The following is a 105,625-nucleotide window of genomic DNA, read 5'->3' as shown; positions in this document are numbered from 1 at the left end:
TTGTATTTTTTTTTAAAAAAAAAACTCGATATTCAGCCTAATGAACGACTAATTCGATGGGATCAATCTCACCGTCTGATTGAAGTACTTGTATATAACAGTAACACATAGAATAATAAATAATGTATATCAATTAAGCTTTTAAGTTGTCTAAATAATTTGTCCAAAAACAATTTTTTTTTTTTTTAAAAAAAAAATCCTCCTTACAAGTAAACTTAAGGGGAATGGATTCTCTCAAGTGTAATTTACACTTGAGAGAATAAAGTGTGGTTTGTTACCATTGATCAAGAGAGAAAAACATATAAAAATTTAGAGAAAATAAATTTAGATGGTGTTAGATTACACTTTATTCTCTCAAGTGTAAATTACACTTGAGAGAATCCATTCCCAAACTTAAGATATTTCGAGAAACATGAAAACAAAATTGTTTGTGTGAAAGTATGATAGATGTCGTTTGTTTGACGTCTGGTGAACACAACTAATACTTACTAAAATTTTGAAGTAAGGTTTTACGATCCGCAGATCAAACCATATTTTGAGTAATTTAATTTGTTGGAGGGTACATCATCAATCACCACTTTCATTTTTTTATTTTTATTTTTTGTCAAGACCATCGCTTTTAAAATGTCCTTAATTATGACATTTTTAAAGAAACAAATATAGAAATATTGTATTAAAAATTATGTAAAATTGTGCATATCCAATTTTTTAAAAGCTTACGAATAGTTCTTTTCAGCATAAACTTTTATTTATATTTTTTAATTAATATCATTAAAATATTTATTAGTACGATAAAAGATATATATTCCAAAACTCATCGTGAAGGAACTAAGACTTGAAATCACTTTTAACAAGCTTACAAAATTTGTATTCGAAGAATATTCATTGTTGGAGACTCTACTCAAAATAACAATTTTGTATATTCGGATGATGGTATTGCTGATGATTATTTGCTCATTTTTATAATTAAATGTAGCCACCAAGTTTGGCTAGATAAATTACTTTAATACATTTAACCTAAATTTCTATTGACCAAAGAGATTACTTGTGAAAAGTCTTCGTTGTAATGTAGATGAGGTTCGGATCCGGTACAATTTAAACTCTATTTACTAATAAAAATAAGTTATAAATTATAAGTTCATAGAAATTTAACATCTCAAAATATTCTATAAACTAATTAAATAAGATTATAGATTAGTCTAATAAATTACTCCTTCTTTCCCATTTTAAATGACATATTTGACCATTTCACACACTTTAAAAAAAATACATAAATAAAAGAGAAAGTTGTACAATTACTAAATTGTCCTTATCTTTTTCATTACTAATAGTATTGATATGATTAAATTGGTTGAGTATGTCACACATAAAGAGAGGCCACATAAAGGGTAAAATTGAAAAAAAAAAAAGAATTTGAAAGTTGTATATGTCATTTATTTTAGGACAAATTAAAGTAAAAAAAAAAAAGTCATTTAAAATGAGACGGTGGGAGTATAAACTAGTAATTTATTAAACTTGACAACATACCTTAATTTAAACACCGAAGTGCGGTCGGGTACATAATCTTGGTGAGTAAACAGTCACTTTCGTCCCTGAAAGTGTCACTCGCTGTCATAGTAGTCCCTGAATGAACGGAAATTAAAAAAACGTCCCCGATTGTTAATTCTGTTAGTCAGTTTAGTCCAAAACGTTAAACATCAGTTAACTATGATGATGTGTCCTATGATTTCACATTTGACTAGAATATTTATTGATTTGTTGGACTTTTTTATGCCCACATGGTTTTATTTTAATTAATATTAATTTTTAAAAGATTAAAAATAACAATACAAATTAAACCACTCCTCACCGATAACAATACACACCACCACCACCAACAAACATCCAAGACCCTCCACACCACCTAGTCCAAAACCCTCCTCCGCAGCAACAAGTACAAGATCCTCATCCGCAGCGGCTACTCCAAGATCCTCATCCACAACAGCTATTCCAAGACAATCCCGATCCTCTGCCGCCACCACCGCAGCAACAACTCCAAGACCCTCTGCAACAGCTATTCCAATACACATCAAACCACTCCTCTGCCAGCAGCAGCGCAACAACAAGTCCAAGAGTAAGATAAATATTGAATTTGATGCATTAAGATTGGAAAGTGAAATTCTAGTATGACATTTTTTTTTACCTTTAGATGCATAGCAATGTTCTTCACATTTTCTTATGTGTGGTTGGTGGGTGAGGATGAATTTTGGTGATGAATTCTGGGTAGGTTTTCTTGATTTCGGGATGGTTTGGGTATGTATGTATTTATTTTATTTTTTTCTGGTATTTTATTATGTTTTCATTTTAAATTAATGTTAATTAAAATAAAAACCATGTGGACATAAAAAAGTCCAACAAATCAATAAATATCCTAGTCAGATGCCAAATCATAGGACACATCATCATAGTTAACTGATGTTTAACGTTTTGGACTAAACTGACTAACGGAATTAACAATCGGGGACGTTTTTTTAATTTCCGTTCATTCAGGGACTATTATGACAGCGAGCGACACTTTCAGGGACGAAAGTGACTGTTTACTCTAATCTTGGTTCATAGTGGATGAAACGTCAGCATCGCCTATTGACATGGCGGGGTCCATATCCATTCCATCTATATTATATATGGGACCACACATCACCTACGTGTCATTAATGTCTCATTTTAATTTTCTCGATGTAACTGAGATTCATTTAAAATATTGACATCTCCCGACAAATATTTTTTCATACGCACCGGTCAAGAATCGAACACAGTATCAAATGGTTAAGGAATCTATCACTTATGTGTTGGTTCATTAATGTGTCATTTTCTTTACAACATTAATATCACCAGTAAAAGGGCACAAAAAAAAAATTACTCTATCACATTCTAAAGAGAAAAAATAGCCATAATAACCATTAAGATTCTGATAAGTACCGTAAAAAGTAGTGAATGAAATATAAACTGGTAGATTGGTAGATGACAAATAAGTTTATAGCGCGTAGAATATGAGAACGAATGATCAAACTTTAATAACGTATGTTGAGATAGAGATGATGAAAGTGGTGATACACTGTTACTCATATATACTCGTATATTATTTTATATCTCTTTTACATTTTATTTTATCTTGACACATAATTAAACCAAAGGGGCAAAACTGTCTTTTCATACTAAATTTTTATAAAATAATATTATTATAATCATTATACTCTAGTATACGATGTTTGTATATTTGATTTCTGCTATTTCTATGAAACCTATATTTTTAGTCATATATTAATAAATTTGTCTATTTTTTTATAATTTCTACATGACATATATTTATACTCATATATTAATAAGGTTGTCTATTTTTTTGATGATTTGTACGAGACTTATATCCATACTCAAATGTTAATATTAAGACCTAATTTCCTTGGTGATTTTTCCGAGACCTACGCTATATATTTGTAAAGTTGACTTTTTTTTAATAATTTATATGTTGACCTATATTTCTTTTCATATATTAATAATTTAATACATGAGTCTATTATTTTATAATTGTTACGAGGAACTATATTTTTACTCCTATGTTAATACGCGTGTAGAGTTTTTTATAATTCTTACGTGGATCTATATATTTTTACTCATATATAAATATGTGTGTGAGTGTCTACTACTTTATAGTTTCTACCGTCACCTATAATTCTACTCATATATAAATATGTGTGCCTATTTCTTATAATTTATACGGGGACGTGTATTTCTACTCATAAACTCCCTCCAGCCCCTAAATACAAAAAAAGTGGAACGGATATTTGCCATAAAAATACGGGACATATATTTATCAACGATGCGTACAATAACCGCAAATCTATACCATGTAATAGGAATCCATATTATATACTCCCTTCTTTTCAAAATGATAGGAAAAATGGTTTTGAAGCACATTATCAAGGGTAATCTTACCTCACTCTAGATAGATATAAGCGTCAATCCTATAAATCATAGTATACAAATTTTAACTCAGGTCAAATTTTCTTTATTGTATTGCACTTGTGAGTAATTTGTGTGCGGGACTAATTTTGCACTATACAATATTCGACTAATTATAATGTACTCTATTAATAATTTTTTTTGCACTATTTTAATAGAAAAAGTGTAGATTAAAATTAAATTATGTAATGTAACATTAATCATTATTTCTACTTATAAAAATAATGACTATCATTAAAAAAAAAAATTGCGGCGTTGCGTATGCACAGGTATTATACTAGTTATAAACTATGTGAAGCTCAAATTAATAAGAGGGCAAAAACTAAAAATTTTAAGATTGAAATTGTGTCCCTTAATTTTACGGTGAAGTGTTGCTTATATATACGGAGAAAATGGATCATTATGCCGTGAGTATTTCTTCTAGTTCCTCCTGAGGTTCTCAAGCGTCCTTAAACTTTTAGGTTAGCTGGATAAAATAATAGTTTACATTATCTAAGTAGCGAACTGAGTTCGCTACCTAGGTAGAGAACCTTATAAAAATCAATTTTTTTGTCGCCTTCAATTTTTTTTAACGAAACACAGTTCGCAAGTTAAAGTATGGCCCTCTCCAAAAATTATTTTGAATAAAACTGTATGAGCGAGAATTTTTTTTAGTAAACCATATATATCATCCGCGCGCAGCTGCAGAGACTAATCCTCTCGAGATAGTTGAGATTCATTTAAGGGGTTGACATCTTCCAACAAAAGATTTCAATTTATAGAATTATATTGTGTGTGTGAAATTGGTCGATACTATGTCACACCTGCTCCAATACCAATCAAAATATGATATTGAACGGTGGTCAAATTTTTATAAGATTCATTAGTTAAAATGCGAACTCAGTTTGTACTTTAAGTAATGAACCGTAATATTTTCATTCATGGGAGTATGAAGGGTGCAAACGTTAAAGTTGGATAAAAAAATTGGCACTCGCTATATAATGATTAGCAAAAGTATATTTTGATATTTTAGAGAGTGCATGAAAAACCTTTGGGGTGCAAAAATAACAACTCTTATGTTGTAATGAGATCATATTGTTGTTGGAAATTGTTATGGACCGTTTGGCTCGTGAATGAGCCCAAGATGCAAACTTCTTGGACAGCAATTTCATATGTCTGACAGACTCCGTCACAATCTATGTTTTCTAGGTGCGGGTGATGGGCATTTTTAGAAAAATTAATATATGTATATGTGCATAAATTAAGGTACGGGTATGTATCCAATACTGATATGGGTACGTACCCAATACTAGGACTCTCCCTCAAATGGAATACTCGTGCATCATAGTTGATAATACAATTGTGAGAGGAAAATAAATCACCTGTGTCAAAGAATTGGTTACAAGAATCACAACATTAGTTGGAGATTAGTTGGAGACATCTGGGGCTCTAAAAACGAAACTGGTGGTCTCCCAAAGTTTGAAGTGTGTGTTTGTTAAAGGGAATCCCAATCCACCTCAAATTTGATGATTGTTCCTTAAAGACCACACACTCCTTCCTTCATTGAGAGTTTGAGACTATGAGGGATGCATCACACTCTCCCCTCCCTCTCTTAATCCCAGTCCCATCACCAGCATGCAATTTTAAGATTTTCTATTATTTTTTATTTTTTATTTTATGATACTATAAGATTTTCTATAATTTCTTATTAAAATTAAATTAAAATTTTCTAATTAATCCACACCATAAATGTTGATAGGGTCATGCTAAACAGTGTCCCCAGGACACTTGTTAAGCATACTAAAAAAGGAAATAAAAAATATAATTAATGTTGAAAAGATAATTTTTGATACTTTGGAGGTATTAAATGCACACATTTCAAGACAGAATTTCTATTTTTAAATGCTTAACCAGTACCCCGGATGCACTGTTTAGTATTTTTTCATGTTGATATATATCCTTAACCCATTTAGTCTTGAGTGGGGACTACTATTTTGGCACATACAATAAATCTTATATTTTCGGAAAAGTGGTGCAAAGAGACTTTTTTTTTTCTTTTTTTCTGACATAAGGTGCAAGAGACTTACGTAGCTTGAGGTTGGAATTAAAACCATTAAAAGAAAAGGAAAAAAAAAAACTCCATTATTATATTTGATAACTTCATAATAATAAGTAAAAGAGGGAAGGGATTTGTGTACTGCCTTCTTTAAGATTATAAGGTCAAAATATTACTAATGAATTGACATGTCATTAACAACTTTGATTACTTCATTTAGATTTCCATTTGGTTCAATTGGTTGTATATTGTTTACCTATATGACAACAAATAATTTTTGAAAATTTTCAAATATTATGATATACTATCAATTTTACTTACAAGAACATCCTTACCTTTTTGTATGAAAATGAATTAAAACAAATACTTCAATGCTTTGCATTTGTACTATGAATACATCAAATTTTTAGCAATTATTCCTAACAAGAAGCATTCATCCAATAGAAGCATAAGTTAAGCAGAAAAGAGAAGATAATCATCTTGGCCACCTACTATGAGTTGGATTATAATTAATGGACCCACACGAAAAGAGTTCAAGATTCTTCAAAACAAAGTTCATTATCCAATCCATGTCATTGGAATGGAAATTTCCACAAGGCCATACCAAGTTGGAGAGTGTGGGGCCATACCTAGTGTTTGTCTTAGGAAAAAATAATATGGAGGATATTCAATTTTAGTAGTAGGCTTTAGTGGCTTAACACATCTAATTCAAAATCCAATTCATTTCAAAGCTCAAACACAAGATCTTTGCTATGATTTAAATCTTGACTACTTGCACTTCAATGATGCATTTTAACATGCCTATAGAAAAAACCAAAGTCACATATTTTTTCTTTCTACGTTTTCACTTGTATATTGTACTTTTTTTTTTGGTCAAGAACAATTTGTGGCAACACAATTTTCCATCTAGTTTTCACTTTCAAAAATAGATATATGTGACTTTTACTTTAATTATTTACTGGTATATTTATAAACCAGAAAATAACTGGTTACGACTTAGCATTGATGTGTCATATATTTTCCCATTTCTAACGGCGGTTTGGTGGTTATGGAGAACAAATAATCAGGTGTGCATGGAAAACGATGTTATGTCTTACTTTACTCTCAGGATGTACATCGACAATTATGCACATATGCTTAAAAAGTGCTTTTTCAAACATGTATAATGTGAGTTCGGACACTCGAATGGTTTTTTGGAAAGCTCAACGGGGTACAAGCATGATCTTGAACGTTGATGGAAGTAGTATTGGTAATCCTGGAGTTTCTGATTTCTGAAGATTGATTCGAAACTCATATGGTGCGTGGGTACAAGGTTTTGTTAATATAGGATTCTCGAACATCTTTCACACGAAATTATTGACAGTTTATCACGGTTTAGCTTTGGCTTGAGAGTTGGACAACAAAGAGCTTTCGTGCTATTCTGATTCTAAGACCGTTATCAATTTGTTAGCCGATCATGTTAATGATTGACACCACTATGTAGCTATTATTTATAATATCAAGGATCTCCTTACTAAGAACTATCGGGTTAAAGTTGTTCACACCCTTCAAGAGGGTGACACTTGTACAGACTATTTAGCAAAACTTAAAGAATGAAACCCTGAAACTTATTCTCCTATAGCTATTCTACTTAATGGAATGAGTCTCCTTCTGCTAACTGATGCTAGTGGGACTTTATTTACTAGATAATTTTTTTTCTTTCATTTTCTTTCCCTCCTTGTACCACAATATTTATAAACCAGAATTTCAGTTGTACATAAAAACGATTTGATCAACATAAATAAAAGTAAATTATTATTTTTGTTATTATGTACATCATCTATTATTCTTTTCTTCTTTTTCTTATACATATCTATTGATTTTTTTTATCGGCACAAGATTAGTAATTAGTTATTAGTATTTTTCACCTTCAAAGAAAAACACAAAAAATCATTAAAAAAAACACAAAAAAACAATATAAAAAATTAGTTAAATGTGATTAACATTTTTTTTTATACAGAATGTCATTCCTAAAAATTATTTTCGTAAATATAAAAAGAGAAAGAGAGTCATTACAAAATAAATCATATATAATGTTAGCGGTTCTAATTATTTGGAAGTCCTGCTGAATATTAAAAACGAATCTCTATAAAAGATTAAAAAATTCAAGTCAAAGTTTTTTTTTGACTAAAAATAAATGATACTCGTCCATTCAAATTGATATAATATATCGATGCAATACAAATTTAAAGTCGTTAAAACAAAAAAGGATAAATCTGCAAACAAACTCACAACATCCATGTTAGTGGCATAAAACGACAAATTGTATAAGCCTATGAATATAACTATGTTGAAGTATTTGGAGTATCTACGTCTCCGGATCTGTAGCGTTGATGACACCAAAGTCGATATTGATTCGATCTGCATTAGATCAAAACTATTCGTTCAACCTGAAACAAATGAACACTGCATAAAGACGGGTAAAACAGATTACACAGCACAAAGACGGGACAACCAAATACACCGTACAAACACGAAAAATTAAAACAAACAATTATGTGAAAATCACACTTATTTATTATAATGAGAAAAACAGAATTTGGAAGGGTGATTTAATCTTTTTTTTTTGTCAAGTAACTTAGTGGCTATAATGTCACTTTTTAAGGTGAAATAGTGAAAGTATTGGGGTTCGAACTGTGATCCCTACATTTTACGTGCAATATGTCAACCACTGAACTATGTTTAAGGGACGAGTTATATATATATATATATATTTTTCCGGCTTTTCACCACCAGTTGAATCTGGTTCGGGGGTCAGTTCTGGCATCAAGTGGTTCCAGCCCCCTCCCGATCGCAGTTGTGGGGGATCGATCCGCGGTCCTCCCTACCAAGTTCAACACCAATCACCACTGAACCAACTAACGATTGATGACGAGTTGTATATTTCTCTATTATAAAGAATTGATATTGCATTTAGCTTTGAAAATTTTAGTAAGAAAAATACTTTGTCATGTTGTTAGATAGACATTTTACCGTTTTTTTTTTGTTCGTCAAGGACACTTTACCATTTTATATTATATTAATTTGAATATTGTAAATAAACTTTTATCATTTTATTTTTAAGGATGTTAAACTTATATTTATATCTAATACTCCACTGTATCAAAGAATGTTGTTTATTACATTCGATCCTTTATGTAAGAAATAAATAAGGAGAATGTTAACATGTGTCCATTAAGGAAGTAAATTTATAAAATATTTATTAAAATTAGTTGTGCATTTTATCTTTCAAGCATTAAATTTCTTGTATCATTAAATGTAAAATTTTTATATTAAGGTATCCTAACATGTGTCCTTAACATGATCCTACAAATAATTTTTTAAGTTCATTGAATAACTAATGTATTTGGTTTATAATATAAATCAAATACATTAATAATTAAATGAACCTGAAACGTCAAAAAAAATTATAAAGAGAACCGGAGAAAATATTTAGTAAAAAACATCCTTTTTTGTGTAGAAAAAGAAAAGGAACAAAGAGAATAAAGATTATGGTAATACTAATAGTAAAAAAAGAGATTAAAGATTTACTATATATTTTTTTTAAAGGATTAAAGATTCACTATAAATCTATGTACCAAAAAAAGGAAAAGAAAAGATTCACTATAAAAACGTCATCAATATTAAATGAATTCCCCCGACAAAAAAATGTTAATTATTTTTTAATTAATTTTGATAAAGTGCTACTGTACTTTGTTTAGCGTAGTGCAGTGATTCTATAAAGGGACACTACAGTCAGAAAGAACCAACCAAGCCCAGCCAGGTCCAACCAGTAAACTAGCTGTCAAACTCAAACTCCAACCCTTCCCTCGCATCACTTGCTCTTTCTCACACCGTTCAATTCCAATTTTCCTTTTTTCAAAACGCGCAAATGAATAAAAAAAAGGAAATATAATTAATGAAATCAAAATATGGAAATCTAGAACAAAAACAAAGCAATAATATAAATTATTTTTCCATAAAAAATTAAATCTTATCTAGATAAAATGTTTTTTTTTTCAAAAAAAACTTACACATACAATTATAAAATCTTGAATTCAAATTTGAATAAAAGCGTTCAACATAACAATATTAATATTGTCGGTTCAATTATAATTTATGAAAGAAAAAAGACGTTCTTTTAAGCAATAGAAAAAATACATTCAACTTAAATAATGAAAAATAGTACACAAAACTTTATTAAAATAAAAAGTACAAAACATTTATATATAAAAAGAAGTCTCCTTTTGTCAAATGTAAAATAAAAAAGTTTAGTCCCCGCGAGTTTGGCTAAGTTGGTACAGACATCGCATATATTATGTGATCTCTCTATCAACTTATTCATATTTAAGGTGAAATTTTTAATTACTAAACTATTAAATAAAAAAATGTTTATAAAATATATGTTTATAATCTATCTTTTAAAAAAAATAAATACTCTTTTGACCCATCATAATTGTAAAATTTGACATAAAGAAACAGATAAATAACAAAATAATAATTATACTATATTATTTTTATCAACTATTGTTATATATATTTTTTTTGGAAACAAACTATCATTTGGAAGAATTCGAGTTCGATTACGGTGGGAACAATTTCTGGCATGACTTTACTTACCCCGCGGTTGAACTCTGGATTACGGGGTTCCCCTTCTCCTAAGAACTAGAGGGTTAATACTTCAAAAAATTGGATTACGAAGTTTCGAATTCGAGCTTTGTTAATCCTTTTGGAGAGATTTACACGTAAGACTAGGTATCATCCTCTTACGCTAAATTTTAATTTATAAAAATAAAGAATAGGAAAAATATCAATTTACTACTAGTACTTAAACTTTTAACGCATCACCATACCAATAATCAGATTTAGCTGAAGTAGGGAGGAATTGAGTAAGCCGATTAAGGTTTAGTGGAGGAGACAGGAAAAGAAGATTTCACGAGGGGTTGAGAGATTAATTTGATGAATTTGTTCGATCGTATTCATCGATCATGATTTCTAGGTCTTCATCGATGGTCACTGAAATTAACGAATCTAAGTCTTCGGTTGGGAGTTGATACTCGAGAGTGAAAGATCTTCGGCCAAGGAATCAAGTATGGATAAATAGAGAGTTGCACGAGTCACGCCTTGATTGGGAAGATTCATAAATCGGTGAAGATAGATTGAGAAGTGAATACTGCTCATTCTTATTGTGCGACAATCAATGTGCAACCGCGCTTGCAAACTTAGCGTATTCTTTTAATCATACGCATTACGAGTCACGTCAAACTAACTTAGATTAAGAATTTGTTTCTAGCTGATATATCGAAGATTTAATTTTGACAAAATTTCTTTATTTTTTTGTATTAAATGAAATGATAATTCACTAAAATATATATTTCGAACAAACACGACACAACACGCAGAAGGCGCAACCGATGCGGACACACAAGTATACTGCTCATTTACAGATAAAATTAAAAAAGGAAAATGAGGATCATCCATGAACCATGAAGCAACCACTCAGCACTATATAACAGCATTAAATTGGCGACAATAATCTCTCTTTTTTTCCTCTTTTTATTTTTTGCTCTGCAAAAAGGGGGCTGCACTGCAGCAGCACCAAAAACCTTATTCAGTTATTCATTTCTGATCATCATGGAGGCGCAACAACAACCTCCAACGCCGTCAACCGCACCGCCGTTATCCTCCGTCGCACCTCCGCCACCACACCTCAATTATCCCGAATCTGTCGATTCCTCACCTCGCTCCCGCAACACCGACTCATGGGACGAACCTTTCCCTCCAGCGTCATCAAAACTCCGTCTGATGTGCAGTTACGGTGGCCACATCGTTCCTCGTCCACATGACAAATCACTCTGTTACGTCGGTGGTGACACACGAATCGTCGTCGTTGAACGCGCAACCTCACTCGCGGACCTATCCACGCGCCTCTCCAAAACCTTCCTTAACGGAAGATCTTTCACCCTCAAGTATCAACTCCCAAACGAAGACCTAGATTCGTTGATTTCAGTTACAACCGATGAAGACCTAGAAAATATGATCGATGAATACGATCGAACGAATTCGTCAAATTCATCTCTCAAACCCTCACGAATTCGTCTTTTTCTGTTTCCAACTAAACCTGAATCTGCTCAATCAATTCCTCCACAAATTCTTGATACTTCTGCGAAATCCGATTATTGGTACCGTGATGCGTTAAACGGTGCTGGATTGCTTAACAGAGGGTATTCAGATTCTGCTTCTGTTAACTGTCTTTTAGGTCTTGATGATGATGTTGCTGCTTCGAATAATATTGAAACTGGTTCAAGAGAAGCTCCTGAAGGTGTTTCTCAACCTGGATCTTTTGGAAATGGTAAGAATTTGAAGCAAGATGTTCACTCTGTTCCTGATTCACCTATGTTGGAGACTTCATCGTCTTTTGGTTCAACTTCTTCGTCTCCGTCGTTGGCTAATTTGCCGCCGATTAGGGTGCATGTGGAAGATGGTGGTTCTGGTGGTGTTAGGGGACAACAGCAACAACTGCAACAGCAGCAGCAGGATCAGAAGGTTTTGGGAATTGAGGAACAGTTTGCTCAAATGGGAGTTGTGGTTGGTGGAGTTGGACAGAAGCAACAGGATGAGGGATTTGCTGTGATGTCTTCGCCGCCTCATCCTCCGGTGCCAACTACGCTTTCTGTGGCTGCTGTTGGTGTTCCAGTGGTTATTGGTGATTATCAGAATAGGGTTTTCTCTGATGACGAGAGATCGGATCATGGAGTGGCTGTAGGATATAGAAAACCACCAACTCCTCAGCCACAGATTGTTCAAGCACAATCTCAGGCACAATCTCAAGCACAATCTCAGGCACAATCTCAAGCGCAAACACAGACACAGTCACAACAACCTCCTCAATTTCAACAGAAGTCAAGTGGTGGTACTGATTTGCCTTCTCCTGATTCAGTTTCAAGGTTTGTTTTCTTTTCTTTCCAATTTGCTATTTTCGTTCTTTCCCGATTTGATACTTGTGGATTGTGATGTAGCTTATTTGTAACGTTTATTTACATATAGGATAGAATTGTTCAATTTGTAAATTTGTATCTTGTGTTATTTGCTTTGATTATTATAAATCTGGGATGGTGTGGTTTAGCAATATTTGAATTAGGTTGTTGGTGGTTGTTTTTGATTATGCAGTGATAATAGTCTTTCGAATGCAATGCCGCGTCAAACACCTGTTATCTATCAAGAGCAAATTCAGATTCAACCTGGAACTACAAGGGTTCTAAGCAACCCTGTGGATCCAAAACTCAATTTGGCTGATTCACATGGTAGGATCCAGGTGCAGCAACATGTACAGGACCCTGGATATTTACTGCAACAGCAATTTGAACTCCAGCAGCAGCAACAACAGCCTCAACATCAGCCTCAACATCAGCAGCAACAACAATTTCAACATCAGCAGCAGCAGCAGTTTATACACGGTGGACACTACATTCATCATAACCCTGCAATTCCTACATACTATCCTGTATATCCTTCACAACAACAACCCCATCAGCAGGTTTACTATGTGCCTGCAAGACAGCCACAAGCTTACAATCTTCCTGTGCAGCAGAGTAATATAGGTGAATCTGCCCCAACAATCTCTTCTAGTAGACCCCAAAACCCTCCAAACCCCACTACATTGGTTCAACAAAATGCAACTTACACCCCCGTCAGAAATTCTCCTCTACCCAAAACTGAAATGACGGCAGCTGCTTACAGAACTGCAACTGCAGGCAACCCTCAATTTGTACAAGTTCCTACAGGTCAGCATCAGCAGCAATATGTGACTTACTCCCAGATCCACCATCCATCCCAATCCATGGCCCCTAATTCTGCTGCCCCTGCCAATTATGCTTATGAATATGCTGATGCTGGTCAAATATACTACTCTCAGCCTATGGCACCCACAATGCCGTCACAGTACCAGACCATGGCAGCTGCTAATATGATGCAGCCGGAAATTTCTGCACAGCATCCATCAGACGGCTTGAAGCAGCAGATAAGAACCTCACAGCCACTATAAGCAAATTCTACATAAAAGAAACAATTTTGAAAAATTGGTTTGGTTTCCTTTTTAAGTTTTATATATGCAGTTCTCGTTGTCGTGTTTGGTACCTGTTTGTGGTATGTATTTGCCATAGAAAATAAGAAACTGTGATCATCTTGTACTTTTTCTTGTATTTCATAATTCATAGGAAAGGAAATCGGTCCAAGGTTATACTGTATAAGTTTGAAGTCTGAAACATTATATTTGTGAAGTTCAAATATTAATTCCTTAAATGATTGTCATATAATTTTGTGGGGCATTGTTTCTTGACATGGTTTTGATTCATGGCTAATGATAAAACTATTCATGTTGATGAGTGTTATGGATGTGACCTTTGGGAGCCTTGTACTAGCAACTTTTCTTGACTCTTTTGTATGACAACAGCTGCGAAAGGTCCACAGGTTTCCATTTGTGAGTAGTCACAAAGGAATAATTAACACATTTATCTAGTATTTTTATTCTCCTTGTTCGTTTTCTATGGAGAAAATCACACATTTCAGCTAGACTGGATTTTTCTGCAAATGACCAAACAGAAATGTCCTTCCCATGTTTGTTTTTGCTTCTTCTAGATGAAAGCTAGACATTTATTACAACGTCGCATTTTCTTTGTTTTTGGAATAAGTAAATGTTTAGGTGAGTTGAGACCCAAGGGTTCACAGAGCCTCTACATGCCTTAAGGTGCGCTAACAAATGTACCTGCAGATTATCTCACACTAACAGCGGGAGTTGAATCTCTCACGATTCAACTCCTTACAATTTTGCTTCTTCAATAAGATCATTTCTATTGGCAGAGTGTGATTTCAGTCAGAGATCATTTGAAAGTCTAATAAAAACTTATTACACAAGCCAAACACCATGTTTGTAAATTATCTTAGTTTTGGCTTAATGGCATAATTGCAACAATACTACCATAGATTTAAGGAGAAATCTTTGTTAAGACACCTTGTGGTTCTGAAATCAAACGCTACATGATGCTGACAGGAGCAACATTACAATACCATGGGCTGGCTGGTACTTGCGGTCTGAGGAAGCTAGATAAATTTCTTGACCAAGACACAAATGGATGATATAACCATGTTAAATAAATGAGTTTGATTGATGGTAGATTTTGACGTATAGTGAACTTTAAGATTAATAAAACCTTTACATAACAGAGTGCACGTTGCATTTGTCGGTTTTACTGAATTTCATGTGACCTTGGTGTTGGTAGTAAAGTACGTTAAATGAGATGTTTTATTGTATTGAATTGTGCACTAGAGTTAGATAGTTAGTGGTTAATTAATTGTACGAGGTTCAGAAGTAAGGATGAGGTGCTTGTTGTGTGCTTTTGGGAAACGTACAAAATATGGTTACGCTTAAACCAAATAGAAATAATACATACTATATAGTATATGATATATGATTAAAAACAAACTTAAAGTATGCTTAAATCCAAATATTATTCAGCTACACGTTTGCACGACGAAGCCGCTGCCTACACTCAAATGTTGTCATCTCTTATTTGAAAAATTAACTTGTGGGGCTGGTAGTTGATGCTGACTATGCTTCAATTAAGTTATTGCATCAGTATGACTCATCCCATTTATTATTAACATTATCATTTCCACAAAATAGTTGAGGGTAAGCAATTTTCTTAGTCAACTGTATTCAGGGTCCCTCACCATTCTACAGGTTGATTTTTTTTGCTTATTTGAGTGTGTTTATGATGCAAATTCAATGTACATAATTGGTGCATTATTGGTGACCAAATGAGAACTTGGGATGGTCATGGAAACCCATATGAGAAGCATGGAAGGAAGGTGTGTATAAGTTCCACCGAATTGAATGAGATATTTATTTTATGCGTGTCTTAACCTTTGCTTCCAAGAACTAAATTCCATAATGATGGAAAAGGAATCTATGACTCATTAGATTAAAATTTTGATTCCTTATTACCTTTGATTCGATGGATTCGTGAACTGTTACTAGCACTCAAAATTGAGAAGAGCAACAAGCAAGGGACTCCCCCACCAAGGGGCCCACTAGAAAGAGTTAACTATATATTTGTGTTGCGGCGCAACAAGCATACCACATCAAAGATCCTTAATATAAAAGCAGGTAAAAAAAAAAAAAGTGTCCTGCTAATTAGTGTCCTGGAACACCAATTAAAGTAATAAAAAAAGTAATTTTATATTAAAAACAACATTTTATATATTCTTAAGACTTTGACTACAAAAATTCCATGTGGGGGAGTATACCAACATGTGGTTTTGTAATGGTAAATTTGGCTCAATTGGCACATTGCTATACGTAGAGGACGAGATTTGAACCCCCGGGCACTTTACCTATTTTTTGGCGCAACATAGGCGTAGCACAAATGCGGGCAATAGGTGTTAGATGAATATAGTGCTCTTTCATCGCGATAGGCTCAACCTAGGCGCAGCACCTGTGATTCTTGCACACAAAGTAAAAGTCAATTAACTATGATATGATATCAAATATATGATAGATGGGGTATTGTTGCATTCAACGATTCTAACCAAACTAGTTGACAAGCTGCATAAGTCCCAACCTCACATGATAAGTTGTCACTAGTTGCTTCTTTGATGACCAACAATTAGATGCACCATTAAGCATAAACACATATCTAGATGTGTTTCACCCTATTCATTCTATCTCTTCAGAGTCTGAGCATCCTATAAGCTCCAGATGATCCTCAGTTATGTATGCAAGGACCATTAAATTCTTTTAGCATCTATCAAGTGTGATTTTCTAACTTCATTCATGAACTTACTAATGACAGCTACTACATAGGATATGTCAGGCCTTTTATTGCATAAATAGCTGAGTGAAAATACTAGTTGCTTGTACATGGTTGCATCAACATTCTCTTCACCACTGCACTCTTCAAGCTTTGAATTGGTTTCACAATGATTTGAGACTGAATTGCAACCATTCATCTAAAACTTGTCAAGTATATCAAGTGTATACTTTTGTTGATGCATAACCATTCCTTACTTAGTCTTCACAAAATCCATTCACAAAAAATATGATAGTTCACCTAAGTCAGTCATTTCAAACTCTTTGTTCATGGTGAGCTTAATTTTATCTATTTATTTTGGATTGCTACTAGTTATAAGCAAATCATCCACATATAAGCATATAATCAATGATCTTAAAGCCTTTGAATTCATCGCATACACACCATATTCAACCGTGCATTTCTTAAATCCCAGTAGAATCAGAAATTGATCAATCCTCTTATTCCAAGCTCTAGGTGTTTGCTTTAAGCCATATAGAGCTTTTTGCAACTTATACACTATTCCCTCCTTTCCATCCATTTCAAACCCTGTGATTAAGTCACACATGTCTTCTAAAGGGACAATTTCTGAAATTTGCTAGTGTCACTACTAGTCTTATTGTCTCATGTATGGTTAGAGGTGCAAACACTTCATTTTTGTCAATTCCGTGTTTCTGAAGAAACCCTCTCGCTACAAGTCTGACTTTATGCTTTGACACACTACCATCTAATTAAAATCAACTTTGTTTTAAACATCCATTTGAGATCATTTGTCTTCTTATTCTCTGGTAGTTTTACTAATTCCCATGTTCAATTCCTTTCAATAGATTCCAGTTCACCCATCGTGACACTTCTCCACGCACTCATTTGCATTGCATCTTTAAAATTGACTGGCTCCGCATAAACTAGTGATGCAAAGTAATCACCAGATCATAATAGATGAATTAACAGTCTTGATAATGTATTTTCAAATTAAATACACGAGCATGACTGACTGATGTAAAGTAATCGCCATAATTCCATTAATGCATGCAACCCCTTTCTTGTGTGATTGTGGTACTTGTGACACAAGAAACCTAAAAATTACAAATATGCAAAAACACATTAAAAAAAGCTATCAAGTGACAAGTAGCAAGTGTCTCTCATATAGTTTATTTGTATTTTGTACATAATTGATTAAGAAAGTAAAAAAGAACAACGAAACACAATGTACCTTCCCATCAACAAGGGACAGTTCCCACAGAAGAATAGCATATTATATATCTGCATTTCCATATAACAAATAATGCAACTCCAATTCTTTTGTTGTGTTTAGAAGGGAATGGATGATAATAATAGTTAACCACATTGTTATGACTTGTTTGGATTGACTTATTTAAGTTTATTTGAACTATATTTTATTATATTTTTGAAATGAATAATGCTAGCAACACACTCTTTAACAAACACACTCCAACACACTCTCTTTTATTGGTTGAAATTTACATGGGTCCCATAAAAAAATGTGGACCCATATAACTTTTATGGGACCCATATAAATTTTAACCAATAGAAGAAAGTGTGTTAGAATGTGTTTGTTAAAGAGTGTGTTGCTAGCACTCCTCTTTTGAAATATACAACTTGTAAAATAATAAGATTTTCATTCTTAAATGACTAAAAACAAAGTTGGGGTATTTAAAGGATTACTAAAGATAAAAGTAATAAATAATGAATCTAATTATATCCAATAATATAGCAACACATTATGGTGTTTAAAAATACATTATGTGTCACATTTATTAAATAATGTGGCAACACATCATTGGATGCATGTGTATAAAAAGTTTACACTAACGACCAATAAGAATGAAACATTTTTCCACATCATATTAAGAAAGTGAGATTTAGTGGGGTGATGTGGTGGAAAACATGGTTGATATTGGTTGATAGTGTAAAATCATTTTATACTGTCAGTGCATATTCTTTTTTCTTTTTATATATTTGTATTTTTTTTACGCTATCAACAAACCAAAATGACTTAAGAAATATGTCGAAAACAGTGAAGTCTTTAACTATAATAATGAATCAATTCATTCGAAAAGGTCTATGATAATGGATAAGTTTTCCATGTGATTCTAAACGATCGCAGAAGCATCTACGACCACGAAAATGGAGGTCTATTGCTCCTATACATGTTAGTAAACACTAAATGACACCCTAGAAGATATTTCTGATTGATTCTATATATATGCACATGGAAGCATACGATTAACCATAAATTCTATCACATTTAACATTTTCCATTGCCTCATTCATAACTTTAATGTTTGAGTACTTGATTTTTTTTTGCATTGATGAGTGCGAAATTTTTTTAATGTGCCTTTTCTCCCTTTGGTACTAGAGAATCGAAACGATCATCCGCTAACATAATCTAACAAATTCACCTCACCATCAAAATATTCTAAGAGTTTAATTGTTGTGCACCGTCGGTGTAATTTTTTTTTACACATGCATCCAATAACATGTTGCCACATCATTTAATGAATGTGACACATCATGTGTTTTTAATTACCATACATGATGTGTCGGAATATTATTGGATGCATGTGCAAAATAACTTTACACCGACGGTGCATAAAAATTAAATTCATATTCTAATATGAGCACTCGTTACTCTACATCATTTATACGTTATAATTGAACTGAAAAATATTAATATTAATAAGTTGCATATGACTCAATTCAAGTGAGTTAAAAGTTTAAAACTCAAGATTTGTATGAGTTTCAGTTTGGAAGCAGATTTTCTCCAGTACAAATTTGATACAGTTTCCCACATTTTTAATTTACAACCATCAGATCTAATATGTATGGTTGTGATTAATTTATATGATCTAATATCATTATTAATTTGAACCGTTGGATTAATAATTAACGGTCCAGATTAAAAACTGCGTGATTATTTACTGCAGTAAGACCATCTCCAATGGTGTAGTACCTATTAGGTACTCATGGTACTTATTAGGTACTACCATTGGAGCACAACACATTTTAGTACTTAATAGGTACCAATTCTAATATAAGAACTCTCTCTCTCTCTTCTTTTTATGGGACCCACTTTATTTAATAAATTCAAAAAATAAAAAAAATCACAACTTTTAGATTGACATAAATATTTAATGTCAACCATATATAGACGTTGGTAGTCATTGTTTGTTTCTTTTTACCGTTGGAAAAAAAATAAATACTCCTATCATATAAATCAAAACCAAATTGAAGTATTCTACTCCTCTCAAAATTACCATTTTATTAATTATTTTAAATTATTTTTTAATTATGTAATTCTTAAAATTTGGCAACATTATTTTAAATTAAATTTTGAATTTTAATTATTTTTTCGAATTATAAAAAAAAATAGTCCATACTAATTTTGTAATTTTATCATTAATTCAATCAATTTATATTATAAAAGAGAAGGGTTATATTGACTCCAAGAGTAACTCTTTTGAGTTACTCCACATCCTAACCCTTGATATTGTCTTAATCCAATGATCAATATTAATTCTAGTTAATGATAGTGTCACCTCAATTTCCTTGATTTTTCCTCACAATATTTTGGTTTCCTTTTTTGTTATTTTCCAAATTGATGGTTTCCTTTTATTACGCATTCTTGTTATTTTTTCATCTGTCCCTATGTAGATTAAAATCATTAGGAAGATGATGATAATGGTTACATGTTCGATTGGAAGATGATTTTTTTTATCAAAAAATGACATCGATTATTATATATAGAATCATCAAAAAATTTGTAAAAAAAAAATATCAACAAATTCAATTATTCAACTGGTTATACATATAGATGTAATATGACTTTGACATTCATTTTTTTTTTTTTGACAAACTTTGACATTCATTTTACTTTCATGGTTTATCATCAAATTAAAACGGTTACAAAATCATTCTTGCAGAGGATCAGTGTTGAAAGAATTATGTGGATTGCTTTTTTCTTCTTTTTTTCCTTCCCTTTTTTTTACCAATTAGTATTAATTATGATTTAGGGAAGAGTAAATATTGAGTAATAAAAGGAAACAGTAAATATTGGGAGAATGATTAAGGAAGTTGAGGTCACACCATTATTAATTAGAATTAATATTGATCATTGGATTAATACAAAATCAAGAGTGAGGATGTGGAGTAACTCAAAAGACTTACTCTTGGAGTCAATATAACCCTCCTCATTATAAAATAGATAATTAAATATATTGTAATGATGTGAAGTTATTGTGGGACCCATTTTAGAACTTTTAAGAAATGCTCCATTGGAGGGGTTGAGTACCTATTAGGTACTATTATTAAAAAAATAATAAATTGATGATGTGTCCATATGAGACCATTTAAATACTAAAAAATGGAGTGCTCTATTGTGAATGCTCTAAATCTTAATCCTTTCAGTTTTGCTAAAAAACCATTTACTCCGCATTAATAAATTGTGGATAAGTATTATGCCACGATGTCAACCGCCATAACATTTGGAAAACACCAAATTGAAACATTTCAGAGTGAACGAATAACATAAAATAAAACTATCACGAAAAGGAAAGTGGAAATAAAAAAAAAGAAACGAAATCAACGACGTTGAAATGGGAATCATCCAATACGATCCAATCTATTCTCTCTGCAAAGTTTCTTCTTCAACCTTCCGTCGTTTCCCACGCGCCACCGTTCCCTTTCGTCTTAAAGCCTTCTCCACCGGCGTCCACGATAAGCCTTCCATTTGCACCGCCGATGAACTTCACTATGTTTCCGTCTCCAATTCCGATTGGAAACTCGCTCTCTGGCGCTACCACCCTTCTCCTAAGGTTTAAATCCTTCATTCAATTTCCACTCATCTTTATTCACACTTTGCTTAGTATATTCAAATATTCATTCTACTGTATAAATTCATGCTCTTAAATCACATGATATTAGTATCTTCTTAGTTATATATCTATAAACTTTTTGAGATATTCTAATTAAATTAATACGTAGTAGTAGTAGTTTATAATCTAACAGTATATGGTAGATTTTTCATGTCACTGGAACTGTATATTTAGATAGTACATGAGTATTATAATACTCTGTCAATGTGCAATAAACTATCAATTATAGTTTATAATAATTATATACAGTACAATTTTTTAAAAATTTGAAAGTTTTCAAGGCAACAATTGAATTAATACCATTTATAAAAATCTGTTCATAGATACAGGTTTAATAATTAGACACCTACACCACTAATAATTTTGTATGGAATGCAACCGTTGAATTATGTGTCAATATCTTTTTTATATCAATTATGTGATATGATCTTGGTGACAAAGTGATGATCATGTATGTTAAAATGTAGATAATTTACTTGTTTTGCAGGCACCTCCAAGGAATCATCCTCTGTTGCTTTTGTCAGGAGTGGGGACAAATGCCGTAGGATATGACCTTTCCCCTAAGGTAATCAACCTTTTTTTTCACTCACTTTTCTAGTAATCTTATTTGTATCTAGAATTTTATTAGCTCCCTCCTTCATAATTGTTCATTGTGTTTGTTTCTGTTCTGTATGTAGTTTGCCTTTGAGTCTACTTATCTTTCCTGTGTGTCATCTTTCATTTTCAATTTTTGCATCTCAAAATTTGTTGGTGTTTGTGTTTTACAATTAAAAGAAAATCCGTAAAAACACTGGTAAGGAAGGTTGATCTGGTAGAGGATGGTTTAATAGTTGGAGATAAGCAGATATCAAGAAAATTATGATAGAATAGAAAATCATGATGTCATCTGATCCATATAACAGATACATGTAATGAAATGGAGTTTTTTGTTCTTGTTTTTTATCATTGTTTGGGAGATAAGTTTCCCGTGCTGGTAAACTTGTTATTGATTCAATCGGCAACCATGAACTTGAAATTTTTTTGGCATGTGAAATTGGTCAATTAGCTGATTCAATGCAAGTAGTCATGCATCACAGTTATGGCAATCAGATGACCTACATCTCTGGAAATGTTATGATATTTTATATGCATGTCCTTGTTTCCTGTATATTTTTCACACTCAAATAGTTTTCTTTAGCATTAGAAATTATGGATGTAAAATATTATAGTATAATATATTTATGAACAAAGGAACTAGATACTTTGGAGTGTTGGATATTGATACTAATTACTAATATACTGTTTTAAATTGCACTTTGATAGAAAAATTATGAACTCCTCTTCCTTTAAAGAATGCACTGAACTCTGAAGATGCATCTTTTGATTATCTGTTTTTCTCTCCACCATGTTGTTGTTGTTAAATTTTCAGTTTTCTGTTGTATTATTTTATGCAATTAAATTATGTCTGAGTAATGAATGATACCCTCTGCCTAATCATAACTGGTTAGTTGTATTTTTTCGAGCATTACATATTTTTCTGGCCCTTTATATCAGGCTTCATATCATACTAACACATGATATATATGCTGCAGTCATCCTTTGCACGTCACATGTCTGGTCAGGGATTTGAGACTTGGATTCTTGAATTACGAGGAGCTGGGTTGAGTGTTCAGGGTTCAAATTCCAAAGATATTGAACAGTCTGCCAATGCAATGTCTGAGAAGATGGAAGATGTGTTAGAAAATGCAACCAATGAACCCATGTCTTCAAAAAAGGAATTGGATAACATAGCTGGTGCTGTGTCTGGACCTTACAATTCTGCCTCAGAAGGAGTAGAAACAGAGAATGTGGCTGTCATAGGAGACCTAACTAGGTTAGCTACTGCTTGGGATGAATCAAAGTTGGTCGCTAGGTTGTCTGAGACTTTTACGAGTTTGTCAGAAAGAGTCTCTGGCTTTCTTGGTGAAAGTCAAGCGAAGGTCATGTCTGCCAAATTACTTGATCAGTTTTCAAAACTTTTGGTGGATTCTCCATTATATGAACAATTCAACGAGGTAAGGGGAAAGCTTGCAACTTTGTTGGAAACGAGACAAAATTCTGGAATTACTGGTCAAATAACTGATCTGAGTGAAAAGCTAGTAAATATTTTTGAGGCAGGCCAGCTATCTGTTTCTCCTCCACTATTTGATTTGCAAGCTCGCTTTACTTCGACAATAGAAGATTTTCAGAAGCAACTGGATTTGATGGTGAAGTACAATTGGGACTTTGATCATTACTTGGAAGAAGATGTTCCTGCAGCGGTGAGGTGACATCTGATCATGTTGGAATGTTACACATTCATAATTCCTTTTTCACTGGTTAACAATTATATGAATTGTAATCCTTCTCTTTTTTGTGATATTCAGAGGAAATTTTATCTGGCTGCATATATCTTATTCTTATATGATTTCTTTGGTTTTACCTATACAGATAGAATACATTCTAAAACAAAGCATGCCAAAAGACGGAAAATTGCTTGCAATTGGACATTCCATGGGAGGCATCTTGTTGTATTCAATGCTGGCACAGTCTGGTAAGCGTAATTTGATACTGTGGATTTACCATTTTTCTTTTATTTGTTATCATCTTATTTTTCATTCTCTCAACCAACATCCATTATTGTCTAAACTATAATCCCCAACCATTTTTTAATTTGAGCAAAGGTGTAGGATTTAGATTTGGAAATTTCCATAGTAGGCCTATATTATAATGATGGCCATTTATGGCAGATACATTATCTCTGTTCTATTGTTGGGTAGACCAAATATGCCATCATTCATTCAGTTATTAGATGTTAAGACAGCTTTGGTAGTACAATATATACATTGTGGGGAAAATGACAACTACCAACTTTATCTTTGAAAACCATTAACTCTGTTTTTTGTTTTGATGGGAGTCTCTAGCGATATAACAAAAGCCTTTTTACACAATGTGGAGTTGGCTACACCTCACAATATCCTCTATAATCGTGCCAATGATAAACAATTTAAATCTTTGTCAATGATCTGACTTACAATTTTTAATTGCTCACTATTCAATATTTATTCATCTAACTTAAACCATTTGGGAGTGGACTATCATTTTATCTATTATACTCTCTTTCTGGGGATTCTGCAAGTTTCCTTTACATTTTGCATAGTTGTGGTTAGGTCGCTAACAATACTCCATATCAATTTCTAAACCTAGCATGAACTTTTTCTGATTTACATTAAAAATGTCTACAACATAAATAACTATATCTCTTGATGAATTGCAAAAAGATCAAACTTTAGAACTATCTGAGATTCGGTCCATATATAGATATAGCATGTAGTCGAGTCAAGTATACTGGTAGATTTCAAACATGAGAATTCATGAGTTTGTTTTTTAATTTTTGTTAGTGAAACTAGGATTTAATCTGAAATATATCTATTGTCATCTCAATAACTTTGGCCTGATTCTCTTTCTTACATAGAATAATGCTACTCTTTAACCACTTCTACCCCTTCTATATTTTCATGATACACTAGTTATTCTGAGATTGTTGCTTTTAAACTATGACATCAGCTTCTTAAAAATTATCAATACATAATGACATTTTACTAGTGAGCATATATACATAGAGGTATAAATCTATGTATCTGTTTAGACATTTACATATGTAACTTGTTTATTTATTTATCATTCGTTATCATTTCATGTAAGGTTTTGAAGGAAAAGAACCCAAATTTGCTGCAGTAGTTACACTGGCATCATCTCTGGACTACACATCATCCAAATCAACTTTGAAGTTACTCTTGCCTCTTGTAAGTTAAAAGTTTTAAGTTTTGGAGGAGTGCTAGGAACACACTCTCTAATACTCACTATCTAATTAGTTGAAATCAATGTGAGTTTGCACTTTTAAAATAGGCCCCACATAAAGTGGTGAGACCCACATGATTTTCACTCAATTAGATAGTGAGTGTTAGAGAAAGTGTTCAAAAGAGAGTGTTTTAGTGCTCTTATAAGTTTTATCTGTTCCTAGTTACTCCCTCGATATGTTTAGCGGTTAACTTGCCAAAGTATCTGCCAAGGCACTAATTAAGTCATTTTTAAAACAGGCAGATCCTGCACAGGCTCTGAGTGTCCCTGTTGTTCCTTTAGGGGCAATGTTGGTAGCAGCTTACGAGGTTTCATCCCGTTCACCATACGCATCGTCATGGTTAAATACTTTGATTTCAGCCGAGGGCATGATGGATCCTGATTTATTTAAAAGGCTGGTTTTGAATAACTTTTGTAAGTTTCTATCCTTGAAAAATCCAAAAATATTCGTGTACCATCAACTAATTGTTTAAGTGCTTGGGGAAGTTGCTTCTTGACATGTTAGTTTCAGAGCTGTTATGACTTGTTGATATTAACAAGTGGTTAGGATGTAGGAGTTTGCTCCCTCCCATTCTTTTGAATCTTAGCACAAGGTTAAATTGGCCTGTGCATAGGTTTTTTGTTACGCTGTAGCAAGGGTATAATTTATTTTGGGATCAGTAATAGTATCTCTGTTAACATTTGACACAATGAGAAATTGCAAACTGTTGATGTTTAGAAGGATCTAGAGGCAATAGCATGGCTGTTGGATTGATACTATCATGCAAATATTGAATTATGCTTTGGCTTTAATTATTATTTTTAATAAAAGATAAATTAGAGAGATCCCATCTTCTCATGTGTATTATAGCGTCATGTCTTGTAGTAGAATACATATTTTTTGGACTAATCAGTTGGACTTCACATGCTATTTGTTTTGGACTCTTACCAGAACATCTGCCTGACATAAGAACGCACTCTTCTTTTTTAGTGCATACTTGTAACCACCATCCCAGTGGCTCTATTTAACGGATGTTGAGAATTGTAAGTTATATGTTATCATCATCATACAGAATCTTGAGAGAGGATATTCAGATGGATTTAAATCAGTGATATAATATAACTTCATTTAAGCATATGCTAAGATGACCAGTATGTTGAAAAAGTTAAATTATTTCTCTGCTTTTAATATAATAAAAGGCTAAGCCTCTGGGACTAGAAGGCATGGATAGGTCGTAGCGGGTATGATATTTATTTTGATGAGTCAGAGGGTTAGATATTAAACTATTTAGGAATTATATGACGAGCAAGAAATGATGATTTGACTGGTTTTCATTGAATTTAAGTAGTTATCTAATCCTGCTAGATGTATTTTCTAGATATTGTTGCTTTTGCTCCAATCAGCAAGTAGGTATGCCTGAGATTATAACTTCTTTATTCTGGAATAAGATTGGTATATAAAGTGAACCCAACATTTTATTCTTCAGTTAAGCCAATTATATTTGACTAACCATTTTAAAAATCACCTTTGTATAATATAATTGCATCTGGCAGGCACCATACCCGCAAAACTTCTCTTACAACTCACAACAGCATTTCGAGAGCGTGGTTTATGTAATAGGGACGGGACATTTTTTTACAAGGACCATCTACACAAAAGCAATGTACCTATTTTAGCTATTGCTGGAGACATGGATCTGATTTGCCCACCTGAAGCTGTGGAAGGTATTTTTCATATCATAGATGTTAATGTTTTATTTGCCTGTTGGGGTTTCAAGAAATGAATATTCTTAAAGGGTTTTTTATGAGCAGATACCGTTAAACTAATTCCTGAGCACCTGGTTACGTATAAACTTTTTGGGGATCCCGAAGGCCCACATTATGCTCATTATGACTTGGTTGGAGGAAGAATGGTATTACCTTACTACCTTTGTTATCATTGTTAAGTTTATTTCTGATTGGAAAATGGCCATATGCGCCCAACTTTGTATTCATTTTTTTTTTTTTTTTGAAAAAGCAAAAAAGGGCATCTTTCTTTCTTGTATTATTCATCTTTCTTCCATTTTTAATTGTCTCATTTACGTACTGCGCTGTATCAAGAATTTTTTGACACAAATAATTGGTATATGTTTTCTTGGTGATGTCTTAAAAAACCTATTGCTTTCTTTGTGATGTTTTTCTATGCATATGTTGAGCGCAGGCAGTGGAACAGGAATATCCTTGTATAGTTGAATTTCTTAGCTGTCACGACAAGTGATGTACACCAATCAACATCAATTCGTCAAATACTTTCTTCTTTGGTCATACTTGATAACTATATTCCTAACAGGTATGAGTTTCTTGTTGCATTTTGTACATTGCCTTAGATCTCTTTCGCAGCACTCACCTGAGGCTGTTGATGCTTGATGGTAGCACAAGATTATTTGTCTGGTCTTTTTTTTAACGGGTACCTACTACACAATATGATGCAGAAAGTTAAAAGAACTTATACACCTTTTGTGCGTTGGAGTTTGAAGTTTCCACATTTTGTTTCCACCCATGGCAGTGAAGGGACTCTGAAGGCTGAATTATACCAAGGATATAGTGATAGGAATTACAATTCAATAGTCCTTACGAAAAAATTTCAGCATTTGCTGCTGATTTGTTATAAAATTTAATTTATGTACAGAACGTCTTACATAGTACTCGTATATAACCTGCCCAAATTTGTTGAATGTATATTGACCAATTTCCTCCGGTTCGTGTGGCTAGATATGGATATGTTGTACACTTACTTCTGCTAGCTGCTTGGTGGCACTGCTATAGAAGGTAAACTAGGTATCTATTGGGATTTGGTGTAGTGATAGTCAGAAAATCATAATCATGACTGAGAGTGACACTTTAAAAGAAAAGGGTCATGTGAACAATTGTTTTTAGGACACTACTTAAAAATGAAAAAAAAAAATACTAGAAATTTTACTTTGAAAAAATTGAATCAACAAATTTTCACCACTTTTAACTTCAATTTTTGTATTTGTTCCTTTAACATGTATCACATGGGCATTTGTTTTATAGAATTTTTCTATAGTAAAATAACAAAACCAGGGATGTAGGCTTTGTCATCCAAACTATTTTTGGGGAAAAAAACCTTCAACTATTCAAATGCTGCAATCTTTCATTAACCTCTTCTCAATAACTTATTTGATAAAGAGGGATTATCTCTAATTTTTCACTCGAATAGTAGCTTGATATAGGAATAATAAAATTATATCTTCCTATTATTTATTTTAAAGATTTACTTTCTGTTTCATGTGACTATTGAAAATGTGAAAACTAAAAATTAAGCATGGTTTAACCGAAGAAAAACGATTTTCTCTAAACTTATTTGAGGTCTGTATGATAAAGACAATTACTTAATTGAGAATGATGATTATTGTTATTGTGATGCTTGTGAAGTAGAGAAATAGCCTGTGGACACCTCCACGGCTCCACCCAATCTAGTTCATTTGGGTGGAAATGCGAGGATCAGCCAAAGTGTAGAATACATGGATGAGATGTCTACTCTAAATATCACTATTCAATGACAATAAAATCGGTAAAATAAAAAAACTATCCATTTATTTTATTTTTTTGATAAAGAAAAAACTATCAATTTATTTTTCCAGTTTTATTTCATACGGGTTAAATAGTGGGCTGTATAAGAAGGGGGACATTAATGGGCTTTTGGAGCCCAGCCCATTCCAACTTCTTCTCTAACCTAGAGAAAGAAAGAAGCTGCGCAAAAACGTAACTAACAGTGTTAAGAAACAAAAAAAATTACAATCAGCAAAATCATCACAGTCACAACTCACAACACAAACAAGTCTCAAATCGCCGCCGTGCCTGATTCTCTCATCATTTCAGTACCAAATTTCCCTTCCAACCCTAATTTTCATATTCAGAGACATTCGCTAGTCACATTGAAGCTTCTTCTTCTTCTTTTTCACTTCCAACTCTTCCGCTATGGCTTCAACACACATCAGAGACATTCTTACCGCTTTCAATCCTTCTCTCGACTTCTTCGCCATTACCACCGGTGACGGTCGCATTAAGGTATTTTCCTTTTCCATTCTAACGCTTTCCACAACCAACAGCTTATATTATATTATATATTTCTACTTTCTATTCACTTCTCTTCAATTTCTTTGTATAATAGATATGGGATACACTCAAGGGACAGATTCAAACCGAGTTTGCAGATTTTACTTCAACTCATCAAACTAATATATTTGATAAACAAGGACACCTTTCTGTTGATTATACTTGTATCAAGTGGTTATCTTTTCAAACTAAGGTACCTAGCTTTTCTTTATTTGTTTTTTTAGTTATATAGTCGAAACAATGTTCGAATTGCAATGTCCCGACAACTGAGCTATGCTTACGGGGACTTTTGAAGTAATATTATTATTGATTAAAGTAGCACTAATGATTTATGCCTGAGAGAGAGGAGTTCAACTTTTGAGTTTACTAAGGTAAACTCTTAGGGCGGAGCTGAGACCTTGTGAACTGTTTTTGAGTATAGTTAACGGATGATATTTTGAATTGTTATTTGTAGAGGAAAAGGAAACATTCATCTTCTTTGTTGGTGCTTGGAACTGGTAGTGGTGATGTTTTAGCACTTGATGTTTCTGCTGGTCAATTGTCTTGGAAAATTAATGATTGTCATCCCGGGTAAGACTTGAGATTGTTTTGTGATTTTCAAGTTAACTCAATTTATAATAAGTAAAATGATAACAAGTACTCAATGATAACAAGTGCTCTTAGGTTGGGACATATGCTAAGGAACCAAATATAAAATTAATGTAGGGAAAGTGGATATTTGAAGTTTAATAATTGTTCTTTTTAACATAAAACTTCTATTTTTGATTCCTAACAAGTGCCAAGGGATCATGTTAGCAAGACTCTTAGAATAAATAATGATTGAATACAATGAAATGATGATTTGAAATGACACCTTTAACCATTGCTAATTACTCCCTCTTTCTCATATCAAGTGTCACATTATTTGTTATTTTAGAATACGAACGAAACTTTAATTACATTTTTCCGTTAATATGCCTTTATGTATTGTGTCTCAACCCACCTAACTACTTCACTACAAGAGTACTTTAGTAAAGAAAACACATTTTACCCTAGAAATTAGTACACCCAACGATTTTCTTAAAAGACGTGCATAACCTTAAACGACCCTTAATATGAGACAGGAGTAGTAAGTGATTGTGATTATTGGGCTTAAACTTTGAATTCTCCCCTTCTTATATGAAAAGTTAACATTTATTTACATTGTCATGCTTCTTTCTGCTTTCTTACTATTCAACTCAACTGCAGAGGTGTTCGAGCCATTTCGTCTTTGGCAAATGGATCAAACTTTTACACTGCAGGTTCAGATGGAATGATATGCATGATAGATTTCACAACAGGAAATTTGCAGAAGAAATTTAAAGCCTCTTCGAAGGCAATATCTTGCATATCAGTTTCTCCGGGTATGCATGCTTCATGGCTTTTGCAGAAATCTTTTTTTATTTATTTTTGTGTGTGGTAGGAAATGAAATCAATGCATTTATGTTGGGATACTAACTGAATCAATCTGTATCTGACAATTGCATGTGAAGGGCTGTATATTTTGATTGAGATTCCCTGAATTTTGTTTACCCTGTTTTGCATTTAATTGACAATAGCACTGCAAATTTTATTATGGATTCAGTCTACTCTTAGTGAATTCCTGTTTTGATATTATTATAATGAAACCACTTTTGCCTTTTTGCTTTATGTTAGTTGATTGGATGTTAAACTACAAATAATATTTCCTTGTCAAAAGGGATTCAGCGAGGCATGATTAAGATGAATTTGCAATGTGTAGATAGTCTTATGATGATGTATCCTGATTTTAGTAATTGCCCTTTTGCTTACATTAGATGGGAAGAAGGTAGCTACTGCATCAGCACAATTGAAGATTTTTAACTGTTCTAATGAAAAAAAGATTCAAAAATTCTCTGGTCATCCTGTAAGTTTCATATATTTTCCGCTTTTTATGTACCGTGTCCATACCCTATTTATATTTTTTTGCGATGCTTCTGTTGTTTTAATAATAATTGTTTTTAATTTAACTATCAGGGATCTGTCCGGTGTATGGTCTTCACTGAAGATGGCAAGCATATCCTCTCATCTTCTGCTGGGGAAAGAAACATTGCTGTTTGGAAATTAGATGGTGCTAAAAAGCAGTCAGCTAGTTGTGTTCTTGCAATGGAGCACCCTGCTGTCTTTCTTGATAGCAGGTGCATCGATAATGGAGAAGATGATGAGGCTGGCATATGCGTTTTGGCCATATCAGAAATTGGTCTTTGTTACATTTGGTTTGGAAATAGTATTGATGAACTACGAACTGCAAAACCCACGAAAATATCATTATCTTTGGATGCCATCTCCACCAAAAATTACAAGGGTGCACTTCCGGCAATATATGCTGCAAAATTACAAAGCACCCAGAAGCCATCCTCTGGGAAGGTTTTTCTTGTTTATGGGATGCTTGTAAAACCATCATTTCAAAATGTTTTAGTGCATTCCGGTACAGATGTAAAGTTGAGTGTCTCCCGTGACGGTGTTCTTCTTCCAACGAGTCAATCTCTTGTCAAATCTAAGAAGAGGACGGATGTTCATAGAGGTAACACTTTCTTTGCGTTTGATAACTCTTTTTTGCAAGCATTCTCTTTGACTTTTTGTCAAGGATCAACCATATCAAAAGTTTAATCTATTAGGTGGAAACCCAGAAATGTTTTTTTTATCTCTTACATTTTCATTTTATTATGCTTGATTTGTCATAATCATGTATTTGATCATATGAACTAATTTTGATGTATCGTTTGAAATTAATCGATCTTCTAGTTCTTTGTAATTGATTCCTGGTCCTATTTTAGTTTACTAACTGCTGTTCTATATTTTGACAGTAAATGCACTAGACCGTGCTAATGCTGAGGATGCCTTGCTTCCCATTCCTAAAGTTTTTGATTCTCATGAGAAAGAGGAAGCATTTCAAAACTCTTTGGGCAAGGATGTAATGGATGATTTGCTTATAAGTGGTTCAGCTGATTCTATGGAGATAGATGGTACTTATAAGTTATATCATTTTTTCTTGTCATTGAGTATAGTTGTATAAAGCATCAATTATTTTGATGACATTGTGTATTCCTTTTGGTTTAATATATTTCTGTGCTAAATAAAAAATCAAACACATCCATTCTTTTTTAGAAAATGGAAGTCGTGGCTGAATAGTATTTACGTGGCTAAATTAATACTAATGCAGAAATTTCACTTGTCTTCTAATAAGTCCACTATGCACGAGTTGATGAATCCTACATAGATAGCACATAGGTGAGGGGGTCTATAGATTGAAATATTGCAAAGAATATGTACAGTAAGTTGTCAATGTACCCTGTTAACTTCTTGGAATTTGTACGTGTATCTCACATAACTTTTTTCCTTATATTTTTGTTTATTAATGATATTCTTAAAAAATCTTAAAAACAATCTAATAAATGACAATTTGATGCTTCCATATGCTTGCTTAAAAGCAATCTAATTTGTAAATATGACTCACGTTCAACCTTGTCAGTTATTATTTGATGTAAATGAATTAAGAATTATAATAAACAAAACACCTATAATCCTTATTGAATGATCTCATAAATTTAAGGTTAATAGCATTGTTTTGACATATCTATTACAAAATCAAGGAATTGAATTGCTTGTGAATTCACTGAATTGCAAGATGGATGGGCACTTTTCCTGCTTTCCATAATCTGTTGAATTTTCCAATCTGTGCAGATGGGATTGCCCAAAGTGAGACTGATGTAATTAGCATGGAGGACCGGATGAGATCACGAGGATTGCTTTACAATGAAAGTGATTATGCATCAAACTTTGAACTTTGTTCGAAATTGTTAAAGGGTATTGATCTGGAAGCTACTCTTCCAAAGAAAAAGGTTAGTTATATGAGTCAGGGATCAATTTTGGTTGCATCTGTGCTGTTATCCATTTGTTTTTTGTTATCATTATAATATGTTTGTTATCCATTGTCTTTAAGAATCACGGGTAATTGTTTATATACCTAAGTTTAAGATGCATTTATCAGGTAAGAGCAGCCGTTTTGTCTATGGAACCAAGCGAAGCATTCAAGCTACTGGAAGTGTTGCTGGCTATATGGCAATCAAGGTTTATTTTCTTTTCTTCTACTTTCTCCTGTAAGGTGTTTTGCATATTATGGAATGCTTTCAATTTCCTCTTGATTGTTCCTCTGGGATTTATGTTGACTTATGGGTGGCATTTTCTATATCCGGTCGATCCCTTACTGAGTAGAAATGGAATAACTTGGCATTCACATGTTTATGACAATTCAGTGTTGTTAAATAGTGGCTATAGCATTAGCAGCGTTATAGTGTAGCAAAATTTGAACAAATCGCTATTGTTCTGCAATACGCTATTTAGTACAAAGAATTGCCAAATAGCTGCTATGGCACAACTATAGCACTGTAGCATACCATATTTTGAACAAGCCGCTATTTTGTCGGTAGTAGTTTAACTTCATTTGGTCCATTTGATGTTTTTAGGAGTAAATACAAATGTAGTGTACATGTATTGAGCCGAGGGAACAAATTCTACGGACTAGGTTTTAATGTTATTGATGGGTAACCCCTTAGTTAGTTAGGGAGCTAATTAGGAGAAATGAGGCATGTTGCCTAAAATATGATAAGGAATTGAGAAGTGGAGGGGGGTGTTTGTCATTTGAGAGAATTAGGCTGTGTAACTTGTAGACCCTCAAAATTCTGTTGAGTTCTCTCCTTGGTATTGGGGTTTTATCCCCGTCTTCTTTGTGATAGAATATCGTTTGGTATCAATTACCTTTTAAGGTCTGGTCTTGGAGTTGTGGGTACGTCATCTTGAAGATGATTCCAAGATTTGATGGAAGGGAGGGAGACTTATTGGTGGCTCATCAATGTAACTCAATAGCCAATACTTTTAGTTTTAGACCATTTAAGTTCCTGAGGAGAAGAAGCTATTGTGGGTTGCTGCACTGGCATTAAGAGGGGATGCTGTCAGTTAATTTTTTTTTTTGAAGAAGCTAAATTAGCCCACCCAAATTGGCGCCAGAGAGAATCGAACCTCAGACCTCAAGAGGAGCACACTCCCAGGTCCCAAGCCAATACCAATGGACCAACCCAAGTGGGTTATGCTGTCAGTTAATTGTTTTACTAGAAAGAGAGCAGAGCTAGCCAAATGCCACATGGTGGACCTTTGAGAATGTGGTGCTCACTGCTCAAGCGATTGCCAATAAAAGTTTGGTTTTGTCTTCACTCTTCAAGATTAAAGATCTTGGGAGCAAGAAAATAGTAGTGAAGATGAAATTTTTAAAGATCAGGAACCATTGTGTTGTGGGAAACAGAATAGAAACATGCCTCATTTCCTATAGCTTCTAACAATAACAACCAAGCCTTATCCCATGAAGTGAGGTCGGCTACATGGATCAAAAAACACCATGATGTTTCTACCATATGCCATATTCCTATCCAACTCATTAATCTCTAGATCTTTCTTAATAGTTTTTCTAAGTCTTTCTCCGACTCTAGTGATTTGACTACCCTTCACCTGATCTACTTTCCTTACTACCGAATCTACAAGTCTTCTCTCTACATGCCCAAACCACCTAAGCCTATTTTCCACCTTCCTTTCTACTATAGGTAGTACCGCAACTCTCTCTCTCTCTCTCTCTCTCTCTCTCTCTCTCTCTCTCTCGCATGTTGTCATTTCTAATCCTATCTTGTTGTCATTTCGTATCACATAAAACACCTTAGGCCCTCCTCCATTTCAACTATCCAGCTTGATTTACATCTATTTCTCCGTCATTTTGTACTATAGACCCAAGATATTTAAACCATGTAACTTGTGGTAGGATATGATCTCCAACTTTCACTTCTAAGCTAGAAATGTTTCACCTTTTGCTAAAATTACATTCCATATACTCTGTCTTGCTTCTACATAGGCTGGTGGAAGCCATATGCTTCTAAGGCTCGTCTCCAAGTCTCCAACTTTCCATTTAATTCCTCCCTCGACTCTCCATGTGGGACTATATCATCTGCAACAAAAAGCATACATCTCGGTGCTAGTTCTTGGATGTGTTCTATAAGTACATCCAAATGTGACAATTGTTTAATAGATATATTGGATGGTAGCAGAATCATAATCAAGGCTTCATATGGTTGGTATATTATTGAACTATCATCAGTTTTTCATAGAGAACATGTACTTTTTGTTTTGACATTTAGATAATATTGACTTAATTATTGAGTTTTATGATATTTTCAGTACATATTTCATTTTCCATGAATGGTAATATTCATGCATTTGTTACTCTTGACTTCATGTATAAATCTTTATTGACAGGTCGTCTAGCAGAGAGTGTGTGCTTCCATGGATGTATAACATATTAGTTATTCATGGTCATGATGCTGCTGAAGAATCCGTTACACATATGCTTGATATGGTGTACAAGGTATTACGGGTTAAGTTTGCTTTCTCATTTACATGCTTGGTATTGGCAAACTCAGTTTTAAATTTACAATTTGAAAAGTCCAAATATTAAATAAACTTGTAAAATTGTGGTCTACAACTTATGCCATCTTTCGTCATCAGTGTACTAAATTGGTAATGTTTTTCATGGACAAGAAGACTTGAAAAACAGTGAAATGACCAAAGGATTAAGGATCAGTTAATTTAACATGGTTTATCTTATGATGCCTTGTTGGCTTATTAATATTATTTATGTATTGTATGGATATCTGAAAGGAATTATGCCTTTATTTTGTATTTTTTCTCATTGTTCTTTTTTCTAATATGCATATCTACACTTATGTTTTTATCGAGGTACATGTATGTTTACATTTTTATCAAATGTTGGCCAACTAATTTTTATTTCTTTTTGATAATCGCTGGCCAACGAATTTATAACTTCATATTATGGTTGGGGTCATTAGTACACAACCTAACTCGAACACCCTGCATTGATTAAAGTGTATTGAAGTTGCTTTTGCACATTTAATTCTCACGTTTCCTGTTTTAGAACCAAAACTTGGAAAGGCCAATAGGCCATTATAATATATTATTTGAAACAATATTCCTCTAGGATTTTCTTCGGGAATGATGGTATAAGTTTGCATTGATTGGTACTTTTGTTGATTTTTTTTTAAGATAAAATTAAGGTTATTCTTATTTGGTTCTTGCCTTAGCTTTCTTCATTTGGTTATTCTGATTTTCCACTTTTTAGATTACAAATTCTAGAGGGGCAACTCTTCAGTCTTTGTTGCAATTATCAGGTCGTCTACAACTGGTTACATCACAGGTATTGTCACATTTCCTAAAATTAATTTGGCCATCTGGTGAATGTTATTGGATTTGTTTGGTCTTATTTGAATATGCTTTCAGATTGATAAGGCTTCTCAGAGAATAAGCCATTCAGTGGATGATCTTGAAACAGACGAAAGTGAAGACGAGGATGAATTTTATCACGAGGATAAAGATGATGCATCTGAAATAAGTACTGACGATGAAAACTAGTCTTCCTTTTAATGAAAGGTATTAATATCAAAAGAAGTTCTCATTTGTGGTTCCAACTATAATACAAGACCACATATGCTAAATGATTGGATTTTTTAATTTATTGTTTGTGTTTTACTTACTTACAGATCACGAGTTCCCAGTTGTCCTGTTTGCGGCTGACAAAGATTTGGAGGAATAGAGAAGAGATACTGGATTCCAACCAGCTTTTTGTTCACAATTTTGTTTACTTTCTCAAAGAAATTTTGCTGTTATTTGTATGTTACAAATGGTGATCCCTAGTCCCTAGATTATGTAATTTGAGATTTTTACTGATTAATAGAAATGCATGATTATAATGTGTATTGCTATATGTATGAAAAGAATTTCAGAAAAGGATTTCAGAAAATACCATATTTCTATCTATTGTCAACCTGACCATGTTTCTGTATTACCAATTCAGGAATTTGCATATTTACATATGAAGTGCTTTTTCGCTTCGACGAAAGGCATCAACAATACAAGTTATTTTTCAGCACAGAAGTTAGGAATATTATTCTTGTTTTCCCTAATGTCGTGTGCAAAGTGCAAACTAAAAAGTCTTTATTTTCTACCTAACTTTCAAATGATATTATGTTACAGAATCACTACATTGGAAAGTATAGTGTATCTCTTCTCTATGTCTAATGCCCTATACTAGACTATGCAACATGAATTTGGATTGTCATCGCTGAACATGGCTGCTATGTTTACATTGTTATTATTGAAGTCTCCATTGTAGTGTTCCATATGCCTGTAATGTGTGTGCCATGATGATGATCGCACACATTCATATTCAGTGACATAAGACGATGGCATGTATGTATTGTAACTATGTGTGACATTCAGTGGTTGGATTTGAGATGGCTCTTGTAGAAATACAGGACCATTGTGATATGATGATCTGTCTCTGTCGTCAACATAGTTGTGGCCAGAACTGAGTCTGTTAACTTGGTTAGGCTGATGATGGTGTAACATATGAACCTGTTCTTCATCTTCATTTCCGGGGTTGTACTGCCACTGTTTTCTTGCATTATGACATGCAGGTTTTGGTGATGTTGCCTCAAACATTGGTTCTGGAAACGATGTTCCTTGCGCCTGTGGAGTTGGTTGATTTTCTTTTGGTTTTGGTTTTGTTGGTTTAGATGAAGATGTTTCAATATTGGAACATATAATGGTGGCATTCTTCCTTGCCTTCTTCTTAATTGCTTTGACAATTTTATCTGGATCTGCCCATCCAATTATTGTTAATCTTTGTCGATCAAAGTCGATGCGCAGATCATGTATACCTGCAAAACAAGTTCATCAAATAGTTAGGTGATGTTCTTGGTGTCATTTGGAAGGACCATATGTCAAATTATATACCTACCATTGATGCCATTGAGTGCTTTCTTGATCTTCTGCGCGCATCCGTTACAATCCACTCGGACCTGTATGGTTGTGACTCGAGGTGTCTGCATTTATTGGATCATCCACTCTTATATGGAATGCTTGCGATATGTTTAAATTGATCAAATTCAGAACCACAATTACAAAAAGAAAAATGATAAAAAAAAAAAGAGTCACAAATGTAGGGCTTTACCTGTGACTCCTGAACCATAGAGTTGTAAAGTTAGAAAAATCAAGAGATGTTTTTATTATAAGCAAAATGGATTATGACTGAAGAATATTTTTACATGCCTTACACGGGTAAGGAATATGTAAAAGGCAAGATAAGTGAAAAAAACACAAAGGAATCTTTGGAAGGGGAGAGAGAGTCACGTATATACCTTACTTTAGCTTAACTTCTCCCCATAGTTCAAAATGATAAGCCTAAATCAGATTGTCACACACCAATTGTTTAAAATTAACTTAAATAAAATCAAATTTACACACAAACCATTGTTTAAAATTTACCAAGATTTTATTTCCACATTTTGTGCATTGGAGTATGAAGTTTTTACATTTTGTTTCGACCCATGGCAGTGAAGGGTAGAACTTTGAAGGTTGAATTATACATAAGATGTAGGGTGCGTTTGTTTAAACTAAAAAAAAAATGATTTTGTTTTGAAAAAATTGAGAGATTATTAAAAAAATCTAAAACTATTTTCCGTTTGTTTACTATCATCAAAATTGAAGTGTTAAGAAAAAAAAACGTTATTGCCTACACATTGACGGCAAACTTAGTTTGGTTCTATAGTGATTTGGAACATGTTTCTAAGTTGAAACAGACACATTGTCGTGACTAGAAAAAAAGTTTACTAAGCTTTTTCTATAGATCGAAAACAAGAAGAAAAATAAAATAGACACAAGGTCACATTGTCTCTGCCAGCAAGAGATCTCAATAATGGTTTCACCTTCTACATTGTTTTCAGGGGGCCCTCCATTGTTCATCTTAAGACATCCCAAGAAATATCTAAATCAATCCTTGCTTCATTTTATTCAAAACAAACTTTACACCTAGATGTTACTTGTTTTGTTAACTAGGCCAGCCAAGACCTAATCTTTTTTTTAATCCAAATAGTATGCCTTTAAAAAATCTGATTATCTATCAATCATGTCATACCATGATAGTCTTTGATTCCATAATTTTAATACCTTATCGGGACACAGAGGTATCGAAAATTGTTCTAATGAGTTATACTCTATGATTTGTTGGGATAAACATTCAAGTTAGTATATTGTAATTCAGAAGTTCCACTAATAAATCCAAACTTTGATGTACTCTAATTCAGAATATATTGTAATTGAGAAGTTCTCCGTACTATAAGGCAAGGGTGGCGTGGGATGTTAGGATCCAAGCAGATTTCTGTTCCCTTGGAAAGTGACAGTCATGTCACATATGAAGATAACTCAAACAGATATTCTAAAGTCATTCAACTTTAGGCCTATATCTTCTTATTCTTATCTATTGTCACAATTGATTATCGTAGTATCTTTGGTTCTGCGGTGATCAAATTTAACAGTTTTACTCCAAATTCTACACCTGTAGAAATAATTTCAAATCTTCTAAAAATATAGCAAGACATATACTTACACTGATATGAGATTGGAGTTGTGTGTAGTCCGTAGGTTGTGACTGCAATGTAGTTAGCTATATATAGACTGTCTGATCAAGCTTGGACGGTCCAAATTTTAGATATAAAAACAATTAAAATCGACCTTAAAATTTGGATCGACCAATCTTAATCCGACGATTAAAATGAGCTGACTGCGTAGAGTCACAATGTGCTGTATTCAAATCCCTTGATATGCTCCAAGACTTAGTTTGTGAACTTTTAGCACTAAATTCTAATAATCAAGTTTATTTGTATGCCCTTCTTTTCAACAAACACTTCTTTCGAAGTTATTGAATCCCTTTAAGTCTATGTTTGGGTGAGTTTAGTTAGGCAGAATAACAAGCTCGTCTGTTATGATCCAAATATGTTAAACACTATGATCAAGTTGCATGAAATATTTTATAAGATGTATAAGATGAGTCCCTATTTTCTAGTAAGCATTAAATAGATCCATTATATTGAGTTATTGGTTGGTTTATTAGAATATGTCAATGCATATAAATAAAAAAGTTAGTGAGTGTAATCAATAATCATTATCAAGAAGAATGAATGAGGAAAATAGCTTTTAGAATAACTTAGCTATAATGTTTCATAATCAATTCATTAAAAATCAATTTTTAGACACCGTAGAATCAAACACAAACTAGGTATGTGTCACATTTGATCTGTGCATTCCAATGTAATTTCTGCTATTAGTACAGACACCATACATGCTTTAATTACACTGTAACTTCTGCTAGTAGATTACTGATTTTTCAGTTATGACAAATGTTTAGCCAGAAGGGTACATCATTACCTCTAAATGAATCTGTATGTTAAATGTAAAAAATGACACAAGACTCTGAACATTTGTAGCAATGTTAGGTAGCATAATCCAGAATAACTTCTGTAAAGGATCAATTTGGCCATCCCTTGTTCTTGTGGTGTTTTGTTTTTACCATGTCTTCCATGTTGTCAGTAACAGAAGATAAGCTTTATGCATTCAATCATTAATAATGGAGTAGGTTTCCTTGTCTTCCATGTGCATTTGGAATTTCCATTCATTTTAGATACTCAAAAAAATTTCACTATAAATGTGTTAAGTCTACAAATGAAAATATGCATTGACTAGTTAGTACTAAACTTTTTAATAATGGACTCAAATACTTCTAGTTTTCTTTTGAACTCTTCAACTTTTCACTCAGTTTTCTATCAGGATAAGCAAGATGATGGCATAATTGATCTTGGTCTTAGTCTTGGAAGTGTTCAACATGATGCTTATCATTCTTCTTCCAATTGTATGAATTCATCTCCTTGTTCATTTTTTTTCAATTTTTCAGTTCTTTTTCTTATATGAATTTAATTTTGAAACACTGTCACTGGCAACAAATAACTATCAATCTTCAATCGTATGTGTAACCATAGAAATAGACGTTGTTATTTAAGTCAAACGATTTTAATGATCTGACACTTATGATTAATTGAAAACTATGGTTAATATTAATTAAGGTTGAAATTGTAGCATGAATAGTGTGAACTTATACTATATAGTCTAATGAAATAATTGTATGGATTCAGTGTATGATGTTGACCTTATGGATTGGCCTAATCTGAAGAATTCAAGCACAACACATTGTAGATCTGCACATGAAAACTTTGATGAAGAAATAGAGGGGGTCCAGAGTAATGAGAGATGGGCTTATGTAAAGGTTAACATGGATGGGGTCTCTATTGGTAGGAAAATTTGTATTCTTGATCATGGAGGATACTCAAGTCTATCAATTCAATTAGAAGACATGTTTGGTAAGTAGTTTCAATAATGAACTTACAAAGCATTGTTACTTTTTTATTTACTAGTGACATTATACTTTATACTTTTATAAAATGATAAAATATAAGTGGACAACTATTTACATTTCGGTCACTAAATGTGCGAGACATTTTCACCGTAGTCCTATAATGTACCAAAATTACAAAAACGATTGAATGTGTTTTCTGTTAGTCATTTAATGGATCAAACTTGCTAACGAAAGTCAAATTTGAGGACTAAACTAACTAACGAAAGTCACGTAAGGTTTTTACAATTCCAATACACTCGGACACTATTATAACAATGTCTGATACATTCAAGGATGGAAATGATTGTTTTCTCGAATAGTTTTAACTAATTGAACCATTCAGGTAGCCAATCAGTGTCTGGTATAAGATTGTTTGAATCTGGATCAGAATATTCATTATTGTACAAGGACAGAGAAGATAATTGGAGGACTGTTGGTGATGTCCCATGGAAGTATGTATTTATCATTATTTTTAAGTACTTTTACTAGTTGATCATTATTATTCTAACTTTTTTGTTGTTTGTTTGTTTGTTTTTGTAAGCAGGGAGTTTGTAGAATGTGTGAAAAGGCTAAGGATTGCACGAAAGAATGGTGGCTATGTTAACATTTCATCTTAGATAGCATAGATAGATACAACTAAGTTAATTTGTTTTTATATTATGATTATGATTTTGTATTGAGTTGTCTAAACTTTGACTATGTAGTAGTACTTGATATGGATGCATTAAACTCTTGGCACATGCTATTTTAGATTGTAGTAAAGCAAGTCCTCATGGAAAATTGAAAAATAATTATCATTAATGAATCTAAGGACTTTGATGCTTACTTCACTTGGGTGACTTGACTTGTATGCCACATTGACAATGTTGTTTTCAATTAATGCCTAACTAATTGGAATTGCAGAATCAGTACATCATTATTCTTAAACTCCAGTACTATTAATCATTTGAAGTATGGAAGTAATTGAAGTATTGAGCTGTTTTTATAAGTTCTTCTAATATCTTTCCATTGATTTATTTGAATTTATCTACCGCTATAATTTTAGTGATATACTCCGTAATTTGAAAGAACTTATGAAAACAAACTTATGACTTTGTTCACTACCTATTTTCAACTTATTTTCATAGTTTATGTTACATAAGTTATGAAAACAGCTCATAACTTATACAAAAATAATTTAACTTTATTTTTATTATGAAAACACCAATAACCTGTATATAATTATAAACGCTTGTGCTATAAACTACAAACAATTTATTCAAAAACCTAACAAATGTTTATCTCAATCTCAATAGAATAATAAGGCATACCCTGATAGTATACCAGTACTGTATATTTTATCATCGGGGAAAAGGGCTGTATCCGTCAAAGTCAGAAGAAGACTAACAAGATTACTTACCAGATTGATACAAGAAACTCCATTTCCCTAAATTTCCGCCACATGATTTGGGCATTCCAAACAATTAATTTAATGTGCTCCATCTTCTACTACTAGTAGTTTATACTTTATAGTAACAATTAATTGTCATAGTCAGAGTCAGTAAAATCTTGTCAAATTGTAGCACATGCAAATTGGAGAGCGCCAACCAATCGTTAGTTGGTTTAATGTTGATTGACGTTGAACTAGCTAGTATTTTAAAAAGAACGATGGAACAATATCATATATATTGTTATCATAAATTGGAAAATCCCTAAATTATGATGAAAGACATTTGTTACTATTAATGTTGAAATATTTATCTAAAATATCAACTTAAAATAGTAATGTAAAATTATCAATGTAAATGTCAACTCACAATAGTAAATCTAAGTTATTTTATTCATAACTTTAGTAGTATAAATATCACCCTTTGAATCATGTAAAATGCACATTTTTAGAGCAATAAGAAATTTCATACAAACGTCCTCATTCTCTTCATTCTCATAACTAGTATAATTAATTTATAGTAGTATTATAACTAGATTGTTAATTTATATCATCATATTAGTTCTTAAAGAATAATTTTTTGAACAAGGTTCTTAAAGAATAATTAAATATCTGATTTCCTTAACATAGTATGTATTTTTTTTAATACACCTATATTATTATTATTATTTAAAAATATGTTCCCGTTAACAGTAAAGTGACTGAATATGTTAATGTATGTCAGGCAATCTTTGTCGGATCCTGAATGTTTTAATTAATTAAAGGCAATAAATAAATAAATTATGAATAAAGCGTCCGATGAGAGAAACACAGACACGAACCATGTTACTATAAAGCAGTTGTTACCTACACAATACACAATATGCAATTCCTTGTTTATAATTTTCATAGCTAGGCCTAGGACCCCTCAGCTGAGGACCAAATTAAAGTTGGTGATGAGATGAGATGAGAGAGGAAGTGGAAAGATGCATCATGATGATCACATTCATTCACGGGTTGTAGATGAAAAGCAGCAAGTAAATAAGTCGTGTGGTACCATTCCATTCCATTCCATTCCATTCCATTGGAATAAAGGGATTTAGATTTCCTGCTGTACAAAAAACACGCAGTTTCACGCTGTATTGTATCCTGGCCGTCTGATCACGATCCAACAGATCAGATCTGTAGTGGTTGCTTTTTACTGTATTTAATCTAAGCTGTTGGATCGTGATCGGACGGCCAGGATGCAGTACAGCGTGAAACTGCGTGCTTTTGTACAGCAGGAAATCCAAATCCGGAATAAAGTCATAACTCTTCTGATCAAGACAGACACAACAACAGACACAGTGTGAGACATCAGATCTTCACTAATAACAAAACCAAAATAGGATGCATGCTAACATTCTCTCTTGTAACCAAAATAGATCTTCACTAAAGTCATTTTTTTTTTTTTGGTTTTTCACGTAACCGACCCACTGGACCACCTAATTTGGTTCGGGGTTAGTTCGGACATCAAATAGTTTCAACCTCTTCCCGATTGCAGTTGCGGGAATCGAACCGTGGTCCCCTCTATCAAATTCATTGTCAATACTTCTTGTATTTCACTATAAAGACGGATAAGTAAAATTAATCAAAAATTAATAATACTCATCAAGATATTTTACTCATGCATACCAGCTAACTAAACAGAAAAAAAAAAAAAAAATACAAGTAATAATCAAGGGGCGAATTCTTTTCTCAAACAAATTAATCATTTTCTAGTGTTTCCATTACAAGGATTCATACATGTAGAGAAACTCCTTGAAAATCCAAGCAGTTTTTAAGACATTCTTAAACCATGAACATGAGTAAAAGCAAAAGCTTTCTAGATGAGCTGAATTCACAATTCACAGCACCCTTAAGATTTCTCAATCAGATGAAACAGACAATCTATCCAAAGCATCAAGTACATGCCTCATTGTAGGTCTCTTTTCAGTGCTGCTATTAACACAAGCCATTGCAATTTTCAAAACTCCAATTATCTCTTCCTCTTTATCTGCATCTTCAGCCAAATATGGATCCAACACATCTGAGAGTGGCTTCTTCTCTTCAATGCAGAACTGAATCCATTCAACAAGGTCCATTTCTGAGTTACCTACTTGAACAATAGGTAATCTTCCTGTAATCAATTCTAACAATATCACACCATATGAATAAACATCCCATTTCTGTGATGGCTTCACCACTTTTAGTGCTTCTGGAGCTTGATAACCATTTCCCAAAATATTTGCTGCTACTTCGTGGGACAAGCTCTTTTGTTTTTCTTGCAGTTTTTCTGCAGCCACTCGGTTCGATTGCAGGGTTGGTGAACCGCCAGCGATGTTTGCGAGGCGCCCTAGACCGAAATCGGAAATGTAGGGTGTCATGTCAAGTCCAAGAAGTATGTTACTTGGCTTCAGATCTCCATGGACATATTTTTTCGGGCTGAATTCATGCAGATAGGTTAATCCTTTTGCAGTTCCTTTCATGATTTTCAACCGGTCCGGCCAACTTAGCGGCGTAAATGTGACAAGTCCAGGCTTCCCTGAAATCATAAAATCAAAACCAGACAATAAATGAAATCAATAATGTTAGACCAAAAGATCGGAAATTTCCTATAATGGAAGATAAAATATATTTTCATCATGTTTGGAATCAAATTAAGTTTGACAGAACCACGGGGACACCGTGATTTTGTTGAAGCTCCAAATTGTAGCTTTGCTAAAATCACAGCAGGACGCTGTGGTTCTATCAAACTCACCGTCAATCCAAACATATATGCAAGTTTCCCTTTATTAAAACTTACCATGAATTGCTGTAGCAAGGCTTCCATTTGGTATATAATCATATATGAGAAGCTTCTCGTCAACAGACCAATAATAGGCTCTAAGAGTAGCGATATTTGGGTGTCTTAACTTCCCTATAGCTTCTACTTCTGTTTGAAACTCTTTAAACCTCTGAGAACCTCCCTCCCCCAATCTTCTCACAGCCAAAGCAATCCCCTCTTCGAGAACAACTTTGTACATAATCCCAATTCCACTCTTACCAAGAACAAAAGCGGAAGCCTTAAGAAGCTCATCCAAATCAAAAGCGACCTGGGAATCTAATGGAACAAGATCATATTGCTCAACATTATCAGATAGTGCCTCAGAATCATCCTTTCTGAAACAAAAACACTCTTTCCTTCCTTTCCTTCCCTTGTTAAGATCATTTTCTTCTTGATCCTGATTAAAACCGCAAACCCTCGAGTAAAAGAAAGAGAACAACAAACCTAAAAGACAAATTCCAATTAAATCACCTACAACAATGCCAACCACAGCACCTTTACTTAGCCCTTTGTTTTTCTCACTTCCCCCAATACCACTTCCAGCACCGTTTGGTGGAGAATTCTCAGGAAGATTTGGATTCGAGGAAGGTGAACTGGTAGCAGGAACATCAGAACCACATGGATTCTTCAAAGGTGGACCACATAAACCAGGATTACCAATAAAAGCAGTTGGTCCTCTATTCATTAAAGCACCATTTTGTGGTATTGGACCTTTCAAATTATTGTAAGTAAGATCAATATAAACCTTCTCAGGCAAATTTCCAAGGCTAGCTGGAATTAAACCACTAAAATGATTATGAGACAAATCAACAGTTCCTTGCAAACTTGACAAATTCCCCATGTCACTAGGAATTGACCCATTAAACTGATTGAAAGAAAGGTCTAATTTTTCAAGAGAAGACAAACCAGTACCAAATCCATTAGGCAAAAAACCAGTAAAATTGTTTCTACTTAAAACAAGAGTTTTAAGTCTCTTACATTGAACAATTGAAGCAGGCAATGACCCATTAAATAAATTTTGTGACAAATCTAAAGTTTGAAGGTACCTGAGATTCTGAATCTCACTAGGAACAGACCCAGAAAAGGAATTTCCATAAAGAACCAAACTTTGAAGTCCTTGAGCTTGAAAAAGCTCTTGAGGTAAAGCTCCAAAGAGTTGGTTGCTTCTGAAGTTGACATGACGAAGCTGAGAAAGAGATCCTAGTGAAGAAGGAAGAGAACCATAAAGTTTCCTTTTTGGGATACTAATGGAAACAACAGTTTGGTCTTTGCAAGTGATTCCATTCCATGAACATGGGTTTTGATCAGAAGAATTCCAATTGTTCATAGAGCCTTGTGGGTCTTTGATGATTTGTTTGAGTGTTAAGAGAACATAACCTTCAGGGTTTAGTGAAAATGTTAGAGGTGAAAGAGAGTTGAAAAAGAGAAGAAAAAAGAGGAAATGGAACATTTTTATTTGTGACCGTTGGAGGTAGAAGATTGAAGAGAAGAAGTTTTAGGTTAGTTGTATGAGAAAAGAGAAAAGAGAAAAGAGAGAAGAAGGAGAAGAGAAGAGAAGAGAAGAAAAGAAGGGACAATGCAAGGTGTTGTTGAAGACAAAAAATGGTTAAACAGTAAAAGGTGTGTTGTGTGGAAGAATGGGAAAGCGAGACCTCGGAGAGAGAGAAACGGAAAGGAATACAATGTCAGTGAGTATGAGAGTGACAAACAACTCACGCGCGACACGAGTTTCCTTCTCAATTTCTTGCGATATGTTTTTTTTTTTATTACACCATCGGTATCAAACTCACTTAACTGTTTAATATGATTTGGGAGTCAGTTGTGACATCAAGTAGTTTTAGTTCTTTCTCAATCTCAGTTGCTGGACATCAAACATTGGTTCTCCTTACCAAATTTAGCGACAATCACCGATGAACCAACTAACGATTGATTGCGATATTTCTTTTTTCAGCTAGTACTATTCTCATAAGTAAAACTACTAAGTTGGTGGTGCTAGTAAGCATACCTAAGTTCGTAGGGAGATTACATTTTATGTATATGGTCAGAGTTTGAACCTTAATCCAAATAAACCGTTATCTTTATTCACTCTCTACTAAAATAGTAATCTTGATAAATGGTCAACTGTGTCATTTATTTAGAAACAAACAGAGTACTTTAAATTAACATTTGAGTGCGTGCAACTTAAATTGTGTGGGATGTTTTTTTATTTTTGGTCAAGTTGTATAGTGGTTAGAAATTCCACTATCAAGTGCATAAGTGAGATGACCGGAATTCGAAAGAGTATACAATATAATATTTTATTCAAGTGACATTGAAAATGTATGTCATCATAAAGACCAAATTGAAAAACGGGTAACAGAGACGCAAACTAATTAGAGATATTGAAAAAGTTAAATAGTATAAACATTGTGGTTTACTCATATTTGTATTGATTTATTAATTTATTTATCAGAATATACTGCATTTTCGGTTAATAACTCTGCTAATAATTAAAATAGAAACTGCAGTGATGTGCACATCTTGTACTTGTACTTGTACATATGGCGCTGGTCAAAACGATATTAGGGAGGGAACAATAACACACCGACAGTGATGATTATCCTCTTATGCTTTTCAACCGTTAGAGAGACATATACATGGGCATGGCTGCCATTCCTCAAATTGTTTTTTTATACACATAGTACATGTTCATGTTCATCATCATGTTCTAATCTTCACACCCTTTTCATTACAATAGCACCTATTCACAAATGGACCACCACCATGAACAATAATTAAGATTACTCAAGCTCGCACACAGTATTCAATTATATTGCACTTTTCATTTATTAGTTATTATTAGGCAAATGCTAAATAGTGCTCAGGGGCATTGGTTAAGAATTTAAATTTAGAAAGTTTTTTTTGAGTATTGTGTAGTCAACACATGAAAAGTCTAAATTTTGATTGTTTCAATGCATAACTTTTCCTTTATTTCTTTTTTTAGCTCCTTAACTAGTGCCCCGGGGGCACTAGTTAGCAAGACCCCTATTATTATTAGTCATTCCATAGTTTTCTTTTCCACTGAAAATTAGTGTTTTTACTATTTACTAATGGTGTGATCAAAGATAAATTATCGAATGGATTTTGTTTCTGTCACATATATAGAGAAATATAATTTTGATCTCATAAATTTCAATAAGTTAGATTAAGTATCCAAATTACGTGCATCATATATATCATGATATGTACCTAATAATTCACACATAAGACCACCAAATGAATGAATGTGTTCCGATACATATATTTGGCATGACACCACTAATACCTAGTCAAACTAAAATTAAATTCCGAACATTATCAAAAAATAAAAACTCCACAAATAAGTGTTGGGAAAGTCAAAAAATAACTGCAACCACTAACATAAAGTAGATCCATAGAAGTTGTTTCACGGTGTGCAAGACTATCCTTTGTAGGAAGCCCATACTGAAACAAACTCCACACAAAGTGAAATCTTCACTAGGAAGCATTAGCTAATTTAGGGTGTTTGGTACAAGACAATTCTTTTTTTATGAGCCACCTACTAGTTTGGAGCAAGTGTTAGAGGAGTTCTACTCGTGTTATTTTCATGTAATTTTTTTATATTCTTCGGTTTAGTCTCATTTCTTTTGCAAATTAAAAAAATAACTTTTTTTATTAAAATAATGAAATGTTGCATATTCCTGAAGTGTTTGCATAATTAAATAATGCATATTTTTAGTTACAAGACTAATCAAAACAAACAAAAGAAAAAAGAAACCGGGACTAGTCTCCAAAGAAGAAAGTTCCAGCCACGTTGCTTATGAGAATATCAATAAAGAAAAGTTATGTGTACCACATCGAGGACAAGTAGAAGGAGTGGTTCATCCCTCGACAGTGTGACATGACATGCCAACCAAAAAAGAAATTTGATCTTTTCGGGTAAGTGAAACTCGCAAATATAAGCATCATCAATAGAGCTGTTGAATATGATGTGTAAGTTATTGACGAGGTCAGATGTTGGGGGAGGAAGTTGAGTGTAGAGGATATGAGAATGAGGGTTATTAGAGGTAAGTACGTCTCTAGCAGTTAGGTGCAAATCATGAATGTCATACATACGAGACAAGGGTCTCGTGGTAACCTAAGGAGTTTCAGGGGTTGAAATAGAAAGAGGGTGATCGTGCTCACTAAGAGAAGTCGTCTTTTAATATGTTCTTAGCAAAAATTATAGAAGATCCTATAACTAATTAAGTAGCGAATATTATAAAAATGAGAAATTTTTGTAAATGTTATCCGCTACTTAAGTAGCGAATATTATAAAGGTACGATGTTTTGGGGTGTCCGCTACTTAGTATACGAAGTATTTTGGCAAATTCGTAGGGCGCAAGAAATGAGGTAGGGTGGGAAATTTTTAGCTTGCTAACCCCAAAACAAAAATGATTTATATCTGTCCAAAAATTATCCATGAGAGAGAGAATATTGTATTCAATGGGGTGGGAAAAAAAAGTCGACATAGCAGCGAAGGTGTTACATTACATTACATTACATATATAACTAACGCGAAGAGAAGAGGTTGAAAGAATGACGGAACCTTTCATTCGAACCGTGGTTGAATCTATACACTCCTCTCCATTTCAAGCCGTTCTCTATCTTTCTGGCGGAGCTTCTCAGCTTCTAGGTTTGTTGCTATCTGTTCCCGGTGCTTCCAACACTGTTCTTGAAGCTGTTGTTCCTTATTCTAGAATGTCTCTCATTCAGTTACTTTCTAAGGTCCTTTCCTTTTCATCTTCAATTTCATCATTCATTATTATAAATACAAATTCATTCAGTTATTGATTGGTTTTGTTTTGTTTTGTTTTGCAGATTCCATCTCAATTTTGTAGTCAACAAACTGCTGAAGATATGGCTTTATTAGCTTATAATCGTGCTCTTAAACTCTCCTCTCCAGGTTGATTACTTCATTAATCCCAATTCAAATATTCTATTTAGTACCAATCATGTGTCTGGTTTTACTGCTGTCTGTGTATTGATATATGTAAAAATTTAATTATTGCAACTTGTATGTATGTATGTATGTGTGTGTTTGTGTAAAAGTAGCAAAATGAACTAATGTGATATGCATTTTACCTGTTGATTAGGATCCCCGGTTGTTGGTGTGGGCTTCACCGGTTCTTTGGCTAGCAGTCGTCCAAAACATGGCGAACATAGGTATTGTCTAAATTTACTTACTTTACCTTCAAAATGGTTAATCGACCTCATTGTAATAAGTGAACTTTTCAATGGTATTCTGATTTGTGCATACTAGTTTCCATCTCACAGGCTTATTGCCATGGGGGATTCCAGATTATGTTTGAACATGTCGTACCTTAAATACACCTTACTGGTCTTAAAGTTAGTTTTCTGTTTATGGCAATAGGTTCTTATTGATCTTGCAAAATTAATCTAGAAATACATGTGAAACTACCCAATGAATGGCAATATGTGAAAATTATTTGTAATGAGAACATGGTAAGGTTCACGTGCCTCGGTTCGAAGATCAATTGTTCTGGAAAGCATAGATAAGTTGGGTGGGGATCGAAGAAAATAGAAAACAAACTGCTACAACTTCTTGGACTATAAAAATATCAAAACTTGTGTTTCAGGAACTATTCATACACTGAATTTGTTCAAGAATGAGATGATACAGACTATAATCCACTACTATGACTGAAATATGTTAATAAGGCATTGATTTGTTTTGATAATCATATATAGAAAGTAACATTGAAACTATCATTCACCACATGAGATTTATAATAAGGGCACATATTTGCTCATGACATCCTATGAAGATATATTTTTCCTAAATGCTGCTAGATGTATTAGTCATGGGTATATAAATATACTACACTGTCATGAGTTGGTACAGGTTAAACTCAATTTTTGTCAAGTTACCTCTGGATTTATTTTGTATAATTCGATTGCGGGACTTTGGTTCTTGTTAATCTGTCACTTTATTTTGAAATATTCAAATATCACATTTGAACTCCTTTTATTTTCATTTATAGATTTTATATGTCAACAAGAACAGCTGACCGACTTTGGATATCAAGAGTGACCTTGACTAAGGTACCGTTATCCTCTATTTTTGTTCTAAATATTATTCTGAACTTGATGCTGAACATGTGATAATCTCGTGTGCGCACACACACAACATAGGAAATTGCTAATATACTCTCTCTTATTTAGTAGAAGTATATTAGAATACTATACCTTTTCTTTTTGGACAAAAACCCGGCCCCATTTTTTTCTCAAAAAATCATTAAAGCTTGTCCATATTAATGTAATGTACAATTTATTTATTTTTGGAAACCGAAACCTTTCATTTTTTTTGTTTTTGTTCCCTTTCCTACAGTCACTCAAGGCTCTCGATTTACGAATAGATGAGCCGAAGGAATTTAATCATGCCAAAATAAGATATATTAAAAAACTAAGAAGTAACATTAGATAGAACAATACTGCTATAGCCTTGATTAGTTTTGAATTAATAAAAGAGTAAATTGAGAAGCAAGGTGTAACTGGAAATCAATTCAGACAGTTGATAAATGAAGGAAAAAAATCTCAGGAATTATAACTAGAGATACCAAAAAGGAAATGTGCGGAGCTTTCACTCTGTTTTGTGTTCCAGTCTTCAATTTCACATGAAGAACAACCATCTCTGGTTTCTGTTAATGGTAATAGTCTAAAAAACAAGCAGGAAAAATTCTAAGTGACCACAATAGTAACAAACAAACCACCAGCAGACGGTCAAACACTCTATTTACAGTATCTAACCCTGCTGAGATGGCATCAATTGCAACCCTAGTGATTCTAAATGTTTAAACGGAGGTGGTGACTGGCGGTGGGAGTGGCCATGAATTTTATGCTGCCAAACCCCACATTCCACGCAATATACTAACAAAAGCAGTTGATGGTGGAAGATTTAGATTTCCAAATAACTAGGAATTGTAATTTACATTACTACCTGCTGATTGAGCTGTTTTTAAAAGGAGTGGGTTTTTTGTCCAAATGAAAAAGGTGTAGGATGTTAATATACTCCCAATTTGTAAAAGATAAGTGGGAGTATTGTAGCAGCCTCTCCTTAACCACCACACACATAATAAATATTTATATTTATTTATTTTGCAAACTATTTTATTTAGGGGCTTCGCACTCGAGAGGAAGAAGATAGAGTTTCTAGTCATCTTTTGCTCAAGGTGTGTAGCAGGTTTGAGAAAATAAGTGAATCTTTTTGTTTTGCTATTTATTTGCATTTCCATATTGTATTGTATAAGAACATTGCAGATTCCATAAAATGGGATCCGGAATATTTGGAAGCTAAACTTTATTTTATTCCTTTCTTCATATTTGTTTAAATATCTTAAGTTTTTTTGTCTTTCTTTTTGCTCCTTTCATTTTTCTGTTCTAGGCTATTGCAAATGCATGTAAGGTTCCTTCAAACGCTATTCCAGAGTTGAGTGAATCAGATGTATCTGATGAATGTGAAAAGCAATTCAATGAAGATCAAGAGTTAGAACAACTTATAAACGGTCAAATATGCTTCAAGATTTATCCATTTAGAAGTGGTATAGTTAAACCTTTGTGCAGAAGCAATATTAATACATCTACAATTACGTTTTACTTCCTTACTGATAAATTTTTATACTTTGGTTTCAGAGATCCCAGCTGAAAGGAAGATAATACTGCCCGGTTCTTTCAATCCTTTACATGATGGGCATCTCAAGCTCATGGAAGTTGCAACAAGGTAAGAATCTCACGCTATTTGCTAAAAAATGCACAAAGTTATATGTTGTTTGTTTAATATACTGAATGGCTACTTATAGAATACAAATATTTTTTTTTTATTGTTATTTTAATATGCTTGTCAAGAGACTTTTGTTACTTTTATGTTTTTTTTTATCATCAAATGGGAATCCCCGCAAGTATAGCTGTGTGATTAACCCTTGGGTAAGGGATGGTGGTTAGGTAAAAACCTTCCTGAAGGTAGGATTTGAACCCCTGTCGTTATAGAGATAAAGTTGATCTGGGTTCACAGTCCACTCCACTCTTATTATGACCATTGAGCAACCATTGTTGGATAAAGGCTACTGTTCTATTTTGCTTTTAGATATTTTAAAAATGAAATCATATTGATATTTACTGAAAATGTTAATATTAGTTATCATAATTAGTTAATAATGAAGCAAAGAAATAACTTATCATGATTAGTTATCATAATTTGTCAATGCTATGATATTCAAATATCATTAATTGAATAACAAGTGTAAACTGTACAGTTTACATTATATTTGTATAAATTAATGTTTTTTTAGATCAAATCTATTTCGGAAATCTAATTAGGATCAGTTATCTATATGTATGATTGTTCACTGAAATTTATTCTCATTTGTTGGGAATTCAAGTTCATAATCTCAACTATTGAAACACATCTATGCAGCATTTGTGGTGATGGGTATCCATGTTTTGAAATATCAGCGGTCAATGCAGACAAACCTCCATTAACATTGTTTCAGATCAAAGATCGGGTCAATCAATTTAAAAAAGTTGGTGAGGTTCTTTTATGCTCTCCTGGGCTCAATATTCAAAACACATAGGTCCTAAGACCTAACTATGTGCACTGGATTCTTAAGATAATTTGTTATACTATTTTATGAAGGGGGCTCCGCTTCCATTTTTATATAACAAGGACTTACTGTCTTTCTGATGTACCATATGTTATATAATTGGTAACATGGTAGTATTTTTACATAGTTAACACTGAATGAGATTCACACATGTTTTATTTTGAAAATTTAAGACAAGCTCATGTGACGAGTAAAGGGTAGAAATAAGAGGAATCAAAGGAATTAGGATTAGTTAGGGCAGTTAGTTAGTTAGGGGAGACTGAATTAGATTAATAGGGGGTGATTGTAGAAAGTAAACATTCAGCAAATTGTATTTGGCAGAGAATGTGAGAAGCAGAAACCCTTGGGGAGAGTATCTCTTCATTTTGCTGTTCAGATTCGTTCATTCAATAAAGTTTTTCTTCCCCTTTCTCTATTTTTCTTCAATTTTGCAAATCTTTGATTTGAGTTCATAACACAATATGATACTCGGAGCATAACACTGTTTTTCAGTATTTAGTTTATTATTGTTGAATGAACCACAAAGTTGTTTTTTTTCAAGAAACCAAGGAACCACTTAAAGTTGTAATTGTAAATGACTTCTCTACAACAATTGCAGGACAGACAGTAATTATATCCAATCAGCCTTATTTTTATAAGAAGGCTGAACTTTTTCCGGGCAGTGCTTTTGTAATTGGCGTTGACACAGCAGTGAGGCTTATTAATGTATGGAATTGCTTACTGCTTTGATCAATTTTACATGAATTTATCATTTCATTTCCTGCAATTTGTCAGTATTTGATTGTTTCTAGGGATGTAATCTCAGTTTGCCAAGCAGCTCAATCTCTATATTCTGTCGGACCATGTTACTATCCTATATGATTTATTTTTTTGTGGACAATGCTTTTGCTGCTTTGCTAGAGTTGGATTTGAATGCAAGACCTTAGTAAATATCTTGTGTCTCTCTAGTACTAGACATTATTTATGAAGATGGAGGGTAGATACAATTTTCACATGATCTTGTTACATGAAAATCAACATCATGTCAAAATCTCACATGAGAGGATCCTTTCCCTGCATAGGTCGCAGACATGGTCCTAGATTCAGTTAATTAGGCTGAGGGAATATGTTTATTAAGAGGTCTGTTCCAGATTAGTTGCTTTAATTAAGTAGCATTCTAGGTTGTAACGTCAAAAAAGAAAAATTATAAAGAATAACAAAAGCACAAGTGTTGTGAATATCCTCTTGAAAACAGTATTACGCCAGTCAGTAAACATAAGAAAATACACAAATAGAAAAATAAATGTGTTATACTTTATATCCTATTTATATTGCTTTATCGTGGATGCCAAGCCATAAGTCTGAATGGTTTTATAGTGATCAGAACCTGAAATCCTCAGTTTGTCCTTACTTTATTAACCTGTTAACAAGCATTCATGTTACTCTTGCAGCCTAAATACTATGATGGGGACTACAACAAGATGCTGAAGATACTTATTGGCTGTAAAGAAACAGGATGCACTTTCCTTGTGGGTGGTCGGAATGTAGATGGTGCATTTAAGGTAGTGTTGTACCACACAAAAAAATAGCAATTCTGATTTTGGTATTCTTATTTTTCAAGTTCACTGTTATTGAGATCATTGTGTGGTGCTACAGGTTCTTGATGATTTGAATATTCCAGAGGAACTAAAAGATATGTTCATCTCCATTCCAGCTGAACAATTCCGAATGGATATATCCTCTACTGACATAAGAAAAAAAAGTGGGATTTAAATATTTTTATGGTTGAAGGTCAATTTATAATAATCAATGGGGAAATCACTTCCTTCCATGAAGCACAAATTTACATCACAAAAAGTGGCGAGCTAGATCCTATGCAGTTTGAAAAAAAACTCGAAGGAGGTACAGTTTTCTGATCCAAAGTTTTATGTTCATTCAACTATCTTTTATTTTCTTAAAGAAGAGTCATGTATGTTGGACACATATTGAATACTCATGCACAGATATTATATAAAAGTGTGCCCATTCTTGACCATGATGTATCTTTTAAAGTAAATCAAATGTGCATTCTTGTTAGGACTACTTATGTTATGACTCTATCAAAGGGAGAAAAAGAAAAAATGGGGACAGGTTGTCAACGTCTTTGAAGACGTTACATAAAATGCAAAAAATAAATCTTTGTTCTGCATCATTTTGTAAAATCCCAACTTTTGGGATTATTTTTTAGAAACCCAACTTATCAAGTTATCTCCTAAATAGATACCAATTACCAAATCAACAATCTCAAATGCATCTTACACTTGGTTATGGGGTGGACCTTAAAGGGAACCATTACCCATTGTTACATAATGAAACATTTTTTCAATTGAAGACAACTACTTTACCTTGTACAGTCATAGCAGTAGCACCCTATACTATTTTGACTAGAACTAAAAGAAAAATCCCTATCTAACTTCATAGCAGTGAACTGAGAGGATTGGGATGATATTAGTGAGGAGGGAATATACAAAGGTCAACCACCACAGCCTCCGCCACAGCCTGCTCCACACCCGGCGGCAGCACATGCAGAACCATTGGCTGTAGCGCCGGAGGCTTTGGTTGAGTCTTTGGATATTCCATCTGCACAAAAAAAGATTATAGCAGCAAAAAGAGATAGGGTCACTAATACTGCACATAACATAAAAACTACACTTGCCAACTCTTCAACCGAGCCACCGCCGTCGCCACCTCGGTACCCAATCTCTTTCCATTGTCTCCCCATTTTTATGTTTGCCTCTGTAAACTGTGTGTGGAAGTAGAAAAATCAAAGATAGAGAGATGCTACCATGAATATCCTGTCCTTTGGTAACTACGAAAAGCTCATGGAAATAGTGGCTCTGGCTCATATACAAGGAAAAAGAATGTGAATAAAGGGAGGGGGAAGGGATTATCCAATTAAATGTTAATAATGTTTTTGCCTTTTCTTGGCGGAAAATTCTAAAGTAATAGTACTATGTATGTGTGAAGAAAATCATATTGCGTGTGATTGCCGGCAGCACGCAGCAGAATCTGAATTGTGAATGAAGGAAACTTGTCCAAATCTTATCCTAAACTGCCAAATAAGGAAGCGAGTCAAATGTCCCAAAATGTCAAAGGTTTCACATTCTTGTCCAATTAGGTGGATTTCTAAGACCTCAAGACTTGACGAGTCTTTCAACTTAATATATTTTATTTTTCTTATAATAAATAAATGTGTTATTTGAGCTATGCGTAGTTGTTGAAAAAACAATTTGTTGTGATGATTTTAATGTTAAAATGAGTTTCCATTACTAAAGTATTCTTATTAAACAAACTAAAATAAAAACTTAAGAATTTTAAAATAACGTGAGTGCTAAGATTTTTTAAAAAAAGTTATAATATTACCAGTCAAATTTTAAAAATATTAAATAGCTTTGTCAAAGTGTGTATGTGGAGTTGGTAAAGCATAACACAACTGATACTTGATGATGAACAGATTGAGTTTAAGTGGTTAATGAACATTTTCTAAAAATAAATTGTTTAAGAGAATTCAAATTCGATTTCTGAGATAAATAATTATTGGTTACATTTGTTACCTTTTGGCCGAATTCTAATTTACCAGGATCTCGTTTCCCTAAAAATAGGAGGGTTTAAGCAAAAAATTATACAACAACTAAATTTTAGAAGATGTAGCGTAATTGTGAAGATATGACGTAGCAATTTCTTATCTTGCGACGGTGGTCTAAGGCCCAATTGTTTTTTGATAAATAAGGACCAAATTTAGTTTAAAGGTTACTTAGCAACCCAATTTTTTTGTTGCTGGTTTCTCTTCCCACTCCATGTTTTTTGATTTTTAAAAATCGAAGTTTTTTTAGTGTAAATTTTACACTAAAAAAAATTCAGTTTCTAGAAACTTATTTTTTTTACGCGCTAGAAAGACCTAAATGAAATATGAGGCCTAAAGAGAAGCCAACAACTTTTTTTTGTGTGTGAAATCAAGACCCAAATATTTGTTTGAGGTTTCTTTTATGAAAATATTACCTTTTTTTTTTAAGTATTAGAAATTTAATATTATTAATCATTATCATTCCTAAATTGTCTAGGCTATTGCTAATACTTATTCGACAATGTAAGATTTTGATAAAAAAGACTTGTTTAATAATATATTTTTCTTATGGGTTTATATCTTATTTTTACTTGTTTATACTTTATCATACTTGCTTTCAATTTTATCATCGATATCTTATTTGAGAAAAAATAAATATTAACCGAATATATATTTTTTATGTCATTTCATATTTATAAGTTAATTCGACCGCTAATTTTACCAAACATTCCAATTTCAATCAACTATCTTATTTGCTACAAATTTATAAGTTAGCCTATAATTATTTGTTATAGGCTCATACACTATAACCTAATTTATCAGCTATTTGCAATTTTTTTGCCAAAGTCTAAATAAAACAAAAGGAGTCCAACTTAGCAAAAATGAAATTTTCTGTCTTAGTCTAGTGTTTGTTTCATTCAGAGTGATAGATCAACTTCAACTAATTACAAGTTCAAACAATGATATACAAATCCGGAGGCATATGTACTATAACTCGAGTAAGGGGTTTATGGCGGCTGTCATTAAGGTCAATTTTCTCTAAATCTTGCAAATATTTTGTCAACGTGGGGCATAATCGGTCATCTTAGAGATCACATATAATCAAATTTTTGTGCGAATACATGCAAACTTTTTTTTTTCGGAGTTGGATGTCTTCAAAGGTTGTGGATCTAAAATTAGTCTTGACCTTCGGTCATATGTGGAAGAATTTAGTTTGAAAATTATATATATTTTTTTAGTGAATAGTATTTAAGTATCTTTATCTCTTATATTATTGATATTTTAACACACGAATGAATTAAGTTTATTTTATCATAAAAAAATGAAAAATACACGAGAGCTAAAAAATGAAATGGTAGGAGAAATGTCACATGACATTCACAATCCTTGCATTCATTCCCACTCAAGAATTATTACGTTGAAAATTGTAGGAGTAGAAATGATAAATACTCCATCCTAAATTATTTATATTAAGTAGAAATTGACTAAATCATGCATATTATAATGAATCCTATAAAATACAAATGATAATTAGTCACACAATCTCATTCAAAAATTATTTCTATTAATCTAAATTAACCTTCAACAACTTGGATACAATCAATAGTAGCAAACTAGCAACAATGTTGGGATTATAAATTAAAATAGATCTAAAAATCCAGCACAAAATAACAAACCAAGTATTCACAAGTACCACAATTTAGCCAATACAATTAGTATATGTTTCCTACATAGATTAGAAAAGCTTAATGATGAGGAAACTGAGAAGAATTTCTATCAGCAGTTTGCTCAGAAGCATTGGCAAGACCCTGCAACATCCTCAAAATCTCACTTGTGTCTTCCAAGTAATATTTGGCCTTGCTTGGTTTCTGACCAACTGTACAAGGAAAAACATCCGCAATAGGCGATAGCGATGCCCTTGCACTCGTTATTACTCCAAACATGTCTTCATCGGATCTGTCATCTCCAATGCATAGAACAAAATCTGGAACCACTCCCTTTTGTTGCATTGTTATCAGAATACGTTCTGCTACAATACCCTTACTCACACCCTGCACCAAAAATGTCAAGTGGTTCGGTCACAAGAGTGTGTAAAAAGTTCAGGATCATAAAAATAAGGAGACCCTTTAAAAAGTTTCATGACCAAAGATTAGAATTAATTTCAGTTACTTCAAGTCAGTGTTGTCAATCACATATCGCATAAAATAATGGTTTGTTTAAACTCAGCTATGTTACTAAGCTATAGTGTTGCTTATAGCTGCTATTTGACAAATGAAAAATACTTTGTACTAATTAGCATATCACGGAACAATAATGATTTGTTCAAATTCCGCTATGTTACTGTCATAGCTGCTATTTTAAAATACTGCTTCAAGGAAAATAGTATGATTTATGGCACAAACAGCTATCAGCTATGCTAGCATAGCATATAATAAGGTTGTCAAAACATGGCTCTAGACCAGTTATGAGCATAGCTACACTCACCTTGAAGCTTTGGAGGTCCAAATTCAAGTATCCTTTTTAACTAAACAGGCCACAATTCATAACATGGCCACAATTCATAACAATAAGTAGTATGCAAACTACGTCAACTAGTTTTTATTACTAACCTGAGGTTTAACTTCCACAATGCTTGGGCCACTTTTAACTGAAACAGGCTCATTGGTGAGAACACTTTCCAGATGATCAAGAAGCTCCTTAGCTTGACATGAACCGAAATCTCGGTCTGCAAATTCGTAATTCCAAACAAGAGCACTCTCTTTGGACTCTATATTAGAACCGTCCGTAGTTTCTGTATATAACTGCATAACTGGCTCAGCAATCTGTTTCCAGTCAAAATCAGGCACAGAAACACAAGTTTCCCATTCTTCAGTATGACTTGTCCTGGAAAAAAGGTATAAGATTCTTCAGTTTAAGTACCTAAGCAAGCTTAACCAAAGAAAATAATTTATTTTACCCTAAGTATGATCTCTCAATCAAAACCAAATTTCATCATCCTTGATAAAATAAACAGGTAGTAAAAAAATAAAATCATTGTAGTACATGGAAAAACAACAACCATTAATACAATTCACAGTCACCACAAAACACATGCATAAGCAGCACAACACAAGGAAAAATAACATAACATACCTCACAAAATAGCCGTGCTCTGCAGCAAGTCCAAGCTTTTGACAAGAAGAAAACCATTCAGTAAGAGTCTTTCTCTCTTTTCCACTTACAATGAAAACACAATTCTTGGTGTCATTGCACAGGCTATTCAAGATGGAAACAGCTTCAGCATTAGGTGTTGTACTAATTGATCCAAGCTGGACCATAGTACTGTCATAATCCAAAAGAATAGCTCGGTGCTTTGTCCTCTTATAAGCTGAAACAATATGTTCCACGGATAGCTTTCTAAAGTTTGGATCCAAAGCGATTACTCGAAATCCTAAACCAAAACCAATTCCCCAGCATCTCCTCCTCAGATGATCCCTACAAGCCCTTTCCAGATCCTGCAAGAAGCTACGAGCCCAATAGGCAACATCGTGCGTACTAACGTACCTATAATGCTTCTCATGCCGCATTTGTTTTTCAGACTCTGCGACCATTAAGGCAGAATCCATAGCTTCAGCAACAGCATCAATATTCCACGGATTCACCCGAATTGCGCCACTTAATGACGGAGAGCAACCGATGAACTCGGACACCACCAGCATGCTCTTCTTTTGGTTATTTGAGTTTATTCCTAAAATTCCATCTATCTTCTCATTTCCTTGTCTACAAATGATATACTCATAAGGTATAAGGTTCATCCCATCTCTCACTGCTGTAACAAGACAACATTCTGCAATTGTATAATAAGCGATTCGCTCGTAACTCTGGAGCGTTGTATCAATCAAGATTACGGGTGTGTATCCAGGCCTTCCAAATGTGTCATTTATCCTTTTCACAGTCGCATAAGTTTCACACTGCACTTCTTGCACATCTTTTCCGCGGCCTCTAGCAGGGTTTGCGATTTGAACCAGAACAACTTTCCCCCTCTTATCAGCATGTTGTAAAAGCAATTGTTCCATTGCCAAAAGTTTTAAGCTGATTCCTTTGAAGATATCCATGTCATCCACCCCAAGCATCACTGTTTGACCTTTGAACCTGTTTCTTAACTCCGCAACCTTGCTTTCTGTCTCAGATAGATTCATGACTGATTCAAGCTGACCTATATGAATACCAACAGGAAGAATCTTAATGCTAACAGTTCTTCCATAGTACTCAAGACCGATATAGCCTCGCTTTGATTGATAAGCAATCCCTAGCATTCTACTGCAGCAGGAGAGGAAATGTCTAGCATAGTCAAAAGTATGAAATCCTATAAGGTCAGAATTCAGAAGAGCTCTAAGAAGTTCATCCCTAACAGGAAGGGTTCGGTATATCTCGGAAGAAGGAAAAGGACTATGGAGGAAGAATCCTAGCCTTGCCCTATTAAATCTCTTTCTCAAAAATGTTGGAAGAACCATCAAGTGATAGTCATGAACCCAAACAAAGTCCTCATCAGGGTTAATGACTTCCATCACTTTATCTGCAAATATCTTGTTAACAGAAACATAAGCCTGCCAAAGGGATCTATCGAACCGACCACCAAGATCAGGTGACAGTGGAAGCATGTAATGAAACAAAGGCCACAGATGCTGTTTACAGAAACCATGATAGAATTTAGTGAAAAGTTCAGGAGGGAGGAAAGTTGGTACACATTTGAAATTGTCAAGCAAGTACTGAGCAACATCATCTTGCTCAATAGGATCGATTTCTTCTTTAAGACAACCGATGTAGATTGTTTCGACATCATCACCAAGACCATCTTTCAGCTGTAAAAGAAGTGAGTCCTCATCCCAAGTGAATTCCCATTTACCATTCTCCTCTTTCCTTTGTGCCTTTAATGGAAGTTGGTTGCCAACAATGATCATCCTCTCTTGAGAGATGGAGGAAGGTGCATCAGAACCAACACTATTGTTGGATTCATCATCTAATTCAGATAGTACTCCAGCAACAGTTGCAACTCTAGGAAGCCTTTTCTTCTCGCGACCGAAACCGAAAGCCGGCGAGCCACATGAAGTAAGATCTAACAAGTTTGAATATGACCTTGAAACCATTTTGCTTATACTGATATTTCTCACTCACAGTCCTACAAAATAAAAATAAAAATGCAATTTCAGATTTCTGAAAACAGATTAAACATCATCATCATCACTCATACACCAAAACTAGTAAATGTTACTTAAGACAGTTGAATGAAAAATCTGACACATGAGATGAGACCCATTTCAGCTGGATTTGACAAAATTAAATACATTGACCATTTGAGAAAATTATATTTAGAAAAAATACAGCATTGAACTTAAAAAAAAAGACAGATTTAACAATTTGACAAAATCCAAGATAGATCATTTAAATCTAATAATAGAACTAATAATAATAACATCAACAACTACCAGAAATAAAATAAATAAATAAAAAAATCACCTAGAATTGGGGCAATGGCAATGTTAAGGAACAGTAAGAGTTGAAGGAAGAAGCGTTTTACAACAGCAATGAATGAAAAATGATTCCTTTTTATTTGTTCCTAACCTTGAATGAATGTTAGTTGAAGATGAGACATACTACACACACACACACACACACCCCAAAGATTCTTCTTCTTAGTGAAGAATATCACTCACTCACAGTCACAGTCACAATCAGAAATGGTGTGTGAAGTGAGAATTAACTTTTACAACTTTTTTGTCTATATAAACAGAAAAGGGTATTCTTGAATACATGCATTTTCATTCATTGATTCATTCATCATCAAAGTGTGATATTTTTACCTTACACAACCAACCAAACAACGACAAATGGGATGTCTTTATACAAAGAAAACAACTTCATTCATTCACTCGGTGAGTGATGATGTGTGATGACATTATTGTTATTACCAAACCAAACCCCCGTAGTAAACCAAACCATGTTCCTTAATTAATTAACCATGGTTTGTGTTTTACTTAATCAGGGATTAACTGAGGAGATAGATTCTTTCTTCTTTAGAGTATTGCACATTTGCACTGCCATCACCACCACCACTAAAGAGATTCTTTCTTTCTCATTGTTCTTACTTACTACTACTACCTACCACCACAGCGCGTGTAACACACTGCTAGCATTGTTTGTTTGTTTGTGAAGAAGAATGTGATTCTTTAGTATTGTGAGAGTGCGTGTATTTCATACGTTTGTCTGTGGAAAAATACAACAACTACAGTATCTATCTATATAGTACTAATTCATGAAATTATTAATTAATATGAGCTTTTTAAATTGTGTTTTAGACAAGATTAAGGACTGATATGATATGATATTCTTAAATACGAACGGCTTGAGAGTTCGCTTTTGAGTTACGCGCAGTGTTGCTCAATAATATTGCAACAAGTGTCCGGTGGATTAATACATGTAGTACTACGTTAGTTGCACCACTCAAGGTGTATATATGGAATGGATGATTCTTATACGGATTCAAACTTACTCCACTTTCAGAATATATATGTTAAATAGACGAATGACATAAAATAAAAACTTAACGCCAATTATTTAAAATTAGAATTCTTTGAAAAAACTCATTTCATGTTTCCTTTCTCTCAATTGAGTTTTGGATACTTTGCTTTACGAAATTAAAATGTTAAAGAGTAGTGTAATTAAAACTTTCTTATTTGATTGTACCAGTTGCATCAATAATAATTTACCTGCCAATTATATTAAGGCTATGATTAGTCTAAAAAAGTAAGTTGGTTATTGATGTTGAAGGGATTAAGGTGTGCTGTGTCCACTTGACTTGGGTGTTTTGTTAGTTGCTATCACCTTCTAAAATTGTAATTATTATTGATGCGACGTAACTCCTTGCTGGGATATTGGAGTTGTGTTGTGTGCACTTACAAAATAATCCCGTACATATATATGACCATCAGATTAAGATTGAACGGTCCAAATTTTAAATGATCAATGATCATAATAAAAATCAAATGCCTACAATCATTTAGCAGTTATAATTGAACGAAGGTGTTAAAAATCTTAATTAAATCGGTGTGTATATGAATTAAACTATATTTATATTTTTATTTGGTTATCATTTTTTTCTTGATTTTTTTATTCCAAAACAAAAGTAACATTCAGTTTCTTTAACTTTTTTTTTTCCTTTTATAACAATGAGGGTCTAAGCCCCAACAAAAAGAGAGAGATTACAGTGGTATTAATCGAGGAGTAGAGTACCCTAAACTATCAGCAAATAGAAAATGACTAATTTGACTCGGACAATTCTTAAAGAAAATAGTATCACAATCTAATGAGCAACCTATGATTTTGCTTCTCTATATGAGCGTGATATCTTCACTTTCAATTGAAATCAAGCATCCTACCAATATTCTTCACAAAAGAGATCCCCAAAAGCACTATCGGTCACACCAGTCTTAACAACATGAGCTACCGTCATCGAGTCTACCTCTAATTCCACCAACCTACCTTGATCCCAAACTCCAAGCATACGCTAAACCTTCCGATAAGCCCCATAGTTCCGCTATAAAAGCACTACAATCACCTTGCAAAACTGCCAAGCCAAAATGCCCCTACTATCTCTAATTATGTCACCACAACCAGCAGTCAATTTCCTTGTTTACTAGCTCCATAAGTTATATTTGATTAAGAGTAGATTCAATTTTATTACCATAATAAATACGAAATATGAAAAATATTTAATTAAGGGATGATCAAACGCTGTTTTTTGTTTTGTCTTCTTTCAAGTGAGTGCAGTTGTTGAAAAGGACAGTTCATTACAATGATGGTGGAAATGGTGTCTCCTGATGTACATGTATAGTAATAGTAGTATCTGTATCACTCAACGGTGGAAGATGTTACAAGCAAGCAAGCAAGCATTTGGTACTTGAAAATGAAATGTCAAATGTGTGGTGTGTTTGTGTCCAATACTACTATACGTTTAGAGTCAGCCTGGATTTTTTTTCATTCATTTATTTTAAAAGTAGTATGATATGAAAAAATAACGTATAAAAGTGATTTACACCATTATACTCACCAGAGATAAAGGTAACAAATTCATACCCTTTGCCATGGACCTTAGATTATAATGTATGAGTAATTTATTTTTAGCTTCTCCCAAAACTATTGTTGTTTTGTTTCTTTTTGGCTTAGCCACTTTTGTATAAAAATAAAGTTGGGGTTTACGTGACCTTGCCCTTAAGCATTAGTACGTGGCCTTGCCTATAAAAGTTGTTAACCGTTAACTAATAAAGAGAGTATATGTGGGGAATCCCAACCCCACTATTTATTTGTTCCAACATCATTCTTCTCCACCAACTCAAAGTGAAAGTGATGATAATTATTATTGTTAGTAAAAAAATAGTGGTGATTTATTTATAAGCCAATCTTCTTGCTGGAAGATGGGTCATTTGTGAATAGAGTGTAAATGAGATCAAATTAGTGAATGTTATAAAAACTAAAGTATGTTACAACTGTTCTAACAAATAATTAGTTTTCTTCTCATTGTATGTAAGTTGTTGGATATTTGATGAGGACATGAGTCTAACGTATCACAAGATTTAAGACGAATTTAAAGATGAGACTTTTTGAAAATTTATAATATTTTTTTGAATATTAATAAAATAAATGTTGATTTAATATTTTTTTTTCATATGTTTTAGTATTCTCAATAGAAAATTAAGAGAAGGGTGTATTGTGTAGCAAAAACTAGTGGTTACAATGCATAATTAATATATGGGTCTAGTATACATTTGGATCTTCTCTCATAGGCCATAAGTCTAACACAAGATGGATAAGTGAGGTGTCTTGAGTTCAAATCTTAACCCCTGCTTATAAAATACGACGTCCTTACCAACTGAGCTAATCTAACGGGGACATGTCTAAAAGTATTATCAACATTATAATTTGTTCTTGATAAATTGATAGGCATACTTTAATTTTAGTTTTACTTTTATGATAATTTGCCTTGTTAGTGATTATTATTAAATTAATTCAGAGAATACAAATATGCTGTAGCCAATTGATGGCAAAAGCAGAGGAAATTAAAGAGAGTACATGTTATATTTTATTATTTCATGCGTGACAGAGAGGATCTAAAAATCATCTTAACTTCTTTTCTTTCACTGGTCCCCTTGGAATCCTGTTGAGAACTGTTGAATCCAATTTATTGAACAATCTCTTCACATCTTGGTTTCCTTTACTTGCTAGATAATCCACCTCATGTTCATACCTCTCATACATAATGGGAAGTGTCACCAAGCATAAAAATGCTGTAGATACATAGTATCACATATTAATAATTTAATAATAAAGGCCCAAATAATAAAATGAATGTTTGTAATTGGAATCTTACTTGTATATAGTAAATTGACAGTGCTGAAGAAATTTCCAATAGTAGACATGATCCATAGGCCAGCAATTGTCTGAAACTCAATTACTTTGGTGTCAACAAATAGATTAATTAAAAATTATTAAATATATTTTAAGTCGCAATCAGGCCAGGCTCGGGTCCTATGCACGTGTCACATCGATCATGACACAGAGCCTCTTAAAAATAGGGGGCTAAACAAAATTATATTTTTACAAGAACAAAAAATATATTTCACGCGCGCACATCTATATAATAGAAAATAGTTTATTTTACCATACCACAAAGAAGAATCTGAGATCTTTTCCAGTTGCAATGTCATAAAATTTTCTCAAGAAGAAGTTAAACTTATTATGAAGGAATCTAACGGTGTAATCTGGGATTTCAAGATCATAGATATTAGGAAGTCTCCTGCAATGCAACATACATAAATAATGTTTAATCCAAATGTTACAAAAGAAGGCTTTTTGATAAGGTTGGAAATAGAATTACCATGTGATTAGTCCAGCTGCATTATGCCAAACAAAGAGAATGAGCATAAGGGCTATGAGGATGTGACATAGAAGAGTAACAAGATTATATTCCACTACTTCAAAGAGAAACCAAACCATTGAAAATCCAGCTACAAATGCTGCCGATAATTTCTTGTCTTTCCATAGCAAGATATCAGCAACTGCAAAATCATAACATTCACAAAGCAAAATATTGAGTACATGGTGCCCTTATGTTTCAAATGTTTCCTTTTTTTTGTCCGTCAAGTAGTATAATGGTTAAAGTTGTTTCTTAAGGTGAGTAGGTGAAAGTATCTGAATTCGAACATTGACCATATATGTTTTACAATGTCTCTACAAAATATGTTCCGAACAATTCAAAAAGTAAAAAAATTAAAGAGATCTTACTCTTTCCTCCACCAAGGACAGAGTGAAGTGGTCTACCAAACAAACCAGGTCCATTGTAACGGGTTGGCATGACTATGAATTAATGAATGAAATTTGTCTTAATATTTTTCTGTTTGGTGATTGTACCAAACAAAGTTAATATTTCCTAGTACGTACGTTGTGTTCTGTTCCATGCGTGGTGAGGCCATTAATATATGTGATGTATTAAAGGATATTATGGTTCTAAGCTTTGTAACCAAGAAATTAATCAAATCAATATTATTTGAATAGAGAGCTAGGTAAGGTATGGCTTTGGCATGGCTTTCAAGTTTTAATTATTTCCTCGTGCCCACATATGATTAAGATGCATTGGTAGGGTCTTGCGTTTACCCTCGTACATGTCTCATACTTTGTTTTTTTAGTAATTATTATTTGTTTTTTTTTATTCTCCTTTATTTTATTTTTTTATAATCTAGTAGCTAGACTCATATTTTAAATATGAAAAAACGTAAAATTTCAAATCAAACCCGAATCACTGCATATCAGTGCTCATAACTGAATTATACTTGCAAAATTATGTGTTTATTTTATTTAAGGATTTACAATGAATTTGTAAATCTTTAATATATATTTTTTCAATATTATTTGCAATTTCATGAAGAAATAAAAAAGTTACGTGATTTAAAATTTGGCCGAAAGATAACTGAAAACTAGATCAAATATAACATTGAATTAAAATTTTAAATTCTAAAATATGTTACAATAATACGTAATGTGTTAGGCTGACATTATATATATATATATATATATATATATATATATATATATATATATATATATATATATATATATATATATATATATATATAACTCTTCTTTTCTTATTTTATAACATTCGTTATTTAAGTAGTAAATGAGTAATATTAGGACACGCGAAAAACTCCGGGTGCCAAAAGAAACTTTCACATATCAAACTGGTACTGTTGCAATAGGCAACTCATCTTTTTAACCTCGAAAATTTTAATTTTATCCTTGCAGAAAAATTCGGTATGCATAAACCGAATTTTTCTAGTGCAAATTCAGGAAAAATTCGGTAAACAAAACCCGATTATTTTTTCAAGACAAAAAAAAAGGTAAACAGAAACCGGATATTTTATAGAAGGACAAAAACAGAAATCAAAGGGGTGAAAAAGAAAGGTGGGAAGAGAATTTATCAAATGTGTATATGGGCTGGATTGATTATTTGAATCATAGCCCAACATATTAGTATGTCTAAGTGGAATATAAAGACTCGATTTTTTAAGATTATAAAAAAAAAATAAAAAACTCGATTTTTTTAAGTTTATAATATTTCCTCTATTTTAAAATGAGTATCTATTTTTAAAAAAATTATGAGTTGTTACCGATATTTAAAAAATGTAGTTGGATTATTTAAATAATTTAAAAATGTAAAATAATATAAAAATTAAATGAAATCTATTTATAAAAAGAATTTAATTTATATACAATGTCTGTGTAAAATTATTTTACACATGCACTCAATAATATATCAACACATCATGTATGGTATTTAAAAATACATAATATGTCACATTCATTAAATGATGTGGCAACACATCATTGGATAATGTGTAAAAAAAATTTACACTATCGGTGCATATAATTTAAACTCTTAAAAAAAACTTAAATAAGTGTAATGGACGTAAATATTCTTATGTGGTATGAAATGTGGCCACATCACTAACTTTTTTTAACATTTTTATTGATATATATCCATTTGTATTTATACTACACAGTAGAAACTCTTTAAATTAATGCTCGGTAAATTAATAAATTGTCTAAAATAATAAATTTGTCCGGTCCCGACTTGGGCCAATGTAAAAAATTGAAAAACTCGATAAAATAATAAGATAATAATTTTTCGGGAGATCCCTTTATAATTTTTGGTCCCAAGAAAATCATAAATTAACAATTCATAGAAACTGAAAAAAAAATATTGAACACATTTGTTCCTCTTGTTTACATTTACTGTACTTCAAAAGTCATTATTGATTTTCAATGCATATGAACACAATAGTTACTAATTTACATTAAGTCTCAAGGTTCGCTGCAACGTAATTCTAAGAGGCATAAAATAATTTGCCTTTTTGTTTGGTATGTAAAGTATAATTACTTAAAAACTCTTTAGATTAATAATTATTAATTTATTGATAAATTAATAACTCTCTAAATTAATAAATTTCTCCGGTCCTGACATTATTAATTTAAAGAGTTTCTACTGTAGTATTATTTATTATTAATGATGAAATGTTGTAAGTATTTTTTTCAGTGTTAAAAAATAGAAGAAAAAAACTCAAATGTTGACTGCTGCCCATCATATATTGCACATTTCACATCGCCGAAAGTCTTTCGGCCTTCAGCGTGACATGCTACAGAAAGTTCCTTAATTAAACAAAATTATGAAAAGTAATGCATCATAAAAAACAAATACTAGTACCAACCAAAAATTATTCTATGTGGTTTTTGAAAATCTCTTGCTTGATGAAGTATATAATTTTTTTGAGTGTCTATATCCTTTAATAGTAAAAAATATTAAGTTTTTATTATAAAAAAATGTACATTCAATAGATTGAAAACTAAAATACTTAATATTTTTAATAAATTATTTCTTTATTTAAAATATTTAAACAATTCTTTTTTTTTTATAAGCAAATATTGAAACAATTCTTTGAAGACGCTCATTAACAAGATTTGAATTCTTTGTTATCAATATCCCGCTCAAAATTTTAGACACCCCAAAATAAAAAAGAAAATGCTAATATAAGCAAACGTATTTAGTCATACTTTTTGAAGCAATATAGCCATGCAATTAATTAATTGGACGAAATTTTGTTTTTTATGGCTTTCTATCAAAGTGGGAGAAGAGTTTTAAGTTACATATTCAGAGTGTATGATTTGTTTATTGAAAGTGAGCTATTATTTTAGATTGGTTGATAGAAAAACAAATTTATATAGCAACAATAGATCGGTATAAATGGAAAGAGATTTGAATAATTTAAACAATTGTCGGATGTTCAATCTCTAATTTTTACATTAAAATTTATGAGAGAAAGCTTTTATGCACATTCAAATTCCACATAACTTGAATGATTAATCTCTGGTTATGCGCAATTGTTCTTTGTTCTCTACAATCCTTTGAATTAATAGGTCGTGCCAAAACCTATGATCCTCTACCATGACCTTAGTCAAATGAGCGATCCAATGAGTATTCAATTGAGCAATGACTGCACAATAAAGCAAAAGGCCTCCGCAAATTCATGATGATCAAAATATGGAGTGTCCAACTTTAGCACTGTTTCCCATCCATGAAACCCTTGTTCATTTGATGGATAATCTTTTATAGTAGACAGCACCCTTTTCCTAAGGTCACATAAGTGACATAACATAATATAATACTACTAGATCCCCTCCTTGTACTATAAATAGTGAAGAGATCCATACTTAATTCATATATCATTTGTATGTCCTAGATTATCATTACTCACCCTTCAAATTTTATTAAACTTTTTTAAGTGTCCATTTTCTCTCTTTGAAAAATGAAGTTTTCATATGTAACATTTTGCATTGTCCTTACTTTGCTCCTTGCAAAGACAGAGTTATCAATGGGAGTAACATGTAATGCATTACAGCTGATTGCATGTGCAAATGCCATCACTTCCTCAAACCCTCCTTCTGCAATATGTTGCAGTAAATTGAAGGAACAAAAGCCTTGTCTTTGCCAATATTTGAAAGATCCCAACCTTAAGAAACTTGTTAACTCTCCCAATGCCATCAAGGTTGCTGACACATGTGGCTCCCCATTTCCTATTTGCTAGACATGACATGAGTATCAATCTTGTCATATGCCATCAATGTTGTATGTTTTTTCTATGTGTTTTACTTTGTTTTGTTTCATATCAAGTGCAGAAAAAAGATCCTCCTATTATCTCTCAGTTTGGTTTTGGTCATGTTATTACACTGTGTGACCTTTGTCTGTTGTTGTTGTAGGATTTCATTTTGATCTTGTATCACCTATTCGTCTGTTTTAATGAATGTTGTCTGCTATTGTTGTGTTATGACATTGACTACAATGAATTTCATTTGTTTTACTGTCCAAATTAAATTATCTCTAGTCACTTCTCACCACTTTTTCTGTTAAACTACATTATATTTGACACTTTATTGTCCAAAACAATTAGGGGGAAAACAGGGTTGATGGGGTTTCAACTTCCAACCATACAATACAACTATATATATAGTTGACCAGCCACTGCTTGTTCAAGACTGTTAATAATGAAGAAAATGGGATGCATGTCCTATGTGATTAAAATTTAACCGATTTGTACAAAAACCAAAGTTAAATAAATTCAAAATAAGATGTGCAGTTTATGAACATGAAAGGGATGCATATAACTATGGTGCCGCGAAAATGTAAAAAAACCCATTTTTGGTGTGTCTGTTAACACTTCCTTCCGGCTTCCTCGAGAGAAAGGAGTCCTGTGTAAATAAAGTATGCTCAACTATTGTTTTAACTTTTAAGAGCCTTGCTATATGGTGCGAAAGATATGCATGACTAGCCACTAACTTTCTTAACTATTTTTTACGGTTGTATTTGAAGTTCCTTAGTAACTTGAGGCATGCCACATTGCTTTGTGTAATATCTTTCAATCATAGGATGATTTAAGAAGCAAAATAATGAACGTGGTAATGAGAGCAATAAATTTTCAAACATAACTATTAAATAAAATTGAAAATTGATCTTGGGAGAATTGACTGCTGCAAAGTTATTCTAAACCTCACCTTCACACATTCTGATAATCTCACAACCATCGTTATCAATAGAAGAAATTGGATAAAGTTAATGGTACATGAACAGAACCAAAAAATTACATTTAAAATTGATATGAGCACATGATAAGGACCAAAGTTTTTTGAAATAATCATAATAAATATGAAATGGGGCCAAATGCCTTGACATTTCAATTTAGCAATCAGCAGATCGGATAGTACAAGATATTTGATGGAGGCAAGTAAGTGAGTAACACAAAATTCAAATATCAAATATTGCAGAGAGAAAAAATTTACAAGTATACAAGTACAGCCACACAACAAGACAATAAACAAAGCGGTAGACAAAATGATTGGGGAGAAGGAAGAAAGATGGAGCCTTAATAAACTGATACATTTGCACCAAGAGAGACCAGTAAATTTATCATTCTTTCTGGAAAGTGAAAATCTTGAACTCGACTAGAAGGCTTTCATAATAATTTTACTCAAAGTACCAAGAAATATTTTATCACAATAACGCAAGCATTCGATGCACTAATGCAACACTTTCAAACTGGAAACTGGAAACTAGAATATACTGAACTCCTCACCATACCACTACTATCTATTTATCTATATATATATATATATATATATATATATATATATATATATATATATATATATATATTGTTTCAAGCATTCTCCTATTAAGGCATAAATATCACATATACTACTCTACCAACAAGATTTTTCAACACATTGTTCTTTCCTTAACCCCCGAAATACCTTATCCAACAAAAAAGTAAAATGCACCACCAAAATTTTGTAAATTAATAGCCCAGCAGCATGTTGAAAGCAGTAAATCTTCAGGGCTTTTCAGATTCAGGAACTTGATTGTGTGTGGCCAATCCAATACCTTCGTTTTGGTGCTTCTCCCAGAAGCCAGTATCAGCCTTGGAGTGTGCCCAATAGTACAAAACAGAAACCAACATAGAGAACAGGGTCAAGGCAGCCCCAGCAGCAAACACACCTTTGCGAAGTGTGGCGCAAGATAAGTTATGCTTATTAAAATACCCTCGGTACTTTGTGTGGTATGCATTCCTAGCAGACCCTGCTAACAAGCACGCCTCCGCTCCCAAAAAACCAAGCCTGATTTTACAGCAACAATAATAAAAAAAAAAACATCATTTTCATCGATTGTATATGTAAGCATTTACACTTCAAGATTGAAGACATGTCCGACACATATTTGTGTCTAACATAGATACAACAATTACTTTAATTTTCTCAACTTATTAACAATGTAAGTGTGGATTACGTTGGAGCGCATTCAGAATGCTTGCAGTCAGTAATCCCTGCATTCACGCAGTCGGCACATCGCTGGCCGCTGCATCTAGATCAGATAGTCCATATTTCAATATAAATTTTATATTAAAAAAAAACAAACTAAATTATGGAGCTTGAAATCTAGACTGTCCTACCTTGATATAACACCCATTAATGTACATCACGTTCAACCACTTCAATTTTGATCAAATTATTATGGAAAATGCTAAACAGTGTCCCGGCCCCGGGACATTGGTTAAGGTTGTTAATATGGAAATTTTATTTGGAATTTGTGGATTCAATGCATTAAAAGATGTAAAAAGTTATCTTTCCATCATTAATTTTATCATTTATTTCTATTTTTAGTATGTTTAACCCCGAGGCACTATTTAGCATGACCCAATTATTATTTATGTCTACATGTACATGCTTCATAGATTTCTATCCAATTCAATACTATATGAACTCAAACCACCAAATTCCAAATTTAGCTCAATTAGATATCTCATCTTTAACTTCAAAATCGACAATGAATTCACCAAGTTAATTTGTTTATTAAAACCATATTTTTAAGTTTCCCCCTTCTTTAACCATGAGCAATCTACTATTTACTAATTCAAAGTAAGAGTGTGTTTGATCTACTAAAATATGAATGAACAAAAAAGAAAACAGCAATTGATAGGGTTTATAAGGGATAGTAATAATTTGGAGTGTGTTACCATGAGAGAATGAAGAAGATGGTGGCACAAGTGGTGGAGCAACCAGTGACAAGACCTTTCCCACAGCAGAGACATCTAGTGACGGCGTTAAGGACAGTTTGACTGAGAAGCAGGAGAGTGAAAGCAGCAAGGCCGTAGACGGTGGAAGCGTCGGTGGTGTAAACACAGAAAGTTCGGTCGTCATACTTATCAGGCTTCACTGTGGCCTGAAAAGCAGATTTAAGAAACAAAAACAAGATTAGTTTAGTTAGCGGTGTTAATTAATTACTGTAACGAGAAAAAGGGATTTACCTCACTACGACGTCGTTCGGCACCAATAGCGAAAACAAAAGCAAGGAGATGAAGAAAGATGATAAGGACTATAATGGTCAGAGAAACAGCCATGATTTCTTCTTAGTTGATTTTGTTTCTTCTCAGTTCTCACTCACTCACTCACTCACTCATTTCTTGAGTTCATATCTTGAGTGACTGGTGTGTCTTTATTCGGCTCCAGCTTTATTTATTATTATTATTATTACAAAATAGAAAATAATAATATTGTTCAACTCTTTTTCTTTTTAGTTTCTATATTCCCACTTCTCCAAATCCACTTTTTTCCTTTATATCCGTTTCTTTTTTTGACTTTTTTCTTTTACATTATTTTGTTTATTTATACAATTATAGGAATGTAACCAAAAAAAAAAATACAATTATAGGAAACTTTTATGGTATATTTGAATTTCGAGTAATCTTTAAATTAATTCATTTTTATGAATAAAAAATGTATTCTTTGACTATTATATTTTAGAGAAAATAATTTCATAAGAATAAAATACAATTTTATTGTTTATAAGTATTATATTGATTTTTTTTACATTTTTCGTAATAAAAAAATTTAAATTTTATTTTCTTGACAATTTAGGTATCTTATTAATATTTAAAAAAAATCACAATTTTGCATACATCTTTCAATATCTTATTAATATAGATGTGTCGAGGACGAACAATACAAATTTATTTTGATCAATCACCATCATCCTAATTGAGAGTAATGCTTGCACTTTTAGAGAAACATGAATTGTTGTTGAAAATTCAATTTCCTTTAAAGTATTTTTTTTATTAATATTATGGACATATGGTTCTCAAGAAAACGGATTCATATAATTTAGAGTTCGACTGCTAGATAAATAAAATATATGACCATAAATTGTTTCGGCCAGAAACTTAACTCCGATTTTTCCGAACAGTTCGTTCCAGGGAGAGTTAATTTTAAACTATATGAAACACTTCCTCACCTAATAGTTTCCTAGATTATAATTGATGATATTGTATAATGTATCTATTGATTCCCACTTTTAGAATTTGGAACAATGAAAACCACTTAATTTAGTCTAGTGGCAAAAGGTTTGAATAATATATTAGGAGTTTTAAATTATCAATCTTAAAAAAAAAAGACTTAGAACCAGTATTTGATGTTGATTCTTATAAGACTTGATTAGGTTCAAATTTTTTCCACTTTTTGTGTGAATGCGTTAAATATTATATTTGACCCAAGTATTTGATGTTCATTCTAATAAGACTCAATGAATGTTTTGTTGTAGCTCAAAGATGTACGCTAATGTATCCAAAAAAAAATGTATGCTCATGTTTTTGAGCAGAACTTATTTTTAAATTGATTGGTCAATTAATTTTATAATTTGAGTTATCATAAAGTGAACAGAATTATTCTTTTAAAACTTTATTTATTTATTTTCATTTCATCCTTATCCATATCCTTAATTAATACAAATAGAATGAATACTCATAGATTTGTTTTTTTTTTTACTACATAAATAGATTTGTATTGTACCCAAGAAAAAGGTAAATTTAATTTAAACATTAAAATTAGAAATAAATGAAATCAAATCAAAAGAAAAAGTTATTTGACCAAAAAAATAGAAAAAAGTTATATGTTGGACTGTTGACCAAAATCTTTATTGAAAATTTGGAATACGGATTCTTTCCAACTTATTCTCTCATACGGTCATACTCTTTATTGTATCATTATCTCAGCCGTCCATTTATTTTTTTAATTAATTAATTTTTTTTATATAAATTATCAGCAGTTGGATGAAAAACAGGAAAAATATAATTTTTTTTTCTTCTTTTAATTATAATTTTATTTTGTTACTACCAAATAGTAGCATTGGTGATTGAAGAAAATGAAAGAAAATTCAGTAGAGATCCATCTACATTTTAGGAAACACAACACAACACAACAATGGAAATGGATACCGAGAAATTCTTCCATTTCTTAATCTCAATTTACCTGCTTCTAGGTTAGTTAACTCTCTTTTTTTTTTTCTTTTTTTTTTTCAGATTTTCTGCAATTAATATATGATCAATTCTTTCCTTTTTTTCCAATATTGCTTTCTCATTTATCTTTTTCTTCTTCTATATATAATAATAATTTCTGAATTTGATAATTTATTTCACAGTTTGTTATTGTTGTGTAATTCATCTCAATCTCAATCAACATGGCGAATTCTGATCTCTCCCTCCTTTTACCAAGGGTTCTCATCGTTTCTCGTCGTACCATTCGCAAGAACAAATTTGTTGATTTTGTTGGTAATACACTCTCACTTCTATATACTCAGTATTGTTACAAAAATTAATGTCTTTATGTCACGCATGTGTTTGTTAAAATGTCACACTCTATAATTTACTAATACTTTATTCTAATAACTATGGTTTTTTGTTTCCTTGCATTATTTATTCATTCATAAGTGATTATTTTTTGTGTGATTAAGACATTTTGTCCTTTTACCCTATTACAAGAAAAAAAAACACCCTGTCCAACATTGCCTCATTCAAATAATCATTGCTTTTTTATTTTAGGATTTTTATTTGGATTATAATAAAATCCAACAAGATTGAGTCTAACAGAAGAGACTAGACTCTCACAACTTGACGGAACAAGTTTGGAATCGTGACCAGGGGAGGTATTGCATTTAGTGTCTAACATGTCTCAAATACGATATTTTCTTCCCCATTGTTATGGACATGGACCTAATAGTCGGACCTAAAAAAAACGCGTGACTTGTGAAATGGTGTGGTCTCCAATTTTTGTCTTTTAAGATAGCACAATGCTTCACCTTTTTGCATAGACTCTTTCTTCATTTTTTGTCCCCGTGTCTCTAACTTCACTTTCAAAGTAACCACTAACCAGATATGTAACTTTTTCTAAAATCATATCTTAAGTTCTTAACATAGTCAAACTCAATTTTAACACACTTGTGATGTGAATCCAAACAATCCATTTTAAATTTGGTTCTTTTTTTTAAAATAGTTGATTGTAAAAAACAATATCTTACTATTAATTTCATTTTAACTTCACAGTATATGAAATTTATTGCCACTAAATCCTAAGCAGTAATATACTGAACTTCACAGGTGAGTATCATCTGGATCTCATTGTAAGATATGGAGCTGTTCCAATCATTGTCCCAAGAGTGAGTGGAATTCACACTCTCTTAGATAGCTTTGAGCCAATCCATGGAGTTCTTCTTTGTGAAGGTGAGGACATTGATCCCTCTCATTATGATGATGCAGACCTGTGTGGACTTACACCTGAAGAGCTTGAGCAAATTAGGCAACTTCACCCAAGTGATGCCACCATTGATAAAGAGAAAGACTCCATTGAGCTAAGACTTGCAAAGCTCTGCCTTGAAAGAAATATACCTTATTTGGGTATATGCAGGGGATCTCAAATGCTTAATGTTTCATGTGGAGGCAAACTTTACCAAGATATAGAGAAAGAGCTATTGCAGAAAAACCATGATGGGTTTCAAAGAGTAGTTCACATGGACTATGGAAACTATGACGGACATCGTCATTTGATAAATGTAATGGCAAACACGCCTTTGCATGATTGGTTTAATGACTCTTTTGTGGATGACAAAATGGAGATCATGGTGAATAGTTACCATCATCAAGGTGTTAAGATACTGGCAGAGAGATTTGTTCCAATGGCATTTTCTCCAGATGGTTTGATCGAAGGCTTTTATGATCCAAATAATTATAATCCTGAAGATGGTAAGTTTATTATGGGACTTCAATTTCATCCGGAGAGAATGAGGAACCATGACAGTGATGAATTTGATTATCCGGGATGTAGTAAGGCTTATCAGGTAGACTTTTTGTTCATACTCTTTTTGCAATGCCTGTAAAATTGGTATAAGAAATAAAATTTAATGATTTTGTTGATCGTTGTGAGTAGGAATTTGTGACGGCTGTAATAGCTTATGAGAAAAAACTTAGCAGCTCAATGCTTGTCCCGAAGTCCCCAAAGCTAAATGAGGAGCTGGAGCAAAAGAGAAAACTCATTCTGAGAAGCTTTTCAATGGCTAGAGACATTTACAAGTCTGATTCTCATATGGTGGCAAACCGAAATCCTGAACTTGAAGCAGGAGCAGACTTTCTACAGGTTACTCAAAAGCTCTCTATTTATTAGAATTGTTCATACTTTACCTATACATGGTTTATGCGAATCCATTTTAATTAGATGACATATGAGAAATGACATCATAGGAAAACACATAAAGTAATGTATAAGAAGATTATGCAAAATTTAATTATACCCTCAGTAAATAAAATAATCTCAATTTATAATGCTTGTTATTCCAGGCAAATACAGCATTGAGTTTGCAGCAGGAGAATAGGCTAAAGCAGGTTGGTGCAACAATTAGAAACGGTGCAAGTTACTCACACAAGATGAAATTGAATCAGATGAGGGAGAAGGCTGCTAGGAATATGATGTCAAATATGTCTGTGGAACAGTTAACGGATTTGGTGTCTTTCTACGGATTAATGCATCAGATATGTTCTGAGACAATTGACAGAAAGATGCATGAACTAGTCGTAGAAGAAAGTTGATTTCCTTGATAGTAAAATGGTAGAATTATAGGTGTGCAGAAAATTTTGACATATGTGTTTGCTTTGTTTTTTTCTCCCTTTCAAATTTGAAGGAAACAATATTATACTTTTGTTTTATTTCATTTAGTGAAATGCTGGTGTTTTTTTTTTTCTTTCTCTCCTGTCATTTTCTTGATGGAGGACCGGCATTTCGCTTGAGAATTAGAAATAGACTTTCGGCCTAATGCCTCTTTGTTATCTGCTCATTCTGAATGTTTTGTTAAGCTTAATTATTAGAGCTTGCATGCTAACATGGAAGGGGAATGCCCCTACATTGTTCAATCAGAGTCTTATTGTAATGTTAGTAAAAAAAAAATACTAATCTTTAGCCCCTGAACATTATCCCACAAATGTTATTACCAAAATTTATTATGATGCATTAGAAGATTTATCCACTAAAATGGATTATATCTCACATATTGGTATGGGTGCAAATAGGTATATCATTCTTCGTCTCAACACAACAAACACTATAAAAAGCCTCGATCCATTCTTCGTCTCAACACAAACTAGGTTATGAATTACTGTCCTAGAATTATTCGATAAACCAATATCTTCTACTTCAATTTAATAATGGTTTTCTCCTTTGTAATATTTTCAATTAGAGACTTGACACAGGTGAGAATACATAAAAGATCTTAATAACTGTATATACACATACACAAACACTAAGACCGTCTTGTCTTTCAGCCCTTATATTCTCCTTTTTACCATACATCTTATGTTGCCACTTTAACTTGTTGATGTGTCAAATTTTAAGTGGAAAACAAGGCACTACAAGCATCACTAATTTAAGTAGGGTGTCAAAATGGATGGATTTGGATCGGATTGTTAATGGATGGATCAAAGTAATCCATTAATCCATTAACAATCCATTAAAACTCATTGAAAAAAATCCAATCCAATCCATCCATTAGAGATAAAATCCAATCCAATCCATCCATTATGGTATTTCAATGGATGGATATCCATCCGATCCATCTACTAAATTATTTTTATTTTTTAATAGCATATTTATTTATTAATTAAATAGATTATTTCATATTTTATAAACAAATTTTGTTTTCATTATTTAATAAAAGGGTGTAAAAAGTAAAACAACCCAAAGACTAAGCCCAAACATTATTTAGGTAAGCCCAAATCTTTTTTTCCCCTTTTTTAATTTATTTAATAATAGAATTTAATAAATAATAATTTAAGGCGGTGGTGGCTGCCGGTCAACGACCAGGTCAACGCCGGACCTCCTACGCGGTGGCCCACGATGGCGGGTGCAGATTTTCCGGCGAATCCACGTCAGCGGCCGGCAAAGCTCCGGTGACCGGCGCGGCGGTCGATGGTGGTGCTCAGGAGGCTGGCCACCACCTTTCACCTCTCTTTTTTATTTTAATTTAATAATAAATATAATATTTTGATTATTATTTTGTTTGAAAATTTTAAAAAAACCTGTTTTCTTATATTAAAAAATCTCTTTTTTGGTTTTTTTTTATAAAAAATTCTGGTTTTGTTTTTTTTATAAGAAAAAATTCTGATTTGTTTTTTAATAATTAAAATCAGTATTTTATTTTAAACAAATAAATTAGTTTTAAAAATCATTTTTTAAATAATAAAAAAATTAAAATAAACCAATCCATTGGATTTAAAATTAGTATAATTAGTGATCCATTGGATTTTAAAATTAAGGTGGATGGATCCAATCCAATCCATTAACTAAATGGATGAATTTGATCCAATCCATTAACTAATTTTTTTACTTATGAATGGATTGGATGGATCCGTTAGTAAATGGATTGGATGGATAATGGATAAATGAATTTTTTTGACACCCCTAAATTTAAGGTATATATACAAATTGCTTAACACACAAGCAACACAACTAGATATAAAAACTAACTTATAAATAATACCCTAACAAACTCTAAAATTGCTGTTAACTTCCTAACTAACAAACTTATCCATTACTTGACACCTAAGCAACATATTGTAACTAACCATTCTGTTACTTGCAGAACAAGTAACTAACTCAACATGAATTACTCCAAAATATCAACGCACCTCCTTAACTCATGTTGTCTAATGACTTAATACACATAAAATTCTTAAGTCTCACAAATGTTTCAACTGTCACTGCTTTGGTTAACAAGTCTGCAACTTGCAGATCAGTTCTGCAATGTTCAAGCATGAGTGTTCCATTGCTAACTTGCTCTCTCAAGTAGTGAAACCTCATCTCAATGTGCTTGCTTACTACATGCTATGTTCTACGGGGAAGAAAATTTATTTCCTAAAAAAAGAAATTTACTACGTTAAGAATCATACTCATTCATGAATGATGTAGATGAACAACAACAACAATAATAAAAAAAAATCAACATGAATCTCATATTTGATACAACACACATATTCATTAGGAGGAGTGTTCAACAAAAAAAAGAGAGAATTTTAAACTCAAATCTCATATTGAATATAAACATAAGAGACTTTATCTAAGATGAAAGATTTCACAAAGTCTTCCACTCATCAAAATCAACGGTATTAAATAAAAACTCATCAACCGTTAATTTTGATGAATTTTAATAACGTATCAAATGATATTTTTATTTATTTTAAAAAAATTATGTATATTGAGGAATTCACCTTACAATTAAGGGTAAAAGATTTGAAAAATTTTTTGTCAAAAAAGATTTAAAATATTACTTTATTTATTTATTTATAATAACTAATTAATATATAACATTGCTGTCAATTGTGATGCTCAGTGGAAATAACTTCCGCAAATTCTTTCTTACTGATTGAGTTGCGTTAGTTAGTTAGTTAGGGTTTATTCAACTTCTTCAACAACATCACTACTATGGTTAGAAATAACTCAGTGTTCCTCCCCATGGAACTCATCATCGAAATCCTATCTTTGCTTAGTGTAAAAGACATCCTGAGATTCAAATGTGTGAGCAAGTCATGCAACACTCTCAGTCTCTCACATCCGATTCAAACTTTATCGATAAACATCTTAAAGTATCGTCAGAAAACCCACACCTCACTTTATCAATATCTTGGTATCAAAGACAGATAGTTACTTGGAATGTCGTACCCTTCCCCGTGCATTGTTTACTCAAAAATCCATCGGCCAACATTTCCAGCGATGATTTCCATCATATGGAGAACTCTTCCATGTTCGTTGGTTCATGTAACGGATTGCTTTGTTTTCATTCTTGGAACCGTGGACCAGAACCACCTTTCAAGTTCCTCCATATCTCCAACCCTGCCACCAGAACAAGATCTCAACAAATTGAGTACACATTTGGCAAGGATTTTAGTTTTACATTTGGTTATGATGCTTCATCGAGAACTTATAAGATTGTAGCTTTTCGTGCTGATCAAGGAAATAGTGAGGTTAGAGTTTTCAATCTAGGTGATAATTGTTGGAGAAATATTCAGAATTTTCCAGTGGTTCCATATAATAGGTTGGATAATTGTATGTTTCCCAGGTGGTTTAATAATGGTGCGCATTTCTGTGGCACCATTAATTGGTTGGCTCTCGACAAGTCTATCACTGATCATATTAACCAGTTTGTGGTTGTTTCGCTCGACCTTTCCACGGAGACATACAAACAGTTTATGCTGCCTCTCGGTTTAGCTGATGAGGTGCCAATTTCTCAGCTGATTCTTAGGGTTCTATTGGACTCTCTTTGTTTTTCTCATGATTCCAACAAAACTGAATTTATTTTATGGAAGATGAAGGAGTATGGGGTTCAAGAGTCTTGGATTCAATTATTTAAGATCAGCTACCAAAATCTTGCAATGCAACTTCCAATGCTTAACATTGATTATGATGATTCACATTATCAATTGCGGTGCCTTTATATAAATGGTGATGTAGTAATTTTTGCAAGTTTTTGCAAATATTCATTTATCTCTGATTCATTTATCTATAATTTAAAAGATAAAACAGTGGTTAAAATTGAAAGTGAATATATGATACATTGGTTCTCTGATTCCAAGGACTATGTAGAAAGTTTGGTTTCTGTTTATTGAGAGTAAGCTTCTCTTAGAATTTCACTTATTTGAATTTATGTTAATTCATTCATTGTGTGAATTATTGCAAATTGATTACTAGATTTTGGTTTTTCACTTGGACTCTAATACAATGTTTTTGATTATCAGTCCTGGCAACTTGGGAATTATTGATGATACATTGAAGCATGGTAGGAAAGTCTCGAGCGTATGGAAGAGGAAAAGCATATATTTGATACCATACTACGCGCAAAAACTAAGCAATCTTGGTTAGGGGATGATGGATACGACATTAATCAGTTAGATTACTTTCAAGGATCTAAACATAGGAAGAAGTACGAAATAGTTTATTTTTAGATGTTATTTATTGGAAGGTTCTTCAAATAAAGACTGCAACATTACGTTTCAACACTAATCACATACATAAGTCTTCAACATTTTATTTATTGTGTTTCTTCTTCTGTTTTCTTTCTTCACAGTTTACATAAGTTTTCTCATCCACCTTCACATACATGTATACTTATTCTTCTAATAGATTTTGTCTTCTGCAATGAGTATCCCTTTCTTTAATATTGCATATGCATGCATGTTATGGAAATAAAGGGATTTTGTTGAAAGGTTAGCTCTTATATTAAAAGGTAGTTACCTTTACATTTAAAAGTTGATCTAGGAAGTGGAGTTTAAAAACTCATTCTGAAAATCTTTTCAGTGGCTAGAAACATTTAAAAGTGTAATTCTCATATGGTTGCAAAGCCGAATTCCTGAACTTGAAGCAGGAGCATACTTTCAACAGGTTACTCAAAAGCTAAATATATATGAAGATAACCCTTGGAAACACATAATTAGAATATAATATACAAACATGTGAATTAGCAAGAAAACATATAATGTTGAAAATTTTTGAAAACAAACTTTATTAACAGCATTGTGTTTGAAAAAGTTTTAGTTTATCGTACATATTGACGAGTCGAGTCTGCTCTCATACACTACTAGTCCACAACACAGATTTGTCGAATCTGCTCTCATACACTACTAGTTCACAACACAGATTTGTGGCGGCCCAGGGCAGAAGAGAGTGGTCATGCATCGCTGCATGACAGATAGAAGAGGAGAGTGTGAGAGTGGAAATGAGGGCACCACATTACATTGTGGTAGAAACAGACTCTGTTAGGTTCACCGGCAAGAAGAAAAGCATTTAGCAATGTGTTGGGTTTTAAGTGCCATCGTGTGAGATGAGAATACTTTTTTTTCTTTCTTTCTTTCAATAAGTTATGAGAACACACTCATTGAATTTGAACCTGTATTTTTTTTGTTTTACAAAAATACCCCTTCATACATGTGACAGTTTGATGTCCATATATCATTAAAAATAAATAAACAAGTAGGTATAACAAGAAGATACGATTAAATTATGACCATAACCATTAGAGAAAAAACTTGTAGCAGGCTAGCAGCCTCCATCCGTTGAAGATAAGATTTGGTCAAACAAGGCACTACAAGCATCACTAAGTTAAGGTATATATACTTGGACTGTTGTTAAAAAGTCTCCATCTGGGCCTAAAATGTGCAGTAACCTCCATTGAAATATATAAAGACCTTGATTGACAGGCACAAAACACAAAATAATTGAGGAAAAACTATAAAATACTACAACTCAAATCCATTTGAAATATATAAAGACCTTGATTGCCTCTAAAAAAAGTTTTGAAGGTAAATGGTTTATCTCTAAATCTAATAACACATCACAAGATATTATGACCACACAAAATCCATTTGTTGACTTATCATCCCTAGTGGGAAAAAGACCTATTACTATTTTGTCACTGTAGGCTTTTTTGTAATGTTGCAAGTATAATCTGATTTTTTCTGAACATTTTTATAACAAAATAGTATTGCAATCGGTAAAAGGTAGGTAAATAGAAGATCCAAAAATTTCACCCTACAAACTGTTTCATTGATATCAAAACTCAACAAAAGAGTTCTACCAGTAATGAAGCTAACAAACATAACTATAGTCTATAGTAATTAAAATACAGAATTGGGGCAATTCAAGCATAAGTTACGTACACCTAACAGTAGCGCCATATGCATTAGAGTAAAATTCCCCCAATAAATTAAAGCTTCTACATGGTGAACAGCAGGATGCCAGGACATTAAAAAAGCAGCCTGTTCTGTTTTACAAAACCATAATACCACAACATAAATATATATTTCGAAAAGAAGAAACAACCGGTGTAGGACTTGTCGTCAATGTTAGCAAACAAAACAACCTCACAACAAACATCAGCCACCATTTGTGAAGCTTTTGTTAAATCTGTACATCCACCATCAACACATACCCATAAAAACTGCTGCTTGTCTAGAGCTTTGCTGCTTTATTATCATTATACTCTCCTGATTCTTTCTCTTATTACAGCAGGAAATTACAAAGGAGATTCTTAACATCTTTTACGCCTTTTCTTTTTCAATTATGTCAAAAAGGTGATTAATTCCAATTTTCATAAAGTACAACATCTAAGGTATTGGCAAGTAGGAGGACCGGTTCTTAAATGGCTGAGGGAAACGGTTACAGGCGCGTTAACGCAATCAACGGCTGAAAAACAGGAAATCTGGGTGACTGACCTGAAGCAGTCTTAACCACTTATCAGCATTCTGTAAAAGAGAGTTGGATAACTGGCGCTCGTATCCACCAGTTGGAGTCCACAGAGGTCCCTTGAATTTGTATGAAGCAAGACCAAAAACAGGTAAAGACAATTTTGAGACACCGTCCACCTCAGTTGGATATGATGGTACAGGAGCCTGCATTCTTTGTGAACCTGAAAAAGAGAATGTATTTGTCATGTTAAAGCAACTGAAGCAAAATACAAATTGGACAATTGGTAATCACAAACTTGCAATAATTGAGCCGTGGAAATAAATGAAGCATCTATAGTTGGCAGTATACGCTTAAATAGAAACATTATCCATTACTAAACACCAGGCGTCGTAGTAGATGATGATGGCGAACAATCAACTCCAGCTACTTGAAAATGAAATTGTCCAATTTTCATATTTTAAACAGCTGGAGCAAAAACATGTTTTCCAAAACTTTTGAAACGTGTCTTTGATTATTAAAAAAAAGGTCATCTAGGCCAATAATTTAATATTGAAAGCAATGATGATGCATTATGGGACTCACTAAAGCATCAAAATATGGAAGGGCAAAACAATGAGAAACATAACAATTATCAGGTTCCTAGACATTATTAGCCATGTAATCGGTTGCTTGTGAACTAAACAAAGGAAGGTCATGAAACAAAACTATTGAATAGAAACATCAGTATACATCCTAATCATAGAATAAAGAGAGGTTCTAAAATAACATTACAGTCTGTATATAGTATCATATCACAAACTATTTAATGCTAAAATCCTAACACAACAATATCAATCAAACTATGAAATTCATTCATTAAAGAAATTCCTGTAAAGTAATAGACTTATAGACTACTGCATTATTCTCTCGATCTTAAACTTTGTTATAAAACGAAATCCAACAGATAAAATGAAGGAAAATCAATCCTACCTCCCACAGGTGTATAAAGAGAATGGTATGTCAGAAAGCACGCATCAAGATCTTTTAATGTTGGACCCATTGGGATTCTGTAAATTGGATACCTACAAGTAGAACATGGAACAGGTCAGTTTCACGTCCACGAGCAAGTAGAATACTAGAATGTCGAAGCACGTAAATATAGAAGAGTAGATTACCATGCTACAGATATCCAACTTGATGATAGTATATCACAACTTCTAAGTGTCAGAAGTTGAGGGAAACGAAAAGCAAGGTCCATAATCTATCCACCAGAAGAAAAAAAAAATATAATCAAAAGGCAAACAAAGAAATGAACATAACACACAGCCAAAACTCTATTCCAGTAAAACTTATAGGAAAGGCAAGGATGTGGCAAGGTAAAGACATAAATAAGCACACCTTATCAGCCAAAGGCTCACGGCCGTAAGGAGGGTCCCGTTCAAGATACTCGAATAGCAAGTAGCCCTGAGAATTGACAGATTCACCATCATCACTAGAAAAGCCATCTTGCGGGAGAGCATGCTGATTTCTCACAGATAATCTACCCATCCAATGAGATACCTCATCCGAGAGATGGGGAAGATTCCTTTGTTCCCTATATCCTCTAACAGGTTCACAATCACTGCTACCATCACTACTTGAGTCCCTGAAATCACTGTCACTGTCCTCACCTAGTTGCCTATGGAAGAACAAAAAATAATATATCAATATTGTAACACAATTCTCTGGGAACAAAGGCATTATTTTCATAATGCACATAACAAAAAATTAAGAACAATGAAAACCAAACAGTAGCTAACTGTTAGTTTAAAACATCAAAGAAAGAAGAATGGTATATTAATGTGCAGTAAAGATCAACATGTAAATGAAATAAAAGGATGAACATAGAATAAAATCAATCCTGCAACATACTTAAATCCATAAACACCTTGCAATAACATTTGCAATGTACCGACCAAAACTGCCCTAGTATTTGGTTGCATTTATAATATAGATTTGCACCCTGTAGAAATGAATGTTCACTAAAAAATATATCTTCCTAACAGGGCCAAAATAAGCGATATACCTTGACTTTACAGATGGCTGGGCAGACTGGACATAAATTTGAATTCCAGAAAGATATGGGACATAGTATTGAACAACACTATCTTTGTCGTTTAGTACAAGTGGTACTCCCGCACCGTAAGCACTCCATTCCCTGAATGATTCCCACAAATCACCAAGAACAAAGTAAGGCGGAACTTCCTCATTGCACTTCCTAAAGCTTCTCGCAGTCCTCTGCAATATCGAATCACAATAAAAAAGATTAAAAATCACAAATTTTCATATCTACAACCATACAGTTTCCCAATCAAAGTTTCTGTTAAAGAAACTCATAAAAATGTTATTTAATGTTTTCTATTAAATATTTGCTTCCAGGGAATCACATTTCAACCGAGTGAGGCACAATTCATATTTCCAACGCCATTTGATAATTCCCCCCCTTACTTTTTGGATTTTTCATAAAATGCAGATAAAAAATAACGCAATAATCAAGTAAATGACACGTGCTTGCATTCACATTGGTTTATTTTTATTAGAGTTTGTGTTGTTACATTCATTTCGATTTTATATTAACTTCGACAAATGTCGTTGGCGTTTTAATGCTTTTAATTAACATTTAAAAATGCATTAAATATGATTCTCTTTGGTAAAAATCTCAATATATATTCTCGCTCCTATGTAATAACTGTTTTGGATTGACCAGATGCGGCCTGAATCTAATATGAACCAGAACCAAATTCTCTAAGCCTTTCACGCCAAATTACACCTTAGCAACACGCTTAACTTTATAAAACACGTTACAATTATGAAAAGCCGTTAACTCTCGCGATTTTTCTTTCATTGACTTCTCTAGCTCTTTCGCGCCAAATTACAACTTAGCAACGCGCTTAACTTTATAAAACACGTTACAACCATGAAAAGCCGTTAACCCTCGCGTTTTTTTTTTTTTTTCATTGACTTCTCTAACTCTTTCGCGCCAAATTACACCTTAGCAATGCACTTAACTTTATAAAACACATTACAATTATGAAAAGCCGTTAACCCTCGCGGTTTTTATTTCATTGACTTCTTTAACTCTTTCGCGCCAAATTACACCTTAGCAACACACATAACTTTATATCATATTAAAATCTGTCATCTATGTGCAAAGTGTTTTGCTTCCTCCACTGCATTCTTTCTATGATCCCTTTCATATATTTTATAAATACCGCCTTAAATGTTACTATGTTTCACTCCCCAGTCTCCAATGAATGCATCAGACACAAACTATCAGTTAAATCAACACACACAAAAAAAAAAACATTACAAAAACATTTCAGTCACCAAGTCTCCAATGAATGCATCAGTCACAGACAAGACAGAAACTTTCAGTTAAATCAACACACACACACAGAAAAAACTTTCATCACTAACCAAGTTTCAATTAATAAAGCTTTTAAATAAAAACACTAGCTCAAGTAACAAAGAATAAAAAAAACAACCTTGGAGAGATGCTGAGCAGGAACAGAAGGTGTAATTGATTCCAAGAACCGTTCCAAGTTACTCGACCGCTTCACCTCCGGTTCACATGAAGGCACTGCAACTACTTTCTTGGTCTCTTCAGACCCAACCCGGTTCTCACGTTTCTTTTCAACCGAATCCACCGATTTATCTCTTACCACCGCAGGAGACGACCGACTCGGCGTAACATCGCTGTGAGCTCTACGAATCCTATCATTCTCCGCCAACCGACGAGCTTGCGGCGGATTATAAAACCGATCTTCACCACGACCGCGTGAAAAGTTCATACCAGTACCCAACATTCCTAGGGTGCAAAAAAAAAAAAACGACCCAGAAATGAAAAACGGAACTTTTTTAAATGGGTATTGGATAAACCTCGAGTGTGGTCAACGGTAATTGAGATTGTTGGGAAATTGGATTGGATGGGAAGGAAGAAGATCTTGGAGAGATTAGGGTTTGTGAAAATTGGGGGTTTTGTGGGGAAGGGGTTAATAGAGCTGAATCGGAAAGAGAGAAAAAAAAGAGAAGTGGGTGTTTGAGTTAAATAAAAACAAGAGTCAGAAAATGGATCTGGTCGTTTCTTGTTGTTTGACACTGGAGGCTGAAGGGTAGGGACGAAGGGTAAATGAGTAATTTTAATAAAGAGGAGAAAAATGAGTAGATTATTGATTATGGAATTGGATTTTGAAGAATTAAGAACAACCAACACGTTTTTTTTTTTTACTTTCTTTCCGTTGTTATTATTATTCATTTTTTTAATTATGTTTGGATCGATGCAATACTTCATTCGATTCTATGTATAAGAGAAAATGATCTTAATAATGAGTATTCGGGACACTCTTTAATCTTACTAAATTTCATACTAAGGTAAAAGAGTAGATACATTGTTGTCAAATTTATTTTAACTTGAGGATATTAAAGGGTCAATCTTTGTTGTAAAATGAAGTTAAAATATGGGTATCCCATCTCCTAGCTAAGTCCAAACTTGGATTCGCCACATTGTGTATTTTAGTCGCTATCCCTATATACATCATCGTTGATAACAAAATGTTGGCTTTATTTCCATGGAAATATCAATGTTTTAAGAACCGGACTGGACCGGCCGGTTCGACTGGTTCAACCGTGAACCGGGAACATCAGCGGTCCGGATGGAGGCCAAGAACCGGAAGTCAGTAAAACCGGATAAAAACCGCTCTGAACCGGATTGAACCGCCCTGAACCGTCGAAACCGTTGAACCGGGGACGGTTTTGAAAAACCGGCCGGGTCGGAATCCAGCTGGGAAAAAATAAAAAGAACGGAAAATTCAATTTCTTTTCTTCAGTTTTTTTTCAGTTTTTTTTTTTTTTCTTTTCACTTTTGTGAAACAAAATGAAACCCATTTTTCTCTTCTTTGTGAATCCATTCTTTTTGAAGCAGTATCCTTCCACCTTCCATGATGTGTATTGATGATTTGTTGTTAGTATTCATCCTTGGGGCCAAGAAAGGAAGGAAATTGATGAAAGAAACTTTTTGAATAAAAGAGGAAGAACATTGTTTTACAATCTAGAATATTTTCTTTGTTTTTTTTATGTTATGTTTTGTGTTGAATGAAAAATCAAACTAGCATTAAATTGAGAAGAAGAGAGAAATATGAAGAACATAATAGAGAAAAATTTTTTTAAAAAAAAAAAGGGAAAGAAAGCAAGAAGGTGAGGGAGGGTGGCGGCTGTGTGTGTGTTGTGTAGTATGAGAGAGAAACTTTTTTAATATTAGGGTTATAAAACACATAATGGGCTTGGGCTCAACCAAATTTAGTAACATAATAAAAAAAAACTATCATAAAAATTCTAATTCTATACCTTAAAAAAAATTCTATTATATTTTATTATCATAGAAAAATTATATGAACGGTTCAATATAAACGGTTCAATAACGGTTGAACCGATCCGACCGGTTGATCCTTGAACCAGTTGTCACAACGGTTCGACCTCCGGTCCGGTTCTTAAAACATTGGGAAATATATTAATTAAGCTTACATCTTTAAGCTCATTAAGCACAAGAATAACATGTCATAGAGTTATACGTAAACACTTGGGGATATATTTTTAAAGTTCGAAAGAAACATATGTTATATATGGCAACATGAAACACAAATGCATGAATGTCGCATTCTCAACTTCACACTCTGATAAGTAATATTATTAGGTCCTGTTAAAGTAGTTCAATTCATAAATATTAGAGATGTTACTTAAGGGATTGATGTTTAAATTTTGAATTTCTTATTTCTCCACACTTATATACAACTCTAACCTGATGAATAAAAGAAATAACATTGGTAGTCTTCAAACAAACACACTATAACCTAACCTTATATCAAAACAAAAAATACACTATAAACTTCAAAGCAAGAGTTGTAAAATCAAGTGGCTTTTGTTTGTTTGACCTAGCTGGATGATATGGCATAGTTTTGTTTTTTAAATAGTCATATATAAATTAAAATATTTTCAAACAAAATAAAAAGGAGACCTTGTATTTGTGTATAGCACATTGGATTGGATAGAAGAAAGATAAGGATAAGTTGTTGAGACTTTTTTTTAACAAGAGTTGTTGTTGGAACGCATGTTAATCACATGATGACGGTGGCATTTAGCATGCACAAGTTTAAAATTTGTGCACCTAAATCAAGAGTTGGATTTCTCAGTCCCATTAAACCTTATCATGCTCCTCCCACAGTAGATTGAAATTCCTTCCATCTCCTTCCCCCTCACGGCCTCACCCCATTGCTCCTTCCTCTGTCCATGGAAGAAACTTCAGATCAATTTTCATCACTATGTATGATCCCCATCACCCAATCATGTAAAACCCAATATAATTTGAATAACAGAAATTGAATTGTCTTCAAAATTAAGAATCAAATCAAATAAAAAATAAAACATTTATCATAACAATGAATCTATTGAGATCGACTCAATTAACTGTGATTTTAGACAGAGGAATGGTAGATTGGAAGACTCCACCGTCAATTTTTCGGCCATCGAAATCAGATCTAAAATCTAGTCGACATTTTCGTTTTCGAGATCCATATTTGGATTCAGATTCTCTAAGATCTGAATATTTTTAACATTCAACATGTTTCAATTCTGCTGCAAATTTTATATTCATTATAGTATTTAAGTTAACAATGGTTGTCGTCAATTTGTTCATTTCTCTAGAAAAATGCATCAACAGTAATTGCCCCTTTGTTCTTTACCATATGGCATGGAAGGGATGTGTTGTTGCTTTGGTTCTTTAGAGTGATTTATCCGGCGGTGGATGAATTTTTGCACCGAGTTTGCTGCAGTGATGGTGAGGAGGGAGATGGTCATAGAGAATGGGGTTAGATTTTATTTGGGTGTGAGAAACAATCTAGTGTTGATAGACTACAGTAAAATGGTGTTCCTTATTTGATCTGATGGCCAAAACTTAATTTATAAAGTTGTGCATCCATGCACAAATTGTTAAATTTGTGCACCCTAAATGCCACCCATGATGACTATTGGTTGGTTTAGTAAAAGAATGTTACATTTTTATTAGCATAATAATAACATATTTGTTTTCGTAAAAAAAAAAAAACTTTGATTTTACCTTTTTCTAAAAGACATCTCTTTTCTTTTTAACTAGTAAAAATATCTTTGTTAAATATACTTAGAGAATTTGGTGAATCAAATCCCAAATGTGTGGTAGGTATAATGCAAATTATGACCGGGGAATTAACTGTTGCTAGCTAACACTTATAAGTTGTTTGAGTTCGGAAGTGTATACAATGACACTAATAACACGATCTAGACGTGTATTTGGAAGCTTGAGGTACATTGAAAGGATTAGAAGCTTTGTTTGGCTTGTGGTTCAAGCAGGTAAGTTACTCAATAATCAAAGGAATGTCACCTAATTAACTTCATGTTAGCATTCGGCGTGTCTTCTAGGAGGAAACGATACTTCACGTTTTGAGGGATTGTCTGTTTACGAGGGTGATTTGGATTTATTTGGTGCCAACGTATGCACACGAAGTCTTTCGTTTCAAATTGTTATGAAATTAATTAGAGAAATAAAGATATCCATGATGATCAATCTGTTAGTCAGACATCCACAATCCTTGATTTACTTTCGAAGAATGACTAAAGACTTATGTTAGTACTATGTGGTATGTGCGTAGGGTGGATTTGGTTCATAGTCACTCAAGAAGGCAAGCTATGATTCGATAAAATCCTCCATGTAGGAGGTAGGCAAAACTAAATACTTTTACCAAATGTTAGTTGGTTCAGTGGTGATTGGCGCTGAACTTGGTAGGAATGACCACGGTTTGATCCCCGCAACTACAATTGGAAGGGGACTGAAACTACTTAATGCCGGAACTCGCCTAGAACTCTGGAATATTAGGACCCCCTTCTCTTAGAAAGTAGGAACCGGAGGGTGAAAGCCAAAAAAGAAATACTTGTGCCTCAAAAAAAAAAAAAAAATACTTGTGACTAATAGAGAGGTATTGTGGCTAGTACGATGCATCGGATTAATTTGTGGAACGGAAGGATAATGGTTGGGTTGGGGGGATTTTTTTTTTTAAAAAAAAGTTATGCATATATTGCATAATTGTGGGGAACTTTGAAGGACTAAAACATGCAAGAGAGAAAGACTTTAGTTTAGTTGTATTGGAAGTTGAGATTGTTCATATTAGACTTAAAACAATCATATAACTAAGTTCAACATCACATATTTATTTAAAATTTTAAGATATTAAGTTTATTGATCTTTCCACTTATAAAGTGTCAAACATTTACTTTTTTAAATAATGTGAGATTTAACTCACTTACATTTATCAAAACATATTAGCGCAACAAATTAACCAACTTTTTAAGATTTGTGAGGTAAAACATGTGCATCAAGAAGCACAAATGTGTGTGCTATGTGCTAGCCAATATGTTATTGGTGCAGCAACTCCTTCTTTAGTTATTATATACCCCGATCCTAAATATAAAAGAAAATTCATTTTTAAATTCATTGATAATCTAATGTATTTGGTCTATATTATAGGCTAGATACATTGGATTATCAGTTAATCTAAAAAGTAGATTATTTCTTATATTTAGGATCGGAGAGAGTATATAATTTGTTTTATTCTTGGACTTAAACCCTCTTATATATATAAAAAAATATATATACAAATTTAAGGTGTATAGTAAAATAAATTTACACTATATGTAATTTATTTTCACCATTAAATCAATAAATTTTATCATACCCGTAAATCGTATAAGTTTTTTTTATAAGTAATGTTACAATGTTATGTTAATTTTTTTCTCCTTTGTGAGGGCTTGAACCTTAGACCTCCTGCTACTTAACTCTTTGAAGTTTATGCCAGAATTTTATGTGGACATGATTGGTTTTAAATATTTGGTACATTTAGATATATTAATTTTCATTTAAATATGTAGATACCCCATTATTATTGTGTGCAGCGGATGAATCTTTGTGTGTGATGTAGATTTCCAATAACCCAATCTACACTCTAACTTTTGATTTCTTTTTCATTTGCATTAATAAATAAATTAAAAAAACCACATATTCATATATGTGTTCACTTGAAAAAATGTGTTCTTGTCTTGAAAGGGGTTTCACTTGGAAAAAAAAAACAAACAGATGAAAAACGTTCATAGCTAAGAATTAACTTAAGTTTGATAACAAAGGTGAAAATCCATTGTAATTTGACTCTATTAAAAAAAAACCATGTTTTATTGTTGCTGAGTTAATTTCAATCTGAGTACTATGTTTGTTTGCATTTACGTGTTTTTTCTTAACTATTATATATAATTTTTATCATATCATTATATATGGCTAATATATTTCATGTTTATACGTATCAAGAAGCCACATTTTTGAATTATAAAAAAAAAAAATCTTGTTGCTACTTTGTTCAAAAAAGTAAAATCGTTTTACTACTTAAAAAAAATAAAAAAAATCCATTTTGCTACATTAAGGGCTCGTTTGGCCAGCTTTTTTTAGAGCTTATGCAAATAACTTATGCAATATAAATTAGGTTTTATGCTATTTTATAAGTTCACACTAGTGAAAATTGTAATTTTATAAGTTATTTTTTCATAAACTACATTGACAAACTTATAATAATATATAAAAATTTCATAAGCTCTAAAAAAAACTGGGCCAAACGACTTAATTAAATTTTTACTAGAACTACAACCTTCCATTGGAAAAATATATATGTTCTTGATTGAAAAATTATTTCAGGATGTAATATTGATGATAAGGTTTTCATAGCTAGTTTATAACAACTTCTTCCTCTAATCTTTGGATGTGTCTTATTTTCTGCAAGAAATATTTTTTTTGAAAAGAAAAGGTTATGTGCAACTTAAAAGGAAAACAATTCTTCTCAACTACTATATTTTCATAAAATAAAACAATGGTCATACTCATATTACGTTGGCTCCAAAGTCCAAATACAAGTGAAAACGGCTGCTTTACAGAGTACTAAACTTGATTTGAATTTTGGAACCCTATTTACATCACCATTGGATTACAACAGTGAGTCTTACTAAAATGTTCCGATAAAGAAAGTTCAAATGAGCAATAACGTAACATGTAGCATAGACACCTCTCTAAAGTGACGTGCCACGTGCGGGTATATCGGACACATTTTAGACAAACTTTTTTTTTTCAAGAGTTCCAAACTAAATGGAATAAGATTGAATATAAATAATAATAAATAAATGTATAGTTGGAATAGTTTTTACAGTACATTTTGCAGAATTGAGTTATATCACTTGTCCAGCTAGTTTAATAGCATAAAAGCTATACAAAGTTGAAATTTAATAGCATAAAAGGGAAATGGATTTCCTGCTGTTACAGCAGGACGCTGAAACAGCTAGGGACTGTCCGATCATAATCGTGTGGCTGTGATCGTTTTGAGTAATTTTATAAATGAATTGTTCTGATCCGTCCGATCTGATAATGGATGGCTGAGATGCAAAACAGCGTGAAACTGTGTGATTCCCAACAGCAGGGAATCCAGATCCGCATAAAAGCTACTCCCTCCATCCCAAAACTTTAATTTTTTAGAGTTTTGCACGTGAATTAAAAAATAATAAAGATTGATAAGTTAATTCATTTTTATCTTTATTTCATAAAGAAAGAAAAAAAAAACACGAAAATCATATCATTATGAGTCAAAAATATGAGGTGATAAATTAGCATATTTTAAAAATTAGAGCGGAGCCTTTAAATTTCTTGGACCGGCTTGGACTGGCCCTGCTAATCGATTGTATTCAACTCTCTCTTTTATCTAAATACTTGTCTAATATTGAAACTACTACGGACAAGTTTTTTATTACTCTACTCAAATTATTAGCAAACAAATAAGAAATAGGTGGAACCACAAATATCACAAGTAACATGTTGTACAATATGCAAGTTACTCAACTAGAGAATAATCTACCTCATGTTTTAGATGTCTAAAATACCAATCGAACATGGAGGGACGTTTTCCATGAGGTGGAAGCATAAGGTCTTTTTCCAATTTGTTTTCATCCCCATACACACCATATTTTATAGATGAATACTTGATGACATATACAAAATTTCTCTCATATCCCCACTTATTCGGGCTGCTCAATGCGTAACAGTGTTTGTCCTGAACATAAAGTAATGCGATGTCACCCAAAGTTTCCAATCTGATATAATCCATGGTTGAAAAGTCGATCTTGTACACATTCCTTATTTTCATGCGCCTTAAATCAACCACTAAAAGTTGTTCATCACAATTAACCAACCTAAGGTTTACGTCACATACATCAGGAGTATTCTTCAAAATTTTAGAAATTTAATATTCACATCATTCAAGTTGAGTACTCCTATGTTAGCCTTTTCAGTGACAACGTATATCTTATCATGCAAAACCACAAAGTCAACAACCTTCTCTAGATTTTTCATTGTCGAATAAGTAACCCATTCACAATTTCGAGATTGATAGACATGCAAACTCATATCATGTTTGCATAAAAAGACCAAGATAAATTCCTCAGAGCATTTACCAAAAGCAAGCAAGGCATGGTCTTCATACTTATTGTACAAATAAGAACTAAATTCACACATAGAGGTATCGATTATCTTCTTTATTCTAGTAAAAGGATTGATTAACGTAAATGATTTCTTCATGTATCCCCTTAAGATAAAATATCCACTGGAAGACGTGACATAGAACGAGTGGTCGAAGAAGTACTTCAACATCTCCGAGGAATAAACTTTTTGATCGGGTATGGTAATAAAGGAACATGATTCCATTATGATATCCGTAGCTTGAAGAAGTAATGGTTCTCGCGATGCCAAAAAATTTCTCCAATAAATTTTATGAAAAACCCTCCAACTCTTGCACACACCGGCAAACTGAAAGTGCGAATCAAAATCTAATGTTTTGCAAATTATATCAAGTACATCCCATGGAAGTTCACAATTCTCTTCTACCTTCACCTTTTTCCCTTTGTATCAAAACAATGAAAATATTAGCCGATTATAAACATATATTTTTTGCTTTAATTTCTCAAACATAATATATTTTAGTTTATTTGATAATATCATGGAAAATGAAGAGATACTCAAATCCATAAATATTTATGGATTTCATTTGTATACACTCACAATGTAAATTTACATTACACCTCATTCAATCAAATCACATAATTTTAATATTTGTGCATATAGAAACTAACATACTGTGAAAAAAAGTAATACTATGGTGTAATATGATTGAATATATACACCGACAATGCATAGTAATTAATCTCAATTTTATTACCACATTTTTTTCTAAACAAAATCCCACACAAGCATAAAATACAAATATGTGTGATTTTTTTTATTTTATGTGAATAGTTTATTTTCCCATTTTCGTGTGATCATGGATCCAGCGGCAGTGGGGTACTGAGGGCTGAATTGAACCCATAGAACTTAAAAATATGCACATCTATAATACTATTTTTTTTTTTTGAAAAGGAATAATACTATAATTTTATATCTTGAACTGCTAATTTATTTTGTTTGCAGCAATAACTCAAAGAGACTCAAATCTGTTAGAAATAATATAAAATCATTGATGTGACTCTATTTTAATAGAGTAAACTTTTAAAATAATCAGTTATTTGACATATTATCAGAGCATCTACAACTAAGTGGTCTGGAGTTTAATCCTCGCTCCTCTCACTTTCTAATTAAAAAGTTGAATTTAAGCATATGGTACACGTGGGCTTATGCATTATCCACGCTCCAAGCCCTATTTTAATACACATCATGGATTGATTACCGGTGAACATTGGTTTTTTGAGGACAAAAAAATACACAACCCCTAATATATGAGAAGTGCAAGTGCAACTAGGGTCGACAATAGGTCAGGTCGGCCACGTCCTAATGTCTAGCCTATAGGCTCAGCTCATGTCAACTTATTTCTTTAAATAGAAGATGTTAAAACTCTTTTACAAGTTTATTTATCTAAAAAAGTTAGGCTCAGACCTATGATAGACCACGGGCCTGACTCAGACTTGACAAAGCCTAATTCGGCCTAATCTATTCCCAATGTGAAGCGAAACTAAGTGCAACTAATTAATAACCATAAACTACTTACCGGTGGTCTCAAGTTGAAGGGGAAGTGTGAATTGATGTTTCTTTGGTAGGTAGATATTGAACCCCAAAATTAAATCTGGATGCCCTTTAAGCACCTCTTTCGCTCTTTCCTTGAGACGGTATGAAAATTCATCATAACTAGGATCATAATAACGATTACGTCTTCTAACATGCACATAATCATGTAGGATTTTTGAATACTCATCATACTTTTTCCTGTTATGTCCAAGTGCATTCCTTACTGCCAAATTATATTTCAATCCAAATTTATCATAATCGCCAACTCTATAAGACTCGTCCTTTTGGGAAATCTTCATCTTTATTCACAAAATTATTATTCAGATTGTGAGAGAGGGATTAAGCTCGTCCTTTTTTGAGGAAACTGTTGTTTGTTTGATGAAAATTGTTGTTTTGTCCTGCTATATATAATAATAATGAGAAGGAGAAAAATAAATTAGGGATTCGATTCTATCAAAAACGTATTAGGGGTCAACTATTTTATATTTTATTAAGTAATAAAAGATTAGGACTTATTAAAAAAAAATATATTAGGGTTGAGGATTCACCCAAAAAAAATAAAGATTAAGATTTATCGTAGAAAAAAAGATTGGGCGTATTTTAAAAAAACAAATAGTTTTTCTATACTTCCTATAAATATCTTAACAATATTATTTTATATTCTGCTTCTACCCACTTTTATATTTTTTAAACATACTTCTACCCACTTTTTTTTTTAAGCATACTTCTACCCACTTAAGTGAATGTTTTGGACTGCGATTTTAAGAGATTATTTTTACAAATTGGTATTGGATTGAGATCTGAGAGTGTGCTCCTCTTGAGGTCTGAGGTTCGATTCTCTCTGGTGCTAGTTTGGGTGGACTAATTTAGCTTCTTAAAAAAAAATTATTTTTACAAAGTTAATCTTTAAAATTTTAAATAACTTCATGAGATTTAAAAAAGATTATTTTTAAAAAAACTTTATAATTAAGATTTTTAACACATAATTTGAATAAATTTGTATCAAATCTCTTATATATATATATGAGTTAGGATCCGTTGACACCAGATGTCAAACTTTAATTTGACACCAAATCACAACCGTCTATGTTTTTTAATCAAAGGCTAATAATAGTTTTTTATATTAACTCACATGTGCATATCTATTTAGGATATTTCTTATTTTTATGTTGCATAAAAATTTGATTTATTGTTTTACCAAAAAAAAAAAATTTGATTTTTTTTTTAAACATGAGAGCCTAAGTCCGATTTTTTATTTATTTGTTGTTATTCTCCCCCAACATCAGGGCCGGCCCAACATATGTTGAGGCCTAAAGCGAAAAATTAAATGAGGCCTTTTAGAAATGATTAAAAAAAAAGTTTGTCAAAAAATATAAAAGAAATGATAAAAAAAAAATATTAATCCTTTTATACAATAATAGTTGTCACACCTCGGCTAAAACAATTGTTTTAACAATTGTTTTATTTCTAATATTATTTTTAATTACTTTTTTCAAGTTTTCAAAAAATAGTGGGATTGGTCCCTTTGATTAATCGATCCTAGGGCCGGATATCAAGTTTTTAAAAAAAAAAAAAAAGAAGTTATAGGTAATTTTTTAAAAAATAGTTTTTTTTTTATAATTTTTGTAAAATATAATTTAATCACTTATGAATAATTATAATAAATCATCAGGTCAAAAAATTAACTTTGTTAGTGAATTAATTATATTGGTGTACTGCTCACCAAGAAAGCAATTACGGTGGTGGTGGTGTGTTATTATTCAAACATTGGAAAATGAGGCTTATTAATAATTTTTGGAAAAATAAATTGAAAATGCAACAGTTAAGTTTCGATCCTGTGACCAAGAGCTAAAAAATGCAAGGCCTTCAGCCGCTGCGCTATTACTAAAATACTGTCAACAATTAGGAACAAATATCTCTATATTAAAAATTGAGGTCTATTTCCCCAACAAAAAAAAAACAATTGAGGCCTATTTCTTGGCCCAAATTTTGGGGGCCTAAAGCCCTAACTTCACTTGCTTTGGGCTTGGGCCGGCCCTGCCCAACATTACCCTTGCGTTTTCATTCCCATGGTGTCTGAGTTGAGTTTAGGAATCACATATAGGTTATAAATCATCGAAAACAAGTGCATATATGAATCATCAATCATGGTATATATGAGTATAAAAATTCAATTTATGGTTTTAGTATAGAAAACCCTTTTAATTAAATTGAGTTGGTAGTCGGTTATTTATCTGCATAGTTTGCAATTGACATTGATTTTGGCAGTTAACCAAAGGTGAATGAAAACGCAAGGAGCATAGTAATGATGGGGATAACTGCAATTTTTTTTTTAGAACAATAAATCAATTTTTTTTAGAACAAAATTTTTTATGCAACCTAAAAATAAGGAATATCCTAAATTGATACACACACCAGATAATATAGGAAACTGTTATTAAGCTTTGATTAAAAAAAATAGACGGTTAAGATTTGGTGTCAAATTAAAGTTTGACACCTGGTGTCAACGGATACTAACTCTATATATATATATAATCATTATATATCTTACAGCTAATCAGACCCGTGCACCGCATGGTTCGATGTTCTAGTATGTAATAGTTATAATATGCAACTAGGTTAACCCTAATTTGCATTGCAGTTTTGGAGGGAAGTTTTTGCGCAATTAATTTGTGTGAACCCAAATTTTTCTTGTATATAATGGTTATAATATGCAACTAGGTTAATCCTAATTTGCATTGCAGTTTTGAACGGAACTTTAATATTTTAATTATTAAAAAAATAGAAAGGTGTCTACTCTGGGAATCGAACTCGGATCACTTGCTATGAATAAAGTATTTCAACCACTGTGACATGTAAACCAATTGCGATTAAAATTATGTCCTAAAGTTGTTAATCACGTCACAACTTTACAATTTAAAATAAATCTTGCGGAATTAATTTGTTCATACCCAAATAAAAAATATTTCATACGACAATTAAACATTATCAATTTTATTTGCGCAGTAAGCAGTTCATAGGACAATTAAGTGGTTAATAGTCATCTACCAAATACATGGCAGAGGAGTATTCATATATCAGTTTCATGAATTGGAACAACGACACCATCAATTTTTTTTTTAAACGTGCATGAGTCATAAAAGTTCAAAAAAATAGTATCTTTCACATTTCAATGGCTCATGTTAACAACTTCACCACACTTGCACTTAATTTACTCGGAGGTGTGTATCAATTTTCATTTTGTTTTGTAATTTATCATCTTTATTCTTGAAATCGATATTGTTTTAAAATTTAATGCTATTTTTTTATATATATATATATTTGTAAAAAAATAAAAAATTAAACATGTCCTATGAATCTCAATCTTTTATCTGATCGGGAGGAGAAGTTGGTTAATGAATTGCAGATTGAATATCTGACCAACTACGTTGAGTTTAGCATGACCAAAGTTAGTCTAATTCTAAATTTTTGAATAGATTGTTTTTTTACTATAATTCTAAATGTTGCGAAATTCTAATTTCTATTTTATGTTATTTTAATAGGGTGCAGTGATGCTAACAAAATAGTTTAGATTTTTTTTCAATTTTTATATAATGGATATTGATGGAATATTTCGCAAGTGAACGAATTACCACGTCGTAATAAAAATATCGATCCACAGGGATTGTGTGATTAAACTAGTCTAATAGTGTTCATAAACATTATGCAAGAAATACACATAAATTGGGGGTATGTTGAGTGATGAATTGTTAGAAAATGTGCTTTGATATGATGGAAAAGCGAGGTAGAATCATCGGAATCACCTAGTCTATAGCTAAACCACATGCAATCTACTATATCATAGGAATTTACTCAAGTGTTCACAACTGGATCGACAAATTAGTGAATCGCAATCTCTTGTCAAAATCCACTCTATTCGTTGTCGATACTCCCCTGATCTCTCGGGCGGAAGCTACCTACAACGAATGATAAGACAGCGCGTCGATCGTTCGCTACACTCTATGTCTCAATCTCTCGACCGGAAACACTCGAGTGCTCAATGCAATTCAGTTCAGAAATTAAATCAATACTCTCGCACGTGACTTAACTCAAAATCATTACAACACTAATAAAGGATCATAAAGCATTAAGAGAAGAATTGCATTAAGTAAACACTGTTACAGAGTAAAACCTTACAATTAAGCAGATTACATGAGATTCATCTACATCCTAAGCTATCCTAGATCCTACCTCCAAGAGAAGCTCAGCTCCTCATGTTGCTTGCTTCGCGTCATCGCTTCAACTTCATGGCTCGATGATCCATGCTATTGAGGTGCTCGGAGCTATCCTTTGAAGTCCTTGATCTGGATCTTGATGCTTCCAAAATCAGAGAATGGATGAATAATGCAGAATTTTCCAACCCGAAAACAGAATTATGCAGAAACTATATATACAGAAGGCAACCACGCCGCGCGCCAGATCTATCACGCCGCGCGTGGTTGCAAATCCATCAACTACGCCGCGCGTGGTAACAGAATCACGCGGCGCGTGATCAAGTCAGAGAACAATCTTCTTCTTCAACAAGGCTTCACGCCGCGCGTGGTCAAAGCTACGCCGCGCGTGATCAGAGTGAAAATCTTGGCTCCCTGTGAGCTCCATCACGCGGCGCGTGATGGACTACGCCCCCAACGTAGTGAAAATCCTCCATTTCCTGCACTTTTTCCTGTTTTCTTGCAAAACAAGTAATCAAGCTCATGGTTAGATTTCTCTTATATTTATTGCTAAAAACCTACTAAAATGTATCTAATGTTGCTAAAATAGGCATGGATTAGAGAGTGTGACGATTTGTCATCACAACCCCAAACTTAAACCTTTCCTTGTCCTCAAGGAAACAACTTTTACCTCAAGCTTTTGTGTCAAGACCTTGGCATTTTCCTTAAATTCACTCGAATCATACATACGTGAGACTCACCTGATGATCAATGATCCACCTGCAAACAATGCTCAATTGCACAATCGTTCCCGCAAGACATTTTCAAGTAGTTCACACTTTTCGACCAAGGCTCTATGATTTCATCACACTACTCACATGCACTCTTCAGTTTTTTTTTTTGGTAATTCACTCAAATCAACACATCAATGCAAGTCAACAATAATTTTGCAAGTAGTC

At 32.9% G+C, this 105,625-nt stretch overlaps 13 protein-coding genes across 16 annotated transcripts; 7 read left to right on the top strand and 6 right to left on the bottom strand.

Moving 5' to 3' along the window:
* The first annotated feature begins 11,423 nt into the window (after window positions 1-11,423).
* On the top strand, window positions 11,424-14,367 carry LOC123905770 (putative mediator of RNA polymerase II transcription subunit 12). Its single transcript, XM_045955496.1, has 2 exons — window positions 11,424-12,999; window positions 13,223-14,367. Exons 1-2 carry the CDS (start codon window positions 11,687-11,689, stop codon window positions 14,094-14,096), a joined length of 2,187 nt encoding a protein of 728 aa, XP_045811452.1. The 5' UTR covers window positions 11,424-11,686; the 3' UTR covers window positions 14,097-14,367.
* Window positions 14,368-21,387: 7,020 nt separating this feature from the next.
* LOC123924127 lies at window positions 21,388-28,366 on the top strand. The gene is made up of 10 exons (XM_045976906.1): window positions 21,388-21,734; window positions 22,282-22,359; window positions 23,366-24,073; window positions 24,243-24,345; window positions 25,497-25,597; window positions 25,892-26,066; window positions 27,186-27,356; window positions 27,444-27,544; window positions 27,832-27,960; window positions 28,103-28,366. Exons 1-9 carry the CDS (start codon window positions 21,516-21,518, stop codon window positions 27,886-27,888), a joined length of 1,713 nt encoding a protein of 570 aa, XP_045832862.1. The 5' UTR covers window positions 21,388-21,515; the 3' UTR covers window positions 27,889-27,960; window positions 28,103-28,366.
* A 1,027-nt stretch (window positions 28,367-29,393) lies between these two features.
* LOC123921334 (WD repeat-containing protein 43) lies at window positions 29,394-37,628 on the top strand. Its single transcript, XM_045973829.1, has 13 exons — window positions 29,394-29,702; window positions 29,806-29,943; window positions 30,205-30,320; window positions 30,978-31,132; window positions 31,565-31,653; window positions 31,764-32,310; window positions 32,594-32,752; window positions 33,471-33,628; window positions 33,778-33,857; window positions 36,084-36,192; window positions 36,964-37,038; window positions 37,122-37,271; window positions 37,382-37,628. Exons 1-12 carry the CDS (start codon window positions 29,613-29,615, stop codon window positions 37,251-37,253), a joined length of 1,848 nt encoding a protein of 615 aa, XP_045829785.1. The 5' UTR covers window positions 29,394-29,612; the 3' UTR covers window positions 37,254-37,271; window positions 37,382-37,628.
* A 20-nt stretch (window positions 37,629-37,648) lies between these two features.
* LOC123921344 lies at window positions 37,649-39,056 on the bottom strand. 2 transcript variants are annotated; one of them, XM_045973842.1, is made up of 3 exons: window positions 38,854-39,056; window positions 38,641-38,725; window positions 37,649-38,560 (listed from the first exon to the last, which is right to left on the bottom strand). In XM_045973842.1, exons 1-3 carry the CDS (start codon window positions 38,869-38,871, stop codon window positions 37,929-37,931), a joined length of 735 nt encoding a protein of 244 aa, XP_045829798.1. In that variant the 5' UTR covers window positions 38,872-39,056; the 3' UTR covers window positions 37,649-37,928. The 2 variants fall into 2 exon arrangements, with proteins under 2 accessions (XP_045829798.1, XP_045829805.1); XM_045973849.1 differs by having other exon boundaries at window positions 38,641-38,761; window positions 38,854-39,054.
* A 2,369-nt stretch (window positions 39,057-41,425) lies between these two features.
* On the top strand, window positions 41,426-42,951 carry LOC123897106 (auxin-responsive protein IAA32-like). Its single transcript, XM_045947602.1, has 4 exons — window positions 41,426-41,586; window positions 41,867-42,091; window positions 42,470-42,578; window positions 42,671-42,951. Exons 1-4 carry the CDS (start codon window positions 41,442-41,444, stop codon window positions 42,741-42,743), a joined length of 552 nt encoding a protein of 183 aa, XP_045803558.1. The 5' UTR covers window positions 41,426-41,441; the 3' UTR covers window positions 42,744-42,951.
* Window positions 42,952-45,263: 2,312 nt separating this feature from the next.
* LOC123909159 (receptor protein kinase-like protein ZAR1) lies at window positions 45,264-48,114 on the bottom strand. Its single transcript, XM_045959939.1, has 2 exons — window positions 46,356-48,114; window positions 45,264-46,094 (listed from the first exon to the last, which is right to left on the bottom strand). The coding sequence occupies exons 1-2, from the start codon at window positions 47,824-47,826 to the stop codon at window positions 45,439-45,441; spliced, it is 2,127 nt and encodes a 708-aa protein (XP_045815895.1). The 5' UTR covers window positions 47,827-48,114; the 3' UTR covers window positions 45,264-45,438.
* Window positions 48,115-50,813: 2,699 nt separating this feature from the next.
* On the top strand, window positions 50,814-57,094 carry LOC123909170. The gene is made up of 11 exons (XM_045959949.1): window positions 50,814-51,140; window positions 51,234-51,318; window positions 51,509-51,578; window positions 52,418-52,478; window positions 53,552-53,605; window positions 53,818-53,974; window positions 54,066-54,153; window positions 54,847-54,956; window positions 55,632-55,738; window positions 56,464-56,574; window positions 56,669-57,094. The coding sequence occupies exons 1-11, from the start codon at window positions 50,952-50,954 to the stop codon at window positions 56,783-56,785; spliced, it is 1,149 nt and encodes a 382-aa protein (XP_045815905.1). The 5' UTR covers window positions 50,814-50,951; the 3' UTR covers window positions 56,786-57,094.
* A 3,052-nt stretch (window positions 57,095-60,146) lies between these two features.
* LOC123896663 (alpha,alpha-trehalose-phosphate synthase [UDP-forming] 5-like) lies at window positions 60,147-64,954 on the bottom strand. Of its 3 annotated transcripts, none has more exons than XM_045947053.1 (4): window positions 64,113-64,954; window positions 61,749-63,774; window positions 61,226-61,499; window positions 60,147-60,667 (listed from the first exon to the last, which is right to left on the bottom strand). In XM_045947053.1, exons 2-4 carry the CDS (start codon window positions 63,740-63,742, stop codon window positions 60,362-60,364), a joined length of 2,574 nt encoding a protein of 857 aa, XP_045803009.1. In that variant the 5' UTR covers window positions 63,743-63,774; window positions 64,113-64,954; the 3' UTR covers window positions 60,147-60,361. The 3 variants fall into 3 exon arrangements, with proteins under 3 accessions (XP_045803009.1, XP_045803068.1, XP_045803125.1); XM_045947112.1 differs by having other exon boundaries at window positions 64,457-64,954; XM_045947169.1 differs by having other exon boundaries at window positions 64,218-64,795.
* A 2,672-nt stretch (window positions 64,955-67,626) lies between these two features.
* LOC123884451 (reticulon-like protein B14) lies at window positions 67,627-69,090 on the bottom strand. Its single transcript, XM_045933549.1, has 5 exons — window positions 68,934-69,090; window positions 68,527-68,707; window positions 68,316-68,445; window positions 68,020-68,089; window positions 67,627-67,936 (listed from the first exon to the last, which is right to left on the bottom strand). Exons 1-5 carry the CDS (start codon window positions 69,001-69,003, stop codon window positions 67,767-67,769), a joined length of 621 nt encoding a protein of 206 aa, XP_045789505.1. The 5' UTR covers window positions 69,004-69,090; the 3' UTR covers window positions 67,627-67,766.
* A 5,318-nt stretch (window positions 69,091-74,408) lies between these two features.
* LOC123898920 (protein MODIFYING WALL LIGNIN-1) lies at window positions 74,409-76,251 on the bottom strand. The gene is made up of 3 exons (XM_045949963.1): window positions 76,058-76,251; window positions 75,767-75,972; window positions 74,409-74,870 (listed from the first exon to the last, which is right to left on the bottom strand). The coding sequence occupies exons 1-3, from the start codon at window positions 76,148-76,150 to the stop codon at window positions 74,588-74,590; spliced, it is 582 nt and encodes a 193-aa protein (XP_045805919.1). The 5' UTR covers window positions 76,151-76,251; the 3' UTR covers window positions 74,409-74,587.
* A 2,765-nt stretch (window positions 76,252-79,016) lies between these two features.
* On the top strand, window positions 79,017-80,894 carry LOC123899116 (putative glutamine amidotransferase GAT1_2.1). Its single transcript, XM_045950186.1, has 3 exons — window positions 79,017-79,914; window positions 80,004-80,210; window positions 80,411-80,894. Exons 1-3 carry the CDS (start codon window positions 79,495-79,497, stop codon window positions 80,657-80,659), a joined length of 876 nt encoding a protein of 291 aa, XP_045806142.1. The 5' UTR covers window positions 79,017-79,494; the 3' UTR covers window positions 80,660-80,894.
* Window positions 80,895-83,632: 2,738 nt separating this feature from the next.
* On the top strand, window positions 83,633-84,724 carry LOC123911375 (F-box protein CPR1-like). Its single transcript, XM_045962776.1, has one exon. It carries the CDS (start codon window positions 83,633-83,635, stop codon window positions 84,722-84,724), a length of 1,092 nt encoding a protein of 363 aa, XP_045818732.1.
* Window positions 84,725-86,635: 1,911 nt separating this feature from the next.
* Window positions 86,636-92,549, bottom strand: LOC123921314. Its single transcript, XM_045973808.1, has 6 exons — window positions 90,803-92,549; window positions 89,344-89,555; window positions 88,677-88,956; window positions 88,454-88,539; window positions 88,269-88,360; window positions 86,636-87,519 (listed from the first exon to the last, which is right to left on the bottom strand). Exons 1-6 carry the CDS (start codon window positions 91,121-91,123, stop codon window positions 87,290-87,292), a joined length of 1,221 nt encoding a protein of 406 aa, XP_045829764.1. The 5' UTR covers window positions 91,124-92,549; the 3' UTR covers window positions 86,636-87,289.
* Between the last annotated feature and the right edge of the window lie 13,076 nt (window positions 92,550-105,625).

Source organism: Trifolium pratense, linkage group LG1 (genome assembly GCF_020283565.1).
Source record: "Trifolium pratense cultivar HEN17-A07 linkage group LG1, ARS_RC_1.1, whole genome shotgun sequence".
NCBI lineage: Eukaryota > Viridiplantae > Streptophyta > Magnoliopsida > Fabales > Fabaceae > Trifolium > Trifolium pratense.
Note: the sequence above shows the minus strand (reverse complement) of the source record. Positions and strands in the feature narration are given on the sequence as shown.

Coding starts and splice junctions, on each gene's coding strand:
- LOC123909170 (XM_045959949.1), top strand. CDS start 50,952: ATGACGGAACCTTTCATTCGAACCGTGGTTGAATCTATACACTCCTCT. Junction 52,479..53,551: donor CAAGAGTGACCTTGACTAAG/GTACCGTTATCC, acceptor TATTTTATTTAG/GGGCTTCGCACTCGAGAGGA. Junction 56,575..56,668: donor ATGTAGATGGTGCATTTAAG/GTAGTGTTGTAC, acceptor GTGGTGCTACAG/GTTCTTGATGATTTGAATAT.
- LOC123909159 (XM_045959939.1), bottom strand. CDS start 47,826: ATGTTCCATTTCCTCTTTTTTCTTCTCTTTTTCAACTCTCTTTCACCT. Junction 46,095..46,355: donor CCTTGCTACAGCAATTCATG/GTAAGTTTTAAT, acceptor TTATGATTTCAG/GGAAGCCTGGACTTGTCACA.
- LOC123899116 (XM_045950186.1), top strand. CDS start 79,495: ATGCTTAATGTTTCATGTGGAGGCAAACTTTACCAAGATATAGAGAAA. Junction 79,915..80,003: donor GATGTAGTAAGGCTTATCAG/GTAGACTTTTTG, acceptor CGTTGTGAGTAG/GAATTTGTGACGGCTGTAAT. Junction 80,211..80,410: donor CAGGAGCAGACTTTCTACAG/GTTACTCAAAAG, acceptor TTGTTATTCCAG/GCAAATACAGCATTGAGTTT.
- LOC123896663 (XM_045947053.1), bottom strand. CDS start 63,742: ATGGTTTCAAGGTCATATTCAAACTTGTTAGATCTTACTTCATGTGGC. Junction 61,500..61,748: donor GAGCACGGCTATTTTGTGAG/GTATGTTATGTT, acceptor CCTTTTTTCCAG/GACAAGTCATACTGAAGAAT. Junction 60,668..61,225: donor TTGTGGAAGTTAAACCTCAG/GTTAGTAATAAA, acceptor TTTTTGGTGCAG/GGTGTGAGTAAGGGTATTGT.
- LOC123911375 (XM_045962776.1), top strand. CDS start 83,633: ATGTGTGAGCAAGTCATGCAACACTCTCAGTCTCTCACATCCGATTCA.
- LOC123921314 (XM_045973808.1), bottom strand. CDS start 91,123: ATGTTGGGTACTGGTATGAACTTTTCACGCGGTCGTGGTGAAGATCGG. Junction 88,361..88,453: donor AGTTGGATATCTGTAGCATG/GTAATCTACTCT, acceptor TTCTACTTGTAG/GTATCCAATTTACAGAATCC. Junction 87,520..88,268: donor TCTTTATACACCTGTGGGAG/GTAGGATTGATT, acceptor TCTCTTTTTCAG/GTTCACAAAGAATGCAGGCT.
- LOC123921344 (XM_045973842.1), bottom strand. Junction 38,561..38,640: donor AGCACTCAATGGCATCAATG/GTAGGTATATAA, acceptor CTTGTTTTGCAG/GTATACATGATCTGCGCATC.
- LOC123898920 (XM_045949963.1), bottom strand. CDS start 76,150: ATGGCTGTTTCTCTGACCATTATAGTCCTTATCATCTTTCTTCATCTC. Junction 75,973..76,057: donor CCGAACGACGTCGTAGTGAG/GTAAATCCCTTT, acceptor TCTGCTTTTCAG/GCCACAGTGAAGCCTGATAA. Junction 74,871..75,766: donor ATCTTCTTCATTCTCTCATG/GTAACACACTCC, acceptor CTGTAAAATCAG/GCTTGGTTTTTTGGGAGCGG.
- LOC123921334 (XM_045973829.1), top strand. CDS start 29,613: ATGGCTTCAACACACATCAGAGACATTCTTACCGCTTTCAATCCTTCT. Junction 33,858..36,083: donor CTGGCTATATGGCAATCAAG/GTTTATTTTCTT, acceptor CTTTATTGACAG/GTCGTCTAGCAGAGAGTGTG. Junction 36,193..36,963: donor TGCTTGATATGGTGTACAAG/GTATTACGGGTT, acceptor TCCACTTTTTAG/ATTACAAATTCTAGAGGGGC.
- LOC123897106 (XM_045947602.1), top strand. CDS start 41,442: ATGGACTCAAATACTTCTAGTTTTCTTTTGAACTCTTCAACTTTTCAC. Junction 42,092..42,469: donor TCAATTAGAAGACATGTTTG/GTAAGTAGTTTC, acceptor TGAACCATTCAG/GTAGCCAATCAGTGTCTGGT. Junction 42,579..42,670: donor GTTGGTGATGTCCCATGGAA/GTATGTATTTAT, acceptor TTTTGTAAGCAG/GGAGTTTGTAGAATGTGTGA.
- LOC123905770 (XM_045955496.1), top strand. CDS start 11,687: ATGGAGGCGCAACAACAACCTCCAACGCCGTCAACCGCACCGCCGTTA. Junction 13,000..13,222: donor TCTCCTGATTCAGTTTCAAG/GTTTGTTTTCTT, acceptor TTGATTATGCAG/TGATAATAGTCTTTCGAATG.
- LOC123924127 (XM_045976906.1), top strand. CDS start 21,516: ATGGGAATCATCCAATACGATCCAATCTATTCTCTCTGCAAAGTTTCT. Junction 24,074..24,242: donor AAGAAGATGTTCCTGCAGCG/GTGAGGTGACAT, acceptor TTACCTATACAG/ATAGAATACATTCTAAAACA. Junction 24,346..25,496: donor TTCAATGCTGGCACAGTCTG/GTAAGCGTAATT, acceptor ATTTCATGTAAG/GTTTTGAAGGAAAAGAACCC.
- LOC123884451 (XM_045933549.1), bottom strand. CDS start 69,003: ATGCCAACCCGTTACAATGGACCTGGTTTGTTTGGTAGACCACTTCAC. Junction 68,446..68,526: donor GCAGCTGGACTAATCACATG/GTAATTCTATTT, acceptor GTTGCATTGCAG/GAGACTTCCTAATATCTATG. Junction 67,937..68,019: donor TGTCAATTTACTATATACAA/GTAAGATTCCAA, acceptor ATGTATCTACAG/CATTTTTATGCTTGGTGACA.